General features: G+C 63.3%; 8 protein-coding genes across 12 annotated transcripts in view; 3 read left to right on the forward strand and 5 right to left on the reverse strand.

The window, feature by feature from the left end:
* Positions 1–355: 355 nt before the first annotated feature.
* PDCD1 (programmed cell death 1) lies at positions 356–9,598 on the forward strand. Of its 2 annotated transcripts, XM_054570375.1 has the most exons (6): positions 356–455; positions 7,175–7,534; positions 7,834–7,995; positions 8,342–8,348; positions 9,184–9,211; positions 9,368–9,598. In XM_054570375.1, the coding sequence occupies exons 1-6, from the start codon at positions 380–382 to the stop codon at positions 9,596–9,598; spliced, it is 864 nt and encodes a 287-aa protein (XP_054426350.1). In that variant the 5' UTR covers positions 356–379. The 2 variants fall into 2 exon arrangements, with proteins under 2 accessions (XP_054426350.1, XP_054426349.1); XM_054570374.1 differs by lacking the exons at positions 8,342–8,348; positions 9,184–9,211 and adding an exon at positions 9,059–9,093.
* An 8,591-nt stretch (positions 9,599–18,189) lies between these two features.
* Positions 18,190–20,552, reverse strand: NEU4 (neuraminidase 4). The gene is made up of 3 exons (XM_054570376.1): positions 20,352–20,552; positions 20,014–20,269; positions 18,190–19,190 (listed from the first exon to the last, which is right to left on the reverse strand). The coding sequence occupies exons 1-3, from the start codon at positions 20,550–20,552 to the stop codon at positions 18,190–18,192; spliced, it is 1,458 nt and encodes a 485-aa protein (XP_054426351.1).
* A 4,497-nt stretch (positions 20,553–25,049) lies between these two features.
* GAL3ST2 (galactose-3-O-sulfotransferase 2) lies at positions 25,050–29,637 on the reverse strand. Its single transcript, XM_054570425.1, is given in 7 exon segments — positions 25,050–25,608; positions 25,610–25,866; positions 26,548–26,666; positions 26,669–26,779; positions 26,782–26,810; positions 27,798–27,881; positions 29,627–29,637. Coding segments are annotated over 7 exon segments (1,170 nt in total).
* A 9,732-nt stretch (positions 29,638–39,369) lies between these two features.
* Positions 39,370–54,959, reverse strand: D2HGDH (D-2-hydroxyglutarate dehydrogenase). Its single transcript, XM_054570377.1, has 10 exons — positions 54,914–54,959; positions 53,746–54,113; positions 50,124–50,181; positions 48,998–49,137; positions 48,152–48,345; positions 47,579–47,747; positions 45,815–45,958; positions 44,626–44,768; positions 42,763–42,928; positions 39,370–40,433 (listed from the first exon to the last, which is right to left on the reverse strand). The coding sequence occupies exons 2-10, from the start codon at positions 54,101–54,103 to the stop codon at positions 40,174–40,176; spliced, it is 1,632 nt and encodes a 543-aa protein (XP_054426352.1). The 5' UTR covers positions 54,104–54,113; positions 54,914–54,959; the 3' UTR covers positions 39,370–40,173.
* A 2,379-nt stretch (positions 54,960–57,338) lies between these two features.
* ING5 (inhibitor of growth family member 5) lies at positions 57,339–75,479 on the reverse strand. 3 transcript variants are annotated; one of them, XM_054570391.1, is made up of 8 exons: positions 75,408–75,479; positions 73,199–73,270; positions 71,125–71,291; positions 70,446–70,557; positions 70,209–70,302; positions 62,295–62,430; positions 62,093–62,154; positions 57,339–60,453 (listed from the first exon to the last, which is right to left on the reverse strand). In XM_054570391.1, the coding sequence occupies exons 1-8, from the start codon at positions 75,442–75,444 to the stop codon at positions 60,411–60,413; spliced, it is 723 nt and encodes a 240-aa protein (XP_054426366.1). In that variant the 5' UTR covers positions 75,445–75,479; the 3' UTR covers positions 57,339–60,410. The 3 variants fall into 3 exon arrangements, with proteins under 3 accessions (XP_054426366.1, XP_054426365.1, XP_054426363.1); XM_054570390.1 differs by lacking the exon at positions 62,093–62,154; XM_054570388.1 differs by lacking the exon at positions 57,339–60,453 and having other exon boundaries at positions 61,786–62,154.
* Positions 75,480–80,751: 5,272 nt separating this feature from the next.
* On the forward strand, positions 80,752–92,142 carry DTYMK (deoxythymidylate kinase). Its single transcript, XM_054570392.1, has 5 exons — positions 80,752–80,962; positions 81,906–82,014; positions 86,020–86,110; positions 89,700–89,897; positions 91,549–92,142. Exons 1-5 carry the CDS (start codon positions 80,833–80,835, stop codon positions 91,657–91,659), a joined length of 639 nt encoding a protein of 212 aa, XP_054426367.1. The 5' UTR covers positions 80,752–80,832; the 3' UTR covers positions 91,660–92,142.
* Positions 92,143–94,363: 2,221 nt separating this feature from the next.
* Positions 94,364–116,620, reverse strand: ATG4B (autophagy related 4B cysteine peptidase). The gene is made up of 13 exons (XM_054570393.1): positions 116,561–116,620; positions 108,716–108,817; positions 108,493–108,564; positions 106,851–106,949; positions 106,395–106,496; positions 105,821–105,893; positions 103,580–103,659; positions 98,101–98,294; positions 97,605–97,683; positions 97,185–97,330; positions 96,789–96,845; positions 96,290–96,383; positions 94,364–95,234 (listed from the first exon to the last, which is right to left on the reverse strand). The coding sequence occupies exons 1-13, from the start codon at positions 116,568–116,570 to the stop codon at positions 95,161–95,163; spliced, it is 1,182 nt and encodes a 393-aa protein (XP_054426368.1). The 5' UTR covers positions 116,571–116,620; the 3' UTR covers positions 94,364–95,160.
* Positions 116,621–117,126: 506 nt separating this feature from the next.
* The window catches only part of THAP4 (THAP domain containing 4), a 33,967-nt gene continuing 16,862 nt past the window's right edge, over positions 117,127–134,231 (forward strand). Inside the window, exons 1-2 of one of the 2 annotated variants that reach the window (XM_054570379.1) lie at positions 117,127–117,289; positions 119,201–120,336. In XM_054570379.1, the coding sequence (XP_054426354.1) occupies positions 117,213–117,289; positions 119,201–120,336 (1,213 nt within the window). In that variant the 5' untranslated portion in view covers positions 117,127–117,212. Of the gene's footprint in view, positions 117,290–119,200; positions 120,337–134,015; positions 134,079–134,231 lie in introns of those variants that run through there. The other variant, XM_054570380.1, reaches the window with a different exon arrangement.

Consider the following 134,231-nt stretch of genomic DNA (forward strand, 5'->3'; position numbering starts at 1 on the left):
CACATGGATATTTCTCTTCCTCTCTTTTTCTGTCCCTTCCCTCTCTCTAAAAAATTAATAAATAAAATCTTTTTTAAAAAAGAGAGACAAAATTTTCCCAGGGAAAAGAGACCCCGGTGGTGGGAGGAACAACACCCTCTTCCACCCGCCTGTCTCTCCATCTCTCTCTCTTCCTCTCTCTCCCTCCTCCCCACCTTCCTCCCCCGCCCCTGCTCTGTCTCTTCCCCAGAGCGTGCTCTCTCCACCCACTGCATTCCCCGCCCAGGTGGAGGAGGAGGAAGACAGAGCTGGGGTTCGGGCAGCTTCCTTTCTGCCTGCAGTTCTGCCAGAGCAGAGGAGGGGAAGAGACCGCGGCGGCTGGTGCTGGCTCGCTAGGGGCATGGGGACCCCATGGGCGCCCTGGCCGCTCCTCTGGGCAGTGCTACAGCTGGGCTGGCGGCCAGCATGGCTTCTAGGTAGGTGGCCAGGGTGGGGGGCGAGGGTCAGGGCTGGGAGACCTCGGGCCCTCGGTCCTGGCCGGGGGCCAGGGCTGTGGCGGGGCCCGTGGCAGGGTGCGGTGTGGCTTTGAGCCAGGGAAGCGCTCCCTGGGCTCCCCTGGAGGGAAGGCCCCTGAGCCGGCAGGGGTAGCCTAGCTCCTCCTCCGCGTCCAGCGGCAGCAAGCCGGTGCCCTTCTCTGGAGGACGACAGGGCTGGGCTGGCCAGAGCCCCAAACCTGGGCCCAGCTGCCCCAACTGGTGTTTCCCTGGGATGGACCAGCCTCACCTGGGGCCGCCTGGCTCCTGGGGTGACGGCGGGGTGGGGTGGCCCAGAGACATACTCGAGTTACATCAAAGTATCCATGTGAATAAAGACCGTCCCCCCAGCCCCCTCGGGGACCAGGGGGCACACGCCTGGGGCCTGGCCCTGAGCCCTTGTGCGGGCCGTCCGCTGGGCAGGCCCTGCAGGCCATGGCAGCAGCTGACCATCAGGGCGCGGGGCTGCCCGTCTCCTCAGCCTGCGGGGCCCAGTGGGAACTGGGGAAGGCGGATCCCCAGGCCCGGCCCAGGGCCTTCCCTCTGGGCCTCAGGGGGTTGGGGGAGCGGGTGCGAGGGTCCCTGGAAAGCCCAAGACGAGGCGGGGCTGCCTGGCACCTGGCGTCCGGGCGCCCAGGGGCCCTTGGTCACTCTGCCACTCCAGGGATGGGCGATGACAGGGCAGGGGGAAGCCCCGCCTCTGCTCCTCAGCGTGGCCTCCTTTCCGGGGGGACCTCAGGGCCAGTGGAGAAGCTCAGAGCTGGGGCCAGCAGGCCAAGGGCCTGCGACCAAGGCTGCCCGGTGGAGGGCCTTGTGGGGGCCCAGACACAAGAGGAGAGGGTTCCACCGGGGAGGGGGGCCCACGGCGCCCAGGGAGGTGTGACCGCCCTCCGTGGCCCTGCCCCAGCGGGACCCTTCCCAGAGCTGGGAATGAGGTGACTCTGCTTCCTCGGCCAGACCCTCCAGTTTCCGGTGCATTTGCCTGTGTCTTGGGCAAGATTTTCAGACTCAGCGTGCCTTGGTTTCCCCATGTGCAACCTGGTCTTCAGGGGTGGCCCCGCTCAGCGCAGAGCACGGTGCTGCCGAGTCGCCGGCCTGGGGGGTCCTCCTATTCGATGACATCTTCCTTCCTTGGTAATTCATTCACTCTATTTATTATATTAGCCATTCCCATGGAAACCCCCTCCGTATATGCATGTTTTTCTGGCATTTTATGAAATATCCCAAGCCCAGCGGTGGGCGGCCCCCGCCCCCGTGCCGGGAGGAGAGCGAGCGGTGAGCCCGGAGCCGCGCGGCGAGGACGCCTGCCCGGCGGGGCCCTGGAGTCAAGCCAGACCACGTACGCGGACTGGCTGGCAAGCCTGCAACACACTTTTTAAGTCAGATTGTTTTATTTATTTCTCAACTTACATTTTGAAAAAAAAGTTGAAACGTACAGAATAGTCACAAAACCAGCAGTGAACGCCCTTCACCCAGAGTGGCCCGCTGAGGGAATGGGCCCTTTGGCTGTGCGTCTCAGCGGCGCGACACACGCCACAGGCTGGCGGCTTCACCGCAGGGGGTCACGGTCTCCCAGCGCGGCAGCCCAGCGCGGGTCCCAGGGGAAGCCGGGCTGGCTCATCAGAGGCCCGGGGAGGGTCGGCCCCGGACTCTCGGGCCCCGGGCGGTGCTGTCGCCCGTCTGGTGCCTGGACTTGCAGGCACACCCCCAGCTCCCTGCCCCCGCCCCCGCGCGTCTGCCGGCCGCCCTCCTCCAACACGGGCGCCGTCCTGCTCCTCGGGCCACTCCCGGGCCCCGCCTCAAACAGTTGCCCGTGGGGCCACCGGTTTCCCAGCCAGCCCTCATCGAAGCGCGGGGTCAGGGCTCGGCAGGCGGGTCTGGGCCCACGTCCCCTCTGTGCGTCACCGAGCCTTGGGCTGAGCCGTGGGGGTCTGGTTGCTCTGCTCGGGCCGCAGAAGCCCCTCGTCCCAGGGCGGCAGCCCCCCGCAGCCCCCCAGAGTTCAGATGCCCCCACGTCCCAGTGCTGCCTGCAGGCCTGGAGGCCACTGTCCTCGGCGTCCTGGGACCAGAGCAGGCCCTGGAGTTCTTTTTGTAAAAAAAAAATTCACTTCTCAACTTTATTGCGCATATGGAAACCTGCAGAACGAGAAATGTTTTTACTGAGGTACAACGGACACCACGTGGCCTCAGTTTCAGGCGCACAGCGACTGTGTCGGACTGTGGGTCCGACGTCCGCCCACAGTGCCCAGCGAGGAGCCTGGGAAACAGCCATCGCCGAGCGCAGTCGCGGCTCTTCCTTCCCGCAGAGGGGACTGCCGAGGTCCACCCTCCTGGCTGCTCTCAACTGCGCAGTAGCTGTGCCCCAGTCTCCGCAGGTGTTGGTCCCCGACACCCGGGAACCCTGGCCGAGTCTTGCATGTTGCACAGATCTGCTGCGGTCTGGTTAGTGAAGGTATTTCCCATGGTGATATGAGTTAGCAGCTTTGAGCTACCTGTGTTTGGATTCAACAAAAAAATCACATATTGCAAACTCTGAGACGCAGGTTTCTAAATGTCAGAGGAAGGATAAACCGTGCGGTACCAGGTCGGAACTGGATCAGAACTTGAACTCACGGCTTTGAGTCGCTCTCAGAGCGGCCGCCCCTGCCGGCCCCCGCCACTGCCTGGGCTGCCAAGGGTCCCTCCGCACGGGACTGTCGTGAAATCTGGGAAATCCTCTTGGGTCCTTTCCTTTCCTCAAAGCCGCCACCTGGGGTGCTCTTACTGACTCACACCTGGTACCTGATCATATTTTCCTAACTAGTCTCAAGGTTTCCAGAGGCAAACGAAGGTGTCAGAGGTGGGTGCACCGTGGGAGCGGAAGGGGTGTCCCGGCAATGGCGTGGCCTCGGGGGAGGGAGCCCGGACGCAGCCCCAGATGCAGGAACTTGCGCCTGATGTCGCAAGGAGAGGTCTGAGACCCACATCTTGATGTGACACCTTCTATGTCTTATGTGCTAATGAATTCTAGCCTGTTTTGTTTTGTTTTCTTTAAAGTTCTAAGTGAGGTGAAAGGGGAAAAACTGCATCTGAAGCCAGATGTCCCCGCCACAGCCATTTGCAAGTTCCGGCCTAAAGCTCATGAGAACAGGTGACATTTGCTAAGTGACTACAGTTGCCCCTTCGCATCCAGGGGCCTCTGGACCGAAACGCGAGGACACTGCAGGCCCTTCTGTTATGAAACGACGTAGCATTTGCATAGAACGTCGGCGGGGGCACCCGCGATCGCTGTGTCCCCTGGATTCAGCAAACGCCCGGCACATAGCGAATTTAAGTTCTGTGCTTTGGCATTTTCTGGGATTTTTGGTTTTGAGTATTTCCACTCGCGACAGGGTGGGTCCCTGGATGTGGAACCCGTGGATGCGCGGGGCTGGCCGTTCGGGGTTACGAATCATAGTCACCCCGTTCTCCCCGCACCCCCAGGACCCTCTAGTCTCGTAACGGACGTCTCTTCCCTCGGACCCCCTTCTCCCACACGCCCCGACCTGTGGCAGCCAGCAGTGTCTCCTCTGTGTCCAGGAGCTCGCTTTTTGTTTGGTTTTGTTGTTTCTCTTTTAGATTCCACGTGTAAGTGAGATGATGTGGTATTTCTCTTGGTCTGTCTGGCTTACTTCACTGAGCACAATGCCCTCAGGGTCTGTCCAGGCTGTCAAAATGGCAAAATTCTTCTGTTTTGTTTTGCTGAGTAATACACGCGCACCGCGTCTTCCTCCACTCCTCTCCCGGGGGGCCCTTAGGCCGCCCACAGGCCTCGGCCACCCCTGACCCGCTGCCGTGAGCGTGGACACGCACTCGCCTTTTCTGTTAGGGTGTTTTCCTTCACGGAGATGCCCAGCCACGGAACTGCTGAATCATGTGGTCGTTCTATTTTTAATTTTTGAGGAGTCTTCACACTGTCCCCGCAGCAGCTGCCCTAGTCTGCATTCCCACCGACAGTGCACGCGGGTCCGCTTTCCTCCGCGTCCTCGCCAGCACTCGCTGTTTGTCGACTCACTGCGGGCGGCCGTCCCGACGGGTGTGAGGCGGGGGTCTCACTGTGGCTTCATTCGCACGTCGGTGGTCACGAGTGGCGCTGCGTGTCCCCCGGGGGAAGCGCCTGTTCCAGTGCTCTGCTCGTTTGGTAATCGACTGTTTGTTTTGTTTGTTTTGAGTTTTATGGCTTCTCTATATGTTTTGTACCTTAACCCCTTATCGGATGCGTGATTTACAAATATCTCCTCCCATTCTGTAGGCCGTCTTCCCCTGCGGTTGATGGTTTCTTTGCTGTGCGGAAGCTTTGCCCTCTGGCGCAGGCCCGCTTGCCCGCGCTGGCTTCTGCTGCCAGCCCTGCCGTCCCGAGGGGCCCCAGCCCAGGGCCCCCGACCTGCATGCGGCTGATGTTTGCTCGTCCCAGGTCACAGAGGTGCTGGTCCTTCTTGGGGCACCCGTTGGGGACCCCGCATGGGGACATTCTCTCTGGGCTCCTTTTCCCCTTGTGATGAGTAAGAGACTCGTGGGGGCAGGTGCACGGGGACAGACCCACCTTGTCACCTCAAATTCTGTGAGAAGTGCCATAAAGAGCCAACAGACAAGTGACCCAAATGGTCACAACTTAAAGTTGGGGATGGGGTCGAAGAGATGCCGAACTGAAAGGAAACAAGGGACACCCTTCCGCAAGGGCAAGGACAGGGTCCCAGGACCCAAGGGCAGTGTCCGCACTGGGGCTCTGTGGAAGGGGCCGTGTGGGAAGGGGCGGGGGCTTCGTGCACTGCGTGGGCCCCCAGTGAGCTTCTGGGTGGCCCCGGCCACAGGCGGGGATTCTGGTTGGAGGCCCTGGCAGACTGGACGCAGGCGGAGGCGTGGATTTGGGGAGGAGATGGGAGGGCGACCTGGGGCAGCGCTGGCCTGAGGGGCCTTCCTGGGGCGTGAGAGCAGGGCGCGGGCTTCCCGCAGCGGCCGCTGGCGGGCGACCCCCGGGCAGGGCGGGCCCACGGAACCCAAGCTCTGCGCTCTGTGGCTGCAATGTCACTGCACGATGGTCACGCACATGACACTTTCTTTAGAAGGGCTTGCGTGCTTCCCTTTCACGTGTGTGGAGAAGCTGGGCCTCAGTGTAGCCAAGGGGTGGGCCTGGCCCTCGGGAAGTCCGGGCCCACAGTCACAAAGAAGAGGAGGTCTGGCCGTGCCCCCAGCACTGGCTGTGTCACCCCCCGAGGACCCCGCCTGCCCCGGCCACCCCCAGCCCCGGCCTGGCCCCATCCAGGCCCCCTGGCCGCCCTGACGCCTGTGCCCCTCCCAGCCAATGGGACATGCCCTCCACAGAGCCGTGCGTGGGGGTACCTCCTGCCTCCAGCTCCTGCCTCCGGCTGGCAGGACCCACAGGGACACCCCTGCAGCCTCGGGATCGGCCGCGTTCCGGCCTTGACCAGGTGCCAGTGGGCAGGAGAGGGGCCAGGGAGGGAACCTAGCAGGAAGCCCAGGCTGACGGGACCCTGGTCTCTCCTTGCCGGTGTCCTCAGGGTAACGGGGATGGGGAGTGGAGAAGGTCCTGTCTGGCCCTGAGCAGGCCCGCAGGAAGGTGAGGACACCGGGAACAGCGCGGAGCCCGCCCGGCCTCACCGCCTCAAGGGCCACGACTGCCATGGTTCTCTCCCGCGAGAGGCGCTCCGTGGGGATGGGGGTGTCCTGGCCACACGCGCCCCGGTGTGGCTCAGACCGAAGGCACGCTGGGTCTGGGTCTCGGGCCGCCCTGCAGTCCTCGGCCCCTCCGCAGGCACCTGGGCAGCCGCGCAGGGGCAGGGCGGCGGCGGCGGCGGCAGCGGTGGCGGCGGCGGCGGCGGCTTGGCCTCAGGGCCAGCACGGCGCACACTCCCGACTAGGGAGGGACGCGGGAGCAGGCGTGAGCACGTGCGTGTGGATGCGTGTGAGGGAGGGAGAGAGTGACCGAGCATGTGCATGCCTTCCTGTGTCAGAGACCCTGGAGCCCACGCTCCCGCCTGCATGTCCTTGTTTGGGGGATCGTGGGCTGAAGCCCAGGGTGTGGGGCCTCCGTTTCTGTCCACCTCAGGGGCAATGGCCCAGCTGGCCTCTGAACTCCGGTTCCCCCGGCCTTGGCAGAAGCCGTGCCCAGGTCCACGGTGCCCACGGGGAGGCCCCAGCTCTGAGCTTGTCCTGGAACAGGGGCAAAGGCTGGCCTCTGAGCCACCGGGGCTGGGCTCTCCATGGAAGCCCCCACAGTCCTGGCCCGGTGCCCGGCTACCTTCCCTGTCCACTGGCACAGCGCAGACAGGCCAGGGACCTGGGTTGGAGAACTGGGGACCTGGAGTCAAGGAGGGAGGGTGAAGGCCCCCAGCCACCTCTCGGGGGCCTGGGTCAGAGCCGAAGGCCACCCGGGGTCCCTGGACAACCAGCGGACAAGGTCCCGTCATGGTGTCGCCTAGTGGGGGGGTGAGCGGCCCGTCCCTGGGGGTGTGCAAGGAGAAGCTGCAAGACTCCATGGCAGAGGCTCCGCACAGGGGGCTCCAGTGTGGGCTGGGCTTTCCAGAACCTTCCTACTGGATGGGATGTGGGAAAGTGGGAGGGGTCCTGGTGGGCGGCCACGTGCCCCTTCCTCAGGACCCTCTTCCCCTCTCTCTGTGCTCCAGAAACGCCCGACAGGCCCCGGGGCCCCCTCACCTTCAGCCCGGCCCAGCTCACCGTGGCCGAAGGGGAGACCGCCACCTTCACCTGCAGCTTCTCCAACACGTCCGAGCACTTCGTGCTCAACTGGTACCGCGTGAGCCCCAGCAACCAGACAGACAAGCTGGCCGCCTTCCCCGAGGACAGCGGCCAGGCCCGCAGGGACCCGCGCTTCCGGGTGACGTGGCCGACCAACAAGCGGGACTTCAAAATGAGCATCCTCGCTGCCCAGCGCAACGACAGCGGCACCTACCTCTGCGGAGTCATCTACCTGCCCCCTGAGACGCAGATCCACGAGAGCCCCCACGCGGAGCTCACGGTGACAGGTGCAGGGCCAGGGCGGGGCCCGGGGCCCGTGGGCCGCCGTGGCAGGGACCCTCCTGGTCCCACCCCCGGACCACAGGGACGGACGGCCTAGGGCCTCTGTGTTGGCAGCGCCCCAGACCCACCTGCCCTGAGGGAGGGCGGGGGCGGGGCCTCTCAGGATGCGGCGCCGCAGGCCTGGGTGACACGGGTCGGCGCAGGCTTAGGACCACGTCCGCGCAGGGCTTGAGGGGGGCAGGGCAGGACCCTCGGCCGCCGCCTCGTGTCCCCACCCCTGAGCCTCTGTCCTCTGTGTCTCCAGAGAGAGCCCTCGAACGGCCCACTGAGAGCCCCAGCCCCACAGCCAGGCCCCCAGGGAAGCTACAGGGCGTGGTCATCGGCGTCACGAGCGTCCTGGTGGGTGTCCTGCTGCTGCTGCTGCTGACCTGGGTCCTGACCACCACCTTCCCCGGGGCCACGCGAGGTAACGCCCCAGCCGGCTGGGCCCAGCTCGCCCACAGCCCCTCCCCCCCGTCCGCGCTGCGAGCGCCCCCGGGCAGGCGAGCCCTGGCCCTGCCAGGGCCTGGGGGCCCCTTAGGGACCCAGCCATGTTCCCTCCCCCCAGCCCGCTCCCAGGAGGGGCCTGCGGGGAAGGCCGTTCTCACGGTCACACAAGAAGGCAAGGAGAGCCCGCGGGCTGAGCCCCCCACACACACCTCAAGCTGCAGCCAGACCTCAGGCCACAGAACACAGTGCTGGGTCCGGTGGTGAAAGCCACAGCCACCTCTGACCACCAGGAGGAAGGCGGTGGGTGCACAGTGTGGTCCCAGGCAGCCGGTCCCCTCCAAGCCCATCTGGCCACAGGCAGACAGCCCTCGGGCTGGAGAAGGGGTCACCGCCCAGAGGGGCCCAGCCCGGGCGCGGTCGGCTCCCCTACAGGCACCTGGGGGTCACGCAGCCGACCGCGGGGGAGCCCCCAGTAGCCCAGAAAAGGGCAGCCACAGGCCTCCAGGCTCTGCCCCGAGCGGCCTGGGACAGCCACCACACTGACTGCCAGGCAGGCCCTGGGGGGTCCACTTCTCTGGGGATGACACTTTCCGCCTGCGGATATTTTGAGATACGCCGTGTGCCCCGGGCACGGGTCACGGTGGAGGTGCGCGTGGCGTTCCTGTGCGGCCTCTGTCCGGGAGACGCTGTGCCAGCGTCACTGATCATGTGCTTGCTGAGTGCTCCACGGCGCCAGCCAGGGACTCGGGGCGGGTCTGCCTCCTGCAGCGGGCGCCAGGCGCAGCCAGGCCCGCAACCAGAGAGGGCCGCAGCACAAGGCCTGCAAGCCGGCAGTCCCGTGTGGCTGCAAACCCAGATGCCCGTCCAGACGTCCCTGGGGGAGAGCAGGGGCTCCGGGGGTTCGCAGAGAATAGGGCAGGCAGGGCGGATGCTCGGGGCCCTCCGCACGGCCAGGGGCCTCCCCGGCCCCCACCTCCCCGGGAGACCCCCACTGAGGCCGCCCATGCAGGGCCTCAGGGGTCCCCTGTGTTTCTCCACAGGGCCCTGCATCTGCTGCAGCGAGGACCCGCCTCTGGTGAGTCTCCCTCCTCTTCTGCCACAGTGCTGGGGACACTGCAGGGAGGTGGGGAGACAGGAAGCTCCGCCCACTGCTGAGTGGTCTCAGGAGTGGCCACACCCGTCCACAACCACGCGCCTGGTTTGCACACGAGGGGTGGGGTGTGCTGGGCCCAGGACCGGTCGGGGGGCCCAGGCCCAGGCCCGGCCCCGGCGTGTGTGGGGCGAGGGGTGCGTCTGTGAGTGCACCGGCTGCTCGGACAGGGCTGACTCCTTTCTCTCTCTCCTCCAAGAAGGAGGATGCCTCCCCGGGGCCTGTGTCTGTGGACTATGAGGAGCTGGACTTCCAGTGGCAGGAGAAGACCCCGGAACCCTCTGTCCCCTCTGTCCCCCATGAGACCGAGTACGCCACCATCGTCTTCCCCGGCAGGCCGGGCTCCCCCAGCCGCAGGGCCTCGGCCGACAGCCCGCCGGGGCCCTGGCCTCCGAGACTCGAGGATGGACGCTCCTCCTGGCCCCTCTGACGGCTCCCCGCCGGCCCAGGCCCTTCAGACCCGGTGACTGCAGGGGTCGTGACGCCTGAGGCGCACGCCGCAGGGGGAGCCGCGGCGGGCACGGGGCCCTGCACCGTGTCGGCCCTGCCTGGCCCCCCTCGGTCCTCGGGGGACTGGGCGGGCACAGGAGACCACCACAACTTCCGGCACAGGCCCCGCTGAGCTGGCCCGGCCGCTCCCCTGAACTGCTGCTCTGCCTCTGCGCCCTCCCTGGTGTCTGGGGCTTCAGGAGCCGCCGTGACCCGCAGCCTCTCGGAGGAGCCCGGGGCCTGGACCTGGAGAGCGGGGGCCCTGGCTGGAGACTCTGCCGTGGGGTGGCTGGCGAGGCGCCCCTACAGCAAGGAGACCCAGCACGCACCTCGAGGGGCACACAGGCTCGCACGAGCCTGCTGCTTCCCAGGCCTGGAAAAGAGCTCCTGGCGGCAGGGCCGGAGAGGCCGCCTCCTCGGGGCCCGTCCTCGGTGCTACTGACGACGCCTGGGGTGTCCAGCCAGGCCGACTGCTCCTCGCCCGCCGCACACGGAGCGCTGGCCGTCGGGGCGGGGCGGCCGGCGGACGTCCGGGCGCGGGGGCGCAGGAGCACACACTTGAGAGACACTTTCCCTTCCTGTTATATTATAATTAAATAATGGTGGGAACGCAAAGGCCGCCCGGCTTCTGTTTGCGCAAGGACGACAGGGCGGGGGGGGCCCTGCCGCTGCACGGCGGGGGGGGGCCCTGGCCTCGTGGGCGCCACCCCAGAAACATGCAGCCCCTGAGGCCCTCATCTCTGCCCCTTCCAACGCACACCCTCGGCCTCCGACTTCAGGGACCTCTGGGCCCCACCCCCCAGAATTGTTCCCCAGATGTCGTACCCCATCTGCGACCCCGAGGGTCCCACAGCCCCCACAGAGGAGGCTTCAGACCTCCTCTGCCTGGCATTGGGCGCCCAGGACAACTGTGCCTACATCTGCCCTGCGGCAGCCCCTAGGGGTCCCCCACACCCCAGGGCCCCTCCTGGGCAGGTGCAATGCCCCGGGGGGGCCGGGCCAGGCCATGGACAGGCTGCTGCAGGCTGCCAGGGATCCGGTCCGAGATGCGGCAGTCGGCAATGGGGACACCTGGTCGGTCCTCTTGAGCCGACAGGGCGCCGCCAGGCTGGTCCTGCCCCCAGGAAGAGATGCCCCCACCCTGCCCTCTCCTCGGGAGCCCTGGCCAGGCCCCACGAGTTCCCCAGCCCTCTGAGCTCTCAGCCTGTGCCCACACCCTGGGGTCCTGTCCTGGGGTGGGGGGAGGTGAAGCCACCCATCCAGGAGGTGGCACGGAGCCTGGCAAGGTCTCAGGTCCCAGGGAGCCCCTCCCGGGAAGTCGACAGGGACACGTGAGCCTGGAAGACCCAGTAGGTTCTGCAGGAAAACACTGCAGCAGCGAGAAGATCCCGGAGGGAAGCAGGTGTAGAACTAACATCCTGAAACAGACGCTGCCGCACACCCGGACGCTGACCAGTGAGAGAAAACGCGGCAGAGACAGAGCAGGGCGGATCGCCCCCTGGGCGGGGCTGTGACCACTCGGGTGCTCGCCCGCGGGGAGCGCGGTGCCCACTGACGGCACCCTGTCGGGCCACCAGCTCTTCCTGGATTCGCTGATAAACTGCCAGGGCCCCCGGTGAGCGAGTAGCAGCCAAGAAAGCCAGGGGGAGACAGTGAAAGACCCGCTTTGTCAGACCTAAGCTCACCCGGGCGAGCGCAGTGGAGTTAGCTCCTGCAGAGACGCGGTGGGTCGGACGGGCAGAAGGCGGGCTTTTCGGTGAGTGGTTCAGGGGCCACACGGCTACCTGGAGAGGCAGCCAGGGAGGCTCGCCTCACGCTGCACACGTGCAGATTTCCCCAGTGCAGCGGGGGCGTCAGTGGGAGAGAGAACGCCCAAAGACGGGGCACACGTAGGGAACCGTTCCTCACAACGATTTGGAATCCAGGCTGCAGGAGAGAGCACGGAGCGCGTCAGTGCCAGCAGGACCATCCCAGGCCGACTGGGGGACTGCGGGCGGGGGTCACACAGAGGCCTTAGAAATACGGGGAGGGCCTGGCTGGTGCGGCTCAGTGGACTGAGCACTGGCCTAGAAACCACAGGGTCGCCAGTTCAATTCCCAGTCAGGGCCCAAGCCTGGGTTGGGGCCAGGTCCCCAGCAGGGGGCGCGCGAGGCACCCACACATGGATGTTTCTCTCCCTCTCTTTCTCCCTCTCCTCCCTTCTCTAAAAATAAGTAAGTAAATAACTAAATCTTTAAAAAAGAAAAAGAAATACGGTGAGCAGCTCCCAGGTGTGCTGGGAAGGTGGGCAAAAGGTGTAGCAGAGCCCACATGCATGTGCACACAGGCACCCGCCGCATGTGCAGGCACCACAGGCACACAGGCATGCAGCACATGGGCATGCAGCACACATAAGCACATGCATGCGTGTCTGTGTATATTGCGTGCATGTGTATTGTTGCACATTCCTTAAACAACAAAGACATGTTCAGTTTTACTCATAGTAAAAAACTGCCGGCTACACGGCACACGTCGCTGCGGCCTTCACACCTCCGCCCGGCAGGGGAAGCACCGAACTAGAGGAGCAGCTGGCAGCACCCAGCAGTCAGGGGAGTGTCTGCCCCTCGACCCGTGGACCCCACCTGGGATACCTCCCGGGGCACCTGCCAACAATAGGAACCTCACTCTGGGTCCCGGTGCTGAGTCTGAGGTCGCAGGGGCCTGGCTCCGTGGACCCGCGACGGTGCAGTGCGGGGGGGGGGGGGGGGCGGCGCGAGGCGCGGGCAAAGGCAGCAACTCGCTGCCCCAGAGGCGAGAAACCCAGCTGGGGCCCCGTGAGAGGAAAGGAGAGGCAAGCGGAGCAGCAAAGCGACCAGGATGAAGCCCAGAAGTCTAACTGATTAACACCCTGAGTGCGTTTAAAGAGCACGAGATCATGCCGGTGCAGAGAGAGGCCACAGCGCGCAGGGGCAGGGAGGAAGCGGTGGCCCCTCCAGCTGCGTCCTGCTGGCGGCGGCGCCGACAGGGGCTGGAAGGGGACTCCGTCAGCACTTTGCGTGCCGCCTTCCCGGACGCCCTGCCGCCTGCCGCCACTCACTTTTTCCGTTCCCCTGCTCTGCCCCGGCTGCGCGTGTGTCATGGCCCGGCTGGGGCTTCTCGCCCACCCCCAGCCCACGCGCTCCAGCGGGTCTGTCCCTGCCTCGCCCCAGGCCTGGGCTTCCGGGAAGCAGCCCGGCCCGCGGGCAGGGGTCCAAGGCAGGAGGCGCAGCAGTGGTGCAGCCTGGCTGCGCCCCTCACCCCCGCCCCGCTCAGGTCTCTCCCCCGCCCCCGCAGCCCTTTTGCCCCCGAGGACACACCCCCGCCCGCCACCCCTGCCCTCCCAGCCCCCTCGGCCTGGGCTCAGGAGCCCCAGGCCTGACAGGGCAGGCAGGACAGGAAGTGCGAGGTTAGGGCTGTGGGGCCGGCCAAGGTCTCCAGGAAGGAGGACGGCTGGGATCTCAAAGGGAGCTGCCCTCCGGGGGGTCAACTGTGCCTGTGACCACCCCGTGCAGGGCCCTGGGCCTCAGCCCAGCGGGTCAGCTGTCCCACCTGAATGGATCTCCTCTTCTCCCGAGGTGTGCGGACTTCAGGATGTGGAGGGGCCTCCGGAAGGTGATGAAGGCTATGTGGCCAGCACAGGGTTCACCCCAACGCTGCAGCCTCCTGACTGGGGCTCCATTGAGCCCCCCCGGGGGTTCGGTACCCTCTGACCCCAGCCACGCTGCCCTGCCTGCCTGCAGGCGCCTGAGTGTGGCTCCCGGGCCCACTGGCTTGCTGTGGGCAGGAGTGTGGGCTCCCCTCTGCCCCGCGGCACGGGCTGCCCTCAGCTCGCCACAGGCCAGGGCACCTCGGAGGGCTGCTCGGTGGAGGGTGAGTGGCCGAGAGGCTGAGTGCCCAGGCCTTCAGGCAGGAAGAGACTCTGGGCAGAGGAGACCACGTGCCCAGGCTCGTGGCCTTGAAGCCTCACGTCCGCCATGGGCGCCGCGCCCCCGGCCCCAGGAACCCCTTCCCAGCCTTCCCGCCCCATCGGCTCCTCCAGGCCAGGCGTCCTGGGCCAGCCACCGATCCCCAGGACTCGGCTCTTGTTGGCCAGAGCGGAGCCAGCCGGGGGTGACCCAGATGGCAGGGGCTGCCCGGGGGCTCCAGTGTTGGGGACCCTGCCTCGGGCACAGGCTCATGGCTGTTTTTTATGTTTTTATCTCAGTCTAGATTACAAAAATAAATTGTTACATGGCATATTATTCAACCATTAAAATAATTAATTTTCACAGTTTGTACATCAATGCTCGACACCCCAGTGTCTGCGAGGCCGGGGGCCCGGCCGTGGCAGCAGCCAGTGCAGGGGGGACAGAAGGGTCGGCGGCCGGGCCCAGCCACACCTGCGAAGGGAGCATCTGATGTGGAACATCTTTTCACACACTTGCTTGCCATAATATGTCAATTATTTTTAAAACTCAACATTATGAAAACAAGCAATCCAGTTAAAAAAATAGGCAAAGATCTGAACAGACACCTCACCAAAGAAGGCACACAGATGGGGCAGCTGCGGTAGCAGTTTGGGAATTTCTTACGAAGTGAAACTCTCAGATGCGGATTTCGCAAGATTTTCTCCAGCCTGTGGCTTGTCTTTTCATCCTCCTAAGGTGCTGTCAACTTTTCTCATCAAAGTTGCCTTTCACGGATTGTGCTTCTGGTATTCTGTTAGTGTACTTTTTGAAGTTTATTCTTTTTTTTTTAATCCTCACCCGAGGATGTGTTCATTGATGAGAGAGCGAGACATCGATGGGAGGAACATCGGTCGGTTGCCTCCCGTGTGCCCCGTGCCTTCTGACAGGGGATGGAACCCACAGCCTCGGCACGTGCCCCGACCAGGGATCGAACCTGAAGACTTCCGGTGCGCGGGACTACACTCCAACCAGCTGAGCCATCCCGCCAGGCCGAACTTCCCTCCTTCAAAGGTGCTGACTTCCTCAGCCCTTGGAGGGTCTCTCCGCCCCGGAGGGCCGGGCCGACAGCGCCAGCGCAGGCTCTCCACAGGGACACCCGCGGACGACGCGCCTAGTCCGGCCTAGTGGGTGACAGAATTCACTAGCAAAGGCACAGACACCTGGAGGGTTCCTAGTGTGCAAGTTTTAAATTATGAATTCAATTTCTCTAATAGGATTCTCCAGATTTTCTTTCATCTTATGCCAGTTTTAGTAAGTCGTATTTGTCCAAAAATTGTCCGTTTCCCCGAAACGTTCAAGTTTATTGGCGTGAGTTGCCTCTCAGGTGCCTTGGAGTCTGTGAGTGTCTGTGTGTCCCTCCTCTTTGCTGGCCTTGGTATTTGTGTTTTCTTTCTTTTCTCCACGGTCAGCCTCATCAGGGGTTACCAACGTTACTGTTTGTTTAAACCCCATCGTCGGCCCGTATTTCCTCTCCTGTGGGATTTCCTGTCCCGGCTCTGCTCCTCGTTACTGTCCTCCTTCTGCTCTCTCCGGGCCCACCGCGCGGGCCTTTCTCCCGGGAGAGCAGCGGCTGCCTCCTTCTGTCTGTTCTGACGCATGTGTTTCCCTCTGCTGCCAGCCTCAGCATCGTCCCTCCAGCTGTATGCAGTGTTCGCACAAGTAATTTAAAAATATTTTCTATTTCCCACAGTGGCTCCCATGAACTGAGTTATTTAGAATAATGTTTCTTAGTTCTCGAACATAGGGAGATGTTTAGTTATCTTTTATTTTTATTTCTGGCTCCTTTTCACTGCAGTTCTGAAGCCTTTGAAGTCTGTGGGGGCTCGGTTTTAAGATCTGACCAAAGTCGACCTTTGCATCTGGGTGTGTTTGGGGAGACAGTGCCCCCTGCAGGTGCCAATACAGTTGAGCTTGTCAGGCAATTGGCCACACCTGCCGTGTCCCTGCTGGTGTTATTTTTGTCAGCTTGTTCCGCCGGCCCTGACAGTCTCGGGTCTAAACTTTGGGGTGTATTTTCCCCAGGAGGTCCGTCCATTCAGTGTCATATTTTGCAGCATAATATCAGGTACACACAAATGCAATAGTGTTATGATTTCCTGTAGTCAAATGTTTGCCATTTTGAAACTCGTTGTGCTTCGGCCGCAGCCTGGCTTCATGGGAGCACAGCGCCACCAGCCGCCCACCAACGTGCACGCAGGCGGCCTTCCCTCAGCCTTCCGCCTTCCTCTCCCCGTCTGTCGGCTTCGGCAGGACACAGCTGGATTGGGGGTGAGGTTTGGCGTTGTTGCTTTCTTTTCCGCCATGACCATTTGCCTCTTAATTGGAATATTAGTCAAATTACATCCGTGTAATTCTGGTATGTTCGTGTTTCCATTGGATTCTTAATATTTGCTTTTTCTTTATCCTAGCATCTCAATGCATATTTTCTCTCATTCCTTGTCTTTTTGTAATCGATCGCTTCCTATTTTATTTTTCCAGTTGTCACTCTATTAACGTGGGGGTTACATGGTTTTTCCATCCTCCCAGCGTTTGCCCTGGACATCCCAGCCTCGGCCGCCATGAGTGGGCGCGTCCTCCTCCTTGGGCAGGACCAGGCCTCCAAGCTCTTCCACCCCCTTTGCTGCCCCTGCGCTTATTCCGTATTGAAGTCCACGCACAGCAGAGCGCACAGCGGGGCGCCCGGGTCACGCCCGGTGCTTGGCTGCGCGGCCCCTCCCTCTGCCGCCGCCGCCGCCTTCCGCTGACGGGAGTCTTCGCACGTCCTCTGGTGAGCCTGCGGGGGACAAACTCCATCTTTGTTTATGAGGGACCGTCCCTGTTCGCCCCTCATCCCTGGAGAACAGCCCTGCTGGCAGCTGTCTTCACTAGGCACGTTCTGAAGGGACCACGCCGTTGTTGCCCCGTTTCCGTGGTTTCTGGTGAGAAGTCAAATTCCATCTAAATGTTGCCACAAGCCGGGCACCTGAACGGGAGGCGGCCCTTCCCCACCGGCTCTGGGGGCCAGAGTCTGTCGCCAGCTCTGGCCGGGGCGGCCTCCCGGAGTCACCAGAGGCAGGCCTTTGCGCCGCCTCAGCTTCCGGGGCCCCGGGGGCGCCTCCGGGTCTCTACCTCTACCTTCGGAGCCTTTGGCCGCGTGTCCTGTCCTGTCCTGTCCTAACGAGGACGCCCCCATCCCACAGGGCCCACCCCCGTCCAGGATGGTCCCCTCTCGGCCCTTAATTGCATCTGCAAGGAGCTTGTTTCCGAGTAAGTCACAGTCAGGGGTTCTGGGAGGACATGAATTTGGGGGACGTTGCTCACCCATCCAGAGCTGAATGGCAGGACCTGGGCTGTACACATCTGTCACAAGGTACCTCCAGAGTCCCCACGCCTACCCCTACCGGCCCCCCCTTTGCGGGCTTCTCTGCTTTGGATTTCAGAAAGGATGACCTGAGCCATTGCAGACGAGCTGCACCCCAGGAATAGGCGGCAGGGGTGGAAGCCTGAGGGGGTCCCTGGGTGAGGGCAGGCAGGCAAGGGACTCTGAGGGGCCCCGGATTCAGGGTCCCGTCCTGCCGCCGCCTGAGGCCCCGCAGCGGCAGCCGCCCCGGCAGGGAAGTGAGAATGGAGGCGAGCGACCGGGGCCGCCGGCCGCCCTGCGTTCCCGGGGTGGCCCTGCGCCCTGGGGCCCCAAGGCTTCCTGCACGCCGCCTCTTGGGCAGGGCACCCGGCAGGGGGCTGGGAAGGAAGCATGTCCCGGTGCGTGGGGACGAGCCGCTGGTGGCAGCTGACCGGCATGCGGCAGCCAGGAAAGCGCTTGTGCTGGAACACGGCCGGTCTGCGTCCAAGAAGGAGAGGCAGAAGCACCTCGGGCCCGTGGGGGCCGTGGCCCCAGGGCAGGGGTCCGGGCGGGGCCGGTCTGGTTTTTCTTTAGAGTCTCCTTCATAGCCAAACTTTCTGCAATCAGCATATTTTATTTTTATAACCAGAAATGGAGAAGAAGAAAGAAAAGGGTGCCCCCAGGAGGGCGCGGGGTGGGGACCGGCGGCTGCACACAGGCCTGCTTCCCCGGCCCTCACCCCGCCCCCACCTCTGGCGCCCTGGCTTCGGGGCGTCTGGCCATGGGGGTGGGGGGCGCGGGTGGTCAGACCCCGTGTCCTCCCCGGGGCTTTAAGGGGGAAAGAACCTGAGGGAAACGAATGTCCCTGGGTAACCGCACAGCTTCCCGCCCGGGAGCCAGAAAGCAGGGCGAGACCGAAGGGCCAGACGCCAGGACCGCGAGGTACATGTGCTGTCCATGGTCCCGAGCGGCCCTGGCCCTCAGCCCCGCCCGCCGCCTGCCTCAGGGGCCTCGAGCCCTCCCCCACGGCTTCCAGCAAACACCCGCCCTGCTCATTTAAAACCATTAAACTGAACTTCTGTGTCACTGCACAGGGTCCTTCACAAAGACCCCTTCCCATGACTGTCCATGAAGAAGCCAAGGGGCAAAGGCAGGCGGGGGTGGGAGTGGGGGGTGCCCCGGAGCTCCACCCAGGCCCTGGCCTCCTCTCCTCTCCGGGCGCCCGGGCCAGGCCTGGTGAGGGACCCCTCAGGAGGGCCAGCACCGGGCCCGGGGCTCGCCCCGCAGGCCGCGCGGCTCGGGGCCTGGAAGCAGGTTCTGCAGGACCTGGCGCAGAGAGAACGTGCAGAAGGCGATTTCCTCGTAGGACACCCTGACCCCGCTCTCGTACACACAGGCGAACGTCAGGGCGCCCTCGGGGCTCGGCCCGATGAACGCCAGGTCAGAGTAGCCGCTGGGGCCCTGGTAGATCACCCAGGGCTCCGTCCAGCCGTGGGGGTCCAGGGGGGACCTGTTCAGATGGACGCCCATATGGAGCCGTGCCCTGCGCCCCACCGGGTGGGAATACAGCAGCCACGTGGGGCTCTGAGTCGGGGCGGCAGGGGGTCTGGGGAGCTGTGGGGCCCAGCCCCTCCTGTCCGCACGGAACCCAGGCCCGGCGCTAGGCTCCCTGTGGCCAGGGTCCCCTGGACCATCCCAGCATCCGTCTGTCTTGCCCAGCCCCCCACCCCCTTGGGTGTCCCCAGAGCCCTCCTCTGGGGACTCCCGGGCTCCAGGACACAGGCTCAGAGCAAAGGGGGTCTTCCTGGAGACCACCGACCACCCCTCATCGCCGGTCCTGCTGGAGGCCGGGGCTGGGAAGCCCAGGATGCTGCCCTGGCAGCCCCGGGCAGTCTCAGCCAGGGTGGGCACCAGCTCCCCCGGCAGGAAGGAGGTGCCCTCGTCTGTGCTGAGGGCCTGCACGCGGCTGCCCAGGGGGCTCCGGGCGTTGCAGTAGAGGACGCCGCCAGCCCTCCCGCCGCCCACCACGGCCAGCTGGCACTCGCCCGAGCGCAGGTTGGACACGAGGCCGCCGTGGCGCCAGGTCTGGCCGTGGTCGTCACTGTAGAAGGCGAAGGCGTGGGGGCTGGTCCTGCAGATCTTGCCGAAGCACTCGCGCCGGTCCACGCGGTAGGTGTAGGCCGGCACCAGCAGGCGGCCCGAGGGCAGCTGGACGCCGTGGCCGGGGCCCACGGCAAACGTGGCCCAGTCTGCAGATGGGAGGGGACAGCCGGGGCCGCGGGGCAGGCGGAGTGTGGGGAGCAGTGCCTCAGACTAGGGAGCCACCTGCCGACCCCGCCTCCGCCCTCCCCTGAGGCCTCGGGACTGGCCAGGCCTCTCGAGGACGTGGGCAGCAGCAGGGAGCCCGGGCAGCCCCTCGGCCAGGCTCTCAGCGCGGGAGCAGGTGGGCGTCCCCGGACACAGGCCGCGGCCCGCCCTCTGCCCAGCAGGAGCCCTGCCCGGACAGGGGCAGCCGAGGGGGCGGCGTGTGAGGACTTGAGCGCCGGTCTGGGCGGCCGCCCGACCCTGGGCCCCAGTCCCCTGGACAGGTAGCTCTGTAACTGCTGCAGGGCTCAGAGCCTGCCGTCTGCTGGGGCGGCCCCTGCGGGCGGGCGGGGGCGAGGCCCTTGGGGAGGGGCAGTGGCCTGGCGGAAAAGCCCTGAGGTGAGGTAGACGCCCTGAAACCCTGGGCTGGGCCCGAGAAGGCGGAGGAGGAGGAGGAAGTGGTTAAGGAGGGAGGCCTTGGGGTTTGGGGGCTCAGATTCAGACGCAGCTCAGAGAGATGAAGAGCCTGCTCCTGCGGGTGTGACCCACCCGTCTGCGGGTTCGTGGGTCGGGGATGGGACAGTCCCACCAACGGTGTCCGGGATACTTAGGCAGGGGGCGCGGCGGCGCGGGCAGCGCAGAGAGCTGGAGCCCGACCCTCTTCCCCGCAGCAGTTCGCACCCCCCATCGCGGGGAGGCTACCCCCCCACCCCGTGAGGGCGCCACCCCAGATGGGAACCCCCGCGCGCCGCCCAGCGCCCCGCCTACCTCGCTCCGCAGCGCCCACGGCCTCCGCCGTGAGGTCCCGCGCACCGCTCCACGTGCGCCCCGCGTCGCGGCTCGTCACGCAGCAGAGGCGCGCGGCGTTCCTGCCCGCGGCGATCTGCGCAGCCTCGGGGGTTTGGCCGCGCACGGCCACGAAGAAGAGGAAGACGGTGCCGGTGCGCGCGTCGTACACGGGGCAGGGGTTCATGGACCGGTGCTGCTCCAGGGCCGCGGTGCCGAGCACCAGCGCGGCGCCCCACTGCAGGGAGGGGGAGGGGAGCGCGGCCTCAGCTTCCCGCCCGCCCCGAGCGCGCTCCCCTCTCCGCCGCCGGGTCGCTCACCCGCACGGAGCCCCCGGCCAGCGTCCCGCGCCTCTGCACCAGGCGGTGGGCGTGCGCGTCGTCGGGGCTGAGCCGCTGTTCCGCGAAGGCCAGCAGGGTGGGCCCGGGAGGCACGGGCAGCAGCGCGGGCACGCGGTAGGTCAGGCCGCTCCTCTCGCTCTGGAACAGCACGGTCCGCGCAGGCACTCGCGGGGTCCCCATGCCCTGCCGGCCGGGCAGGCCGGTCAGCAGGCGGGATCCAGGCGGGCTCCCCTGCTCGCTCCCCAGGGAGCGGGCGCTACGGGGCGCAGACCCCCAACTCACGTCTGCCTCCGCCTGCGCCCGCCTCCCACAGCCCAGTCCCAGGCGCCTTTCCCACCCCTTCTTCAGGCCGTTGGGCCCCCAAATGTCTGGGATCGTCCCCTTTCTCCTGTCAACACAGCCCACAGGGTCGGCAGAGCAGGAGGCCTGGCCAGAGCCCGCGACCCTGCCCACCTGTGTGCCTGGGGCCGGTCGGACGGCCAAGCGCCTGTCAGCGCCCGATGTTTTGCCAAGGAAGGGTTCAGCGTCCGCACACACGGCCCGACCTCAGGAGCCAGACAAGCAGAGAGACCCAGAAACAGACAACCCAGACAGAACCAAACGGGACTTAGACGTGAAACAGACACAGTCAGATGCCCCACGTTCCCCCAGACACGCACAGCACTCTGCTCAGGCCTGCACAGTCGCCAGGCTCAGGGATCCTGGGGAGCAGCCAGGGTATGTGGGAGAGGGGCCCCTGCTGCAACCAAGGTGTCCCCAGCGGGTCCGCAGAAAAGGAGCCTGAACTCCAGGTCTCTGCGGGACGTCTGTCGGGCCAGGTGACCTGTCACCCTGCCCCCTGGGCTCCTGAGCGAGGCTGGGGGTGGCGGGGAGGTCCAGCAGAGCCACCGCCACCCTCTAGGTGCCCCCGATAGCTCCGAGGGTGCCTCCCGAGACCCAGGGACGGTGTAGGCCAGAGGGGCAGTGAGAGGGTCCCCGAGGAGGCCAGAGAAGCCACGGCCCTACCCTCCCACCCCTGCCCCTTCCTGGCAGAGAGCAGCCCCCGGGGAAGGGAGGGCGTGAGCCCAGCCCCAGTCTGTGCGCTGGGGCTCAGGGTCTTGCGCTTGAAAGCAGCGGCCCCCACACAGCAAAGGGAGGAGGATGAGCCCCCTGTGGCTGAGCCCCCCGAAACTGGTGCCCACAGAGGAGAGGAGTCTAGCAGGGGGAGGGTGTGGGAGACTTGGTGGGCTTCCAGATGTGGGGAGGTAAGACCAAGGGAGGCGACCTCCAGGCAGCGGGGGGCCCTGGTGGGAGGGAGGGAGGGCGGCCGGGTGAGGCAGCAGGGACGAGGACGCCTCCTCTCACCGTCCCCGCCCACCCCCACCTGCCCGGGCCCTGGGCCCCTGCCCCCCTGCCCCGCACGGCCCAGCTCCCTCACCTCGCTGGGCCCCGGCAGGGGTGACGGAATGGGCCTTGGCCGCCTTTCTGGGGGCAGCCCGGGCCTCGGGGAGTGGTCCTGGGGGACGCTCAGAGGGCAGGGCCTCGGTGGGGGTGAATCTGGGGCGCACATGGGGTAGGCAGTCCCCCAGCCAGGGGTCTCCTTCTATGACCCACGGGCGGGCGGCCCCATGAAGGGATGTGAGTGCGTGTGCTGGGCCGGGCAGTGAAGGGCCAGGCGCTGCAGGCAGTCAAGCTGGGGTAGGGCCCCGACACAGCACCTCTGGGAGAAGCTGGGGTAGAGAGCAGGTGACAGGGACGAACACACACACACACACACACACACACTCACACTCACACACACACACACTCACACTCACACACCCTTAGACCAGAGGAGGGGCCTCTCCCGGACACACGGGAGGGTGCACCGCCACACCCGAGGCCCCCAAGCCGCCCCAGGTCCCCCGCTGCCAGGGCCATCTGCCCGGGAGACCCCTCCCGCCCACCCCACCGCAGCGGCTGGGCCTTCTGAGAGCGACGTCGCGGGGCCCGGCGGCCCCTGCCCCCGTCCGCATCCGCAGGGCAGCGGTGCCCGGGCAGGAAGCAGGTGTGGGCGTCACGTGTCCCTCGGGGTTGAATGGACACAGCGGGACATTCTCTCCAGTTGGCTCGCGCCCCAGGGCCTGGGGCCACAGGGAACTGGCGTCAGCAGAGGCAGGGGGCCCAGGAGCTCCCCCAGCCGGGGACAGAGTGGCAGAGAGGGAGGCTGCCAAGACCAGCCGGTCTTTCTGCTTGTGGCACAGAGCAGGGCGGGGCTGCAGGGCGCTTGGAGCACCCTTCCTGGCCCAGAGGCCCAAAGCCCCGGGGAGGCTCCCGTAGGAGGAGGAAGGGGCCTCCGGGGCAGCAGCCCTGCCCAGCATGGCCCTTTCAGCAGATTCTGGGGCATCGGCTCTGGCCAGGTGGCTCTGAGTGTCACCTGAAACCAGTACCTTTATCTAGGGCCCCTCCACCCCCCAGTGGGGCTTCCCCGGGGGCAGCACATCACAGAAGGGGAGGCCACAGGGCCTCCAAGAGAACCTGGTCCCCAGGCCCTGGACCCGAGGCAGGTCACTGGGGTCGCTCGGCCTCAGCAGAGGCTCGTCCCAGCCCTGCCTGCAGCCGGCCCTGCCTGGGCTCTGCCCTGGAGCCGGGGGGCCAGCCCGGGTCTGCCCCACAGCCCCGTTCCGAGACAGCGCCCCCAACCTGTGGGCCTATTACTGCTGGACCAGCGGAGCCGCCAAAACGCTGCGCACGTGGGGCCCGCCCTTGGCACAGAATCCAGGCCGGGCCGGGGGCGTCCTGGCCCTGCCACCCCCCCAGAGCTCAGTCCAGCCCGAGCGCCGTGGGCTCCATCCCGACGTCGGCTCCAGCGCAGACTCCCCTGCCTGGCGGGCCGTCGCCCACAGCCATCGGACTCCGTGGACTGGGACCCAGGCCCGGACACCCAGTCTGCGCCCACCCAACCCTCTGAATCTACCCCCAAGGCCCTTCGGCGCCGCACCTGCCCCCTCCGGCCAGGACACTGTCTCGTTGGGGACCCCCACACCATGGCCCTCGGCCCGAGGAGGGGCAGCCACAGGGGACAGCAGAAGCCAGGCCCTGGCCCTGAGCAGCTGGGAAGCAGGGAGGGGACTCACCGGGCACCGAAGGGAAGCCACGGACAGGCGGTGGCGCGGCCGCAGACAGGCCGTGCCTCCCGGGCCCAGCGAGCTGCACAGAGACAAGGGCCCGCTGTGTGGCCGGGAGGCGGGCGCTGGCCTTGCCCCAGGGCTGCACCGGGCCCAGGGCCCTCCTGCCAGCTGTGCAGCTGCGGAGCAGCAGAGCCGTCGCGGTGCAGATGGGCCCCTTTCTTCTGGCAGCCCCACCGCCCCCTGGGGTGCCAGTGGCCTGGGACAGGGGGGCCTCGGCCCGCCCAGGCCTCCCTCAGAGCCGCCTCCGACCACGTGGCACGCCGCGACCCTCCCTTCCGTCCCCAGGATGTGGCCTCTTGGGCCCTCGTTGGCTCCAGTCCCATGTCCGTGCTGGGGACCCTGGCTCGGACCGGGAAGGCCAGGATCCCCCCACAGGGCCAGCTGACCCCGTTCGCCCCCGTCCGCTCGCCTACTGCCGTCCCCAAGGTGGCCGCATGGGTGACCGCTGCCCAGGCCAGGTCTCAGGGAGGGGCAGTCAGTGAAAAGGGCTTGGCCCTTGGGCCCGGCCCCCTTTCCTGCCCCTCCCTCCACCTCGCTGGGACGTCAAAGGGAGAACTGGGCTTGGGGAAATTAAGACGTCAGGTGATGCCCACACTGAAACGACAGGCCTGCTTTGTCCCTTCAGGGCCACAGGGTGGAGGGGAGCAGGTGGGCTGCCTCTTAGCTGATGGGCGCCAGCCACGCCGCCCCCAGCACAGGCCTGGCCCCGCGGCCGCCCGTCCTGCGGGGGCTGCTGGGACGGGCACACAGCCCTGTGCTCGCCCCGGGGCCCAGGCCCTCCCTCGCCAGCAGCTGGCGCCCAGGCCCAAGCCCCGGGGTTTGCCGCGAAGGGACGGGGAGCAGATGACACAGCCCCCCGGGGAACCCCACCCAAACCAGGAGGAGAGGACCCGTCTCATCCCCCAACAGATGGGGCTCAGGAGAGACGGAGCCTCCAAGCCCCGAGTTGCCTGTGCAAAGCCCCCCAGGTCCAGGCAGGACCCCCAGGCCCTCAGAAGGAGGCCACCCCGACACTGCTCAGGGTTTTGATGTTTTAGTGGGAGCCATTTATTTTAAACATGGAGATTTTGCATAAAGACATGCATTTCCAGCTTCTCTGAAAAATCAGAGGGTCTGCCTCCCAGACTCCCCCCTCCTCCTGAGGCAAACATATGCCCTCCAGTCACCGATAGCCCCTCGCCTGCCCCCCCAGGCCGCTCTGGCCGAGTCTGCCCCCGGCGCACAATGGCTGAGCCGGAGGCCAGCACATTCAGCCTCCTGGGTGGACAACCTGAGCCGGTCATGCCTGAGTTCTTATTACAAACCACAAGCACTTTACATGGCAATAAATACCCCCAAAGTGCCCCCTAGAAACAGTCCCAGTTCCTATTCTCGCCACCCCTCAGGCTCGAGCCTGGAACGCCCAGGGGACCCCGCCTGCCGGACTCCGTGCGGCGGAGGATGGACCACGTCCATGGTCACAGCGGTGAGGTCCCCTCCCCGGCACAGCCTGCTCTGAGGACAGAGGGGCTGGTGTCACACGCAGAGGCTATGCCCCCAGGAAGGCGATGTCCTTGGGGGGCTTCTCGGGGAACTGCGGGGAGTACAGGGGGGCCCCGTGCTGGAGCTCGGGCACCGCCACCCCCTGGCACATGCTCAGCGTCCCGTTGTCCAGGCCCCGCCTGAGGCTGTAGCCCAGGACGTCGGCCTCGCCTGACCGGTAGGGGCTCAGCTGTCGGTCGGTGACCTGCGGCTCGTTCTTGGGCACACCGTCCTGCAGGCACCGGGCCATGAGCTCGCACCGCCACGCCCGCAACCGCGCCACCTCTGCGCGCAGCCGCCGCGGGCCCAGCTCGGCGTGCGCCGAGGCCCCAAAGGTGCGGTTGAAGGGCTGGTAGAGGCGCCAGTCCGGGGCGCACCAGCGCTTGGCACGGTCCTGGTCCTCGGGCCTCAGGCGGGCGATGCTGCGCTGGCTGCGCGAGTTGAGCCTGAAGGAGACGCCGCCGTCCACCCGCCAGCGCAGCCGGCGCCGCAGGGGCCCCACGGACGCGTCGAAGTGCTCGGCAAGGAGCACAAGCTGGAAGCGCTGCTGCACCTCCGCCAGGCGCGCGCACAGAGCCCTCCGCGGCCGGCGCGTCGGGGTCGAAGCCCGGGTCGAACCACAGGTGATTCCTGGCGTAGGCGTTGCGCAGGCCCAGGCTCTGGTTGTAGTAGGTGTGGGGGGCGGCCAGGAAGGCGGCCAAGCTCGGCGCGGCCCTGAAGGCGGGCACGGAGCTTCTGCAGTAGGTGAAGGAGGACTCCAGCTGGAAGACGGGGTTTCTGAGGATGGAAAAGTGGAACGTGTCGTTCAGCATCACTTTCTGCACCTGCGCGGAGACAGGAGGAGGGCTGGTGACACTCTGGGCGTCTTCGGAGACCCAGGGGAGGGGCGGCGGTTTATCGCCCCCACCCTGCACCCTGCCCACCGCACACCCGGACCGGCCAGGGGCCCCTCCCGCCGGCCTCCCTGCACCCATCCAGGCCGCCTTGCTCCCTGGCTGCCGCCGTCCACGAGTGCCCAGGATGACCCTGAAACACCTGAACCTGGCCCCATGCTTGCTCCAAACTCCCTCCACTGTCCCCTCTCCCTCCCAGAAGGGAAGTCAGGGAGGCCCTTAGGAGGAGGCGGCCTCTGAGCGGAGACCAAATACCCACGGGAGGGGGTGTGAAGAGCTTCGTGCCCAAGGGGGTGGCACGTGCAAAGGTCTTGGGGTGGGAAGACTGGGAGGTTCAGGGGCCAAGAGAAAGCAGGAGGAGGAGGAGAGGGCACCTGGGTCTGAGGCCAAGAGCAGCTGCAGGTGCTTGGGGGTGGGGACAGCGATGCGGTGACAGGGTCTTCCATGGGACCCCTACCGCTCCCTCCTCGGCCAGGTGCCACACACACCCAGCGGCTTTCGTCTCAACAGTGGCCACCCGACACCTGGCCCCGTGGCCACACCTCAAAGGCACAAAGTGACCCCAGGGCCTGGGGCTGAGTCCTGCCCCCCATCCCGCGCTCTCCTCCGCACCTCGGGCGGGCTGGACCTCAGGTGGTTGCACACGATGTTGAAGCGCTGCTGTGGGCTGTCTGGCTCCACGCCCTCCACGTAGCGCGCCAGGAAGAGCCAAGGGCAGCCCGGGTGGAAGCCGAGCCCGCGGGCGGCGCCACCGGCAGGCCGCGCGCCTCGGCAAAGCGGTGGAGGGTGCTGAGCACCGAGCTGCTCGCCATCGTCTGCGTCTTGAGGGACATGATGTTGGTGACGGGGGCCCCGCAGCCCGGTCCCCAAGCAGGCTGGGAGGGGAGCACACTGCCATCAGGGGGCCGCACCCCCCACCCCCTCGTGGGAACCCCCTCAGAGGGACCTCAGCCCGGCGACCCCCCAATCCGCACTCCCCACGCTGGGGACGCCCCAGCCCCAGCCCCAGCCCGGCCGCCCCGAGGACCTGCCGGCTCAGACGCGACTCTCCCTCGGTGGCTGGGCCCCTGCTTCCCACGAAGCGCAGGCTGGGCCCCCGGGCGCAGGCACCCCCACGGACCCCCAAGTTCTTGTCTGGCACCTGGCCTGGCTCAGGCCCTGCGGCCTGGGCCACACATCAGACCCTTCCCATCGGGATGGGCCGACCTGGCCCCAGGGCCAGGGTGGAGGCTGGGGCCACCCAGCTGCGGACGCCAGGCTAGAGCCGCCGGACCCCAAAGCAGGGACGTAAGAGCGACCCGCGCCGGTGGGCGGAAGGTCAGAGGCCTGCACTGGCGCTGGGGACCAGGGGGACTTTGTCACTCCCTCATCTCTCATGGAGATCCAACCAGGGGGTAGCAGTGGGGCAGGGGGAGGTGGCCTGGGGCCCCAAGACCCTCCGGGCAGCCAGGCTAAACTGCTGGGCCCGTGTGGCCATCCACGTGGACCCCTCCCCAGAAGAGCTGCCACAGGCAGGTGGGGAGCCAGGGTCCTGGCCTCCCCAGGCCCACCCGGGGCCCCAGCCCTGTCTCCCAGCTCCGGCTGCCCCCTGCGCACAGCCACGCTCCCCCAGCCCCCAGCCCAGTCCCAGCCCCCCTTCCCAGAGCCCTCCTCACCGCCCGCAGACCCCGTGGGAGGGCCTTGGGGTGCTAATGAGTCCCCAAAGCGAAGGACCCACCCCTCCTCTTAGGGAAGGGAGACTGAGGCCCAGCCAGGGGTGTGACCCGCCGCGGCCACCGCCAGTGCGGGGGGTGGGCAGGTGGGGCCAGCACTGGCCTGGGCGGGGCAGCCCCAGACCAGGAAGCGCCCGATGCAGCGCTCACGGCGTGAGCATGCCGACGTCCACGTGCAGGAGGCCTGCCGGCAGGAGCACGCTCAGGGCCAGGAGCGGGGGCGCCCAGAGGCACCTGTGAGCAGAGGAGCCGGTGAGTCCCCAGGCGGGCACACGGGAGGGCCCAGCGCCACCCATTCCACCCGCCCCAGCTCAGCATCACCCTGGGGCACCTCCCACTGACCCTGCTGTGTGCCGGCCTGCGCGGGCCCCCGGCTCCCCTGCCCGTACCACCCGCTGCCCAGGAGAAGCCAAGAGGCAGAGCCACTCCCTGGGGCGGGGTCCTGACGGGCAGAGGTGAGAGCAGGTCGGGGGCCCCTGAAGACTAGCCTGACTGAGGCCCCTGATCCCACACCCCAGGGCCACATCCCAGGTGGGGAGGCTGAGAGGTGGTACATCCTGGCATCCGCCCCCACCGAGGGGGAGAAGCCCCTCGAAAGGGGCCTTAGAGGGCCCTCCTGGGGGCCAGGCAGTGGTCCCTGGGCTGGGACACCCCCGGGAGCCCCTGCAGTCAGAGGCTGGGGCTGGGGCTGTCCCTCGCTGTCACTGGCGTCCTCGCTGGGCACCCCTCAGGCCCCCGCGGCGAAGCGCACGAGCCTCTGTCCAGACGGCCTGTGTCCAGGGACTTCTCCTGTGGCCACCAAGAGCCCCCGTGTCTCAGCACCCGACGCACTCCAGCCCTGGAGTCCCGGCGTCACTGGTGCCCACTGGGCACAGGAAGGGCACAAGCCCCGCCCGAGGCCACAGGCTGGGGTAGAGACAACGCAGAAACCAGCAGGCCGCCCGGTGCCTGCCCACGGGGCACCGGCATCTGCCCGCACTGGGCGGGCGGGGAGCCTGACACGTCCCGCAAGATGCCCGGTGGGCTGGACAGAGCGGTGCCGCTGTGCGGGGGGGGGCAGCTCGGGGGACGCCAGAGACCCTGAGGGCTTCCCCGGGACAGCAGCGAGGGCGGAGCGGGGAGCTGGGGGCAGGCCCGGGCTGTGCCCGTGCGAAGTGCCGAGCCTGCGCACGCCGTTTTCCTCATGCGGGTCCTGGGCCTGTCCTGGGGTCTCTTTTGATTTGCTTGTATTGGTTTGGCTTGTAAGCGACTGTTTGCCCAGTTGCGGCTCCATCGCTAGAGCAGAACGGCGTTTTCAATGTATGTCGTTACCAGGCCCCCTGCCACCGTTTAGCCTAGAATCTGGTGCCCTGGTCTTGGTGGCGTCCCTGCTGCCTGGCACGACAGGGTGGCCCGGGCTTGCATGTCCTCTCCCGGGCCCGGACCTGGAACCTGCCACGTCTTCTGCAAGCCCTGGGTCCGGGGGGCGGGGACCGCAACCCGGGCCGGGGCACCCACTGCTCCGGGGCCTCTCGGCCACAGAGCCAGGGCCGCAGGCGCCCAGGCCGAGTCCCGCGTGACTTGCACTGGTGTGTTTGGCTCCGATTCAAGACCGTGCCTTTCTTTTAAAAAAAGGACTTAAATTTTAGTTTTCCATTACAGTTTCCAGTCGACGCCGCTCTGCAGCAGTTCCAGGTGCCCAGCGGCGCGGTCACGCCCTCACACCCCGGACAGCGCCCCCGGTATTCCCAGCGCCCGCCGGGCGCCGGGCGCCGTGGGCGCGGCATCGCGTTCCCTGGGCTGTGCTGTCACAGCCTGTGACCCGTCTGTATTTCCTAATCCCTTCGCCTTCCCACTCAAGACTGTGGCTGTTTCAACGAACCTCCTCCTGCTGCCTCTTGTTTCCTCTCTTCCCAGGGAGCGTGGTCTCAGAGACAAGGCCCAGCAGAAGCAGAGCATCGCAGAATCGCCCCGCCTCCTGCAGGCCGCGCAGGCCGCACCTCACTTCCATGTTCCAAGTAACTCTCCCCCGCCCCCCGACGCGCCCCCGCCCTCACAGCAAGAGGGACTGAGCGATGGAAGGCCAACGGCAGGGGCCACATGGGGAGGGCTGCCCGAGCCGGCAGAGGCCTGTGGGGGGCCGCACGGGGACCCCCGAGACGCAGAAAGAGGAGTACCCAGGAGGACGGGGTGGGGGGCCGCGGAGGAGGGGGGCCCCACAGGTGCACGTCTCCCGGGGGCCCCGTCGCCCACATCAGGGTGAGAAGGGATAAGCTTTCCAAGCGCCAAAGAGTGGCCTTCCTGAAGGGCTTCCACTGAACCCGCAGGCCCTGCCGGGTGCCTGGCGCCACGGAGCCGCGGGCTGGCGGGTCTGCTCGGGGCGACGCCGCGGGGACACTCGTCGGGCCGGCCCCCAGCGCCCGCCGTGAAGCCCCTGGGACCCCTCCCACACGCACTGCGGGCGCCCCGGCTCCGTGCAGGGTCGCTTCATGGGATTCTGCCCCCACTGGCCGTCTGTGAGGGCCTTACAATAACCCCTTCGGCCCGGAGGCGACGTGGACGCGTCTCAGTCTTCACAGCTGCCCGGGGAGAACCAGGGAGTCTTCCAGCGAAACCCCCGTGTCTAAAGGGAGGTCTCCCTTTGCCCAAAGACACTCTGGTCCCAACCCCCCCTCCACGGGGTCAGCAGGGCCACGGGGCTTGGAGCGACCGGGGAAGATGGTGGCCACGTGGGGCCGGTCGCCCGCCCAGAGGGTCCCGTGTGTGTGACCAGCCCTCGGGCCCGAGGCAGGGCGCCCGCTCCGGCCCCGGGAGCCGCCCAGGGGCGGTCCGTCTTTAACGAGGGTGCAGGGCTCGCACGAGGTTAAGTGGATGAATTGGTTGGCATGTAAATGACATGTCCATAAAGCTGTTTTAAAAAAGTAAACTTTAAATAGATTTTAAAAGACTTCAGCTGCTAAAGAAATTTGAAAGCCGATAATTGTGAGGAAAAAATTATGACATGTAGTTGAAAAGTGTCAACCGTGCCACCGCGCTTCCAAGTGCTTGTAGCTGGAAAAGGCCGCCTCGGTCCCCAAGGACCTCAGTGCTCACACACTGCTCCCGGTGCCCCCGCCCTCTGCCGGTGGCCCGCGTCACTCGGGGGCCTCAGACTCCCTGCCTTTGGAACCGAGATCCTGGCCCAAGCTGGCCCTGTCCCACTGGGCCGGTGGGGAGCGTGTAAAGCCCCAGGCCGGAGCCCAGGCCCAGGCAAGCCACGGGCTGACCAGCGAGCGCCCCCACGTGAGGCCATTCCCGGTCATTCAGGAAGAATTCCTGGGCATCTGGTAACAACCAACAAAAGGTCTACACCTGTGAGCAAGATCCAGCGAGGCCGCTGAGCGCAGTGTGGGAGCTCGGGCCCTGGCCAGCCTGTCTGCTGCGAGCAGGACTCGCGGTGGCTTTGTGGACCGCATGCACGCGGTGCCGTGCCGCGGACCGGCCATTGGATACGGGCACAGCCGGGTTTCCGTGTGGCTGTAAAAGGACGCAGAGCCACATGTCCGACCGTCGGTCAGTGGTCAGCCAATTTTAGCCAGAATCTAGACAAACAACACCGGGCCTAACCTCTGGAGCTTACAACCCACCCCCCAAAATCTAGCATTTTGGGGAAAAGGGTCCACGAGGCCACGAGCCGCAGCTGGTCACCCGCCCGGCCTCTCTCTCCTGTCAGAGTCCCCTGGCTGAGGGGAAGCAAATGGACCGGAACGGGCTACAGCTCCCCCCCTACACACAGCGGTCAAGCGTTACAAAGCTTCCCGTCTGTCCTCTGGACCCAACCATGGGCTTATTTAGAACAGATTCTCCCTCTGCTGATCCAGGGCCCCCACCCAGGACTCATGTGCAAGACCCAAAATCATCAGATAAATCCATCCTCCCAACAGCGATCACTGCTCTGCGGTCCATCCGCCACCCCTTCACCTCGTCCTCACTGAGGCCCAGGAGCACTTTGGGGCTTGAGGACAAACCGCGGGAGGGTGTGCAGAGGGAGCACTTGAGTAGCTGGGGCCATGGCCGGGACTGCGCACTTACTCTGCCGCTCCCCCCACCCCAACACACACGCATGCACACAAGCACGTGGCGGGAAAGGCTGCGTCCTCAGGAAGCAGGCAGCCCGCACACCTCCCCGACTCAGTGGCCTGAGAAAAAGCCGTGAGGAGCCGGCCTCCGGGGCCCCCCGGTTGGATCTGCGCGGGGTCAGGCGCAGGTCTGCCGAGGCCTGGGGCAGCTCCCAGCACAGAGCACGGAGCCACCACGTGAAGGCCAGGCCCACGGGGAGCAGCACGGGCCCAGACATCCAAGCGCAACACCCCCCAGAGGACAGAGGGGAGGAGCACGGGCCACCCCGCACCCAGAGGCTTCTCCCAAAGAAAAGGGCCCCTTGTCTCCGCCTGCGGGACGTGGCAGAGGAGGGACATGGCACAGACGCCACCCGCCTGCCCCCTCCCATCGACAGGCCACCCATTTCACTGCCAACTGAATCGGGAAGGACAGGACATGGCTTTGAGCAATAGAATGTTCTGGAAGCGGTGCTACCCAACTATGAACTTGGCCTTAAGAACCCTCCCCTGGGACATGGGGCTGGACAGCCGCCCACGGGAGCTGCGGTGCCACTGGAAGTGGAAGGCCACACGGCGGGGACTGAGGAGCCCCCGGGGAGCCAGTGAGCACCGCCCCCGCCGCACAGCCAGCGCGGCGCAGCCTTGGGCTGGGGGCCCCGCAGCAGCGAGAGCCTAGGGTGACGCCCGAACAGGGGCTGCCCAGGGCCTTGAAGCCGCCAAAGAGGCTTGTGCCCGAATCCACAGCCGAGCAGGGGACTCCCCAGGACAGCAGCGCCCACCCGGCCGTGACTCTGCTACCGCCGTTCCTCTGACCCCCCACCCCGCCCCGGGCCACGGGGTCGCCCGCCCGGCCACCGGCAGGCGTGGTGGGCCCGGCGAGAAAAGCCTGCAAATGTTCACACGATTCAAGGAAAATAAACCAGAGGCTCTGGGTGGCCGGTGCCAGGGCGGAGGGGACAGGGGCCTAGCGCGGCCGCAGCTGCTGGTGCAGGCAGCTGGCAGAGGTCGAAGGCGGAGAGGAGGGCCCTGCTGCTCTGGCGCCGTGGGCGGGGCGTCGCCAGCGCGGCCCCTGTGGGTTGTGGGTTCAGGCCCCCCTCTGGGTGCAGACCAGAGGCCACAGATGAATGTTCCACGTCGATGTTTCTCTCCCTCCCTTCCCCTCTCACTAAAATCAGTAAGCACGTCTTTGGGTGAGGATTTTTTTAAAAAAAGAACAACAGAAAGGAAAGGAAGAGAAGGAAGCCAGACATCTGATTAAGGCGGATTAACCGGGAAACACACGCACCTCAGACACTCCAGGGAGCGGGCGGTCGCGTGGCTCAGCGAAGGGGATTCACGCCCGCGGAGGCAGGAGGGAGCCGCTTTGCGGCCTCCCCAGGAACAGCAGGGGGCAGGCGCACCTGCACCTGCGGCAGGAGCCAAAATGGCAGCCATAAAGGCCCTGGAAAAAGCTGGGGAAAGGATCGAACAGCATAAGGGCATGAACCCCTGGAAGATCCACGAAAAGGACTGGAGAGTTTCAAAGAAGCCTGCTCTCCCGCAAGCCCAGGAGACACAGGAAGCGACACGAGGGGCCCAGGCCCTCTCTCCCCTCGCGGCCGCGGGGGCCGGCTGCGGGCTGGCTGCAGGGAGCCCTGGGGGCGGACCTGCAGGCGGGGCGTGAGGCACAGCAGTGCTGGCCCTTCTGGGCCTGCGGCCCCAGCCGCTGGGCTTCTCCCGCAGCCGGATGAAGCCAAACCACCTGGTCATGGAGAACACGTTGCCTGCGCCCTTCTTTTCGCTCCATCTTGCCGCTGTAGCGCAAATCCTCCCACAAGCGAGTTTCTGATGTGCATTTCCCGTGGCTCTGGGGGAGGTCCTTGTTCCTCCGATGCAGGTTGGCAGCCACGCAGGGAAAGGGGCAGCCGTGGCTTGTGGTGGGACACCGGGGCCCTGCCCCGCGGAGAACCCGGGCCTTTTCTGCACCGTCCCTCCCGTCTGCCGCAGCCTCTGTGGGCTCTCCAGCGCCTTCTCTCTCTTCCCCGCCTCTGCTGCTCTGGCTGGACTGCCTGCCCTTTCGGCGCCAGATCCAGACAGAACTCTCCTCAGCCCTGCATTGCTCCGGACCCTTCCCTCCGCCTGTCCTCCACCCGCCCCAGCCCACGCAGCTCAGACGTGGCCTGGGCGTTTCCTCTGCTCACACAGCAGCTGGCGGGCCCCCCCCCCCGCCCCCGACCAGAGCACCCACCTGGGGCGCAGGCCGGCCGCACTCCCTGCCCCTTCGCTGCCCGTCAGGGCCCCGGCCCGTGGGGCCACGGCAGTGAGCTCCCCGCACTGTGCAGCTACGCACGGGAAATCGCGCCTCCAAGGCCGGCCCCCTCCAACCGCGGCCCCCGTGGATACTCCCTGTGAAGAACACGATGAGCACAAAGCCTTCTTCATCGGCAAGAGCCGCAGAAACGGAGGGTTTGCACTGAACCACTGGGGTGATAATGACTTTAAAAGAACTTCCCCAGGAGGAAACTGATGAACCGACCGACGCCTGTTCCCGTCTCCCGGCCCCCGCGCCCCCGCGCCCCCGACCTTCCCGGAGCAAGCGGACAGGACTCGCCCTCCTGGCCCAGGCCGCTGTCCGTGCGGCCAGCCCACTGACAGACGCAGGCCACTGGGGACCTTCTCCGGCCCCCCAGAAACCTCCTCCATGACAGGGACGGCCTGGCTGGGCCCTCCCTTCCCTTCTAGGGATGCTGCCTTCTCCTCACTAGGCCCCTCGAAGGCCCAGGGCTCCGCGCGTACTGTCCGTGTGGAATTAAGTGTGGAAGAGGCCGGGCTGGGGCAGACACCGCCGCGGGGAATCTGACCCTTGCTGTGCCCGGTAGGAGGCGCCACCGCCTGGGGCCAGGGCCCGTCTCCTCCACCGTGGGCCCCTCCGGCGCATGCGCTGCGGCGTCGTGCGGGGGCTCCAGGGACGACGGCTGGGGGCAAGGAGTGGGAACTCTCGGACAGCCCTCAACTAGAGGGGGCAGGGGGAAGCGTGAGGCCTTGCCGCCGTCCTCAGAGGGGAACGGGAACCAAGCACCCCGTGTTTCACTTCTAAAAGGTGCGGAGTGGAGAAGAGGAGCCCCGCCCGGGAGAGACGGGCGGCGGGAGTGCCGCGGGGGCCTGGTAACTGGGCCCTCGGTGGTCGGGGACGAGGACGCGAACCACGCACGGCGTTTAGAGCAGGGAGAGAGCACACTGACCAGGGGGTGGTGCGCCCCGCGGTACAGGGGAGCGGCCGGCGCCGGGCAGCGACCTCAGGGGCCGGAGAGGTCCTTCTTGCAGGGCAGGTGTCTCCTGGCCGATTTTGGTGGGGTTTTATTGTGCATGTGCAAGTAGTGACATTACTTTTAAGCTGCCGCACACGTGGTCTCCCACGATTTTCCTCGATTGGCCCCTGGGAGACGGGGTCCCACGAGGTGATGCTGTGAGGACGCCGCGGGGGCCACGGAGCATCTTCTGCGCAGGCGCAATCATGACTCACCGCGACTCGGCGCCTTCCCAGGGAGCGGGCGCCGCTGGTCTTAGAGCAGGGCCTCTGCCCTGCTCCGGGCCACTCGTCCAGCCCCGGGGCGCCCGCGGAGCTTCCTCCCTCCCGACGTCTCCTGCCTCACGGGGCAGCGCCCAGCCCTCCAGGAATCTGAGAAGCAGAGACCCAAAGGGGGTTCCTCCTTGACCAGCAGGCGGGCCACGCGGAACCCACCTGGACGCTGGTGTGCCAGACCGCGCCCCCCGGAGGCTCGGCAGCGGTGGCCGAGCTCGCGCCGGGGCCCGCAGGCCGCTGCGTCCCTACTGTGCGCTCCGCTTCTGCTGGGTGTTGTCCTGGGCGCGAGCAGCCACCGGGACGTGCTCTTTTCATGGAGGGTGGTGGGGGCCATGTGCCCCTCCCGCTGCAGAGGCCACGGTCAGGGGAAAGGTGAAGCCACGACCGCCCTCCCACAGGGAGCCTTTCGCGGGGCGCTGCCCCCTTGTGGAACATGCAGGCGCCCCCTGGGGAACGGCACACAGGGGCCGGGCGCTCCAGAAAGCTGCTGCGTCTGAGCCACTCCCTGTGCCCCGGCCCAGCCCAGGTGAGACATGGGGTCTCCAGGTGCAGACAGGGTGCCCGGGACACCGGCCGCCCGTGGCCTCAGGGAATGTCTGTTGGGGGGGGGGGGCCCAGGCCCTGGGCCGTGCGTGAGGGGCCCATCCCTTTGTCCCCAGGTCTCCATCCCACGTCCAGTCCCAGCCACGGCGCCTGCCCCGTCCCCTCGCTGAGGCAGGAGCCCCATCCTGCAGGACGCAGGGTCTCCTCTGCCTTCCCGGGGCCCGGAACGGGCATCGCCTGAGGGAGGCGCAGGGAGGAAAATGAACAACGGTGAGGACATCGCCGTGGTGACGCTTCAGCTGCCACTCCTCTGAGGCACCGGGGCTCGGCGCCGGGCTGGGGGCAGGGACGGCGTTCTGACCAGCCAGCCAACCAACTGCCCCGCCTCCTGTGGGGACAGGGACACCAAGTACCACAGGGGAAGATGTCTCAGGCACCTGCCGGGGCTCAGACTTTGTTGTTACAAACATTTACTTATTTCCAAATATGTTGTCTTTTTCCGTAACCCCCACCCCAACCTGACGCCCTGGCGTAGACAGTGGCCACATCTCAAGGTCGAATTCTCAGGGCGCTGGGTGAGGGGACCCTGCAGAAGGGGGCGCTACGGGGACACCCCCGAGAAGTGTCCGAGGACCCCATCCCCGAGGGACAGGGGACCCTCAGGACAGCCGGCCCGGAAGGCGACCCGGGTCCTGGGGTGCTGGCGCAGGTGGTCAGGGGCTGGGCCCGGCCGCGGCGCCCGTGGGGAAAGGCTGCAGCTGCAGGCCGGGCCCTGGCGTGCAACCCGACAGCCCCCGGAGGGCCCCGAGGGAGGGCCAGCCCGGGAGAGGAGGTGTCCAGAGGCCCAGACTCAGCTGCCAGGGGCCGGGAGGCTGGAGGGAAGGAGGCAGCTGCTACGGACACTGAGGTGGGAGCGCCAGGGGGCAGCCGTCGGGTGCACGAGGACCGTGGACTGACCGCAGGGGCGCCGGTGGACGGAGATGGAGGCGCCGCCAGGGGTGCTGGGGCAGGCGGCAGGGACGGGGACGCCAGCGGAGGACAGAGTGCACCACAGGCGGGGGGGGGGGGGGGGGCGCGATGCCTGGCACGACAGAGACTTTGCCCTTATTTCTCCTGAGCAAATGGCGTCCCCATGGCAACCAGGGCCGGCGGGGGAGCAGCCCCCCGCCAGACACCTCCCTGGGTTGAGGGGTGCCTCCTTGCCTCCCACTCCCTCCCTCACCCACACGCTGGGGCTTCCTCATCTCTCCCTGGGCCCCGCCAGGCGGGCGCCTCCACGGGGGTCCCTCTTATACAACCTCTTCTCAGAGGGCACAGTTCAGAGGTTTCCAAGCAAAAATTACACACTTTTCCTCATCCGAACACAGTCGCCAGCCGCCCTGGTCGCCTCCGGCCCAGCTGAGGTCGTCCTCAGCAGAAGCCCACCGGCTGGGGCGGCTCCGGGAGGGCGAGTCTCTCCACCCGCTCAGGGCCCAGGCCCAGAGCCCGGGGTTCAGGGTCCAGGGCCTGGGCCTTGGGGTTCGGGCCTCGGGGACTGGAGGCAGGTTTTGCTTCGCGACATCCCCGACGGCGGGCCCCGCCTTCACATGTGTGGTGTCAGGCGGGCGTGGAACCCACTGCGCTGGGCTGGGCCAGGCGCTCCTCCCACGTTGGTGGCACCCGGGCCACGGAGCGCGTCCCTCGCGGGCCCGGGGGTCTGGAGGTGTCGTTCGGACGGCCGTGGGGTCAGGCTTTCCTGCTGGCTCCCACAGGCTCTTCTGGGCGCATGAAAATCCAAGGCCTCCCTGTCTTTGGGGTGCACGTGTCACGGTCGTGAGCACCAACGGCCCCTCGCTCCCTGTGTGGCATCCACGTCACCGGCTGGGCTGTTTCCCTGACCCCAAGCCACCGTCGACTTTCTGGGAAGTGCAGAAGAAAAGCCAGCCAGGGCGATGGGGGTCTCAGAGACACCCAGACCCCACGAGAGCAGAGAAAGCGGCTGCCCCCGCCCCCCTCGCCCAGGCTCCGCGCCCCCAGAGGCCCCACCTCGCAGGCCGCAGCCCCCTGGAACCCGCAGCGGCTGGGAGGACGCGGCCTCAAGCCTGGCTCTGGGGGGTCAGAGGTGAAGTGCCAGGAGCCGTCTGCCCACCTCGCAAGGACAGAGGGCGGACACGGAGGCCGGCTGCCCGGCTCCGAGGGCCTGGCACCCACAGGGCCCATCCCGTGCTGTGGCCGCCCCAGGGCTGCCCCGGGGAACCCAGCAGGGGCAGTGGGACGGGGGCAACAGCCAGGGGAGAGCCAGCGCTCGGGGCCAGCGCGGCAGGAGGGCCCAGGGAGCCGCGGCAGCCGCCCCACTTCCGCTGCCTGCAGGGGCCCAAGGCACCAGGCGGGAGGAGGGCCCCTTGTTTAAAATCCTGGCACAGGAGGGAGAGGGGACAGGAGACGGAGAGGAGGCCAGCCGCCCAGCCTAGGGAGGCGGTCACTGGTGTCCCGGTGCACCCCCTGCTGAGCCAGAGCATGGCCTTGAAGTGGGCCCCTGACCCGCGCCCTGGAAGCTTGCTGGGCCAGGACCCCCACCTCCGGAACACGCCCCTCCACCAGGGTGTGGCCCGTGCCCAGCCCAGGACCCTGGCCAGGCAGGTGGAACAGGGCCAGGCAGGGAGCGGGGGCCTCAGGCAGGACCCCCGACCGGGTGCCGGGGTGAGGACCGTGGAGGTGCCTCCGAGGGCTGGTGCCAGCCCAGAGCCAGCCATCCCCCCGAACGGGATCCGAGTCAGCCTGTCTCCTGGTCTGCCCTGGTTCTTAAAAAGTGTACATGCGCTTGGCAGAAGACAGCGCAAGGCACCCCCAAAATACAGAACATGATACCTCCTTCCTGCCTTGACCCCTGGGCACCCTCCCCAAACGAGCCCTGCTCGGCCCATGGGGAGGACCTGTGCGCAGCCGGCTTCCTGGCCCACAGCCCTTCCCCGGGGCAGGTGGCTGCCCCCTTGTCCCCTGTCCTCACTGACCCTGTGTCTGAGGGTCTCAGAGACACACCACCGCCTTTCCCAAAATGTTGGCCCCAACCTGGCCAGCAACTGATGCCTTTGCAGACCGTGCCCTGAGCATGTCCTGGGGAAAAGCCTGCATGTGCGCCTGTGCCTGGTGCATGCATGCAGTCATGTGTGCCTCTGCCTAGTCTGTGTACCTGTGCCCGTGTACAAGCATGCAGTCATGTGCCTGTGCCTGTAGGCCGTGCCTCTGCCCCTGTGCATGCATGCAGTCACATGTGCCTGTGTGTGTGCCCATGTGCCGTGTCTGTGTGCACTGTATCTTTGTGCGTGTGTGCATGTGTGCGCACAGGTGGATTCTGTAGGGCGACCCCAGGAGGGAACCGCAGGGCACTTCACATTTTAACATTTTGGGGACCAGCTCGTCCCCGGGGAAACGGAGGCCCCGCCGACACTTGCTCTCGGAACCCCAGGCCAGGGCCGCCTTCCCGGACCCCTGCCGCTCCTCCAGCAGGACATGCCTCAAAACACTTAGCCTTTCACTATATCACACATCATTTTAATTCTCCAAAATAAACTTGCTTAGTCATAAAAGCTATTGAAAGTCACTACCAACATGAGCTGGCCCACCTGTGACACCTTGGAAACGCCGCACGAGACAGGGCTCCCAGGCTCACGGTGGGGACAGGACAGCGTCTCGGGGGACGGCCACGCAGAGGCCGTCAGGCCACTCTGGCGGCCCCCAGCATTCGGGTGCTTAGGGAACATCACACACCGGCACACCGTGGGCTTTTACGAGATTTTTCTAGCGACAGATTAACTCTGTTTTTACAGGAAGTTCACAGCAGCCAGGAAGAGAAAACGTGTCCCACCTCCCAGACGGTCCCGGCAGCTGCCCGGGGGCCACACGTCAACAGGGGCCCGAGTGGGGCCAGTGAGGCAGGAACACAGGGGCCGTGTGCAGGGAGCACGGACGTGGGCCTGCGGGGCCCTCGCCGGGGGCGCCTGGCTGGCCTGCGTGGATCTACCGCAGCAAACCGCCAAGTGCGAGGAACAAACGCCCGCGCTCTGCCGGCTCGCGGTCCCCCCAGGGCCCCGCAGGTGCCCATCCCACGTCGGGGTCAAGCCCCTGGGGAGCCAGGCCCCGAGGGCCACAGCCCGGGCCTGGGGCCGGGCGGGGGACAGAGCCACCGCGCCCTCCCGGCTGCGACCCAAGGCGGGACTCAGGGGAGCAGCCACGAGAGAGAGGCCCCTCCAACCAGGTGGCTCCGCGGGACAGAGGCCCGAGCTCAGGCCAGCCCTGCGGGCCGATCCCAACGGACAAAACCGAGACCGGACCAAGGCCACTCCCGCTGACCCCCGATGCCCAGTCAGGCCTGTGCGGGCAGCGTCTTGTAGGGGTTCAAGATGCCCTTGGGGTCCAGGAGGGTCTTGAGCTGCCGCATCAGCCGCAGGGCCGCGGGCGGCTTGCTGTAGCCGAGGGCGCTCCGCTTCTTGAAGCCGATCCCGTGCTCGGCGCTGATGCTCCCTCGCTGGCCCGCCGTCCACTCGTACACGTAGGGCTCCAGGTCGCCCAGCAGCGACGCGCTGAAGGCCTCCGCCGACACGTTGAGGTGCAGGTTGCCGTCCCCTGGAGGCACAGGCAGCAGCTCAGGCTGGGCAGGGCCCCCAGGAGCGTCCCCGCTCCCCAAGAGCGCTTCCGGCCCTCTCTCTGGCTCCAGCCCTTCAAGCCACTGGCCGCTGACCTGCAGTGACGGAAGCCGCCTCTTCCGGGGCTGCCGCTCCCTGGGCTCCCACTGGCTCCTCTTCCCAGGTCTGCCCGCCCATCCCTCTGTGGGCTCCGCCCCGTCCCAGGCAGAGGGCGCCCGGCCCCAGGGCCTCTGCGGTCCCACCGCGCTGACGGCCACCACCAGACTCACTTCTCCGACAGCGCGCAGGACGGCCCCTCGCCCAGGCGCCCCCACGGACACCGGGACGGTGTGGACCGCTCGGGCCCCTGGGCACCGGCTGCTGTCGGGGTAGTGTGGGCCCCGTTCCCCGGCTTCAGGGCGGTGAACAGCAAGCCAACCGTGTTTAAAACAGCTAGGACACTCCCGCGTGTTTGCAAGTTAAAAGACACATTCCTGACTAACGCATGAGTCAAAGAAGAGATGACAACAGAGATGAGAAAATATTTAGAACTAGACACAATGCAAATGCCAGCAAAATGGCGGGGCTCTGCACACGGTGTGGGTGCCCTGGGCTGCGGAGGTGGAAGCTCTCCTGCCCCGGCCCCGGCCCCGGCCCCGGCCCCTCGGCGGAGTCGCCGCGGGCGGGGCCCTCCTGGGAGCAGAGAGGCAGGCCAGCAGCAGAGCGCCCAGCAGTCAGGGGCCCGGCCAGCAGGCCACCAGCCTTGCACACGGGGGCTCCGCCCTCCCCACGGAGTCCGCAGGGAGCCAGGCTGCGTCCACGGTGACACACGGGCCCAGGGCCACTGTGACGGTGACAGCATCTGTCCGGGCACCTCGCCGGCCACGCTGAGCCTCGCAAGGGGGATAAACAAAGACATCGTTTAAAACCACCACCCAGGGGCCAGCGAAGCTGGGGCCTGGAGGGATATTTAAATACTTGTGTCAGAAAAGAAAAGCTGGAAACCACGGAGTGCTTCATTCCTGAAGTTACAAAGCAACAGAAAACACTGAAAATGGAGAAACAGCATCATGGCAGAGAAGAGTGACACAGAAAATGGACACACGAGACAGAGGACAGGAAAGCTCCGCGCTGACTCTGGAGAGACCGTAAAGCTGACAAACGTCAGGACTAAGCAGGGGCTGCCTCCCGGCGTGACACGGCGCCTGGAACAGGACATCAGGGAAAACGCGACGCCAGCACATCCGGAATCCTGACGAAACCGCCGAACGCTTAGAGAGAAACACCGCCGGGACCAGCTCAGAAGGAGAGGCCGGGACGCCCGCCGGCCCCCGGGAGCCGGTCTGCAGCCGCCCGAGCACCCCAGCACGCTGCCCACGCGTCTGCAGCGGCAGGCGCTCCCTCCCGCTCGAGGGAAACCTCCAGACCAGGGAAGGGCGGCTGCCCCGCCATCCGTGCCGACCGAAGCAAGGACCCTTCGGGGACAACGTCACCCATGGAGACACCTGAAAACGTCCCACGCAGAATTAAACAAGCGGGATCACAGAAGACCCCAGAAGGACCGTGGCCGAGCGGGGCTCACCCCGGAATGCGTCCCAGCCGCCTCAGGAGGGCCGAGGGCCGCTGCGCCCCGACTGCCGCGGGACAGGCGCCCGGGCGTCCCACGGCCCCGGCCGCGTCAACACCCACTCCTGATTTCACAGAGTGGGGCCCCTGCCCCTGCCCCTGCGGCCGCGGCCCCATGGAGGGCGCGCCCGGTCTGCAGCCCGCGTTCTCGGCGGGTGGCGGCACCCCACCCCGGCCTCAGTGGACACGGCCCGGTGCCCTCACGTTGCTCCTGCTCCGGCACCCACTGCGCGGCTGTGCCCCTTCCTGTCCCCCACACTGTCCTGACCGTGCCAGCCCCCAGCCTCCTCCCTGAATGTGAGGGCCACACTCCCTCGGCTTTGTCGGCCCTCATCCCCCTGAAAGCTGCCTGAGGAACAGGAGGACCTGCTTTCAGTGCAGCCAAAGCTAGCGCTCCTTCCCAAAGCCCCGCGCTGCAGAGGCCGGCCCGGCTCAGGGCCCCCGGCTGCCCCTACCAAGGGCCAGGGCTCCCCTGGCCAGGGGCAGAGGGCCCTCGGTCCTGCTCAGGCTCCGGGTTCAGGGTCCACATCCTACTGCACCCCAGGAGCTCCCCGCGCCCAACGGCGCTCCTCCCCAAACACCAAACTCCGGGAGACGGTCCGGAGCCTCTCAGCACGGCACCCCGCCCCCGTCCTCCCCACTGCTGAGCGCGCGGCCGTGGGCTAAGCCCGCCCGCGGCCACCGTCCCTGCCGGCTGTGCTCACCCAGGTGGCCGTAGCCCACCACGCGCTTGGCCTGCGGGCCGAGGCGGGCGCGCAGATCGGTCACAAGGTCGTAGAGCCTGTCCACGGGCAGGGAGACGTCATACTTGTACACGTAGCCGTCCCGGGATAGCGCCTCAGTGATCCTCTCCCGTAGGGCCCACAGCGTCTGGGGGGACAGAGGACACAGGCCAGGGCAGCACCTGCCCGCAGTGGGCGTGAGGGCGGTGACACTGCTGTGTGGTGGCAGGCACGGGGCTCCCGTCCAAGAGCCCACACTAGACGAGGCCCAGATGCGGCCCCAAGACCAAGACCGTGCCCAGTGCCCGCGGCTGAGGCTCGGAGGGCCCCCTTCCAGAAGGGGACAGGCAGGGACGGAGGACCGTCGGGGCACACCCTGCAGGACACGGGGGGATGGGGCGCTGGTGGCGGGAGCGGGGACGGTGGGGCGAGGGGCCTGGGGATGCGTCGGGGGCTCTGCAGGGCAGCGCTGCTCTGATGCACCGACCCAGCTGGGGCTCGCTAGTCCAGGGCAGCCCGTCACCGTGGACACCGGAAGCCCTCGTGAGGGAGCCAGAAAGGGCGGTGCCCCGGCTGGGCCCCGCGACCCGCCTGGGCCTTGTCCCCGCTCCGGCCCCGCCAAGCTCCACCGCCTCAGGGGATGTCACAGTGAAATCTCTGCGCGGCGAGGGCGCCCCTTCTGTTTTGACATAAGCACAGTGTCACGGGCACCCCTAACAACAGGCTGCCCCATCCAGGGTTACGGCCCGAGGCCACGCAGCACCTCGCCATCAGCAGGTCCTCCTGGCCCAGCCCCCACACGCGCAGGCCAGGCAGTGCCCTGCAGAGCCCCCCGCGCGCTCTCCCTGCCGCCCCTCCCGTCCCACCGGCTCAGGCCTCCGGGGGTGCTCCCTCCATCCCGCCTTGGCTCAGTGCCCCTTGGGGCGCATGCCATCGCCACCCCCGCCCCTGCCCACACGCGGCTGGATGCTCCTCCCCGCCCACCGGGGAGGGAAGCGGGCCCCCCACCTTCCGGCCCCCTCCCCCAGGTCACTAGACCTCGGGGCACCACCACCCGAGAACGGGGCTGCCGAGCCGGACCAGCGGGTCCCTGCCCCCTCCCCCAGGAGGGCAGCGGGAGGCCCCCCAGGCTGCCGGGACCTGCTCAGCCCTGAGCTCCACACAGACGCCTGGAGCACGGTGGCCTGGCCCTGCCTGGGCGGGGGACAGGTGGGGGCACAGGGCGGGGCGGCAGCTACGGCGGCCCAGCCTCGGCCTTCGACGGGGCCCCAGCCAGGCACTGCTGTAACTCCTGACATAGACTACCTCACTGACGTAAGTATCAGTAACTGCAGAGAAAGGGGTTTAGTGATCACGCTGAGAAATAAAGTCGATGGCCGGCCACTGAGAGACAGCGAGACCCCACTGCCCGCGCACCCCAAACCAGACCTGCTCCGGCCCCTGTCCGGCCCACGCTCCCCACTGCATGGGGGCCGCGGGGAAACGGTCAGACGCCCGTGAGGCTGACAGCGGCTCCCCTGCCCCCCGGACCGCTCCTGCTCCCTTTGGCCTCCGACGCCAAGTCAACCTTGGTGCCAAGTGGTCCTTGCAGACCCTGTGGCCCCCGCCACGGGCTTGGCGCCGTGCTGCCCCCCGCTGGCCCCCTGCGGCCCCCGCAGTTCCATCTGCCTCTGCCTAAGCTGCTCAAATGAGCCACACGCTGAGGGTGTTTCCAAAGAGGCTCTTCCGTCAAGGCTGGGTCAGCGGCTCGCATCCAGCCAAGCCCCGCCGGCAGCCGGACGTGGGCCGCCCGCTCGGCCCGGAGGCGCCGGGCTGGGGGGAGGCTGAGGGCGCCCGCGCGCTCACCTTGACTTTCCGCTCGTCAGTGGCCAGGGTCCCATCGGCCACCAGGCCGGAGCCCAGCACGTGTTCCAGGAAGCCGCTCAGCTTCTCGGCGTCGTGCTCCGCGCTGGAGCCCGAGGTCTCGACCAGGACGTAGAATGGACTTTCTGGAGGGGCAGAGCGCGAGGGTCAAGTGGGGTCGGGGCGGCTGAAAGGCCGCACAGCCGCTGCGGTGCCGGCGGCCCAGGCAGCCCACGGGGCGGGACGCTAGGCTGAGGTGATGTCAGGCAGTTTAAAAGCAGGTCTTTCACTGTGACAAGCCTCACCCACTGGAACACAGGAGCAACCCCGGGACACCGGGGTGCCCGACGGCAGGAGGCCGCCCTCACCAACGCCCGGGGCCGCCTCGTCCACCCGGGGCCAGCCGCTGTCGCCCCGGGCTCTTACGTTGCTTGTTTTACACTGGAAGTAGCAGCTCCGTTAAAATTGAGAGCATCGAGCTCCCTCCACCCCTACCATTGTTAGGGACTGCGGCGTGTCCTTCCCTCCCGCCGTGTCCCCGCGCTGAGGCCCTAACCCACTCCCAACGCGGCCGCGTGCGGACCAGGCCTTTAAGGAGGCCGCAGGGGGAGTGAGGTCAGAGGGTGGGGCTGGGGCCTCACAGGGCAGGAGGCGGCAGCGAGGAGGACGCAGTGCGCAGACAAGAAACGGGGCTCACCAGGAGCCCACCCCGATGCAGCCCTGGACTTCCAGCCCCCAGAACCGTCCAGCATAAAGTTGCTTTGCCATAGTCGCCCGGTCTGTGGGGTTCTGGGGGGGCCGCTCAGACAGCGACTGTCCCTACAGGGGGGTCTCCGACGGCAACTGCCAAGGGCTCCCCCTGGGTGTTTTCGGCCTCTAGGCTCACGATGCATATTGGGCCCCCAATCCCTGCCTGAGCTGCCACCGCAGGGAGGGGGGGCCTGGGGGCTGCACCGGTCCCTCGCCCGCCGAGGTCACAGGGCGAATGCGTCTCGGGACGGCAGGCCTCTCGGTCCTGGAGATGGACAGCCCTTCGGACGAGCTCAGCGAGCCGCCTGGAGTGAGAACTCGGCGCTCAACCCCTCGTGTGGACACCACAGCTACGGGGCAGCCACGCCCTCCTTCCCGCCTCGCCCTGTGCAGGACGAAGGCCTGCCAGCTGAGCCGCCGGAGCGGCGGGCGGGGTCCGTACCTTGCACCGGGCTGGCGAGGAGGAGGTGCTGCTGGACCAGCCGCATGCACTCGGCGTCCATGAACTCAAACGCCGACAGGATCTCCCCCAGCATCCCCTTGCAGGTGCTGAAAGTCTGCAGGACCTCAGCGAAGCCCGGGCAACCTGCACAGGGCACAGGGCACAGCGCCTCAGGCACAGCCGGCCAGGGCCTCGCCGCGGCCGCCCCGGGCCCGCCCGGCCCCCAGGCAGCCACCGCGCAGAGCGAAGGAGGCACCGCCGAGGGCAGTGCCACGGGCCAGCCCGCAAGCCCGTCACACGACTCGAAGGTTACGATGGAGAGGCTCGCGGAGGACGCCCGCCGTGCAGGGGCAGCGGAGCACGATCACAGCGCCCGGGGGGTGTGCACGTGCACGTGGCCCGACACGGTCCCCTTGGGAAACGGCTCTGTTGTGCTTCTTGTACTCAAGCGACACCAGGTCCCCAACGGACCTCGGTAACACGGTCAGGACACTCCCACGGAACACGGACGGGCCGCCGTGGGGCCCAGGGCAGGGCAGGCTGGCCGTCCAGCGGCTGGAGGCAGGAGGACTGAGTGGATTGCTGAAGGGGGAAAGGTCCAAGACACCCGGTGGTGAGGAGAGGTCAGAGGGCACAGAGGTATCGGGAAGAGCGTCCCGCAGAGAAGGGCTGGGGACCGCAGAGGCCTGAGGACACTGCTGTGCTCGGCTGGGAACAGGCGCTCCGCAGCGGGGGCTGCACAGAGGGGCTCGGCGCAGCGGGAGGGAGCAGCAGCGAACTCAGAAGACAGGAAGCCACGCCGTGAAGGGGGCCGACAGGACGGAGGCGGCTGAGCGGCAGGAGGGCCGGCAGACACTGCGCCCGTCCAGCCGCAGGCCAGGGAGAGGACACGGGCAATACTGCAACCGAGGAGGCGCCGGGCCAGGGAGACCCCGGGGAACGCACTGGAAACCACACAGGCCCGAAGGCGAGAACAAGCCTGGGGCACGTCCAGAGGAGGAGACGGCCCCTCGGAGCAGCGTGCAGGCCGCCCCCGCGGGGTATCTCCGGGGCGGGGGGCCCGGCTGGACCCGCACGCCAGTCGCGGGGCCTCGGGGACTAGCGTGATCACAGTGTTTCTGGGCACAGAGGGCGAGGACTCGCCCCCAGCAGCGCTCCCCACAGGAAGCTCGAGGAAGCGCTCAAGGGGACAGCCCAGCAGAAGTCTGATGGAGGAGTGAGGAGGAAGGAAAGTTGATAAAACGACAGTAATTATGATCCACAGGACAAATGGGATCAAGATTCCGGACCAGAACGTGTAGGTTGGGAGGGGAAGAACCAGCTAACGTCCCGACGGTCCCAATGGTCCCGACGGTCCCAGCGGGAAGACCCTGATGGGACCGGCTGCACTGGGCGTCAGGGGCCCGCGGACCCTCCCAATGACCCAGGTGCCAGGGCAGGTGTCCGTCTGATGGGCCCACACAGTGGAGACCCGCCAGACGAGCCATTCCCCACAGACCCTGGGGCACACGCTCCTTAGCAACCAAAGCGGGCGCGAGCCGAGGAAGCTGGCTCTGTTCCGGGGCGAGGTCGTTCTGCCCAGAGCCCGCAGGCTCGACTCCAGACCTGCCTGAACACCAAGGCCAGGTCCTGGGTCCCTTTGGAAAGAGCGAGACACCTGGACAAACAGACCCTCCTGTGGGGGCTCCCCCAATCTCTCCCCTCCTCTGCACCGCGGCAGGGCAGCCCCGAGAACCGGCTGCCGGCAGCGGGCACGCCACTTACCGAGGAAGGCCACGTTCACGGCCCTGGGCTTGGGCGGACACAAGATGGACACGGCCGTAATGACCCCCAGGGTGCCCTCCGACCCGATGAAGAGCTGCTTCAGGTCATAGCCCGTGTTGTCCTTCCGCAGGGAGCTGAGGCCGTTCAGGATGGTGCCGTCAGCGAGCACCTGGCGGGGATGAGAGAAACAGGGCGTCCAGCCCCGGCCGTGGTCCAGAAAGCGGGGCCCCGGGTCAAGGCCTGGAGCCTGCCGGGCAGGCTGCACAGAGGGCTCTTCCTCTGCGGCTACGGGTCCCATCGCCTGCGCCACTGGGGGCCCCGGGCTGCGCCCAGCGTCCGTGCGGCCGGGGGCCTCCCCGAGACGGACACACCCTCACCCCAGGGCACAGGGGGCCTGGCAGCCCAGCCCACCCCCCGTCAGAGACCTGCGGTCGCCGGAATGGCCGGGAGGAGGAGCTGGGAGCAGACTGACAAAGGCCGAGCCCCGAGACTGGGGTGGGGACACAGGGGCCGGGCTGGGCGTCCCGGGACACCAGGCCGCTCGCAGACGCCCCGCAGCGGCTCCTGGCTCACCGCTTCCAGGCCCAGCACGGTCCCACGCAGCGAGCCGTACCGCAGCAGCCGCAGGCCGCCCGCGTTGGTCGCCAGGTTCCCCCCGATGTGGCAGCTGCCCTTGGCTCCCAAGTCCAGCGGCACGACGAAGCCCCGCTCCTCCACATGCCGGCTCAGCTCCTCCAGGACGCACCCCGCCTGGCACACCAGGGCCCCTGCCGAGCAGGCGGGGCTGCCACCGAGCGCTCAGTGCGCACCCCACCCCAAGGAGCGGCCACCTGGGGCCCAGCCCCGAACCCCGACAAGGAGTGCGCGCCCCACCCCTCCCCGCGAATTTCTCTCTGTGAGTGCCATGAAAAAGAGGAAACACTGGAAAGGCAAAAATGAGAAGAAACACGCGTGTGCACACTGCACTGCAGGGGAAGGCTGGTGGGAGGGAGCAGAAAAGAGCGCTGCGGTGAGGCCGACGTCCTCCCCGGGGGCGCGGGGGGGTCCCTGCCCCGGGCACAGGTGGCAAGCCCGCAGGCGTTTTTGCTTGGGGGTGTCAATTGGGTGGAGGCAGGCCTGCCGGCTAACAGCCTATGCCGCCCGGTGCCCCACCGCACAGCGTGACCCAGCACCCGACGCTGCCGCACCCGGGCAGGGCCCCTCACGCGCACGTGACCTCACACACCCCGAAGGTGGTTGTGGCCAGCAGATGTCAGCATCCACAGAGGCCACAGGGGCAGCCGATCTCCGTCCCCGCAGGCCCATGGTGAACGTCACTCCCAGGGGCAGGGCACAGACGGACCCAGCCCTTTTCTCCCGGCCTAGGTGGCCCCACCGGCCCCCACGGCTGACAAGGGCAGGACAGGAAACCAGGCTCACCAGACACGTCGTGGAAGCTGATGACCTGGTTCATGAGGGCAGTAGACAGGATGATCTCATCGAAGATGGGGACGCTGCCCCCCACCAGGCCGGTGTTGCCCCCCTGGGGGTTCACAGCCAGGTTCCTGCCATGACAGTACCTGGGACAAGCACAGGAGGGCGTCAGGCCCCTCTTCCCCAGGCCCGCGCCTGGCCACGAGGGCAGCGATGCCGCTCGATTGAGGGCCCCGTGGTAAGGATCTGGGGGCAGGGGCGTGCCCACCCCGGGAGGCCGTGAGCCCATGAGCGTCCAGTGACCCGCCCACCCTGCGAGGCCCAGCCTCCGGCGACGGACTCTGAGAGCGGCTGCACATGGGGCACGCCACACGGCCATGTGGGACCTGGGGCTACCTCAGTGCGGTCTGGCGGCTCGGGGGGGAGTGCAAATTGTAGGGCACTCGTGGGGCAGGCACTTTTCACAGGTCAAAAATGGCATGGAAGCCCGGGTTGGTGTGGCCCAGTGGCCTGAGCACTGGCCTGCGAACCAAAGGGTTGCCGGTTCGCGTCCCCGTCAGGGCGCAGGCCTGGGTGGCAGGCAGGTCCCCAGTAGGGGGCGTGGGAGAGGCAATTGACAGGTGTATCTCTTGAGCATGGAGGTTTCTCTCCCTCTTTCTCCCTCCCTCTCTAAAAATAAATAAAATCTTTTTTAAAAATGGCATGGAAGACTAATCCGCACCAATAAATGAACATGGCTTTGTCAAATAGAAAACAGACTACCAAGTCTTAGATACAACGTGATAGCCTTAAAACCACCCACAAGCAGAAAAGATATTAGCATAGCAACCAAATTTCAACAATTGTCCTCTTTGGAAGTGAAATTAGTGGTTGCTTTTGTCTTTTTTTCTTTAGAGTGTTCTATGTTTCCTAACCTTCCTATAATAAACATGATAGTTTACTGACATTAAAAAATCAAGAAACACACACGTCACGAGAAGGTCCATTTCCTGGGAGTGTGCGGCCACTCCCACGCTGCGCCTGGGCCAGCGCTGCAACCGCGAGGTCCGGCCCGGCCCGCACAGGCTGCCGGCCCCGTCGTCCTCAGGGGCAGGCCCCTCACCCGCCCGGGGAGGCCCCGCGGGCGTCTCACCTGAGGATGTGGGACACCTCCTCCGACGTCCGGGGCCTCAGCAGCACCTTGCTGCAGCCTGAGACGGAGAGAGCACTGGGTACAGCAGGGGCCTCCCGCCCGGGCCTGCGCTCAGGGACAAGGACAGCCCTCCTTCCTCGGGAGGCGACCCGCCCAACCAGGGTCACTGCACACCTCAAGGACAAGAGTTGTCAGTCCGCGTGCGGGGGGCACGGGGGGCCGGCAGAGGGTGCCAACTGCAGCCCCGGCGAAGGTGGCCGGAGGGGCGCCTGCCTGGCTTCCCCGCTGTGGGTCACTAAGTACCTTGTGGGCAGGCGCTTGACACTATGCAGACACCCTGTTGCTTCCCTAAGTTCTCCCAGAACTCAGCCTCTGCGGACTGTCCTGCCTGAAGCGAGTCTTAGGATGGCGGCCACGTGGTGACCGTCGCCCAGCCTCCCACAGCCACGGGCTGACCCTGCACTGTCAGGAGGGACCTCCGGCATTGATTTCTCTAGCCACGCAATCATAGCGGTGTGATGAGCTCTTCTTTTATTCACTGGGTTACAATTCTTTTCCGTCATGGCCTCAGATCCCGATGGGGCTGGTGGGAGCCACCCAAACTCGCCGGCCGGCACCCCTAACCACTGCCTGCCTTCCGCCCATTCGTTTCGCTGAAGGAACTCGCACGGGGTGAGCGGAGGCTGCAGAGGCAGGAGGAGCGCAAGGTCTCACTCCGGACGCTGCCCCGAGCCCGGAGGTCCAGCTGCAGCCACCCCCCCGTCCGCGGCCTCGCCTCAGCCACCGGCAGGGGCGCCGGGACAGCCCGCCCGCTGCTGCGCCTCAGCACCACGGCCTCCCGGGCAGGGTCTGGCTCCCCGCCCCTCGCAGACCCGCCCTCCTCCCACTGCCACCTCCGGCCGTGACAGGGGCTCCGCTCCACTCACTGCCCTCGGTGGCTCCCCATCAGCTCACAGAAAGAGCCAGGACTCACAAGCCCTTGAGGTCCTGACGGCCCCCCCCCTTGCTCCCTGAGCTCCTCCCCCCTCCCCCCTCCCGGCCGCAGGTGCGGCCCTGCTCAGAGGGTTTGTGCTGGCTGCTCCCGCTCCAGGAACGCCCTTCCAGGCGGCCTCCCCAGGCTCAGAGGAAACAGCCCCCCATCAGTGAGCCTCCTGTCCATCGCAGGCCCAGGACCCCAACCTTCCCCTGGGGGCGGGCACGCGGTGAGGCGCTCGCTAACGTCTGTGGGGCTCGCCCACGAACGCATGGTCTAGTTTTTAAAGGAGATGTTTAATGACATTCTCCTCTTCAAATAAACTGTTTAAAAATATATATAAGGTCCTAATCAGCTGTTACTAGCTTATATTTTCTATATGACTCTGAGATTAAGACTTTACTTTTTAAATTTTTTTAAAGACTTTATTTTAGAAAGAGGGGAAAGGAGGGAGAAAGAGGGGAAGAGAAACATCCGCATGTGGTTGCCTCTCGTGCGCCCCCTGCTGGGGACCTGGCCCGCAGCCCAGGCCTGGGCCCCGACAGGAACTGAAGTGCCCGCCCTTTGGTTCACAGGCCGGCGCTCAGTCCACCGAGCCGCACCCGCCAGGACTGAGATTGAGATTTTAAATGATCAGATGTTTGGACATGTTTTTTCTCCAAAGAAAATCGCATAAAGGGGCTTTTCTACAAAAACCAGCGGGTCGCCTCCTCAGAGAGACCCTGGGAAGACATCGCCCTGAGTCCTGTGGGTTCAGAGGTGAGTGAGCCCCAGCGCTCGCTGTCTGCCGAGCTCAGGGCGGCGGGAAGTGCGGACCGGCACCCACACCAGCGCAGGCACGAGCAGCAGCCCAAGCAGGAGGGGCTGCCCAGCAAGGGAGCCAACGCGAGAGGGGCCGCCAGGGGACAGCCGGCCGTGCCCAGGCACCGCTCCTACGGCTCTGGAGGCCCCAGGGGCAGGGGAACCCGCACCTTGAGCACCGTGTGTGCTGGGTCTTATCTCGTGGTGAGACTCATCCCCATTTGGCGGCCCGTCTGCAGGGGGCCACCAGGCCGCAGTGACAAGCCAGGATGGCACCGGGCTTGGCGGAGCCCAGGGAGGGCACCATCCGCTGCTGCCTCCAGGGCGTCGCACGCGAACCCACAGGCCCTGTGCGGTGTGGCCGCTCTCAACAGGGCAGCATCGTCCGGTGGGACCTCACTCAGAGGGCAGAGCGGGGCTCTCAGGCACTCCGACACCAAAGGGCAGCCCAAGGGTCTCCAAAGCCACCAGCCTCCCCGAAGGGAAGGGCTGCCTCTGCTCCTGAGCCTGCCCCCCCAGTTCCACGCGCCAAGACTCTGCGCTCTGGCTGGAAACCCTGCCGACGGCACAGCGCTCGGCACACCCCACATCCACGAGCGCTGGACCCAGGCCCGGCCCGAGGGCCACCTGCCCGGCCTCACAGGCGGCAGTACACAGCTTGGTTGTGAGCTGCTCGCCCTCCAGCCGCCTTACCACCCGAGCGAGAGCACAGCGTTGCTTCTTTAACTGTGTGAGCGGGCAGGTGACAGTGGCCCTGAAATCGTCTCAGGAGAGAACACGGCATCACACAGCCTTTGCTACTGGGCTTCCTGGCCCTCGGAGGCGGACACCCACGCCCCCAGCTGGAGCACGGACTTGAGGAGGGGACAGGTGCAGTGAGAGAAGAAAATCGGGCTCGCCACACCAGGGGCCCTGCGTCCTGCCCTAGAGAGCCACACGGGGGGTGGGGGGAGGATGGGCCCCTGAAAGCTTGTCCACAGAACCTACGAATGTGACCTGATTTGGATAAAGGGTCTTCACAACAGATATAAGTTAAGGATCCTGAGACGAGATTCTCCTGGGTTAGGGTGGCCGTAAATCCAATGGCAGGCGTCCTTTAAGAGAAAGGAAGGGGGGAGCTGAGACAGAGACACACAGGGAATGTGCACAAAAAGAGGGTTCTATGGAAAGGGACCTCCCAGGTGATCTGACCATAACTCCCTAACTGGGCAGGTCGTGGTGGGCAGTCCCGCCCCACCCCCCACATGTGACTTTTTAGTGAAAAGTCTGTCTTTGCCTTAGGTAAGCCCTGTCCCTTGTTCTTGTGCATCTACCTTAAGACACTTCTGAAACAAGCAGAACCCCCTCCAGGGAGCACGTAATCTGGTTACCCACCAGCCCTCCAATGCCAGCCTCCCGTAAGATTCCCATGGTCCCTCCTTAACTTCGAGTGCATGAAAGCTGCAGAGCTGTTATTTCCTGGAGCACTTGGAACCTTGCTCCCCAGGACTGTCCGCAGTTCGGCTCACACAAACTCACAGAAATTTTCTACAGCTTTGGACGTTTCTAGGTCTCATGTGATGGCAGAGGCAGAGGCTGGAGCCCAGAGGCAGGAGAGGCAGGACGACCCTTCCCTGGAGCCTCAGGAGGGCCTGCGGCCCCTGACACCTTGGCCTCAAGGACCCACAGAATCAGCTTCTGATTCTTTGTCACTGTGGCCCCAGGAGCCTGACACAGGAGCCCCGAGGACGCGAGTCCTCAGCACCAGCGAGGGGGCTGTCTCGCCCTCCAGGTCGCAGGCATCGGCACCGCAGATCAACTTCTACAAAGTGCGTCCTCAGGGCCCTTTAAAGTCACCCGCGTGCTCACCTCGCATGGATCTGAGCCAGTCCACGTTGGAGGCCTCCAGCTCCTCGGGGTCCGTGACGACCCTCCCGGGGACGATGCGCTCAAAGGCGGCCAGGTCTTCCGCAGACACCACAGAGAAGGGCAGCCGCTGCACCGGGTAGCGCTCGCAGGTCAGCACCACCTCGGGGCCCCGAGAGGACGAGGAGGAGCTGCCTCTGCGAACCGGAGTACTGGCGCCCGCGAACCGCCGAGGGCCGCCGCCCGGACGCGCCCCCGACGCTCCGTCCCGGGCGCTCGGCTGCCCGGAGGCCCCAGGAGCGCGGGCCGCTCGCCACCGGAAGAGCCACGCCGGCCACGCGGGCGCCAGACGAGGCACCATAGCTCTTGCCCTGAAAAGCAAGTGCGGGACCCTGTAAGCCGGGACCAGCAGAGGCCGGGAGGGAAGCGACTGCTCGGTGGGAGACGCAGGGCGGGAGGCGGGCGGGAGGGCAGCGCCGGGGGTCGGGGCCCCTGCGGGAAGCGCTGCTGGGCACGGCCTGCGCCTCCGCCGCAGGACCCAGCGATCGAGGCGCTCCGAGGGAGGGGCGGCGCCGCTAAGCTTACAAACGGCTACCGCAGCGGTCGGCTTTGCCTTACTAAGATGCCAACGGAAGTTTAAACAGTGCAGCATCAAACATCGGGAGCTTCGCTGTCCGCCCACGTGGGCTCGCTCGTAGACCCCGCACAGGTGAGAGGGGCAGGTGACACCTGCTGCTCAGGCAACCGGAGCGGCGCCTGGGCGGCGCCCTCGCCGCCGTGGGACCGGGAGAGTGCGCGGGTTCCCTGAGCCCCCGCGGCGCCCGCCGCCCCGGGCGGTGAGGCCCCGGCCCTTCGCATCAGGACGGATAGGGACGCACGGCGAGCTCGGCCCGGCCCCCACCCGGCCCCGGCGCTCGGCCGCGGACGTCAGGCCCGCGCTCCAGGGACCCGCCGGCCGGGCCCGCTGGGAGTCCGCGGAGCGCGCTCAGACTCGTCCCCGCAAGAACGGCCGGGCGCGCGCGGCCACGGCGGTCACGTGACAGACGGGGGACGGCCCCGCGGACAGCGCCGGCGCGTACTGCCATGGGCCTCCGCGACCACGGCCGCCACTCTGCCCCGCAGCCCGCGGACCCTCCACTCAAACCCCCGGCGGCCGTGCAGGCGCACTCACGTCCGCGTCCCCGTCCCGGCCGCCGTCGCCCTCCGGTGACCGGAACCCCAGTGGCTGGGGCGGGCGGGACTGAGCCTGCGCACGGCGGCCCGCGCGGCCACGCCCCCGCATAGGGCCCGCCCACTCACCAAAGCCCCGCCCCTCGAGCCGCCCCCTGCCCTCCCAAGCCCCGGCTCCAGCCCCGGGGACGGCCCCCTGCGCCGAGGCGCGCGGCGCTGTCCACGGCGCGCCACTGCGGGGGCGGCCGGTGTCCCCCCGCGTCCCGCACCGCCCAGCTGGGGGCCTCGGCTCACACTCCCTCCCCCGAGGGCCGGCGCCACCGCGGTCCGCCTCGACGGGCCTCACAGGGTAGCTGCCCACTCCCTCCACCTACTGCGGGCCCCCAGGGGACTCTGGCTCCAGGAGCCTCGAGCCCTGGTCCCCGCTCCGGCCAAAGGGCAGACAGACACCCCTGCGGGTCACCTAGCAGTGTTTTGCAGGCAGAACCCGAGCTGGTTCCCAGAGCTGCGTGCCAACAGCGGGAACATTTTCCTGAACAGAGGCCCTGGGCTGGGAGCGGGCTGCTGGACGGCCTCCTTCCCCCGCCCTCGTCGGGTTGCGCGTTCAGCCCCAGCCCGGCCTCTGCTCTGTGGGCCTGCTGGGCTCCAACAACGACCCCGGAGGTACGGCGGGAGGCCAGAAGGAACCTCTGGCCTGCTGGTCGTTCCTCTGTCACCCTGGGGATGGCCCTCGCCGCAGCGGCACCCGGGCCGGGCACCGGCCTCACCCCGTTCCCTCGGGGTGTCGCAGCAGCCGGGGAGCACCCTCGCCCCAGACGTCTGAGTCCCAGCCCCACGGGGCACCCCCTCCCAGAGCCGAGTCCTAATCGGTCCCCTCCCGCAGGGTGCCAGGTCCAGAAACTCCAGCTGCCTCCCTGGGCCCCCAGGCCTAGGGGCCGTAGCTTTCCTCAGCCCTCCGGTACCCTAAATTGTTACAGTAACGTGGCTTCTACTTTCCCAAGGGATACAGTTCATGGCACCAGGGCAGGGCTCCCCTCCCATTCTGCGGCTCCCACGGGTCCCACTGGGGCATCTCCGGTTCCTGTCTGCTCATCCCGCTCCACAATGTCCAGCGATGAGGGTCTGTGGCCAGGTGGCTACAGACAGCAGGAGTGTCCACATAACCCTGACTCAAGACTAAGGTCCGCTGACAGCTTTGCAGGCAGAGCAGACCACTGGCTACGAGGCCTGGAGCCCACATGCACCGACGTGCTCCGGAACGACGCTGCAGCTGGATCCTGCGTCTTCGTAAACTGCATTTCCACAGGCAAATCCCACCGCACCTTCCTGTCAAGGATGTGTTTGCCTTTGTTGTTGCTTTTTTCTTTTTTAAGGTTTTATTTTTAGAGAGAGGGGTAGGGAGAGAGGGAGACATTGATGTAAGAAAGAAACTTCGATCGGTTGCCTCCTGTACACGCCCTGACCAGGGACCAAACCTGCAACCCAGGCACGTGCCCTGACTGGGAATCGAACCAGTGACCCCTTGCTTTGCAGGGTGACACCCGACACAGGCCAGGGCGTCACTGTCGCGGCAAGGAGAGCACAGGACAACCCAGCAACTCCCACCTGCCCCCCCTGCCGTCGTGGCCCTGGCCCACAGGCCAGTCACCGTGGCAGCCCAGCCCCCTGTCCAGTCTGTTCAGCGACGCAGGCAGGCCCTGGGAAGGCCGCCACTAGATGCACGTGACCTCCCCCCGTGGGCAGCGCCCCTCGCTCTGACCAGTAGCCCAGTAGCCATCTGGGGCCTCTGGGGATCTGTAGTAGTTCAGAACCAATGAGGGTGACCGCCCCCGCCCCAAAACAAAGAGTGGGTGCTTCCTTTCCCAAAGGAGTCATCCCAAGAAATGGCTGCAGGTGGCCCTGGAGTGCTTGGAGGGGCCCGAGGTGTGGGATGGAATGGGTGAGGCTGGGCCTCTCCTTCATGGTGACCACACTGGTCTTCTGGACCCTGACCGTTAACTCCCGAGGAAGGTCCTAAGCACTAGTCAGTCCCCACAGGGTCCAGATGGCACACCTGTTCCAGACAAAGTACTCGGCGCTCTTCTACACACGCCTTTCTTGTGAGCTGGGGACCAACTTCTCGTGCTAGGCACAGGCTGGTGCCTGGGGCTGACCGCTGACCAAGGGGAGGCCCAGGGTCCTAGGTAGGCTCTCGGCCACAAAACAGGCCTCCTCCAGTTCTCCTCGCAGCCCCTTCGAAATTCAGTGCAAGACCTGCTCACTGGCTCTGGGCACAACGCTGAGGTTCTGTCACTTCCCAAAATGGTGCGTTCTCTAAATTTGTTCCAAAAAATACTTTATTTATTAAACAATATATCCGTAATCTATAACATGATCCAAAAATACAGATATACATCTTTACATTATTTAATAAAAAGATTTACAATATTATCTTTCCTTTACAAAGGAAACATAGATAATTCCTTGGAAATAAAATGTAACATTCATGTTAAAGCTGCTTCACCTTTTTGGATGAAATGTGGTAAACGTGAACACCACAAAACACATACGTAGGAAGAGACACTTCATAGGACCGTCTCCTGAACGAGCGCGTTTTTTAGACTTCCTGTTTGAAACACCGTCAGCGCAAGCAATGACAAGCGATCGCTGTTCACTCAACACCGAGGACACCTTAGCTCTGCAATGCCCACGAGAAGCGCCGAGATCCGGTGACGGCGCAGGCCCTGGCTGTGGCACGTGGATGCGTTATTGCTCGAGGCAGCCCCTGCCGAGGGCCGCCAGGGACAGGGCCGGAGACGGCGCCGCGTGGCCGTCTGGATCCGCACTGACACTTGGCTGGCTCCGAGCATCCCAGCAAACCTGCCCCCCGGCTCCTGGGACCCTGGCCAGTGCCGGTCTCCTGTCCACCTGCCCGGACGCCTGGCCTGCACTGTGGGGACAGTCACTCAGGCTGCAGCCCAGCCAACAGCTCCACCAGCCCAGCCAGAGACGCGGGGGCGCTCAGCTTAACAAAGTGTTAGTGCAGGTGCGTCCTGTCGGAGAACGAGGTCTCTCAAATTGCTAGCTGAGAACACAGCACTGAGAGCAAGGAAAATGGTTCTGCTTCTCCTCTGAACAAGATCCTGCTTCCCTCCCCAGTCACCTCCCAGCCACACCCTCACCTGTGGAGCCAGCCCAGGTCGGCCAAGCCCAAGGCCAGAGGTGGGGCCCGCAGGCACAGGACGGGGCCTGGGCAGAATCTCACCCCCAGGACGAGGGTGGCCAGGCCGTGGGGAGCAGAGCTGTGTGGTGCTCCCACCGTCCCCCCAGGACCAGAGCCGGGCCAGGTGGCATGGCGTCCTTCCCAGCCAGCCAGCCGCTCGGGCGCCTTCCCGACCCAGACGGTGCTGACAGCCAGGAACGGCGCCCGGCCCGGTCGCCATCCCACGACGCCCCAGGGCACCTTCCTCTCAGGCTCACGCTCCCCACTCTCGTCAGAGCTGTCTGCACATTATTTTGGTGATACTATCGTAACTGGCGAGAGTAAACACGAGACTGATAAGCACAGAAATTTTAAAAAGGGCGTCACGTGGGACGCTACACAGTGACGCAGGGTGACAAGGTCGAACTTGAAAGAAAAGCCTAAGACAGGAGTCGGCGGACTTTCCTGGGAAGCAAGCCGGCCTCAGGAAACCAGGTGACAATCAGAACCAGCGCGTGTCAACCTGCATCCACAAACACTGTGTTCCCACGGCAACAGCAGGCGTGTTCAGAGATGAAGTGCAAATATTAAATGAGCTTCTAGAGCATCCTCACAGGCTTACTGTTCTTACCTGTCCTCTCCACAGACACCGGTAAAGGGGTGAAGAAAAAACAGCCCCAACTGACTCCCCACAATCTTGAAACGCCCGTCACGTGAAGCTCAGGCACTAAACACAGGCGGCCTCACATGCCTGTGCACCCACCCCCTCCTGAGCGGCAGGGGGGCTTCAGTTCCGAGAGAGCGTAGGGCGGCTGCCGACCCCTCCCCTGACCGCCAGCCCGAGGCTGGAAGGGTCACGCAGGCTGAGGTGACCCGCCCGCAGTCACTGGGAAGCAAGTCCTGCTCCCTGAGGTCACTCCGGAGAAGTCAGCAGTCCGGACACGTCCCGTGCAGGCTGAGGCCACTGAGGATCGCAGGTTCCAGCTGGACCCCGGCTGCCCTCTCACAGTTTCTCCCACTGGCCGAATATTGACTCGCTTGCAGGGAGCGGCCGGTCTAGGATGCAGCTTTGCCGGTTCCGCTGCCCTATCCCCTCTCCTTGGTGAAATGCTGGGGGCTGGGAGAGGCCCTGGGAACAAGGCCATGGGAGGGGGCAGTGGGCCCCTCCAGGACCCTCTTGACAAGACGAGTCTTCTGATGCTGGGCGTTTCACACCTCGATTCTACCTCCTGGGGTTGTTTTCTGGCAAGAGGACCCCTGACTGGGCTGAGTTACGCGGGGCAGGTCCCGGAGAGTCCAGGGACCCTCACGAGTGGCTCTCAGAACACCAAAGGTACACGACGTCCCCAGCTAGGACCCGAAGGGCAGTTCAAAACTGGTTTGGTGAATGCTGAGTGAAGAGAAAGTACACACTAGTTTCCTAACTTCATTCCAGAACTGCTATTGTGGCACAAGAAATTCACAAATCACATCACATAATCGTAGTCCCTGGGACAAGCTGCTGACCAGGGAGAACAGAAACAGGGTCAAAATCGGCTCTTAGTAGACGACTCACTTCACACACAGACCCATGTCTTCATGCGACTACAGTTACTTCATCTTCACAGTAAAAACGTTCGGAATTCCCAGAGAAACAGAGCATCAGCCAGTCTGGGACGCTGTCCCTCATCTGCACTGGCCGTGGAAACCGACGACCCGCCTGCCATCCAGAGCGTTCCCTCCAGAGAGCAGAGCCTCAGGAGGGACCGGCAGCGCAGGGAAGGGCAGCGCACACCACGCGGGGCCGCTGGGCGAGGCATCCGCTGCCCCGCAGCTGCCAGTGTGTGCACGTGCGCCAGGAGGGCGCCTTCCAGCAACGCCCGCCAGACCACACTCGTGTGCACCCAGCATGGACGACGTGCACACGGGGGCTCTCGGGGGGCCCCCCCAGACAGCGGACCACGCAAGGCTCACGCCTCTAGCTGCACAGGGACGGCAGCGTCTGCTCCCGGCGGGCACGTCCCGCGGCACCCAGCACGCCGCACGCGCTCACCTACGGAGGCGCTCGGGCTCCCTGTGGGACTGCGGTGCTCAGTGCCAGGGCCTGTACAGAGTCATGAGGACCGAATCCTGTGGCAAGTCCCCGTAAGACCCCTCCGCTGTGCAAACAGGGCTCGGGGGTTCTCGTTGGTTTTAGGAAATATCCAGAATTACAACTGGCCATTGAGTTATTAAATATCATTGGAAACAAGGTAGTTTTAAGATGAAGATAAAATATTGCAACGTGAATGACGGAGTGTATCAACTCGCTCCTCTGTCCCCAGCGCCAGCCTCTGCCTTACTTCTTCTTCCTCCTCTCCTGGACACACCGCGGACAGAACCTGTGGCGAGAGAGGCACAGCCGGCCCTTTGCAGATTTCCACTGGAGCATCAGGAGGCCCAGACCCCGTCTTCCGGTGAAACAGCACCAGAAGAGAGACCCACACACACAGCGCGCGGCTCTCCGGCCAGAAGAACCTCCTAAGCGAGGCGCTCTATCTAGCAGGTCCGTTTTGACGTCGATGGATAAAATCATGCGGCAGAACTGCTTTCAGGCACGAGCACTCCTCTTGATCGAGCTAACGGGTCCCTGGAGGCCTGTGAGCGGCCCAGACTGCGGCCCGCCCTGCAGGCCGAGCACCTTCCGGAGCCTCAGACACGGGGCGCTCTCGTGGACCCCACAGCCACAGGGACACAAGGGACGTTTCTTGCCATTTTCCACCTCAGCTCCCGACCAGGAGGAGCTGATTCCCAGGGAGCGGAGCTCACCCGGGCCCCGTCCGTGGTGGGGAGGGGCCGTGGGGACGCCCCTGCCCGCCCCGCCCGTATACCTGCCCCCGGGCCCCGCCCCCGGCCCCTGCCCCTCGGCCCTGTCGGACCCGGGCCCCTGCCCCGGCCGAGTCCTGCAGACGCTGCGCCCAGCACCATGCTCTTGCCCAGGCACACCCACTGAGGGCACGGCAGCCCGCTCACACCTCATTGACAGGAAGGGGCCTGAACACTCGGGGACCCTCAAGGGGCCAGGAGCAGGACTGCGGGGCGGGGCCCCTCCCTGCTGCTGGCTTGGCTTGTCCTCCAGAGGGGGAGCTGCTTCCCAAGGGGCTGAACTCGTCCACCAGGAGCAGCCCACACAACCGAAGCCCAGCACACCCAGGCTCAAACCCTAACGCACACCCCCGCCCCTGCCCCCTACCCCTTCCGTTGGCTCAGGAGCCCCCACCACAGGCCGAGCCTGCCCCGGGAACCCCCTCCCTGGCCCAGTGGGCCGCCCAGATCTGCCAGGGCCGTGCCTGCAGCCAAAGGCCGCCGCCAGGGCTGCTGCCCCGCTTCGCAGACCCGCCAGTGCGTCCCGGGCCCGCGGAGCCTGCCCGGAAGATGGTCCAGACTGGAACCCCAAGCCCCGTGGCGCTGCCCCCTGCTGAGGCCCCGGGCGAGGCCGGCTATTCCCGGGGCTTCCTGCCGCTGCGCACACAGGCAAGCGGGGAGGGCGGCGCCTCCACGGCTTCAGCAGAGGAAGCAAAACCAGGTGTCGGTGTCGCTGACATCGCGGGGACAGCTGAGCGCCAGGACGCAGCGTGGGAGGCACTCAGCCCTGGGCACGGACACCCCGACCAGGCACCCACCCACCGGGCCGTCCGTTTACGGCTGCTCCCCGCACTCTGAACACTCCCCAGCGGAAAAGAGCCCCTCGCTTCTCATTTTTATTTAGGGTTCTCCCTGCGTCACTCAGAAAGGTCACGAAGCCTGTTCTGCTGAACAACCGAAATGTAGGTGCTGTGCCAGTGTAAGAAAAGGGGTCCCAGGTGCGGTGGACAGAAGGTGGCCCTCACCGACCTGGCGGGGACCAAGGACCAGTGTGCGGCAGAGCCGGGGCCCCGCAGCCACACCCAGCGCGCCGCCGGCCCCAGCAGCGGAAGTCAGGCCCGGCCACCCATCCCGCGCCGTTCTCGGGGTGCAGACAGAGCAGCGCCCCCTACTGACCATTTTCCTTTGGGCTTCGTGGTCAGGTCCACGCAGGCGAAATGGAACCACTCAATCGGACACTGCAAGGCGGGGGGGGAGCACAGTGAGCCTGCTCGTGCCAGACACAGAGATGGCCACCCGCCCCCGCCCCGCCCGGGTCCCACGTGGGACACCGCCCGCCTCCCGCCTCCAGGACCTGCGCCCCGTGCCCCACACTCACGTCCGGGTTGTCGCAGCCGATCATCTCCCCGTAGGACACCTGGTGGCAGAGGCAGTAGGTGGGCTCGTTGGGGTCCACGGGCATGTCCAGCACGTCGGAGGGGTGCACAGACAGGACGGTGTCGCTGAACTCCGACCTGCAGGACAGGGCAGCGCTGAGCGGTAGGTGGGCAGGCCCCTTGGCCCCCGTGGTGCCGGACAAGGGGCGGGGACAAGGCGCCGAGACCCACGACGGGACGAGCTCCCCTGCCTGGCCCGGGCCCAGGCCCCCTCGGGGGCACGAAGCCGCCATCTCGCCCCGGCCCGGGGCGGCCCCTGAGGACCCTGCCGGGCCCCACCCCAGCCAGGCCGGGGGTCTGAACGGGCCTGCCCGCAGCAGCCCTCTCCCAGGCCCTCCCACGAGAATGGCTGACACACGCCCAGCCGCACCCCAAGCGCCTTCTTCCCCCCAAAACCCGGGAAACCTGCCTGCGCCCCTCGCCCTCTCAGGAGATCCAGCCCTTGGGAGCCCCCGCCCACCCGGCGGCCCACCCATCCGCAGGGATGCTTCCGACCGCCCACCGGGAGCAGGCCTGGCCCTGTCCGCCCGCTCCCCTCCAGCCGCTGACCGCAGCCCCACCAGCGCCTGCCGTGCCTCTCCTCCCTCCACCGCCGCCCACAGCTCCGCAGCAGGGCGGCTGGGACCGACGTCCGCCCGTCACAGGGAGGGGACTGGGCATCTACTCTTAATGGGCGTCAGCATTTTTGAGACAAAGCTGCTGCCGCAGGCCACACAGAGAGCGCGCTCCCTGCTGCAAGCACTGCTCCGCCCGGGAGCAGCCAGGCAGGCGAGCGCACAGACGCTCCCAGGGCAGCGGCCAAGGCGGGGCTGGGCAACGGAGGTGGCCAGGACAGTGCCCGTGTCACCAGCAGGGGACACGAGGAGTCTGCTTCCCACAGGGCATCACCCCTCACCTGTTCCTGTCTAGGAAGGTCCTGCACCTCTGCGGTCACACGCCAGGCCCCACATTTGTCCCTGGCCGACAGGCGGCCCCCACAGCCGCCACACGGGCAGCACCCACCCAGCGTCCGGGCCGCTCTGGGCTCCGGGCCGGCTGAGGCTCCGCCCCATGCCGTGCATCTGGGAAGAGACAGGGTTTTCCCTTTCTACCTGAAAACCACAAAGGTCACGAGCACTCACTCCTCCGGCTACACCGAAACCTCCATTTGCCACGGTGGCGCCGGCACTGTGTCAACCGCCTGCTGGTTCTGTCCGGCCCCAGCTGCCCACCCTGAGGAACCACGGGCTCCCCGCCCGGGGCGCTCTCCACGCTTCCGCACCGACTGTGCGAGCCGCCCCCGGGCCTGCCGCCGGTGCGCAAGGGCACCGGCCCGACCGGGCAGCAGCAGGACTGGCCGGGGGTAGGGGCCACCCAGCCAGGACACCATGCAGCCAGCGAGCAGGCCTGAGAGTCCTCCCGAGCCCCTTCCCGTCCAGTCTCTGCGGAGGGGCCTGGGCGGGGAGCCACGCACGCTGCCCCGGAGACGCGCTGGGGCCTGCCAAGCCCGCCCCGTCCGGGGGCTCGCTCTGGCCCGAGGGTCCCAGGGCACCCTCCGAGCGAACGCCCTGGATGCAGGACGCCCCTCCTCTGGCTCTGCGGGCCTGCCTGCACACCCAGGCTTTGGGACTCGGAGCGGCCAGAGGACCCGCGCCGTGCCCACACGCAGCCCCCGCTTCCCCAGGAGACGGCACTGGCTGGGGGGCCCCCGGCGGCGGTGGCGGTGGCGGCGCAGCCTCAGCTCGCAGGACCCCGGCGGGAAACAAGGGCATCTGCGAGCCCGGGGACGCGCCGCTCTCGGGACGCCCGCCCCTCCCACGGGCGCCTGTCCGAGCGCCCCCGAGGGGAGACAGAGCCCGTGGCACCCACGGCACTCGGAAGCCACGGCCTCGCCCAAGAGGAGGCTGCTCAGCGGCTGTGCCAGCGAGGACACAGGGAGGGGTGCGCGTGCTAGACCCGCAGGGACAGGGCGGGCCCCCAGGGCCCCTCGCGGGACCCCGTCCTCGGAGCCATGACACGCTTGCCTGCCGCCCCAGGCAGCCCCGGGCCGAGCCGGGCGCCTTCCCTCAAGACGCCCACGCTGACCCCGCGCGCCGGCTCGGGCATCGGGGCCACGCCTGGGGCGGCCCTCAGCACTGTCGCGCGCCCGCACGTCCGCCGCCTCCCGGGCCTGTGCCGACCCCCACAAAGTGAGCCGGCCACAGCCCCTCCCCAGGGAGGCGCGGAGGGAACGGCCCCACGGAGAGGCGCCCGGTCCAGCCCGACCCCCGGGGCCCCCGCAGACGTCTCTCCTGCGCTGTCCCTAGCTGTCTCCAACCGTCAGCGCGGGGGTGCCCGCCTCTTTGGCGCCACCCGATGGCCGCCGCCACCGCGCACGCGGTCGTGGCTCTGCAGAAGCAGCTGCGTGCCGGGCCCCCACTGCGCCAACGGACGTCCCCGGTGCACGCTCTTAGGCAGCTCCCAGTGCGCCGGCCGCTGGGGGCCGGTCCCTCCACGGGCCCTCGGGTGACAAACGCAGACGGGAGCCCCTACACATCCCCAGGGAAGGCACGGGGCACCTTCCGTGTCTGCGTCGCTGCTGCCGCTGCAAACGGAAAAAACCAACCAACTGCCGGAACCAAAGGTGAAATCAGTGGGACTCTGAGGGGTGACTGGGCTGGAGGCCCCGGGGCCCAGGCAAGGGCAGCAGCCACCCACACGGCAGGACCCGCCACAGGCGGGAGCGGTGACCAGTCCATTTACTGAACCGGGGACCATGCAGAGCCGCTCACCGGTGGGAAGGCGGAGCCACGACAGGGGTCGCGTCCCGGGGAAGCCGAGCGGGCGGACGGGAGGCGAGGAGGCCAGCAGAACTGAGCAGCCAAGCGCCGCGGGCCCTCCAGGCAGCTTTTCCGGAGGCAAAACACACCCCCACCTCCTCCAGCGCGAGCCCCAAGGGCCTCGCCTCAGACCCGGACACAGAGAGGGCTGGGCAGCCCGCCACCCCCTGTGCCCGCCAGGCCCCTTCCTGCCTCAAGTCAGAGGGACAGAGAAAACCAGGCGACGGGAAGGGGGCGGGAGAGCACGACTGAGGCCCAGCGCGGAGCCGGCGGGCGGGCGCAGGCGCAGAGACCAGGGCGTTCGCGGCCGCAGACGAGGCCTTGAAGGGGCCGTGAGAAAGTATGAGTGCAACGATGCACATCTGGAGACTTCTCAAAGTCCATCCAGAAATCTAACCAAAATCTATCCGAAAACAGGATCGTGTCCTGCCAGACCTACGAAACCGTGGCTTCCAGAGGCACACACACAGACCGTGCGTTTCCCGTCAGAGGTCAAGCTGAACTCCCTGGAGCGTGAGGAGGACACGTGGTCTGACTCCAGGCTCTGGGAAACCCTCCCGCGCACAGTCCCTCTGTGGAGAGCAGAGAGGGACGGAGGGAAACTCCACACTCAGGAGGCCTAATGGACTCGCCTGAAAAAAGGAGAGAAAACGTCCTCTCCTTCTGACCATGACCCAGGAACAGGCACTGGCCCTCCCTCCTCCTGGGAGCGGCCAGAAACCAGACAGAACGCACAGAGCAGCTGCTTCCAGATGCCGGACAAACAGCGGGCGCACAGCACCGCCATCCCCGGAGGCGGGCAAGCGGGGCACGGGCCCCACCGGTCTCAGCTTCCTGCCCGCCGGCATGTCCCGCTCTGCAGCCCCCACAGCGGACGGCCAGGCAGCGCAGCAGAACCAGGAGAAAAGCCAAAGCCCGGGGGGCCGAGCTGCTGGACCGCGGGCGCCGGGGGCCGGCCAGCAGGAGCAAGAGGGAACACACTCCAGAAACCTGCAAAGAAACCTTTCCCGAGTTGCTCGCTAAAATCTAAGCTCTCTGTGCACAGGCTGAGTCCCCGAGGCCAGGCAGAGAGCACGGGGCCCCGGGGAGCCAACAACGCCCAGCACTCGCCGGCAGCGCAGCGCTCACACCCGACCCGCCTGGAGGGAGAGACCCGGCCACACCAAGGGCGCTCGGAAGAGGGCCGCACCCGGCCGAGGGCCCCACCAACCCTCAAGCCAAGGCCGCCCTCACCGGGGCTGGCAAGCACAGCCGGCAGCGGGCGGCCTGTTTCTGTGAATGAAGCGCCTCTGAGACAGTGTGAGGTGACCAGCACAGCGGGGCGGTCACGTTAGCGATACGGCCGGGGAGCCTGAAATAGGCACTTCTGGCCTTTTAAGAAGAAATATTTTATGAAATTTAAAAACAAGCCTACAAAAGGTAAAGTAAGATCTACGGACAATTAACTACTGACCAAAATTTTTAAAACTGAAAAAAAGCCCTTCCAGGCGGCTCGGCCGCTGGGGTCCCGCCCCAGTCAGGCCCGACACAGGAGGCAGCTGATCGATGCTTCTCTCTCCCCTCCCCCACCTTCCTCTCTCAATCAATAAAAACATCCTCGAGGGAAGACTAAAAAAATAACAACAACAAAACAATTACAAAACATCCGAGCCCTGACGGTGTAGCTCAGCGGACGGAGCGCCGGCCGCAAGGTCATGGCTGGATCCCCATCAGGCCGCATCCTGGGCTGCGGGCCAGGCCCCCAGTTTGGGGCGCGCGAGAGGCAGCCGACGGCTGTTTCTCTCGCACGTTGATGTTTCTCTCCCTCTCTTCCTCCCTCCTTTCACCTCTAAAAATAAATTTTAAAAATATTTTTAAAAACGTCAACACCCATGAAAGGAACACAACAAAATCCAGGTATTCAGCAACATAAACCCCACGCTCTCCAGCGTCCCTTCAAAAGCGACTCGCCGTGTGCCCTCAGCACGTGGCTCGCGGCTCGCCGGAAGGCGGGGTTCCACCCCCAGTCGGGAGGTGCGTGAGCAACCAGTATTTTTTCTCTCACATCGATGGTCCCTCCTCTCTTCCTCCCTCTCTATCCAAAAGCAATTTTAAAAAAACAAAATGTCCTCAGGTAAGGAATAAAAAAGAAAATCTTTTTAAATTACTAGACATGTGAAAAAACCGGACAATGTAACTTACAACCAAGAGAAAACTCAGTCAACAGAAAGAGGCCCGAGGAGCTCATCCAAGTCACATGCATCACACACGTACAGCTTCCTGCGTTTAACTCTTACCTTCACAAAGCGGTGAAAAAAAAAAGGAAGCAGACTTGGAAATGACATAGGATCAGAGGTTCTTAAAATGCCATTGTGAATACTTAGGTTCAAAGATATCAAGAAAAATATAAATGTGATAAGAGAAACAGGAGGTACAAAAAAGAAACAAAATCAATTTCTTGGAAAGAAAATCCCTTAAAGGAATGATTCACTAAAGGAGACTAAGGTTAAATTAGACACCAAGGAAAAAAAAACTTTTAAGACAAAGTAATAGAAATTATCCAAACTGAGAACGGAATGGAAACACAGATAAAAAAAATAAGCAGAACCTCAGTGATCTGTGGGAAAATACCAAGCTAATGAACATACACGAAACTGGGGACACATAGAAAGGAAAAAGCAGAGAAAAATATTTGAAGACCTGCCTGAAAATTTTCCCAATGACACAAATTAGAAATCAACAGTTCCAAAAAGCTCAGTAAGCTTTAAGTAGAATATACACAAAAAGTCCACGCCAGGACACATCATAATTAAGTTGTTAAAAATCAAGTTGCTACCTGCCCAGGTAGCTGGGGGGGGGGTTAGTGTGCTGTTCCAATATGACCAGGTTGCGGGTTCAATCCCCAGTCAGGGCACATACAAGAATCAACCACTGAATGCGTAAATAAGCGGAACAACAAATCTCGGTTTCTCCCCCCACGCCCACTCTTCCTCTCTAAAATTTACACACACACACACAAAAAGGCCCTGGCTGGTGCGACTCCGTGGACTGAGCGTCGGCCTGCAAACCAAGGGGTCGCTGGTTCAATTCCCAGTCGGGGCCCAGGTCCCCAGCAGGGGGCGCATGAGAGGCAACCACGCCTGGACGTTTCTCTCCCTCTCTTTCTCCCTCCCTTCCCTTCTCTAAGTATAAATAAAATCTTTTAAAAAAGAGAGACCTACTTTAAATACAAAAAGATGTTGGCAGTAAAAGAATGAAGAAGGAAATACACACCATGCAAAAACTCTCCAGAAGCTGCTGGGGGCACTATACTGTCGGACACAGCAGACCTCGAAACAAAGAACATTACAGAGAAGGGAGGGAGGGAGGCAATTATTATTTTTTTAAATAAACACACTTGTAGAACCAAATAACAGAGCTTTAAAACACCTGAAGCAGCAACTGACACAACTGACTAAAAGAAAAGCAGGCAGACCCATGCTCGGAGCGGCGGATTTCAGCACCCCTGCCCCCAACCGCCGACAGGGCCGCACCGGGCGTCCGCGGGAGCGCAGAGGACCCTCACCGCGGACCGAGACATCAAGCTGGCATTTGTAGAACACTCCACCCAACAGCAGCAAAATACAAATTCTTCTCAAATGCGTACAGAACATTCAGCAAGACAGACCATAAACCGCATCACAAGTCTCCATCGATGGTAGAGGATTTCAACTACAGAATGTTCTCTGATCATAACAAAATTAAAATAGAAATTGAAATCAGAAAGTTATGTGAAAAACCCCAAATTACATGGAAACTGAGAGACCCACTTATATATAAACTATGGGTCAAAGAAAAACCACCAAGGAAATTTTTAAATATTCTAATAGAATAAAAAAGAACACATCAAAGTGTGTAGGATGTAGCTAAAACCAGAATTAGAAGAAAATTTACAGCTTTAAATACTTGCTAGAAAAGGGAGACATGAAAATCAGTGATCTATGCTACTTCTACTTAAAAAGCTGGAAAAGCAAAGCAAAGTAAATCCAAGTAAAGTAGTAGGAAGGAAATAAAAAAAATCAGAGCAGAAATAAATGCCCCAGAAAACAGAGGGAGAGAAGACACCAATGAAACCGAAAGCCAGGTCTCTGAAGCAGTCAAGGCAAAAGGAGAAAAGACGTAAACTTCCAGTGCCAGATCCTGTGCAGGTGCCACAGCGTCAGAGGGATCGTGGGACGTTATAAACGACCTGATGTCACTAAACCACGCAACTCACGTGAAACAGCAAATCTCTGAAAGACACATCACGGAAACTGACTCAAGAAAAAGGAAGCCCGAACCTTCCCTTAACACTAGAGAAACCGACTACAGCGTCGAACCGTGCGCTTGAAGCGAGAGCACCTTCCTGCACCCAAGTCCTTCCGCAACGAAACCCCCTCGACGGCTGGTGCCCAGGGGAGCGTCGGGCGCACACTGCGCTGGCCCGGGCGGAGGGCGGAGGGCGGAGGGCGCAGGGCGGAGGGCGCGGCCCCAACGGCAGGTCGCAGGTCGGGGGCTCCTGCAGCTGCCGGTGCCTGTCAGGCCCCTGCGACAGGACATGCCTCTCATAGCAATTCATGAAAAGGCACGCGTGTTCTGCCGTGTTCCGCGTGCCTGCATTGCTTCACAACAAACACAGAGGCTGGCACATGGGTGTCTTTAAAAAATGACAGTTTAAATACTAGGTTTAATAACCAAAACTTCTCCCTTTTTTGTCAAGATTCTGGCCTCTCCGGGTAACCGTCAGAATCATCGCCACAGGGCCAGCTGGCATCTCACCACGTTCCCTGCCGTCTGAACAGCACTTCTGAGAAGCAACGGGCCGCAGGGGGGCGGGGCGGGGGGAGAGGGCTCAAATGGGTCTCAGGGTCAACTTACATGACGAGTGCTTCACCAGCGCCTGCCCGCCTGCCCACCGCCACGGCGGCGTGAGGGCCGACCGACCCACCCACAGAAAGCTACCGCCGCCCGGGGCCTGTGAGCGCTCCCCTGCTGGTGTTTGGATCTGGCAGGTTCCAATGGCGCAGTTTACGGAGAAAGACAAAAGAGAAGGCCTCTCACCCTCCTTTGTGCTTCTTCTTCTTCGGAGTGTCCTCCTCTGAGGCCCTCCGGCCTCGGCCCCGGGAGCCCCTCTTCTCCTTCTGGCTCCGACCCTCTGAAAGGCAGGGAAGGCCCCGTCACCCTCGCAGCCTTCACTGGGCAGGACGCGCTTCACCCAAGCACGACGTTTACCGTCGGCTTCCTGGCGCATTTGTCGCGGTGAGAAGTAACAGAATAAAGAGAAACGGACAGACTTGCTTTTTAGCCCGCGTCCTCCGGAGCCCTCAAAGTCGCTGCCCTCCAGCTTGTCCTTCAGGTCTGCTTCGAAGCGTGCCAGGTCCGCGTCGAGCCTCCGGATGTGCTTGTCCACCTGCACAGGAGGACCTCGCCCGTCGCGTGGAACACGGACACGCGCACAGCTGCAGCCGGCCGCGCCGCGCGAGCCTCGCCCGGAGCCTCCCACTCACACGGCTCGCCAAGGTGAGGCCACCGTGCCCCCGCGTGCGAGAGGGTCGCCTCGGACGCCCCATCCGCACAAGCCGTGCTCGGGAAAAGCCACGGCTGGCAGGACCAGGACAAAGAACCGGGACAGGCAATGGACTGGGGTGGGGACACTGAGACCGAGCCCTGACTTAAAAACCTGAGGAATGTAGAGGTTCTTAAACCGAGTAACAAAAAAAGGAAAACCAGCCCGAGCTGCCGTGGCTCGGCTGGTCGGAGCTTTGTCCCTGGAACGAGGGGCAGCCCGTGGGTAGTGTCTCTCACGTCGATGTTTCTCTCCCTCTCTCCCTCCCTTCCCCTCTCTGAGCATGTTCTTGGGACAGAATTAAAAGAAGTAAATAAAAAGGATGGTGTCCCCAAGCAAAGGAATAAGCCACAGGGCAGAGAAAACGCGACGCAGCCACGGCCCCGGGCGACGCCAGCCCCGCCGCCTCACCATCTCGTAGGTCTGCATGGCCAGCTGCACCTTGTCGTCGCTGTACTCCTTGCACTTGCTGTAGGCGCTCTGGATCTTCTGCAGGTGCTGCACCCGCTGCTCTGCGGACAGGCTCTTCACCGTGGAGATGTACTCCGCGGCCAGGAGGTCGATCTCCGCTTTCTTATCTGAGAGAGAAAAGGGGGAAGCTCCAGGCGCCAGGACACGCTCACCGGGCCGTCGACAAGTGAAGCCTGGCAACGCCGAGTCCTGGCCAAGCGACCGACGCGCGCCCCGCAGCGCAGGGGTGGGGATGCGCGGGCACAGCCCTCCGCTCGGCGCCACAGGCCAGGGGCGTCCCGGAGCTGGGGGGACACGCTGGCCCGGACAAGTGCCCGGGCCGCCCCGCGGATGCCTGCTGTCCTGGGAGCACGCGTGGCGCCCACTCTGACTCTCAGTGGTCCCTGTGTGAGCACGGGAGTGTGCGCTTGCCTTCGGTCCCCCCTAAATATCCAGATGCCAGGACATACACAGGGAAACATCCGTAACTGCCCAGATGTCCAATTCCCCCTTGAACAGATAAATGAGCTGTGGTCCAGCAACACAAAGAACCAGCTGCCCCTGCACAGAACAGCATCAATTAATCCACACAAGGAACGCGCAAAGGAGGACACCTGTGTGGGTCACCAACATCAAAGCGGGGCAGATGCAGCTTTAACTCAGGCTCAGAGGCAAGGAAAGGCCTGCTGCAGGTGGGACTCCGCGTGGCAGCCCAGGGGAAGGCGGCCCAGGTCCTGGGCACCAGAGGCTCCGCCCCCCATGGAGCGTGTCACCGGGTCATGAGTTACAAACGTGTGCGCTTATTTCTGAATACAAATCTGTATTTCACAATAAAATATGTCTCTGTATTCACTAGGCAGGATGCCGTGCCTCAGTGAAAAACCACAACTGCTCCAAGAAAACAGAATGAAAACGTGAAAATCACCCACACCGGAGCTCACCGTCCCGCAAAGTGAGACCTCAGGGGTAAAGACAGCCTAAACGTCCCATACAGGACACGTACAGAGAACAAGGAATCCGAACAGCCCCAGACTTCTCAACAGCAACATGGAAGCCCGGAGCTGGGCAGCAAGGCCTGCCGCGTGCTGGGGACACGGCCGTCAACCCGGAAGGCTACACCCAGACCAGGAGTTGACTGTGAGGCCGGAACAAACACGTTTTCAGACACACAATGTTAGAAGAAATTTACCGTCCCGAGTCCCCCTTTCCAGGAAGCTACCGGGGGAAAGGCTCCTCCAAAACATGGGGTTAGATCAAGAGAGAGGATGTTTACGACCCAGAAATCGGGGTCCCAACCGAAGAGGAGCGAAAGGAGAGCCAAGGAAAACCCAGCGCCCGCCGGGGTAGCAGGCCTGGACAGCACCGGCTGCTGGGCCCGCAGGGCGGCGGGGTCTGCAGACGGGTCAGCACAGAGCAGGCCGAGCCGGAGCAGAGCCTGGTGCAGCAGACACACCGAAAACGCGGAGAGTGGGAAAGAGCACCAACAGTCCAAGTTACCCGGGACTCCAAGAAAAGCTCAGCTGTTCCAAATAAGGTCGTGTAAGCCCAGCGTGGGGTGTGGCTGAGGCGCACACGCCCTACAGAGCAGTGCCGGTGCCCATCACAGGCCTGCACAGGCCACGGCACCCAGGGCGTGGGGGGCGGTGCGTGAGCTGGGGGTGCAGCTGGAGAGGTAACGCCTCATAGGGACTGAACAGATAAAGCCCAAAGCTGAAGGGGGAGAAAATAAGAAACAGCAGCAAAATGCAATGCTTAGAAATGGGAAGTTAAATACTAAGAGTAAAAAGTACTATCTAACTTTCTAAACTATGCATACAGAGTTTGAAATTAGGGAGCCTTTTAAAAGAAAGAAGAGGCAACAGACATCTTGACTGTAAGGAGAGGATGACACGTAGAGATGTGGCTGGGGAGGAGGAAGAACCCAAGGGTCAGCAGACGCTGAGACGCCATCCGAGCCCCAGCCTAGGCTGGGCCCAGTGCCACGCTGGGGTCCTGGTGCCTCCTTTCCTCGGCTGCACCGAAGGCCTGAGCCCACCTTCTGTCCTCTGGTCCAGCTCTCGCATCAGCTGGAAATTCCTCTGAAGTTCACAAGGAAGGTTCTCGATACCTGAAACACAGGGACATGGATTTCTTAGTAGGAGCCCACAAAGCTGCCTACTAGGCTGGAAACCTAAAGCCTACAGATAATAAGCCCACTTTCTCTTCTCTTTCTGTTGGGGTTTCGAGAGAAACAAGCGAGGACCGAACAAGCAATAGCAGGCTGACACACTTCAGGAGCTGCCAGAAGCAACTGGCTCTGGAGACTTAGAACTGGAGGCTGGACTCAGAGGTGAGCTCAGAAACGAGCTGCGGGCGTGAGCAGGGCCGACAGCTGCGTGCCGCTCCCCCCGCCCCTCCCGCGTAGGCCGCCCGCCACAGCCAGCCAGTCCGAACCCTGGGCCCTCTGACCCTCCCCCACCCCACTCTGAGACCCAGGCCCCGGGGCAGTGCAGACCAGCACTGCGGCGAGAGCTTTAAGCAAGGGTGCAAAGTGCTCTCTGAGCCGCCCCAAAATGCAGGCCCTGAGCACGCGCCATGGGTTCGTGCCACCACGGCACCGACCTCCTACTGCCATGCCAGGTTAATGCGTTTGCAAGCCAGGCTGGCGCTTGCAGGTGCAGGGCCCCAGCCCATGCTGCTGGCCTGTCTGCATTGCCACCCCCCAGTCTCGGCCAGCCTCCCGCGCACCGGCTCGGCCAGAGCAGGCCCTGACTGGGCTCCTGAGTCCGGTCACGGCCCCCCACTCCCCTCTCCCCATGTGCCGGTGATTTTTTCAGGAGCTCGGCTACCCTTTCAGAGCTGCTGCCCAAAGCCCCAGGGCTCCCGCTCCTCAGAGAGCCGCAGGCTCTCCAGCCCTGGGGGGGTTCTCCATGGCCTTTAAGCCTCTGTGAACTTTAAGACCCATCTGCCCATGTGATAGCGAGTTCCAGGAAGATGGGGATCGTGTCTGCTTTGCTGGAACACAGGAGGTGCTCAAGGAGCAAGCAGCTGCCTCCACTCCCGAACCTTGACACGCACCTTCCTCACACCCTCCCACGGGGCCCGCTGGGCGGGCAGCTGGACAAAGACGGGCAAGCCCCCTGCTCTCCAGCAGACAGACCCCTGGGCACCGACTGCTCAGAGACGAGGGGGAAGGGCTCCCCTCCACGCACTCTCCCACCAGACTGGTGCTGAGAATGCGCCAGGAGAACAGAACAAATGGCCCGGACTGGGAACCCCCCTGGGGGGAGCTGGTACCCACTGTCTCCCCCAGAGCAGGACTCACTCCCTCCTCAGCAGCCTCAGGTGGGGCACCCAGGCCCGAGTGACCGGGAATAGCGTCAGTGCAGTACAGGAGCCAGACCCAAAATGTGCGTGACCTTGACAAGGTCCTCAGCCTCAGGAAAGGTCCATCCTGAGCTACAGGTAGACAGAAGGACGCCTGCTGGCGAAGCCTCAGGGACTTGGCCCCTGGGCACCTGAGTCAGTCCGGGAAGCACCCTCGCGGAAAGGCCGGCTCCCCGGGAGGCCATCCGCTCCAGGACCACCGCCCCATCTTCCAGATGCACGGGTTCAGGCACGGCGCCCGGAAGCAACTCCAGGGACCCCAGGCCCGGAGCCCCTAGGTCAGTCCCAGCGTCCAAGGGAGTCAGGACTCAACCACTTTCTTGGCCTTGAGTGGTGGGAGCCAGGCCCGAAGCCGGTAAGGACGAGGCCTGAGACCCAGAAGGCAGAGGGGCGGGGCCCAATCAAGGGAGTGGGGAGGTGCCTGCACGGGCCGCCCCCCCCGATGAGGGCGGGGCCTAACGGGGCGGGGCCTAACGGGGCGAGGCCTCTCGGAGGGGCGGGGCCTATGGGGAGAAGGCGGGATCTGGAAGGGGAGCCTGGCCAGGGGGCGGGGCCTAATGGGGCGAGGCCTACCGGAGGGCGGGGCCTGCTTGGTGAGGGCGGGGCCTCCAGGGAGAGCCCGGCCCAGCCGTACTCTGGCCCCGCCCCGCCGTGACGCACCTAGAATTGGCGCGGCCTGGACCGCGGACCCAGTCCCACTGCCCCGCGCGCGCCCCACCCTCGTACCCGCCCCGCCTCGCGCGCGCCCCCGCCGCCCCCGGGCCACCATGCAGACCTCACGAACCCTGCGGCCCGCGCCCGGGTCCTGGTGTGCGAGGCGTAAATTGCGGGGAAGGGCCCGCGCGGGCGGCGGCCCGAGGGACACGGGGGGCACTTACTGTCCAGGTAGTGCTCCAAGTACATGGCGGTCGCCATCTTCGTCCGCGGCCGCGCTCTGGATCTGCGCGGGCGGGCGGAGCAGCGAGAGATGGAGGGCGGAGCCGGTGCGTTCACTATTAATGAGCCGCGCGCGCGGATTGGCCTGCAGGCAGGGCCGTCGCCGGCCGGGTCCGCCCCCTGGCTTCCGGTCGGCGGGGTGCGTTTGCAGTGGCGCGGGAGTTGGTTCCGAGCCGCAGGGAAGTCCCTGCAGGGTAGTGTAGGCGAGGGCGCGGGGGATCCTAATTCCCTGGACGCCTTTTCGGCGTCGGTGGCACCGACACTGGGCCCGGGGCTCCCACCGCCCGCTCTCGTGTACGGTTTGGCGCTGAGCAGGTGCCTGCGAGGAGTGACGTGGTCCCGCGGCTGAAAGGGCCTCCGGAGTGCACTGGGTGCGGGCAGAAAAACGGGGTGACGGGGTCAGCACGTGTCTATGGAGATTGAGGAGGTGCTGGACCCAGCGATGGTCTCCCCTGGGGCGTCTTTGGGGAGGGACGCTGCGCGAACGCCGCCCGCCTAGCATGCCTAAGGGACAGCTGGTCCCCGGACGGGAGCAGCCTGGGCCCCAAACCGCACCCCTCCTCGTCCCCTGGGATTCAGAGGGTCGGTCCACAAATAACACCCCGTTACCAATGAGCAGTAGATTCCTTATTGAAAATGCATGTTTAAAGGTGTACCTCCCTTCCTGGACCCCTCCCTGAACTCCAAATTTTTGAAAATGGAAAGGTTTTTGTCAATTTTACATTTATTATAAAAATTCAAACTATCCAGGAACAGGACTGGGATTATCTTGTTCACCTTTAAATCCAAATGCTAGTAATTTCGGTGCCTCCTTTCTGGCCCCATTTTATGTTTGATGAGAAGACGCACACGCATGCATACATAACTACTGCACATCTTTTTTATTGTTTTACGTGGCTATTTTTTAAGAAGATTTTATTTATTTTTAGAGCGAGGAAGAGAGGGAGGGAAACATCCCTGTGTGGTTGCCTCTCCTGCGCCCCCTGCTGGGGGCCCGGCCCACGATGCCGGCACGTGCACCCACCAGGAATCAAACTTGCGTCCCTTCGTAGCCCGCACTCAATCCACTGAGCGACACCAGCCAGGGCATGAGGTTTTGTTGTGTGCTTTTTTTTAACAGACTTTATTTTTTAGAGAGTTTTGGATTCACAGAAAAGTCGATCAGAAACTAGAGTTCCTGTATACCCCCTCCTCACAGTTTTCTCTAGTGTAAACACATTGTATTGATCTGGTGCATTTATTACAATTGATGAAACCACACTGATACTTTTTTTTTTAAAGATTTTATCTTTTAGAGACAGGGGGAGGGAGGACGAGAGGGAGAGAAACACAGATGTGTGAAACATTGCTTGGTTGCCTCTTGCACCCCCTCAACTGGGGACCTGGCCCATAACCCAAGCATGTTCCCTGACTGGGAATCGAACCAGGACCTCTTGGTTTGCAGGCCGGTGCCCAACCCACTGAGCCACACAACTCAGAGCTGCTCTATCATTTTCTGTATGTCCTTTCCCCATTATGAATGGGGAAACTGGTCTCTATGCCTTTTCATCAAAAATGGAATTATTATTATAAAGAATAAATCACATAACCCTGCATGTATCATGTTGAAAATAACTTCTCCCAGATAGCAGTTTTTCACTCACATAAGAAAACTGGTGAATTCTCATACAGAGACCCTGTTTGAAACTTTTTTTAAAATTTTTATTTATTTTCAGAGAGAGGGGAAGGGAGGGAGAAACATCACTGTGTGGTTGCCTCTCATGTGACCCCTGGCAGGAACCGGGCCTGCAGCCCAGAGATGTGCCCCGACTGGGAATCAAACCAGCGACCCTTTGGTTCGCAGGCCAGGGCTCCAGCCACTGAACCCTACCAGGGACCGTTTTGAAGCTGCCGAAATGAGAGGCAACTCCTTCACTACCTCTTTTCATTGCTATACACCCTAAAGCAAGTGCTGTTGACACTTGGGTCCTGATGCCCTGCTGTGTGGGCTCTCTTGGGCCTCGGTGGCTCTTGAGCAGCATTCCCGGTCTCCCCAGTAGATACTGTGAGAAACCCCACCAAAGCTGTGACAATCAAAATGTCCCCCAGGTAAGAACCTGAGCTCTAGGGGAAGGCTAAGAAACCCAGCCAAACCCAGTGGCTCAGAACAGATAGAATTTTATTTCTTATGTAATAGTCCAGGGCAGACAGCCATGCCCATGGGTCACAGGAACCCAGATTCTTTCCCACGTGGTGTCTGCTCCCGAACGGCCTCACTGCCGGTCAGGCCCAGGCTGCAGGGAGGGCAGGGCGGGGCTGAGGCACAGTGTCCAGCCGCCGTGTGGAGGAGCACAGGCCACTTCTCACGTTTCACTGGTGGTGACCTAGTCCCCCGGCCACATCCCACTGCAAGGGAGGCTGGGGAATGGGTTCTGTCAGGGCAGTGATGTGCCCAGCACAGTCCCTTCTTCTGAAAGCGGGCAAGTGCCACGGACTGTCACCCCCAAATTCATGGGCTGAATTCCTAACCCCCAATGTATTGGGAGGAAATGAAGAGACACCAGAGATCTCTTTCTCTGTGGCCACACACCTGACAATGGAAAGGCCTGGTGAGAACAGTCATCTGCAACCCAAAGGGAGAACTCTGACCCACACCAGCCTTCCAGCCTCCAGAACTGTCTGTGGTGCTTGTTACGGGAGCCCAGCTGAGAGAGATTGGGGGGGGGGGGGGGCGGGAACAGCCGCCGCGTCCACAGCTCCGGTGAGATGGAAGGTGCACAGAGCGCACGGAGACATAGGCCTGCACAAGGATTTGAGTCTTTTTTTTTCTTTTTTCTTTTTAACGCAAAACCTCAAACAAAAGTAGAGAGAACCAGGCGCACACCAGCCAGTGTCAGCAATTACCAACTTAGGACACAGATTGTGCTTCACCTGCCCAAGCACACAGACCCCGCATCCTGCCCGCCACGGAGTGGGCAGCCTCGGGCCCGCCCGCCCGCCGGAAGGCGGCACGAACAGGTCCTGCGTGTGCTGCCCCAGGCGGACTGTGCTGACTCGTGCCGGGGCCGCGGGGCACCGGGGAGACTGTCCGGGTGGGGGGGCTCACATGCGCCCGTCAGGGCCACGAGGTCAGGACTGGAGGCCTGGAGAGGCTGCCGTCACAGCGACCAGGAAGGAAAAGCCAGGAGAACTGCTAAGGTGCTGACATCACCTGACAACATTTGACATCACTGGGCAGCATAAGCAGTTCTCGGCTGCCTCATCTGGACTTTGTGTCACGTGAGATAATTAGATACGTTAGGCCGGTATTGTGACACATGCAGTTAAAGGCATCCTGACTCTGATAAAAATAAATCAAATAAAAAAAGCCCTGGCTGGTGTGGCGCCAGCCTGCAGATCCAGGGTTGCCGGTTTGATCCCTGGTCAGGGTTCATGCCGGGGCCGCGGGGCAGATCCGTGGTTGGGAGCAAGCGAGAGGCGAGCAACCGATTGATGCTTCTCTAGCACATCGCTGTTTCTCTCCCTCTCTCTAAAAATAAATAAAATCTTTAAAAAAAATAAAGAAGCATCACATATTGCTTGTTGTAGCCTAACAGCAAACTTGTGCTAGCTTAGCAATTTCTGCCGTCAAAAGGACACCCACCCCGACCTGTGACACAAGCCCCTATCAGCCAGGTCCCCACCGTTTTCATGAGTGACCAGAAAGGCCGTGCATTCACAAATGTTCCTGCCGCCCCATGAGCTAGTCCTACAGATGTGGCACAAGGTCGTCGTGGGGTTTGTCCAACACAGGAGGGTTCTCTTTTTGCTCTAACCCCTTCATCCCTTTGAAGGCAAGGAGATGCACATTTTAGAACGAGACACCAGACAACAGGGTATTGCTTACCTGCTTAGGGCAGTTATCAGGCAAGGCTTTGTGTCATGAGCTGTCATTAGGTTGTTACCGTAACAAAGAACCCCAAAGTCCCAGTGACTTGAGTTACAACGGTTTCTTTCCTGCTGGTGCTACTGTGGCTGCACGTCTTCATTCCCGTATCCAGGTGCGAAAGGCCGTCACTGCGCACTTGCTGCCCTCGGGCTGGGGGAAGGGTGACGGGCCAACCACACAACCGCTGGCACAGCAGCGTCTGAAAGTCACGTGGCCAGGCTCAACCTAAAAGAGGATGCAAATAATTAGAAACAATATACTCCATTGCCCTTCCAAAACTCAAGACCAAATAAGGGAGGGGGTCAAACAGGAAAACAAAGCTACTGTAGGTACCTCGGGGCTTGCGCAACCACCGAGAGAACCGGAAGGACAGGTCGGAAGTGCGCCTCGGCCTGGGCACAGGCCCTTAGCGGCGGGCGGTCTCCGCTGGCAGGAAGCCTCTGCCACCCTCCACCCCGGAGGCCCCCACGGCCCCCCCGCTCGGCAGCGGTGAGTCAGGTGGTGCCAGCAGCTCACTAGAGAACAGCCTAGAACCTCACGTCTACCATATTTCTGCTCGCGCACCGCCCCGACGCAGTGGCCTCCGAAGTTTGCACCAGCGCCTCTCACCGCCCACCTAACCCAGAGCGACACGTAAATTCTGGGAAACGTAGCTCCTGGCTTCCTCGGGAATGTTGTGCCCCTGCGATGTGAAGGTATCGGGGACGGGCCTTCCCGGGGTTGGATTTAGACGGGTCAGAGGACTGGACCGTCCTGTGGGAACACTGCCCTTGTTGGGAGCGGAAGGCAGCCCTCCAAGTGCGCAGTGTCGCCTGGAAAACACCGCAGCTTGATGTCCCTGAGACGATTACTGAGAGCTCTCTAGATGCCGGGGCTCGCCTCAGACTAGCCGTGTCGCCTCCCCAGGACAGTGACCGTTCCCCCGCTCCTGGCCGGTTTCCACATGACACAGAGTGGGACAGAAACGAAACAACCCCTTCTCTCTGTGGGCTCGCACTGTCGTCTTTGCAAACGGGAGGCTCGGAGTTTGGCAGGCCCGAGCGTTGGGACCGACAGCGACCACGCGCATTTCTCTAGAGCTGCCGCGTGGCCCCGCGCAGACAGCCCTGCCTGCGCCGCAGGACGCCGTGGGAGCGACCGCGGTCCGCTCGGGAGCCTCGCGGCGGCGCGGGCCGCCCCCCACCGCCGCTCGACGCGGACTCGCCGCTCGCCGGGTCCAGCCCCGCCCTCCGGGTACAACCCTGGAGGCCTGCGCGAGTGTCGGAGCGTCGGAGCGTCGGAGCGTCGGGCTTCCGGCCCAGAAAGCGGAGACTCCGCCGGAAGAGGTCAGTCCTAGCCAATCCGATCAACGCCTGGAATTGCCAGCCCGTCCCGCGCGCCGCTGACGCAGGCCAATAGGAGCTCCTCGCGCCGTTTCCAGGCGCGGCAGAGGGGTCTCGGCGGGCTGCAGAAAGCGCGCGATGGGGAGCCGGCGCGGGGCGCTAATCGTGTTGGAAGGCATGGACCGTGCGGGGAAGAGCACGCAGAGCCGCAAGCTCGTGGACGCGCTGTGCGCCGCCGGTCGCCCCGCCGAGCTGCTGCGCTTCCCGGGTGGGTGCGGAGCGCGCGCGGGTCTGGAGGATGGAAAGGTCGGACGGCGGGGCTGGGGGGCTGGAGGTGCGGGGGCAGCGGGAAAGCCCGGGGACGGGATGCGTCCCTGCAGTTCGCCCCGTCCAGTTTTCCGAACCTGCAGCGTCCGAGATTGAGGGCGGGTTAGGGGGTCGCTTGGTCGGGAGCCGTCCGGGAATGAGGACAACGAGCCCCACCGGCCGCCTCACTGTAATCGGCCCGGGCGACGTGGCTTTGGCCGAGCGCCTCGCGCGCCGTCTGCGCCACCGTCAGTTTCCTAGTCCGTCATTCCTGGGGTCGCTGTGTCCTGTCCCTCGGCTTCGCTGGACCCGTGCTGTTGTGCACTGATCTGTAGCCGGGGGACAGGAAGGGCCCGGGTGGGAAGCGCGAGGTCGAGGAGCTCGGACAGAGTGCGTTGGACACCCGAGCAGCTCTCCTCGCAGCCGAGACTGCCGCCCGGCGCCGTCTCGTAATCCGTGCCTCAGGGCCTTGTTGGATGTTTGTCCTCTGGGGGGTTTTGTGGCATTTTTATATTTCTAAAGGAAAATACTGAACTTGAAAGTGCTTAAAAATATCATTATCCAGATAATCAAGAGACAGCGTAAGGTCTCAAAACCAAGGCGAGGAGTGGGGGAAATGCTGTCTTGCATATCAATCCAATCCTACGGGCCAGCCGCTCGGCGAGTGCCCTTTCCCGGAGCTAAGGGAGCGCCCGCTCCCCACCCCGCACCCCCAGCAGTTCCCGCCGGCATCCGCTTCCTGCTGCTGGGGGGGGGGGGGACTGGCTTCAGGGGCAGGCCTGACCCTGTCCAGAGACGTCGTGAAACACAACGGGAATTCAGACTTGAGTCCAGGACCAGACGTTCAGCCCAAACTACTCTAATTTAAATGGAAAGCCTCACTTTTCTGGTTTTTCTCTTTTTAGAAAGAACAACGGAAATTGGCAAACTTCTGAGTTCTTACTTGACAAAGAAGAGCGAGGTGGAGGATCACTCCGTGCACCTGCTTTTCTCTGCGAACCGCTGGGAACAAGTGTAAATGCAATGCCCTTCCATCTCCCTCCTCCACATTCAAGAGGTGGTGGGTGCAGCTCTTGCCTGCGAGAGGCGTGGACAGTGGTGCGCAGGCTGCACCGGGACATGGGTCCCTGATTCACCAGCCCTGTGGCCAGGGTCTAGCGGCCGCGCACACCCTGATGCATGCTTTGTCTTCCTCCGGCCCGCCCCCCCCCTTTGTAATTAGTTAATTTTCTGTAGGTAGCTGTAGGAGCACAGAAAAGCTAATTCAAAAGTCCTCGGCGCTCGGGACCCCCATCCCTTCCTCCTGCTCCCTCCCAGCTTTCCTGTTTATATTCTCAAGTGAGCGGGCTCACGGTTTCGGCTGGCGTTTCGTCCGCTCCCGTCCCTTTTCCATCATCTTTGCAGGTTCGCCTCTTTCGCACATTCACCTCTTTGCTGAACGACATGGTGTTTGTTTTCAGAGGCTCTTGTTCCCATTCACTTGTGGGTAGACAGCACAGGTCACTGGAGTTGTCTTGTTATAAATAAATGGGACCCCACCATACAACGGATTTCACGGCTGCTTGCTAACTGCCTGGCAGACCTGTGACACCCCACAGAGGCCGCCCCGCCCCTGCGCCGGAGGGCGCCCACAGCAGCTGCGCAGGGGCCGTTGGCGGCTTTGCATCGTCCCTGTCACAGGCAGGCCTGCCCTTCCCGGCTCTGCTTGGCTCGCTGTCTTGCTTGGAAAGGCCTTCCCCAGTTAAAGACACAGACCATTTTTGTAATTTCACGTGTGCGGTGTATGGCCATAATTGTTCTGATTTTGGTTTTTGCGGCTCTGTGAAAAAGTAACACAAGCCCAATTCAAAATTGAGAACTAATGCTAACTACCTCCTAAACAGTGGTCTTGTCTGGGGTATGGGGCACTGTGTGCACCTCGCTTGTCCCTCTGTTCAGACACAATGCCCACAGCTCCCCCTGCAGGTCATTTGGGCCACTGCCGTCACTTTAGTGTTGCTGAGACTCAAAAGTCCTTGGGCCATAGGTCAGATGCCAGAGTTCACAAGTGGCACCGTTACCTACCGCCCGTGTGACTTTGAGGCCTCAACCACAGCCTTGCCGGCACACCAGTGCCCCTCGTGGGTCTGGCGTGAAGGTGGCCCAACACCGGCAGCAAGTGCTCGGGGAGCCTCGGCTCCTGGGAATTCACCCCAGCACTTGAAGCACTTTGTGAGGAAACTGGTTGTTTTCTCCAGCGACTTAATCTTCACCGTTAGGTCTGCTGCGTCTGAACCGGGTCGACGGCGGTCCCAGCAGGCACCTCACACACAGTGGGGGCAACGCCCTCCACAGCCCTCCCTGCCTCCGCACAGGAACCCACTCCTAGAAATCAGGGGCTTCTCACACTGCCCGCCACAATTTAGCAGCTTTCTACTCTTTAAACTTTCTATTTTGGAATAATTTCGATCAGCTGGAATTGAAATTGTAAGAATAGTACCAAGAATTCCCATTTGCACTTCACCAGCCTTTACCTATGATTGACATTCGCCACATTTATCATTTGTTCATCCCCTAAAAGAATGACAAAGTGCTGCATTTGTTTGCTCTTTCCTCACAAGCAGACAGGTTTGCGGTTTCAGCAGGAATACGGAGGAAGCGGGGGGACTTGGGTCCTCAGGGTGCTGGGCAGGAGGCAGGCGAGGCGTTGGGCCGCCACAGGCCGGTCCCCTGGGTCATCTCTGAGGGGGCTGCTGGCCAGGCCCCGCCACTAAGTGACTGTCTCCTGTGATAGTTAGAAGGGGACAGGCTGCGAAACCACGTGTATGTCGCCTCCCGTAGCAAACTCCGACCCTCCGCGGTCACGTTCACCGACAGTCCCGAGGCAGCCGCTCTGACTTAAGGTGCCCTCGCTCCTCCCGCCTGAGGAGGCGGCTCCCGGCTCCCTGCCCACCTGTCCGTCAGTGGGGATGCGCCGGTTCTTTCTCGATGGGCCGTAGAGCTGCCCCTGCCATCTGCTACGCAGGTTGCCCCACGTTCGGCGGCTGGGAGGCCCTGCCAGCTGGCTCCTGTGTCCGTGTGCCGTGTCCCGGGCTCATTTTCTGAGAAGCTCACTTGGGAGTAACAAGGTGTTGAGGCTTCTGGTGTTTCCCCTCCAGCCTGGGAACCCTCTGTTCCTGTAGCGCAGGGCGGTGTTCGGCGCCAGCCTTGCGGCGCCCGTGTGCCCACTGCTCGGGGTGGGCTTCTGTGGACAGACTACGCGCGTGCGCCTCCTGCACCTGTATCCATTTAGCTACTTTATCCGTGGCTTCACTTTTCATGGTTTCAGTCACCCACGCTCAACTGTGGTCTGGAAATATTAAAAGTTCCAGAAATAATTCAGAATTTTAAAATTGCACCGTTCTGAGTGGCAAGATGAAATCTTGAGCTGTCCTCTTCCTCCCAGGACACGACCGCCCTTTGCCCCGCGTCTCCACGGCACAGATACTGTCTGCCCGTTAGGCATTCGGGAGCCGTCCCAGCCATTGGCTGGCTGTGGCGGCATCACGGGGCCTGTGGGCCCGTCACCCTCGCTCCGCTGCACGACGGCCCCGAAGCGCAGGGAGGATGCTGGCGACTCGCCGGGGCCAGACAAGCCGTCAAGGGCTTCCTTCAAGCGGAAGGTGGAAGTGCTCCCCTCAAGGAAAGGGAGTGTTGTATGCTGAGGTCCGTCTACGGCAGGAACAAGTCTCCCTGAAATGGCCTAAGTTACAAGTTAAACTTTATTAAAAAGTACATAGTACAGGGGAAAAACTGCATGCAGGGTCTGGTGCCGTCTGCGGTTCAGGCTCCCCGCCGCACACACGAGGGGCGGCGGGGGACACGCAGGCACCAGCCATCCCGCCAGCGCCCCAGGCTCCTGCCCCTGGCGTCTCGCCTGCTATGCCCGCCTGGGAGCCTGCCTGCAGCCAGGGCTGGTGCGTGGCTCTGTCCTTAGCAGGAGGGCACAGAGTGCTGGGTTTGTGTGGCATAAAATTTCAGGGTTTCTTCCATCCTTGATTTGATTTTGGCTTTTGAACACACAAATGGTTCTGAAAGTCAGAACCATAGAAAACCAGTCACTGGCCGGCCCAAGCCCCCCTTCCGTCTAACCTGTGCTGCCCCGCGGGGAATAGCGTCCCCTCCCGACTTTATTTTTTACTTTTTACAAGAAAAGCAGACACGTCTGTGTCATCCTGATTCACCTCTTACAGAAAAGGTAGCCGGCCACGTGCACTCATTTGTACTTTGTGTTTTTGGCGACCTGCTAGGAGCCTGGCTGACGGCTTCTTGGAGACGTCTTGCCCATTCTTTCTCCAGTTGCGCCATCTCTGTGGGGCGTGTGCCATGTTTCCTGTTCAGGGGTCAGGTGGCGATTCCACGCTGTGAGCACGTGTGCAGCTGTAATGAGAATCGCGTCGCGCTCCTGCAGGTGTGGCTCCCCCGCCGCGGCTCCCGTGACCAGACCCTGCATGCAGTTTTTCCCCTGTACTATGTACTTTTAATGGAGTTTAACTTGTAACTTAGGCCATTTCAGGGAGAGACTTGTTCCTGCCGTAGACGGACCTCAGCATACAACACTCCCTTTCCTTGAGGGGAGAACTTCCACCTTCCGCTTGAAGGAAGCCCTTGACGGCTTCTGTCTGGCACTGGCGAAGCGCCGGCCGCGCTCCCTGCCGACATCTGCCCTGTGTCTGCCCCTCTCTCCCAGCCGCTGTCACCTGGGTGAGAAGTGCAGCCTCCCGGCCTCAGTCCACGCACACACCCGGGCGCCGCCTCCTGGCTGCAGCCGGCCCACCCCACCCCTCCACGCTCAGATGTTTGAGATTCATTAGGGGACTTGTCTTTTGTGTTGGGCTTTGTTGGCATCTTCTAAGAGAAGATTGGAGCTTTTTAAAAGTAAAGTCACAGGTCACTGTCCCCAAATCCCTTGGTGACTGAATCGCTGAACTGTGTCCTCGGGGACAGTTCAGGAGCTGTGGAGCCAGGTCCTTGGCTCAGAAGCACTTTCTGTTTTTTCAGGCCGTTCATGAAGGAGAAACTGAGTCAGGGCATCACTCTCATTGTGGACAGATACGCGTTTTCTGGTGTCGCCTTCACCAGCGCCAAAGAGGTGAGTGCCGCCCGGCCCGGGGGCGGCCAGCAGGTGTGACCCGGGGTGCCACCGTGAGTCCTGTGGTCCTCACATGCATCTGGGGAACCTGGCCTTCGTCGAGTGGGAGGACGGACGCCCGTGCAGCGGCGGGCTCCGCCCCGGCCTTCTGGGGGGACCAGCGCCGCACTGCCCCGCACCTCTGCTGCTTGCTCCGCGCCTGCCAGGTGTGCACCAGCGAGACGACAAACCCTTCGCACCGTGACCCCCCCGACGCGTCTTCCCTTCCGAAGTGTATTGGTGCACATCCCCAAAATAACCCTCTCTGGTATATTTTACTGATAACGTTATTCCAGGTGTCCCGTTTTTGTCTCCTCGTTATCCCCTCCCCGGTTCATGTCCGTGGGTCGCACATGGAAGGCCTCCGGCTCCTCCGGTCCCTGTCCTGTTCTGAACCTCCCCCACCCATCGTGCGCCTTCCGTTTATGCTTCTGTTCCCCGTGCCTTTTCCCCACCCTCCCCCTCACCGCCCCCTGCCGATGACCCGCCATGTGATCTCATTTCTGTGAGTCTGGTCCTGTTCTGCTTGTTCGCTTGTTTTGTTTTTTGTTTTAGTTGTTGATGGTTGTGAGTTTGTTGTCATTTTACTCTTCCTAGTTTTGGTCTTTTCCTTAGATAAGTCCCTTTAACGTTTCATAGAATAAGGGCTTGGTGGGGATGCACTCCTTTAGCTTTCCCTTGTCTGGGAAGCACTTTGTCTGCCCTTCCCTTCATTCTAAGTGACAGCTCTGCTGGACAGAGTGATCCTGGATGGAGGTCCTGGCCTTTCATGACTTTGAATACTTCTCGCCAGCCCCTTCCTGCCTGCGAGGTTTCTTTTGGGAACTCAGCTGACCGTCGTAGGGAACTCCCTTGTGGTTGACTCTGCTTTTCTCTGCTGCTTTTAAGATTCTCTATTTAACATTTAGCCTCTTAACTGATGTGTCATGGTGTCTGGCTGGTTGGGGATTGTCCGAGCTTCCTGACTTCCTGGAAGTCTGTTTCCTCAGCCGGATTGGGGAGGTTTTCTTTCCTTATTTTTTCAAGTGAGTTTTTAGTTTCTTGCTCTTCGCCTTCTCCTTCTGGCAGCCCTATGATGTGGATGTTGGAACGTTTATAGTTGTCCCAAAAGTTCCCAAGCCTCTCCTCATTTTTTTGAACTCTCGTTTCTTCATCCTGTTCCATTTGAATGTTGACGTCTTCCTTTGGTTGCAAACTGTTGCCTGGAGTCCCGGTTCCCTTCCCTTCACTGTTGGCTCCTGGCACGTTTGTCTCACTCTGCGCAGCCTTCGCTTCGTTTCCTTGGCTGTGCTCGCTCACTCCTCTGAGCGTCCTGACTGGCAGTGTTGTGAACTCTGTCCCTGACAGGTTGGCTGTCTCCTTGTCACTTAATTCTCTGATCTGTCCTTTCATTTGCACTATGTGTGTTTGTCTCGGCACGTGCGTCGCATCGCAAGGCGCAGAGCCTTAGGGGTTCGCTGGGCGGGGCAGCCCAGGTCGCTGCGCTTCCCGTGGCCCCGTGTACGGGGGAGGGGCCAGACGGAACGATACCACTTGCTAGGCTCTCGCGCTGCAATTTCACGTCCCCGCTTCCCACACACGACGGGTGCCCTTCCAGGTGCTGCTCTGGGGCTGATTCCCGGGCGGGTGGGTTTGTGTACATTCTCGGATCCCGTGAGCCCCTCCAACGGACCCTCCTGAGGGACTGGCCGGTTCTTCGACCACCAGAACCCCCACAGGTTTTTACAGCCAGAGGTGCTGAGGCTTTCCTTTCCTGGCGCTGGGACCCTGGGTCGAGCAGTCTGTCTCGCTCCCCAGGGTCCCTTCCCCCCACCCGCCAGGTTTATGGGCGCGCGACTGTGAGACCACCCAGCGTGCCAGCCGCCCCGCCCCTCCTACTGGTCTGGGTGAATGTTTCTTCTTTAACTATTTGGTTGTCGGGCTTCCATAAAGGTCAGGTTTCTGGCAGTTCTAGTTGTTTTTCTGTTTTTAAATTGGTCATTGTCCCCTTTTTTTGGTTGTGCGAGGAGGCAAAGTGTGTCTACTTATGTGTCCATCTTGACCAGGAGGCTCCCCAAAATCACTTTTTAAAAACATGATGTCACCCCAGAAAAGCCCTCCGGCAGTCCCGGTGCCCCCGCGTGGTGCCTCAGAGGCTGTGGGGCTGAGCCGCTGTCCTGCGGTCCACCCTCGAGGGGTCCCTTCCCTCTCTCCCCACAGTTAGGTCCCCGCGTCTGCTTCCTGGCCTGAACACGCCCTTGATTTCCTTGTCACAGGCTTCTTCAGGGAGCATGGGGTCAGCCCTTGTGATGACGGCCCGTGACAGTTCAGTCACCAGGGGCTGCAAAATGGTAACCTTTTCATTTTCCCAGCTCTTCCCAGCAGGCTGAGCGCCTCCCTGAGAGGACAGTTTCCTGTGACGCACGAGCTGCTCTAATTCTTTTTACAATTTTTAGAAATTTTAGTTAATATTTTCAGAGTGAGGGGGAAGGGAGGGAGAAAGGAGGAGAGGGAGAGAAACGTCGCTCGACTGTCCGCCGGCGGCCCTGGCGCGTGCCCTGACCAGCGGCCAAAGCGGTGACCTTTTACTTTGCAGGACGATGCGCCCTGATCCCCGTTCGTCAGGGCTCCAGTTCTGTCTCGGAACGGACGGCACAACAAATGACTGACACGTTGTTTGTGGGCCGGTCCCTCGCGTCCTCCCGGTGGGCTGCTGAGTCTGGGCCGTGGGCAGGGCTGGCGGGCCAGGGCGCCGCTCGGCGGGGCCCTGGGCTCCCGGCCGGGTTCTAGCCCGCAGGTTTCCGGGCTTCTGGCTGTGAGTCGTGGCCTCTTCCTCCCGCGGGGGGACACTCTACAGTCGGTGACGTGAGTGAGGAAACCCACACGGGGCAGGTTTCGGGGAGCGCTGGCCTTCTTGCCTGTCGTTGGAAGGGGGGCGGCACCCTGGCGGGGGTGTGGGTGCAGGGACACGACCAAAGGCCCAGGGGCCTCTCTGTCTGCCGGGCCTGGGGCCGCGGGGCTTTCTGTCCACTCGGGCACATGCTCAAAGTCAGACCAGCGGGAGGCGGCAGAACAGTCACCATCTGAAAAATCAAAAGCCATTACTGGGTGAGAGTCCTCCCTCCTGGGGGTCTCAAAAAGTGGCAGCTCCTTTTTTTCCTCTTTCCTATGAATTTTAAAAATATTGTTTGTATTTTTTAGAGGGGAAGGGAGGGAGAGCGAGAGGGAGAGTGAGCGATATGCGAGAGATACACCAGTAGGGTGCCCCTGGCACGTCCCCAACTGGGGTGCGTGGCCCATGAGCCAGGCCAGTCCCTTGCTGTAAATTGAAGTGGCTGCCCCTTTTTTTTTTAATTAAATATTTATTTTTAGTGAGGGGAAGAGAGGGAGAGGAACACCAGCGTCTGGTTGCACGCCACACGCCCCCTGCTGGGGACTGGCCTGCGCTGGGAGTCGGGCGGCGCCCCTGCCCTCAGCCGCACCGGCCAGGGCTCCTTTTTCCGCAAAGTGTAAAGCCACACGTTAGGCCTCATTTGGCTTCTTTCTCTGACCATTGGTTTCTTTGTTGCAGAACTTCTCCATGCATTGGTGCAAGCAGCCGGACGTGGGCCTCCCCAAGCCGGACCTGGTGGTGTTCCTTCAGCTGCAGCTGGACGCGGCGAGGAAGCGGGGTGAGTTCGGCCACGAGCGCTACGAGAACAGGGACTTCCAGGAGCGGGCACTGCAGCGCTTCCACCAGCTTATGGGGGACACGACCCTGAAATGGAAGGTGAGAGGAACGCAAGGAGCTGCAGTGGGAGCGCAGGCGGCCTCTGGGTCCCGGTGCCGGCAAATCCTAATCCTCCGGCTTTTCACGGTGTGGGGACTGAGTGCCGTGCGGGCGGGTCCAGGGACGGTGCGACGGGGACCGGCCGCGGGCCCGCAGGTGGGCCCTCTGCAGAGCTGGCCCCACAGCGGCTTCCCGTCCTCTGCTGGGCGTCCGCCGCGTGACCGCGTCACCCCGAACGTGCAGCCCCCGAGTCACTGCCCACGGCACCACCCGCGCTCTCGGAAGAGGCGCGCCGTAGCCGAGGCCTCTTGCCTGTGTCCTCATGTCAGGCGTTGGGGCCGCCCCCCAGACCCTCGCCCTGCACAGCGGGAGCCCAGGGCGTCACCACAGCACGTGGTGGGGGAGCTGCCTGTATCCACTGCGGCCCCCGGAACGCGACGGCGCCTCGCCCTGCCGGTCTGGCCTGGTGCTCGAGCCCCGAGAGCCCCCACGGCCCCCCCGCCCCGACCTCCGTGCGCGTCAGCCAGCACCCTGGGCTGGTCCCCCGCCGGGCTCCGGCGGCGCTGCAGGTGGCCCCCCAGGTTTGGGGGAAGCGCGTTTTCCTTCTGTCGGCCAGGCCCACGGTCGGTGACGGGCTACGTCCCCGCCACTCTTGGGGGCGCGAAGCTGTTGCCCCCTTGCCCGACGTGCGCTTCCCCACCTCCCTGCCCGGAGCCAGGCTTGCTGCCGGGCGGGCTCGCCTCTCCTCCTCCCTGTGTGCTGAGCTGCGGGCCGTCTGGGGTGAGCACAGGCCCGCCCTCCGCACGAGGGGACGTGGCAGGAGGCTCAGCCGGCCCCTGCTCCTGGGGGCGCAGTGCCTGGCGCTGAGCCCGGAGTCGGGCAGTGCCCCCGGCCAGCACGCGTCCCCTCCAGAGCACATTTCCACACCTGCAAGGAGCAGGCCGAGAACGGGGCCGGAAGCAGAAGTGAGTCAGGACACACAACACGTGCCGCCTCCTGCCGGTGCGGCGCTCGTCTCTCCTTTCGGGTGCGCGGCGCGTTTTGTGTCTCGGCGGTCAGAGCCGCCTCATCGCGTGGGGCGGGTCTGGGGGACGCCGTTCACGTGGAGGAAGCGATTAGATTTTCTGAGTGCATCTGCACCCCCAGGCGCTGTCCCGGGACTGGCTGTTCTCGGCTTGAACCTGGGTCAGTGGCAGGGGGGGATGCAGCCCCCATCTCCCCGCTCCTGGTGGAGACCAGTGTCTTGTGGGCCGGCCCCTCGGTGCCAGGCAAGGCCCGTGTGCCTTCCACAGCAGGCGCTGCCCGCTCTGCCCCTCAGCCAGACCCGGGCTCACTGCTCGTGGTGGGGAAGGGGCTCGTGCGTGGGCGCCGCAGGGACATGGGGGTCACGGGGAGGGGCTTCAGGAGCAGGAGGGGGCGTTGCTCCTGCGCGTGGACTGCAGCAGGCGAGCGGGGCAGCGTCATCCCAAGGGCACAGGCCGAGCCCTCCCGGCCCAGCCGGGCTGAAGGTCAGGGAGGCACGCGGTGAAAGGCCGCGAGGGGCCCCGCACCGCGCCCTCCAGAACCGGGCCCCGTCTGAGGTCCCCACACGCACTGACAACGGGGAAAAGCATTAATCGCCCTCTTCCTCCTGACGTCTCCGTGGGAACAGGTGGTCGACGCGTCCCGAAGCATCGAAGACGTCCACAGGGAGATCCACATGCTGTCCGAGGAGGCCATCCAGGCCGCTGCGCAGAAGCCGCTGGAGGAGCTGTGGACGTAGACGTGGCGGGACCGTCCCCTGCCCGGCGTCCTGTAAGGTGGCTGCCCTGTGGCCGTGCTCCCTTTGCAGGACCGGGGGGTTGGGCGCGAGCCAGCGGAGTGGAACTGCGGGGCGGCCTCTCGCGAGCCGTGGGCATAGGGGCCTCGGGGTCGGCCACCCAGCCCTCCTCCATCCTGAGGGTGCTGATAAACTACTGCGCTTTTTCTGAAGCTCAGTGATAACTGCATCCAGTTTCAAGGTCCCTGAGATGGCGCTCCCTTTGAAATCTGAGTTTCTTTCAGGCACATAAAAACTAGTGGCACAGCGTGCTGTGGCAAGCCTCCCTGGGCCTCCTTTCCGCCGCGCACCGCCTGGACTCCCACGGGGTCTCTGACGGGTCTCAGCCTCGCGGGGGCTCCGAGTGCCTTGCTGTGGCCGTGCTGGGCCGCCGGGGGCCCGAGGGGGTGACATCCTGTCCCGTCTGAACATGGCCGTTGGCTGTGCTGTCCTCTCTGCCGTGTCCTAAATGCCAGGGGTGGGACTTCACTCCGTCCCATCCTCAGTGGCTCTGAGGTGGATGGTTCCTGCCCGTTCCTGGGAGAACCCGTGGGGGCCGCACGGGAGCCCTCTGCCAGCAGCGCTGGGGGCTCAGGGCCCTCCTGCCAAGGCCAGGACGCCGGCTTCCTGGGGCAGAACCTGCGTGGGGCCAGAGGGCCCTGCACAGCGGCGGCAGCCAGGCCCCCACGCCCCAAACCAGGCAGGGTCCACGCTCCCCTGGGCTCCTCAGGCCGCCCGGGCCCCACCTGGGTCCCTGCTGACAGGAGCAGGCCGGCTTCGGGCAGCCGCGCCCTCCCAGACCGCGCTGCCCCCGTTCGAGGTCGGGGTGCGGGAGCTGCGGCTGAGCAGCAGCGGTCAGAAGCTGCAGCGTCCCCGGGTTCCCCACAGGGGTGGCTGGCGACACTCCCAGCACGCGATGCCTGACTTTTACATAATTCTGTCTCATGGAAAGGAAACTGGGTTTATTTCTCAAGACTTGATGCCTGCCACTTGCCTGCCTTTGTGGCCCATCAGGGCCACGGGGGCCGAGCCCGGCCCGTGCTCCTCAGGGGGCCATGGCTGTCGGCCGCGGGCCTGGCTGGGATGGGTCCAGGCCATACCCCGAACGTCCAGTGCCGGCCTGGGCTAGAGCTGAGGGCCGACCCCCCAGCTAGAGCTGGGAAGGGCTGGGGGCTGCGGCCGGAGTCAGGTGCTGAGGGCAGGTGGAGGTCGCAGCACAGGCCCCGCAGGGGCTGCAGAGTCAGAGGTGGGCAGGCTCCGCGGGTGACGGGAACGGGCCAACTTCCAAACCAGGGCCACTCGCACTTGGAAAGGCACAGCACGTGTGGTCCGACATCCCAGCCAGGGCTACGGCAGCAGGCAGCTGCGTGGTCCTGAGCCCCCTGGAGAAGCCCAGAGTGACGACCCCGAAGACATCCTGGTCCCTGTCCCCAGAGCCGGGGCACAGCCTCCCCACAGCAGAGGGACTCGGGGGTGGGGCTGTCCTAGGCTGTCCAGGACGGGCCTCCACCGGAGCGAGGGAGGGGGAAGAACGCTGGACAAGGCTGGAGGGACTGACCGGTCCATGCCCAGGATTCGCCTCTGCCCTGGGATCCTGGCAGGAGGTTGTTTGAAGCCACTGGGAGTGGAGATGTTCCAGGAGATGCTAACAGAGGTTGTGACTCAGGTCCCCAGACCAGTGCGCCTGGGGACCAGCGGAGTGCTTCCCGCTGTCTCGTCTGGCTTTCGTCTCCTCACGCCGACACCTCAGGACAGGCCGGTCATCGCCCTGCCCTGTCCAACGAGGTCTGGGGCGCAGGGCGGACACTGGCTGAGGCGCTCACCGGACGGATGTCAGACCAGGAAAACCCCTCCATTTCCTGAACGCAGCTGCCTCACACCTGTTGCTTTAGGACCACAGGTCAGTGTCAGAGCGGGCAGGGCCGTGTCCAGTGGGCCTCACGTGCCCGGCGTGAGGGAGACGGCTCGCCAGAGTCCCCAGGTCCTCCCTGAGCCTCGGGGCCCAGGCTGACAGTGTCCACTCTTGTCCTATCGCATGCTACCAACTCGAGCAAAATTCAAGACACAGAGACAACAGATTGTGTTTTCTATTGAAACTTATTATTTGCCTCAAAGAACCGCAAACTAGACTAAGAATGGACAACACTCTTCAGGGCGCCTTCTCACGTCGCTAGGACGAAGCTCCCCTGCGGTCGAGCCGTCGCCCCTGCCAGCGTTCGCCCCCCCGCGGGGGCCGCAGCAGGACCTGGCCCAGCAGGCTGGGTGGCGCCCTTGCGAGATGCAGCAGCAGGAATGGCGACCACCCGGCCCTCCTCCTGCCCCAGGGGGGGGGGGGGGGGGGACAGAAAGGAAGAGCAAAATAACTTACGCTGACAACTCTCAGGGGCTGGGTGTCCTCTACCAGGTGGGACCCGCCCGCTGTTGACACAAGTGCAGACACCGAGGGTGGGAGAGTCTCTGCAAGGAAGGTCCCCAGGAAGAAAGCCGGCCACCTCCAGGCCCCAGGTCACACGTCCCATGGCGGCCACTCACCAGGACACAAAGCTTGCGTGGGAGCCGAGCACCCTGGGCTCAGGGCAGCAGGGGCTGCCGTCAGTCAGTGCTGAGAAGGGTCTAGAACGTCTCCAAGTGGCGTGATGAACAACAGGGTGCCCATCGTGCACCATGACCAGGGTTTCACCCTCTAGCCCCAAACCATCCGAAGCCTCGGTGACCAGGAGGGCAGTTCCGCAACTCCTGAGGTCCCACGTGAGCCTGAGGGTCACAGGCCAGGGCAGCTCCCCACCCGGCTGCCACCACTGCCCACCCGGGGAAGCCAGGGCAACAAGCAAGCAGCAGGTGTGGGCATCCAAAGCGCTGGAGCCAGGAGGCGGCGAGGAAGGCGACCGCACTCGGGCTTTCCCCGCACTGTGTCGAGGCGCAGTGGGGGCGCTCCGCTCGGCCCAAGGCCCCACCCCTCTGCTGCTGCTCTCCCCAGAGCCCGGAGAAGCGGGTCGCCCATCTCCCACTGGGCAGCCCCGAGGAGCTGTGGGCAGGGCTGCTGGCAGGGGGCGCGCAGGCCCAGTCCTGGGGCCACGCTCCACTCGGCCGCCAGTCTTCTTGGACCTGGGACTGGCCCAACAGAAATGCGTGTCTATCGCGTAACTTCAGACAGGACTTTAATTCCAAAGCAAACCCAGAGCCGAGAGCCGGCAGGAAGCAGGGTGGCGGCGACGCGGACGCGCAGAGCCCAGCCGCTGGCCGCTCCCGGCGGCTCCTGTTCCCCGGACCCCGTGGCCGAGCAGTCCCTCCTGCAGCGAGGCCTGAGCACAGCGCAGCCCCGTCAAGGGCCGAGGACAGAGGCAGCGGCGCGGGCGGCGGGCAGACGGGCAGGAGGTGGTGGCGCCAAGTGCCCAGCAGCTGGGCTGGGCTCCTGAAGGCGCCTCCAGCAAGGGCCAGTCGAGACATCCCCCAGCTCCAAGATTTTCAAAGGGACAAGATTTCAAAGTCCTCGTCTTCTGAGTCAAAGAACCTTTCCAGTCGCTCCACGTCAGAAGAATCTGGAAGAAATATGACAACACGCCTGATTTCTGGCAGAAATCAGACACCTGCAAGGGTAACTCCAGGTGCAGGATGAGCCCCGTGGCTGTGGGTGCACCCACCACACCTGCCGGCCCACTCGCCCCACGGCTGCCCCTGCGCCTGGCTGAGGAGGGGTGGCAGGTGGCAAGAGGGCACCGGGCTGCCCAGTGGAAGGAGTGGCTTCTGGGTCTGAGCCAGCCAGGGGCCTCGCTGGCCAGGACGGAGGCAGAAAGAGAAGGCAGAGGCCCTGTGACTGAAAGGACGCAGAGCAGACACCCCTCTCACCAGAGCCCAGGGGACCTGCTGTGGCAGCGGGCGAGGGCCCCCAGTCCCAACAGCAGTGCCAGGCCTGTACCAGCGAGGGCTGATGGGGTGCTGAGTCCCAGTGACAACCCCCTGACCCCCAGGTGGCCTCCGTCCGACAGCAGGCTCTGTCACTGTCCTCCTCAGGGTGAGTGTGACAGATGGTACAGTGGGCTCCATTGTCGTCCTTAGTGATCCTCGCAGGCGGGACAGGCGGCTCGGTCGCAGCCTGGTCCTCACTGTGGCCTTGCCGGAGCGGACGCATGGAACCGACGTGCTTGCAGCCTCAGCACCAAGCCCGATTTCCGGGTGCCACCTGCCCAGTTCACTCCGAGGGAGGGTCTGCTCGTGGCTGCCCCGGGCCCAGAGCCGCGCAGCAGTGGGAGGCAGAGCCCGCCTGCGGCCACGGCAGCCGAACTGGGCCTGGCTCCCACGAAAGCCCAGCGTGGTCTGGGTTGTACAGAACCTGGGGGTGCCTGAGGAGCATGCCCAGACCCTTGTGCACAGGGCCAGGTGACCGCCCGTGGGGTGAAGGACGAAGGTCCAACGGGGGGACACTCAGCAGCGTCCCTGGTGCCCCATCACACACAAATCAAGTGTCCGCATATGGAGCTTATACGAGCCTTAAGGGTCAAAAGCAATGGGACAGAAGGCAGGGGACAGAACAGCACACAGACCACACCCAAGAGCAGAACACAGCTGACACGTGGCCCTGCGGCCTCGCACTCACCTAAGGACAGGTTCAGGACGTCGGGGCAGGCCAGGTGGGAAGGCTGCTGCTCCACCAGCTCGAACATGGGCAGGGCGCCGCCCAGCCGCGAGAGCTGTCAGCGACACACAGCCGTTGGCAGCGGCCGGCGGGGAGGGTGGGGGGTGCGGCTCCCGCCCCACCGATCGCCACGCACGCAGCACAAAGCCTGCGCAGTGGAGGCGAGGGTCCTGGCCCTGGGCCCAGCCTGTCCACAGGCAGCCCGTCCCGGGGACAGAGCCCTGGGGACAACCCCACCTCCCTGTCACCCCGAGGCTGACTAACAAGAAGCCACACCCTAAACTCCCTGAACAGTGTCAGCCCCCACCCTCCAATTGCCACGGGATGATGCCAGAAGCAGCAACCACACAAGGGCCAAGGGACACCGCAGTGTGGTGCACAGGACGCGGGTGGAGGGGTGAGTGAGGGGACAGGTGACGAACCAGAGACCCTGTCCACGCAGACGGGAGTCACTACCAACCTTCTTGACTTGCTGGCACCAGTCATTAAAGTCGTCCTCAGTCTTGCAGAAAAACCCCTGGAATGAAGAGCAGTGCTGAGCTGGGCACAGGCTGGCACCTGGCTGCCGTGGCAGAGTAGCCTCAGGGCCGGGCATCGGCTCCCAGCACCTCTGCAGGGAGCCAGGGCAGCCCCTCCGGCTGCCCTTCTCCTGCCTCTGCCCGTTGCCGCTGGCTCCGCCCATGGCTCGGCCCTCTGCCCCGCGTGCCCACCCCACATCACTGAGGCTGTGTCCCTGGGCCTGGCATGTTTGAGACTCAGCCTTGACCAGCATCTCCCAGCAGCAAAGGCTGCCAGGACCAAGTGCCCCCGAGCTCTCACGGTCACAGGGGATAGGGGGACGATGTGGGGGACACACCACCGCGATGGATGGGTCGAGCTCCCCTATGCTCATCCTGCTCGGCGGGTGCTGGCAGTGGAAGCTCTCGTCCGGGATCGAGCAGCTGTCGGTGAACTCCACCGCCGGCTGCGTCGTGTGGGGGTCCAGGTAGATGAGCTCCTCGCCTGGGCAGGACGACACGGAGATCAGCAGAGAGGACAGGGGACCACTCCGGACCTGCCACACCGCCACCCAGCCGGCAGCATGGACCAGGCCGGGAAAGACCGCGGGGAGAAGGCCGGGAGGGAGAGGTGGGCACACGGAGGCGCCAGCACCCGGGTGGGACATGCGGCTCGTCCACGGTGGCCCCAGGCCAAGCCGCCTCTAGGTGTTGGGGGCGGGGGCTGCTCTGAAGACCACTCCCCTGCCCTGCGGCATTACGGGGCACCCACCACTCACCCACGTAGCCGATGAAGTAGTGGGCGCTGTTGGGCTTCCCTCCGATCACTCCCAGGGACTGAGGCATCATGAAACAGCCCTGTGGGGGTGGGGGTGGGGGTGGGGGTGGGGCAGGAGGGCAGGCTGCTGAGCACAGGGCATCAGGAGGCCTGCACCCCTGAACTGGGGCCTGAAGAGAACGCGCCCCCACGAGCTTATCAGTCTGGAAGCAGGACGAGCAGCACGAGCCGTGGGCTCAGCTCGGTGTAGGAGGCGGGCTGGGGAGGGTGGACGTGAGGGCTGGGCCGGGGCAGACGGGCACGCAGGGGCCCGCACAGCGAGGTCGGGGGCTGGCCTGACCCCACAGGGCGAGGCAAACGGAGGCGGGAGGGCGGCCGGGTGGGCGCTGGTGTCCCCAGGGCAAACGGAGGCGGGGGTGGGCCACGACGGGGCCACGGGAGGGCTAACGCAGAACCGGACTCCGGTCCCCCGCTGGTCGGCGAGACGACAGACCCACCTTCAGCGTCTCCACATAGGCCTCGTTGATGTCCGTGAGGCCCAGGCGCAGGGGGATGAGAAGCACCAGGGGTCTCCACGGCGATGGCCTGTGGGCGACCTCGGCCCGCACGGGGAAGCCATTACAGTGCCCTTCGGGGTCTGCCGGAAACGCAGCGGCCCCCGCACACGGAGGGCTGCTTCTGCACAACCTCCCTGAAAAAGGGAGAGGCGCTTCCATGGGCTGAACAGGAGCGGGTCCAAGTCCACCCACCAGGAACAGGGACGTACCCGGGGCGTACAAACCGGGTGCTGAAAACAAGCTCAAACTTTGGAAATAAAGCATGAAACTAACCTGTCACCTGCAGAGAAGAAAGAGCTGAACGTTTCCTACGCATGTTCAAGTAAACATCTTTTTAAAAAAGATTTTATTTATTTTTAGAGAGGGGGGAAGGGAGAAAGAGAAACATCCACGTGGTTGCGTCTCACAGGCCCCTGCTGGCCCGCAACCCAGGCCTGTGTCCTGACTGGGAATCGAACCGATGACCCTGCTGGTTCGCAGGCTGGCGCTCAGTCCACTGAGCTCTACCAGCCGGGGCCAAGTAAACATTTTTATTGTGAAATGACACATACACAGGAAACGGGGCAAGAACAATCTACGTGCACCTCAGAGCGCCACCCCGAAGTGGCACCACACAGCCACCGGCCTGGCCCGGCACGGCGCTGACCAGGCCCCCAAGCTCCTGGGACCCACCCCCGGCAAAACCACCAAGGAGTAACTGTTCTCCTTTCCACGTTCAGGCGACCTACTTCTAAGGGCACTGGGTAACCTCCAGGAACACGTGCACTGGGGGCCTGGCGGCAGGAAGAGAAGGCGTCCCTGCGGCCTCCAGCAGAGCCAGCCGCCGGCCTGGGCTCGCAACACCAGTCCCCCCGAAAGGGGCCAGGCTCCGCAGGGAAGGCCGCTGCCAGGGCCGGGGAGGGCCAGGGCCTGGTCAGCACCCGAAAGGGGTGCTGCATGGCGCACGGCGGGGCAGGCACAGAGCAGTGCCGCCCGCAGGGGCACCAGTGGCCGAACCTGGGGCCGCGGGCCGTGACCGTTAACAGACAGCACACGGGATTTTACGAATCTGCACATGCACTGACCCTGACCAGTCTTCCAAGTGCACCTACGAAGAGGGTGGGGAGAACAGAGGGCTCCTCTCAGGGAGAAAGCCCACCAGACTTTCTGGTGGAGGGAGGGCTGCCCAAGAGGGACCCCTCAGACCGCCCACGGCAGTCCCGGGTGCCGGAGCTGCGGCCCCCGCCAGGGGACCAGAGGCCGCCTCCGGCAGTGAGGCTGGGACCCGGCCCCCGGCCTGCCCGCGGCCAGGGCGCGTGGTCCGAGCGCAGCTGTGAGGGAGGAAGAGCCGGGCTGGGGGACGTTCCACTGTGCTGGCCAGGGCTTTTCAAAAGTGCCAACGCCAGGAAGGACCAGGGGAAACAAAGAAGAAACTTTCTGGATTAAAGGGGACTCAACAGCCCTGGCTCCTGGCTCACGGGGGCTCCAGAGGGCGAGAGCTCAGCCTGTGCCGCGGTGGCCGTGGGGTGTGCACCACGTGCCTGCAGCTGGCGCGTCCTGGCTGAGGCCCAGTGGAGGACTGGAGTCTCATAGTGAACAGCTAGAAAAAGGAACTGGAGCGCGGTTTTATCCTTTATTTTTAAAAATATCTCTGCCCTGGCTGGTGTGGCTCAGTGGACTGAACACTGGCCGGCAAACCAAACGGCCGCCGGTTGGATTCCTAGTCGGGGCACAGGCCTGGGCTGCAGGCCAGGTCCCCAGCAGGGGGCGCATGAGAGGCAACCACACATTCTCTGTCCCTTCTACTCTCTCTAAAAGTAAGTAAATAAAATCTTTAAAACACCAAGGAAGTAAAATCTCTGGCCGCTTAAACTTTCTATGACATTGTGATTTATAAGAACTATACAGGGTCCAGCACAAATAAAGCTCTTTTCACTACAAACGCTTTTATTACAAAATCAAAAGCATGTCATTCTGCAATGATCTCACACATCTGCAATGTCAAGCACGCCATGTGACACGGCGTGACCCAGTGAAACGTTCGATGGAAACGATAAATTATCAAGCTCGTGTATTACCCTGCCACCCGCACCCCGGCAGGCGTCACCGGACTGGGCCCAGCGCACTCGGCCGCCACCCGCCACCGGCCAGGGGCCTGGCGGAGCAACAGGTGCCTTTCACCCCGACGGAGACATGGCTGAGGACTGCCCCCCGACCTGTAGGGAGGAGCCAACGGAGCCCAGCCACAGCGGCCAACGACCCCTGCAGTGCATCAACGCAGCGCGACCCCTTGATTAAAAACCCACAGGAGGGGCTGGGGCCCCGGAGGGCGGGGCAGCTCCCCCACCCGGCAGTCCCTGAATTGCACCCTTCACCACAAACGCGGGATCTCACAAGCAGCACAATTCTCTCAGTTTTGAGCCACTCTGGGGGTGCGGGGGGTCGGTCAGAAGCACAGGTTTCCTCTGAGGTGGGGGAAGGGCCCGACCTTGTGGGACGCAGCCCGAACCCGTGGGGTCTGAGGCCACCTCCAGGTAGCTGGTGCCAAGGGGCTGGGGTGTGGGGGAAGCCCCTACACTGGAACTGATGTCCGCTCTTACCTTCTAACTCGGAACAGATGTGTTTCTTCTCCCTCCCTGGTGACCTGTGATCTGCAAGCTGTTTCCTCCCAGAGCCCGTCTGGCCCCCATCGGCCCTATCACTCCTTCCTTTAAACCGCCCACCTCTGTGCCTGCGCCGCCACAGACGCCCTCCTGGGGCCTCTCCTGTCCGTCCCCGTCCGGGTTCCTGCCCTCAGAGGCGGACACTCACGGCCTTCACTCCCACTTTTTACTACCTGACACCAGGCAGGTGCCCGTTTTTCTCCTGGGCACAGGAGGCATCGAATCCTGACGTGCAGTCTGCTAGCTTCACCCAGGAGTCCTTTCACCCAGGAACTAAGACAGGTTTGAAGCTTCAAAGCAGTGTTCTGTCCTCCTGTCTACTCAGCACTGGCTTATATAAATGTTCTCGGGACACCTGAGAAGGCACATTCTGCCACCAGAATCCAGGCTTTGACGGGCACCGACTAAACTCTCCTGTGTGGCTCTGGTCCTGCATTGGCTTAGTTTCCACCGATGTGGTCTGTCCGGGTCTCTGTTCACGTCGGTTGGGTGTTCCTGAGTCGGAGGCTACGCTTTGTGACGGGAACACCCTCTTGCAGACTCGCTCTCCCCGCCTGCCCGGAATCACGGAGGACTCGCTCCAGCGGGAGGGGCAGCTGGCTGCTGCGGCCCCCAAGCCACATGCGACCTCACAGGAGTCCTGCTGGTGGTAAACAGGCTTCCCTTTGCCCAGGTGCCCATCTGTAATTTTCTAGGGCTCCCTGAACACTTGTGACTTACCTAAATTCTCTGGTTTTCTTTCAATGACAACAACTAAACAGTCCGCCTGCCTTCCCGCCCTCTGAGCCCGGTCTCTGGGGATTCTGCACGTGTGCCGGGGTCGGAGGCGGCAGGCGAGGCTGCAGGGCCAGTGAATGGCCTTCCTTCACAGGCACGTTGTTATTGCTGCTGTTATTTGGATGCTCGTAGAAGTTTCTCCTTATTTTTGCAACTGGGAAACATCACCAGGAACACGCTTATTTTCCACATCCCTGGTTTCTGAGGGTCGGGGCCTTCCAGCTCTGAAGACTCAAGCCTCCCTCCCCCGCCCCCCTTCACGGCCCCGCCCCCATCCCCACAATCAGACCCTGGCCGCTCTCCTTCTGTTCCTGCCTCGGAGGCTCCGCCCCCGCCTTTTCTGCCGATGCTGGCGTTTAGCCTGTGCTCCCCGCATCCCCAGTCTCAGTGACAACGCCATCAGGACTCGGGGCTGCCGGGGCCGCTCCGGACATCCTGGCGGGCCTTCAGAAGACGGGCGGGGGCGGGTGGGTGCACAGGGGCACAGGCAAGGAGCGAAGCGTGCCCTCACCTGGCACGCCTGCTGTGAAACCTGAACAGGCACACCTAAGCCACCTCCTCCCTGACAGCAGCGGCTCCTCTCAGAAATGGGCAGCTTCCCCGCCCTGCGCTTTGCAGAGCCAAGCTGCCCCTCCCGCCCGGCCAGCCACGCTGGGGGCTCTGAGCCGCGCCCATGAGCAGGGGCGTCCTCACCGCAGCCGGGGCCCTTCTCTCCGGGGCCCTGGGGCAGGAGTGCCCAGGCCAGGCCCTTCAGAGTCCCTTCCGCTCGCCCCGCACCTCCCTAAACCGACCCCGCTGGCCCTAAACATGGGCGGGAGGCCGGACGCCCTCCGCTGGTCCCTGTGAGGCGCAGGCCTAACTTCTGGCCCAAGGGAGAGGAAGGCCACGCACCAGGGCCTGATGGCGGTGGTGGCCACACACGCCCTCGAGAGCCCGTCAGAAATGCAGGTCAGACCCACCAGCTCCTCGGACACGCGCAGGGACACACGCCGTCACCGTCCCAGCAGTGTCGGCCGTCACAGCTGGGACCGCAGGAGATGGGGGGCGGGGTCCCTACCAGCCCCCATGAGGGACAGAGGCTCTGCAGAGCCACGTGTCTCCTGACCCCCGCTCCCCGTCACTGCCCCAGAGCCAGCAGCCTGCTCTCTGAGGCCAGGGATCGGCCTAGACCCCCGAGGGGGTGGAGGAGGACCCCAGTGCCGAGGGAAAGAGAAACTGGGGCGCCGCGGAGCGCTGTGCAGCCGGACGCGGGACAGTCAGGACGCTGTCACTGGCAGGAGAAAACACTACGATACTACCTGTTTTCGGGGGGAACCTTCCTGGACAGAGGTGTGTTGTGTCTGAACAGCAACACGAGTGGCTTCTGAGTGAAAAATCAAGCGCCTCCCCGTCCTTTGCGTTTCCTAACTTCCCGATGTCTCAGGGAAATTTCAAGAGGCGGATGAGGAGAAGGGGCAGAAGGAAGGACCGCGCGGCCTTCCACCCCGGCCCAAGCTCATCACCTCTGGGGGAGCAGAGCTGCTGGGCGACGAGGGCTCGTCCAGGGCGCACGGAGCCACAGGGGCCAGTGCTGCTCTTTATTAAGAAGTCACCCCCGGCTCCCCTGTCCTGACAGTGTCCCCGGATGGGGCCCCTCTGCCTGGCAGAGAAGCAACGCCCCTGTGAGCCGACACGCACTCTCGTGGCCACGCTCCACGCCGCAGTCGCGAGGGCAAGGCCTGCTTCTGAACGTCCACGTGCCCCCGACTCCCTCGGGTCTCCAGGGGATCCGAGTGGGGCCCTAAGTGACCCAGCCGGCGGGCAGAGCCTAGGCCACTCCCCTCTGCCAGGTCCTCTGTAAGGACAGGTGGGGCCCCCTGGCCCCCGCTCAGGGCGTGGCTGTGGTGCAGGACTCCCCGGCGCCACCTCGGGCACCGCGCCGGGAGCCAGGCGGGGACAAGCACTCGCTCAGCGGCCGCCCCCCGAGCCCCGCCGTCCCGGCCCCGCGCCCTCGCACTCACGGATGTCGTCCATCACCACCGTGTTGTCCATAGCCACGTGGACGGCCAAGGCGCTCCACGCGTCGAAGACGGCGAGCTTCCTGAGGAAAGGGGGCACGAGTGAGCGTCTGCGATCCCAGGGGGGCCTGCGTCCTGTGCAGGGCGCACAGGAGGAAGACCAAGGCCCGAGGCGCGGGGCCACAGGGCGGGTAACCTGAGGCTGGAGCCTGCCCCACCCACCCCGGCCCTGTCTCCTTCCAGGGCCCCCAGCGACCTCCGCAGAGGAGTCCCTGCTCGGCGGCATCGTGTCCTGAGGGCACCCAGAGGTGGGAGCCAAACACGAGCAGGGCTGGAGACGGCGGGCTTGCCCGCGGAGGCGGCCCTGGCCCAGCCCCACCTCACCCGCCCCAGTGCCTCGCTCGCCCCCGCCCCCCACCTCCCCGGACACGCTGAGCTTCGGTTCCGGCTGTAAATGACTGAGGGGCCGTGGCCCCAGGATTCCGGCTCTGGAAGGAAGGCAGGTTCTGCCACGAGAAGCGTAACAGGTGGGAGCCTCTCTGGGGTGTAGGGGAGGGGGGTTCGCCATGAGAGGGAGGCCCTGCTGGGTGTGGGGACACGGTGAGGGGGGTTGGGGTGACGACGCAGGACCCCACTGAGGGGAAGGCCAGGGGGGTGCCCAGAGAGCACCTGCAGAGCTGCCTGGCTGCCCCTGCCCACACTAAGGGCCAGGCGCCGAGCAGAGCTGCTCTGACGCGTGCGAGACTGGGTCCTTCCGGAGGCTGATGGTCCAGGGGGAGGCAGGCAAGAGAAAAGTGACCGCCTGCAGCAGTAAATACCCCAGAGAACAAAGCAGGGCAGGCAGGGCGAGACCAGGGCAGGGCAGGCAGGCGCTGCGACCAGGGCGTGGGGCGCGCGAAGGGCCAGAGGTGGACGCACAGGGCGGGGCCGCCGGGGAAGCCCAGACGGGTGGCTGACCTCCAACCACGAGGACTCCTGCTGCTGTTTGAAAAGACACCCCAAGACGGCAGAGAGAAGGAAGACCAACGAGGAGGCGAGGGCAGGGCCTTAGACTGGGGTGAGGACAGCGAGCCTGTGGTCCGCACACACCGGACAGCGGCGCTGGGAGAGGAGAGCCCAGCAGGCCCCGTGTCGGGCCTGAGCGCCGAAAGGAGGGGCTGCCTCCTCTGTGGGAGCCGCAGGCTGGGTTCTGGCTGTTAGGCCACCCAGCTCCGTGGACAGTCAAGGCGCTACGTGAGCATCTTGACAGAAGGCCGCCCTGGGAGGGGACCCCGGCAACCGCTAAAGCCAGGAGTGGACAGCGCAAAGGGGAGTGGCCGTGGGCCCAAGACAGGGCCCGCAGTGCCCACGGGTGGGGAGGGGGGCAGCACCTGAGGCCGAGGCGGCCAGAGGGGCAGAGGGGCCGGAGAGCGGGGCTCTGGGGCCCAGGTCTCCAAAGGCAGCACGTGCCTGTGCCAAGGGCTCCCGCCGGGCGGCTGAGCGGGGCAGAGAGTCAGCCTGCGGACGTGACAGGGCAGGGGTGGCCACGATGGGGCCGCTTCGGGCGGCAGCGGGAGGAAAGCAGGGAGTGGGGGGTGCGAGACAGGAAGTGCTCGTGCAGGGCTCACGGGTGGACGCGCACACGGGCCCTGCTCACCAGGCCGGCGGCACTGGGCCCGGACTCTGCAGCGAGGGCGGGGGCGCTGGGCCCTCCAGGGGTTCGGTGAGCAGACGGAGACGGGCAGGCTTGGGACCCCGGGGAGTGGGGCCTGTCGGGGGGAGGGTCCTGGGGGGTCCCAGGGAACCTGACAAGGGCAGCGGGTGGGGAGGGGCCGCCCATGAGGAACGACCGCCAGGAAGGCTGCCTCGGGGCGCCAGCGGGGGCGTCCGTGAGGACCAGGGTGGGCAGCAGGCAGGCGACGGGGGACAAGGCCGGAGGCAGAGGCTCCAGGGACAGGCGAGGAGGCCAGGACGGAGGCGGGGCAGCCCTCCCCGGCCGTCAGACTGTCCGGCCACCATGATGGACAGGCCACCGGCAGACAGAGAACAAAGGCCCCTGTCAACGGGCACAGCCTGGAAGAAGGCGTTCGCCCTATTAGAAAACTAAACTCCGACTCTCAAGACCACACAGACGGTCACCGCTGAGGACCCCCTCGAAGGGAAAGAGGCGCCCGATGTCCATCAGCAACAGGCTTCAGGGGTCTGACCCCGGCGCGCCTGCCCCACCTTGTTCCCCGCGGAGACGGGGGCGAGCGCGGCACGTACTTGAGGACCTGGGCGACCGTGTTGGGCCCGTACCACTGGCCGATGGACTTGCCCTCGCCGACTCCCATTTGTGCTGCAGGAAACGGACCCAGTGAGCGACCCGCACGTCCCGACCCCACGGCCCTCCCCTGCCTCAGAGGAGCCGGTTCGGGCGGCGTCCAGCACGAGGGGCACGTTCCAGGAGCCGGGACAGGCTCACCCAGCCCGCCCCCGGCCTGCGCTGACAGACGTGCGCGCGGCCTCCAGGCCCGTCCTTCGCTACAAGCCAGGACGCCAGTCCTTCGATGAGGAGGGGCTGAGAGGTAAAGTGGCTCCCTGAATGCAGAGCTGTAAGTTTACTTTCTTCTACAACGGAGACCAGGGTGCTCACAAGCTGGACTTGCCTCAACGAAGGAGCACCACTCCCTGCCTGAGACCACGTTCCCGAGGCTGGGACGCGCACCCGGGCCCACCCACCGCGGCCCGCAGTGGGGACAGGCCTCCCGCCACAAGTGCCGCAGCATGGCAGCGGCCCAGGGCACCCGGGACCAGCCGCCCATCTGCGCAGCCAGGGCACGCGCCCTGCCCCACCCACCTATCTGGTGGATGGAGTAGCAACTGTCCTTCCTGTCGATGAACGCGTTGAGGACGCGGAAATAGCTGTCCGGCTGCCTCTTCCGCTGCGTCCACCTCCAATCTAGCGGAGACAGGGGCAGAAGCGCAGTTTCACCTGATGTGACAAAGCAGCCCGTGTGCTATGAAACACTCCAGGTGCAGAGCGCACCCCAGTGGCTTTGAACCTGGTGCAGGTTAAAATCCAGGCTCCCCGGGACTCCAAAGATGCGAACCCCATCATCACGAAGCCACACAGAAAACAAACAACGGCCCCAGGGATCCACAGGGGACTCCCGACAAACACGTATCAGCGTCCTTTAAAGTCACTCTTTTAAATCATTCAAATCACTCAAAGCAAAGGGTCACGGCTGACGAAGCCGGGCTCCTCATCCAGGTCTTACACGGCCTCACCCCCACTGTCCCCGGTGCAACTCACCTCGGCCCAGGTGCCGGCACAGCAGGGCCTGGGCGAAGATCATCTGTCCGCAGCGCAGCATGCAGCCCCAGCCCGTGTCCGAGGTGGGGCCGGTGCCCCCTGTGGGGGCAGCAGAGAGCAGACTTGCGGTCAGGCCGCAGCGACGGGCCGCGCCGGGGGCCCTGTGCGCAGGTGACAACGCCGCCCCGGCCACACGCACACTCCAGTGGCAGGTCGTGCCAAGGACCCACTGCTGGGAGGTGACATGCCCTAACAACTCTCGCAAGTGGGCAAACCCTGCGAACGCACCACAGAAAAGTACAGATGTCTGGGAACCACGAGCAGATGCTGCGCCCGTGAGCCCTCGGGGTCGGCGCCCGGAGGGGGCAGGGCTCAGGGGCAGCAGAGAAGGCGCGCGTGCCCTTGGCCCATCCATGGCCCATCCACCCACCAGCACGCAGGCTCTGGCACTAGGCACGGGGTGCCGCGGGCACGGCGACACAGGCCTGGACCCTCAGTAAATGCCCTGACGCCCTAACCAGCAGCAAGACCCCGGCCCGCTGGCAGTGACCCAGCAGACTTGGGGGCCAGGCTGGGGGCTGGCCTCACCTCGGCCCCAGGAGCCCTGCCGCGCATGCAGGCACAAAGCCCAGGGCAGGCGCCTGGCACGGTGCCCGTCACCCCCCCAGGCCAACCAGCCACGCCCTGGGTGAAGGAAGCCCCGCACTGGCCCGCGGAACCGGGAGCCCCCCGCCCACGACTGCACCAGATGGCACAGGGCTCCTCAGCAGCCCGTCCTGCTCCTCTGCGTCCAGGCAGCTGACCCGAGGACAGCGCCGGCCCTCCTGGCACCACACAGCCCCTCCCCCGACTTCGCCCCTGCTCCCAGGGCCGCGCAGAGCAGCCTCAAGGGCAGGTGTGCCACCAGAACAGAGCGCACCTGACAAATCCCGTCAGTCAACGTTAACCTGTGGGGACACTGGTCTGCTCTCCCTACGTTTCCGTGTCCCGGATGTCACGCAATGTAGCTGCCTTACACCCACCTCACCTCTGGAGAACAGAGGAAACCACACCTTGGCGAGGAGGAGGTGAACCTCCTGGCCCCGAACCTCTGGTCTCAGGCCTCCGACTGGCACAGGCCAGGCCACGCTGGTCCCCAACCTCTGTCCACCTCCGGCCACAAGGAGGAGAATCGCTTTTCTGGAATGCGCTCAAGTGCCACAGGCAAACACACCCGGCCCACCCGCCCTACACTTGCCCACCACTCAGCAAGGGGCACACCGGAGAGATGTTGGGCAGAGAGTTTCGGCCTCCGGCCGCCCTGGCCCCACAACCTGGCCCAGGACGACACTCAAGCACAGGATCGGCGACAGCCTGAGCCCTCCCTGCTTTGTGGCCGCTGACCTCCATGCTGTCCCTGCCGGCTGCGGCTCCTGACCGATTTTAGGCCCCAGTGCAGAACGGAGACCTGCGGCTGGAGAAGCGACGCCAGGAGTCCCAGGTTGGATCCTGGCTCCGCGCGGCGTGGGCGGGACCTCTCCAGCTGGAGCGTTCCCACGGAGTGGCTGGTGCCAGGCCCACCCAAGCCAACCTGTGCCTCGGCCTGCCATCCTCCCTCTAAAACACGCGGACCCTACCACATGTTGTAACAAACAGGACTTACCGATGGCCGGGAAGTTCTTCCTGTATGTAAACCAAAGTCTAGACGCCACATCGGACAGGATCTCATCCTTTTCTAGAAAGTGTTTAAAAGAAGAAAACACACACGCACAGCCTTAAGCACCACGCCATACGTCACGGAAAGCTCGCAGACGACGACGACGACTACCACAACACGGTTTTGAAGCCCGAGCGTGGAGCGCAGCAGGCTCCAGCACGGCTGGTACCTGTGAAAACGCTGTATTTTCTGCCCAGTATCCAAACAGGCTCCGAGGTCTCCGGGAAATCTTCAAACTCGGCAAATCGGAGAGTGTCATAAGTCAGGGTAGCTATTGAAAGGAAAGACACAGGTTAATCAAATTTTTATAATTTCACAAAATAGCACCAGGACCATTTATTGCATTTCTGTATTAAAACCCCACATGGAATTCTGGGTCTCAGGGTCACCCAACAATCGCCACTGGTGGAGCAGGTGCATACGACTGGGCAGCACCTGGGACACCTGGGGCCGAGGCCGCGAGGTCAGTCACGCCTTTCACACTCCAAGCCCGAGTCAGTGCCCCCAGAAACCAGGCTGGGAAAGGACAGTGGGCTGGGCCCAGGGGAGAAGGCGAAACCAAAAACAAAAAACAAAGCACCTGATTTAGACACCTGCTCTACACCTAAAACCTTTAAAAGCTCGAGGACAAAAGCACAATGAAACCATGCCGCTGTCTCTGGGTGCAGGGAGCCTCCGGGTGCAGGGAGCCTCCGGGTGCAGGGAGCCAGGTGGGCAGGGGCAGGGGAGGCCTCCACAGCCGTCCCCAGGCTCCCCAGGACGCACAGGGCGCACATGCCCAGAGCCACGCCGAAGGCAGAGGCTTCCAGGGCACGAAGCCTGAGCCCTCCCCAGCGACTCCGGGTTGCAGGCCACTGCGGACTTCTTGGTGGGGAGCAGTTGGCTGCAGGGGGCAGGGCGCAAACTCCTGGGTAGGACACGAGGCCCCAGAAAGGTAGAGAAAAGTCCCCTGAAGCCCCGGTTGCAGAGAGGCAGGGAGTCAAGGCCTGGAGCCTGCTCTCACTTTGGCGACACCCCCAGACAGGCACCGCCGCCGGCTTCCACCAGCAGCACCCCACTTTCAAAAGCAGTGTGTGGAGCACGACCTCCCTGCCGTGCTAACGAGACCTGAACCCCACCTTCTTCTGTGTGGCTTCCAGGCCCCGCCCTGTCCTTGAGCCCTGGCTGAGGGGGCGCGGCCACACGCCCAGCGCGCCCCAGGCGCCCTGGCACACAGCTGCCCCCACTGCCTCTCCAGCTCCCACGGGGCCCGGCCACCAGAGCCTTCCCCTGCAACCTCCCAGGAGTTTTTGGGAAATCAAAGATGTGTTTTCCAGGTCTTAATTTACTTTTTGACAGCAGCTCCCCCTTTCGGTAAAAAGGGTGTATGCTATTTACAAGAAAGAAGGAAAGGAGCAAAGGAGGGAGGGAAAGAGAAAGGGGAAGAGAAAGGGGAAGAGAAGGAAAGAAAAACCAACAACTACAAAACCGCTGCACACAATCCCTGCAGCTCGCGCCCAGAGCGGCGGCCCTTCCCGCAGAGCTGGGAACCGGCCGTGGTGCCCCTGCGGTTCCTCGCCGTTCTCAACGGGAAGGTCCGTGCCCAGCCTCACAGCCCCATCAGCATCTCGTGTCTCCCCAGTTGTTCGGCACGGTGCCCAAGCCGCAGGGGACTCGGGGCCCTGCTGGGTGCGCCTGTCTCCTGCCAGCACCCTGCCCATCCTTCTGTGCCGTGCGGGACCCCAGGGAGAGGTGGGGGCCTGGTGGCTGGGCACTCACAAGCCGCAGGCTCTTGAGCCGCTATGGTCCCTCTGTGGGTGGCAATTCCTTTGCCCACAAGGTGGGGAAAACAACAGGCTGCTCTCATTGTGCGGTCACGCAAGGACCCTCCGCAGCAGATCCCCAGAGGTGCTGTCTCCCCAGTAGACAGAAAGGCTCCAAGGTCAGCGCCATCAACAAGGATGAGAATCACGAGTTCAAAGGCAACGGCTTCGCTCAGCCAGAACGTGACCCAACGCACAGCTGAGCCCCGTCTCAGGGCGGGGAAAGCCGCCTGCAGACGCACCGGGCCCACAGCCACGGAGGGCCGGCGTGTGGGGTGCAGAGTCCTCAGGCCGTCCGGACCCCAGACCCAGCTCCGCCTTCTCGAGGTCCCAGGAGCCCTGCTGCCCAGAGGGCCCCGGTGTGACGGCGGGTCCAGGCCTCGCGGCTCTGCGCTCGTCTGTCTCTGGTGCCTACGTGTCCACGGTCGATGCTGACCAGGCTGCGCAGTGGGGGGGGGGGGGGGGCGCACAATGTGAGGTCGAGCTTATTTCCCCTCCCCTACGTGAGACGGCTGCCTCCTGAACACGCCTGAGAGCTGAGCTGGGATGAAGGGGGTCCGTCCTCGCAGGGCGCTGACAGTGCCCCGCCTGTGCCGTCCCCACGCCCCTCGGCACCCTCAGCAACTGCCGCCTCCTGCACCCTGCCCGCCCTCGCCCACTGTGGACTCAGGGCGCTGCTTCCTCTCGAGAAGCAGCAGCTGACAACACTGCCTGTGACTCCCATCCTGCCAGGGCCGGAACGACCTCCTGACACCCAAGGACCCCCGGGCAGGGCTGTGCGTCCCCCAAACGCAGGAGGGCTCTGGGCTCTCGGCGAGGGGCTCCTCTGCGACTGGTGGCACACGCCCACAGGTCACGGCGCTACCCGCGAGTCTGCCGTGTCAGCCTGGCCCGGAGACACCCCTCAGAGATGTGGCTTCCCATGTGGAGAAAAGAACAGCAAGTGAAAGGCTCGCTCTGGGGCGGGAACAGGCGGCAAGGCCTGGGGCAGCTCTGCAGTCGAGGGCTCTCATCCCAGGGGCGGCAAAATGCACAGCAAGCAGGTTTCTCGGGTTTATTAGCGAACCTCACAGGCAGCCAAGCAGACTTCAGAGGGAGGGGAGCACGAGGTTTCTATGAAGTTAAAACACGTCACCAGGCGTCCCTCTACAACCAAGAAAATTACAGGCTGCGTGGCCTCAGACTCCCTGCTGCACAGCCAGATGCCAGCCGGGGACGGGGCACCTGCAGGGACGCAAGGGCCAGGAGGCCACCCCGGCTCTCGCACACTAAGCAGGAGCCGTGCAGCATGAGCACACGCATCGGCGGGGTCCCCAGGGAGGCTCCCGTCCCCGAGCCCCGCACCGCTCACATCACCTCTCTATGCCAAGCCCCCAGCCTCTGCCCCTCCCCAACATGTGTGTCCCGTCCGCCTCTAGACTAGACGTTCCCGTGTCCCTCGCGCGTAGCCTGCTCAGCACAGGGCCACGGCCGCCTCGGCGCTCGGAGGACACGCTGTGCGGAGCGCGTCCCCCTCCCCCCGCCGGTCACTGTCTCCCAGGGCAGAGCCCGAGCCCGGGCCACCCTGCTCGGTCTTGTGCCCCCCCCCCGGGGGAGGGGCCTCCCCGCGCCTCAGTCTTCTCGCTCGTAAAAGGGGAATAGCCGCACTTCCCTCAAGGCTTGTGTGAGGATGAACAAATTAGGGACCGTGCGAGTCAGTGACCTTTACTCGGCAGCAGCGAGCACGTCTCCACTTGAGCCTCTGGGACCTCGTGAAAGGGGCGAGACAAGGGACGTCCACAGTCTGCGGCCAAACTGAGCTGCAGCACCTCCTACGAGGTCGCCTGGGAGCCCGTGCAGCCCAGGACACCACGCTGCCCTGGCAGGGGTGGGACAGCCCCGGGGCAGAGGAGGGCCGTCTGCACCCCACCCCACCCCACGCGCGGTGCCCCAAGACTGAGCACAAGGAGCCCCAGGACCTGCAGCCATTTCGACCGGAAAAGCGAGTGAAGCACTTCTCATCCCTGAGCAGCCACCAAGAGCCCCGACTGGCGATGGTGGCTCCGACTGTCCCACCTGCACAGGAGGACAGGACCGACCCACCCTGCCCCATGCCCAAAACGCCGCGGTCGGAAGCCCCCTCAGCTCACTCTGCACGACACAGGCTCCTGGACCTTCTGGATGCGGCTTTCTCATGGAGCAATTTTCTAAGCAACACTCACTTCTAATGCTCAGCTTTCTAATTTCTAAGACTTGTGTTTGGGGACAGAGCCCACCTGCTAGCTGTGTGACGCATGACTTCACTTCTCTAAACCTTGGTCTCCTCAGCCATGAAACGGGCCTGAACCACCAGCCCAGCCGGGGAGGGGGGGGCCACAACATGGCCGGACGCGAGGCTCCGGCAACGTGCACAGCGCCCAGCAGTGGTTCTGAGCCTCTCCACTCCCATGTGCATCATTTCAGGCATCGTGACGACTCTGTTCTCACACAGGCCAGCGGCCTCTGCGTGACTCCCCGGGACAGCCGCCGCATTGTCATGTCACCCTCTTTCCACGCAACGTCACACCGTTTATGAAGCTGTCCCGTACCACCGAGTTACAGGACTCCAACCTCAAACAGAATGCCGGTCCCTGGACTCCCCGGTCTCGACTCTAATGTGAAATAAGACGACGTGCAGAAGACAGATGGAGAGGCATCTCCCACCTTATAGAAGAGGCCCTCTGAGAAGCACCTTCCCCATCTGGTTCCTGGGGTCCCGGACGCCTGATTATCCACATCTTCCCTGGAATATTCCTGATCACACCCGGGAAAGAACGCGGAAAGCCCTTTAACAGCATGGTGATTCCACTAGAAAAAAGTTTCCATTTAATTTTATTTCTGATAAAAAAACAGGGACTTGTGCTCAAGGAATGTAACCGACTTCTCTGCCCTTGGCACCGATCCCACTGTCACTGGACCAGGGAGAACCCCGGAGCCTCTCACCTCCAGGCTTCTCGGGGGCCCATCACACCACATCGGGGTCACCCCCAAGCACTGCTGTGCCCTGAAAGACAAGCCTTCCCAACAAAACCAAAAGGCGTCCCCTCTTCCTTTAGAAGATGCTTGCTTTCAAAAAAAAAAGAAAAGAAAAATTTTATTTATTTTTACAGAGAGAGGGAGGGGGGAAAAAAGACAGAGAGAAACTTTGACATGAAAGAGAACCATCTAAAAATCGATCAGTTGCCTCTTGCATGTGCCCCAACTGGGGACCAAACCACAACCCAGGCCTGTGCCTTGACCGGGAATTGAACTGGCGACTTTTTGCTTTGCGGGACGACGCCCAAACCACTGAGCCACACTGGTCAGGGTCAGAAAACATTTGTTTAAGATAACAGGTTTGCAAGCAGGTATTTTTTTTTAAATCCCAAACATTTTGTATGAAGAGGCTGGTGGTTGACTTCTGAACGAAAAGAAAAAAGAGGGAAGAGAAGGGACGAACCAGGAACCCGAGTGACCCCAGGAGACGGCAAACACTGCTTCGGTGAACACAGGGGCCGCGTCCACGCTCACCTGACCGCCTGGCCGAGCAGCCCTTCGCCCTCACCGACGCCCGACACCCACGGGCTGGGTTTGTCCTGAACACCCGTGCGGGGACCAAAGTGCTTACACCACGGGAACATGCACGTTCAGTCAGGTTCTGCTCCTTCAGCTGCCGACCACGCCCGCACCAGGCACGGTGTGACTGGAGACACAAATGCCACGCCGGCGTCGAGGAACGGACAGCGCAGCCGTGTCAGCGCCGGGCCTGCCGTTCCTGGAACCGCGACTGAGCTCGACGGGCAGTGCTGGGGCTCGAGGGAGGAGACAGCCGGCCGCAGCCTGCCCGCCGCCCCTCGGACCCCTGCAGGCCGCACGCCCGCCGGGGTTCCTCCTCTTCCCTCCCACACTCAGACCCTCAGTGGCCTCACCCACCGGAACCCCCAGACCAGGTCTACTCCCTCAGCTCCAGGCCCGGGGACCCAGGGCTCCCCAGACGCCGCAGCCCGAACGTCTGACAGGCACCTCCCGCTCCACACGTATGAGACCGACCCCAGCGGCTCCCCCCCGCGCAGCACATCCCCAGTGTCCCCCCTGCAGTCGCTCAGCGAGGGCCGCACAGCACCGCACCATCCCAGCGCCTTCCTCTCCAGCCGCACCCGTCACCGCATCCCACCCAACACAGCCCGCTCGCCTCAACCCTGCACACACCCCGAGTCCAGCCTCCTTTCTGGGCCCTGACCCGGCCGCCCAGGCCTCTCGCCTGGCTCACTCCGACAGCCTCCCCGCGGGCCCCCCACGGCGGCCCTGCCTCCCCGCAGCCCCTTCTCAGGGGCGCAGCCCGAGCAAGGCTGCCACCCACCCCTCCCGTCTCCTCACGCCTCCTCTCAAACCTTCCGGGAGATTCACAGGCGCCCAAGTCCTCGCCACGACTGGGAAAGGCCCCACGCGCAAGCCCAAGGCTCCTGCGTCTCCCAGCCCACCCGCTGCGCCGGGCCACAGCACCTGCCCTTCCTCCTGCACCGCTTCCGAGTCTTGGTCCGACCTGCCTTTGCAGTGCGACCCGCCCGGGACATCCTGGCTCCGGCTCCAAGCCCACCCCATGCCCCAGCGTGGCCCACATCGCTCTCCGGCGCCACACGCCGCTGGCGTCACGTCTGGAACACCAGGCAGAGCATGGTGTTCGTCTGCTTTGTGCACTTCTCTGGTCCCAGGATCTAGAACAATGCCCAGCACAAACCTCCTGCGGAACAAACACAGTTTACCGGACGGGTGGCTCGGGAAGCAGGCCCTGCGCGGCTGCAGGGATCAGGGCGGGGCAGGCCCTTAATCACCCCCAGAAAGATGTGTCCAGTGGAAGAAAACTCCCCACCGCACCCTACAGACGTCGCGCGTGTTTTTATCAGCATCAGTACAGGCTTTCGAACGCAACACCTCCTCCACGCTGCAGCGGCCCGGAGTGCCCCATGAAGGCGTCATCACGCGGCTACTCCTAACTTTAACGTGGTAATTTTCCTGTCTGAGATAATGGGGCCGACATTAAACTCTTTCGCACCTTAACCAACGTGAACGACTAGGTATCAAGCAGTAACAGCTTAAAAGAAAGTGGGGGGGAAAATAAAAGAAAGCAGCCAAGTAAATAATTCTATTCCTCCACCACCCCATGCCCCAGCAAACAGTACAACCATGTCTGATACTTGTAATTTTTCAAAGGAACTTCACCAAAAAAATACATGTGGTCAACAGGTTGAGAATCAGGCCTCCAGTCACCCAACATTTAAGTAAAGAAATGCCACAAATCATTGAAATATGTCTACTTTACAGCTTCCCAACTGAGGTTCCAGTAAATACGTTACAGCTGCGAGAAAACGAAAAGGAAGCAGAACAGGGTGACCAGTGGAATCAGCCCTGACGAAAGCCTGCCATTGACTGGGGGTGGGCAGCGGTGGCCCTGAAGGCCAGGCGCCCCTACGAAAGTGAAAGGATTAAAATGGCCGTGGCGCGGGACGGAGCGCCTGGGCTGAAGGGCTCTCCAGGCGACCGGACAAGGTCCAAAGACCTTGCCAGCAAGAATTAAGGAGCAGAAACATGATGAGCTAGGCGGAAACACCACAGGCACGTATGTTCACATACGTACGTGTGTACACACCCTCACTCTGTATTAGGACAGAAGAACTTAAGAGGTGGCTTCACATTCCGTCTTCCATCACAGAAAAAGTCATTGTTTGGTTACTGAATTAAAACCAAAACAGGGTGCGCTTGCTGCGAGTGTGGAGTACTGCTTCTCGCCCCCAGCCAACCAACGTAACTTCAAGAAGTTGAACAGTTTCCCATTCCTAACTCCTAGCGGAGCGGAGGCAACAGCTTCCCAAGACCGCCGTTTCAGGACCCAGCTCCGCCCGAGACCCTGGCGTCGCCCGCCCCCGCCCCCGCCCCCGGCGCCGCGCGGCCCCTTCTCGTCCGCGTTGGCCTTGGGCCTGCCGGGGCGGTCACTCGGGCGCTGCAGCAGACTGGACAGGCGCCGAGACCCGCAACCACGGGACTGTCAGACCCGAGGCGGCCTCCCCGCGGACGCCGCCCCTGCCCGTTCCTCCCGGGGCCGCTCCCCGCCCGCCCGCCCGCCTCCCCGCACCCAGGCGGCTCCGGGAGAGTCCCCAGCGACCGAGGGGCCGGACGAGCGCCGTTCGCGAGTCCCCGACGCCCCGGCAGGCCCCTACCTGCGTCCATCTTCCCTCTCCGGCCGCCCACTGAGCGCCGCGTCGCTCCGACGAAGCCGCAGCGCGACGCGACGGGCCGCCGCCAGGGCCAATCCGGAGCGCGGGCGGGGCCGGAAGTGCGTGAAAGAGCGCCGGTCGCCATTTTGGCGTACGGCGGGGCCGGACACGAAGGATCCGACTCACGCTCTCGGCACCCCGGCGGCCCCCGGCGCGCGCCCCGAGGAGCCCAGCAGCGACCCGTCAGGGCGGTGGAAGCAGACGCAGGCGGGCAGCGAAGCTTCGGGGCCAGCGCGTCAGGCCACCCCGCGCCCCCACGCGCCGGCGCGGCCATCTTGCCGTACGGACCGGCTCGACGCGCCATGTCACTGTACGGAGCGGCCGACCCGGGCGCCCCTGCTCACCCCAGACGCCGCGAGCGGCGGGCGGCGCCCGGCCGGGCGCCTGTGACCACGGGCGCGCCGAGGGCCGGCGGCGGGCTGCGGGCCGCGGAGAGGCGGGCGCCGCCATCTTGCCGTACGGCGCCGCGGGGGCCGGCTCCCACGTCCCGCAGCCGTGTCGCCGCGCACCTCCCCTCGGGGCGGTCCCGCTCCGGGCTCGGCGCGACGAGGCGAGGGCCGGAGCTTGGCGGCGGCGCGGCGGCCCGAGGCCCGAGATGGTGATCTGCTGCGCGGCCGCGAACTGCTCCAACCGGCAGGGCAAAGGGGAGAAGCGCGCCGTTTCCTTCCACAGGTAACCGGGCCCTGCCCTCCACCCGCTCGGCCCGGCCACGCCCCCGCCCGGCCCGGCCCCGCGCTGGAGAAACTGAGGCCGCGCGGCCCGGTCCGAGGGGGCACTTTCCGCGCCCGGCCTCGGGGCTGGTCTTACGAGTGAGTCAGCGCCGGGCGCTGTGTGACCTTGGCCGAGCCGCCGTCTCTGGGCCGGACGCCTCGGCCACCGCGGCCAGCGGTGCTCACTTCGCGGCCACCGCACGGCCACCAGCGCCCACCGGGTTCCACCCCGGGGCCAGCGGCGCCTATCCCTCGCGCACCCTTCGGCCCTTTGGCGGCCACCCCACAGCCGGCGGAAGGCCCTTCCACGGCCCCCCGGCGACCACCCCGCGTCCTCCCCTCTCTCGCCCCGACCCCACGGCCGCCGCGCTCCATTGATTCGGGGTGGCGCCGCCGGTTTCCAGAAGCCGCGTATTCTGGAAACCTCTTCCTTAGGTCAGTTGTCCTCTGCGATGGCTGTGGCTTATCTGCCGTTTTGATCGCGGGGGAGGCTGCTTTGATCTCTGCCATCAGGAATGTGGCGGAGCAAAGGCGTCTTATACCTCGTGGATTAACACGCGCCGCGGGCGCTCTGTTTCTGGAAGGGTCCCCGGTCCGCGGACGGAAAGGTAGCTGTGCCCCGGCGGTGAGACGAGTTCCTGCAGGGGCCCGACTGCCTCCTGCCCTGGGGCGGCGGCGCTTCGCGGCCGGCTCCCCCTCGAGGCCGCGGGGCGCTCGGCCCTGCCGAGGGTCCCCGCCGCCGGCCCGTCCCGAGGCCTCTGGGGCCCCCGTAGGCGCAGGAGGCCCGGCAACAGCGAACCGAAGGGCGTGTGTTTCACTTTTAAAGAGCCGAGGCACGACCCTGTTTGTGGACTTGACTGAGAGTTCGCTGTGGTGCACGCAGCCTTGGTTGTCGCCCTCTGCCACGGCGATCCCGGGCCGTGTCAGAGCAGCCCCGTACCTTCCTCCCGGTTTCCTTCAGAGCCTCTGCTCCCTAGAACTGTGTTTCTGTTTCGAAAACGAGGCACAGCCCCGCAGAGAAGGCTGCTGTTGGCCTTCATAACGGTCTAGCCTGGTGCGGGGGCAAAGGACGCCGGCGCTGAGCGGCTGCAGGAAGTTTAGAAGGCGGCGTCCCCGGGGACTTCCTGAGCCCTGCGGTTCCGCCGCGGGTCCGGGGCCCTCAGGTGTGGTGGTGACCTCGGAGGGGGCAGGTGGCCGCTGGTGCCCAGTGTGGTCAGGGTTTCCTATGTGCCGAACTGGGCTCAGTGAGAAGAAAGGATTAGTGAGTGTCTGCTCGGTGCCCTCCGGGGGCCAGGAGCGTGGTAGGAACACAACTGAGCGTGTGAGCGTCTGCCCTCCCGGGAGCTGGTCTCCCAGCCTCAGGTTGCTTGAGCCACTGCCGGCCCGGCACAGAGCCGGCTTCCGGGGTGATCTGCGGGCCGCTGGCACCCGTCTCTGCTGGCCGGCACCTGGTCTGGCCTCTAAGCAGCGCAACCGGCCATCTCACTCTGAGCACCCACAGCCGTGCGTCCCAGGCAGGCCTGGAGGGTGGCTTAGCCGTGACCTTCTAGGAACTATTCCCAGGGCTTCCTGGAACTTTTCCTGCTGTCTGGACGTCATCCTGTGCGTCTCTGAGCGTCCTGGGAGGGGTCATCCACCTCATTCCTGCCCGCCCCGCCGCTGTAAGCTCCTTCAGAGTAAACAGCAGGTCTCGCATCATGCCGTGCCCATAATAACTTGCAATACACTGTGCTCCTTTGGTGTTTACCCAGTTTTTAAATGGGTGAAGTCAATATAGGTTTGGGTGTTTGCAAAGACACTTGTCTTGCTTTTACAGTTGACCGTTTCAGGGGAGATGTAATTCTCTCTAATTGCTCCGCTGGTTGACCCGCAGGTTCCCCCTAAAGGACTCAAAGCGTCTGATCCAGTGGCTGAAAGCTGTTCAGAGGGACAACTGGACCCCCACGAAGTATTCCTTTCTCTGCAGTGAACACTTCACCAAAGACAGCTTCTCCAAAAGGCTGGAGGACCAGCACCGCCTGCTCAAGCCCACGGCCGTGCCCTCCATCTTCCACCTGACCGAGAAGAAGAGGGGGCCTGGGGGCCATGGCCGCAGCCGGAGAAAGGACACCAGAAAGGCCTCGGGGGGCCTGAGGGGACATGTGGGTGAAGCCGATGGGAAAGGAGCTGCCGGTTCCCCGTCGCCCTCGAGCGAGCACCTGATGGCCAAGTCAGGGTCCCGCAAGCTGAAGCGGGCCGCCCCGCAGGGCGAAGCCGCCGGCCTGGAGCGGGCGCCACAGGCTGCGCAGGGACCGCCAGGCGACGCTCCGGCCACGGCAGCATCAGGCAGCCGGGCGGACGCTGACGGGCCGGCCCACAACGCCAGCGCCGGGAGCAGCACCGCCCCCGGCGCCGGCCTGGTGGATAAGAGTGGCATCTCCGCAGATGACTTCACGCCCCCCGGGTCCGGGGCCTGCAAGTTCATCGGCTCGCTGCACTCGTACAGCTTCTCCTCCAGGCACACCCGAGAGAGGCCGTCCGTCCCCCGGGAGCCTGTGGACCGCAAGAGGCCGAAGAGAGACATGGAGCCCGGCTGCAGCGGGACGAGCCTGGGGCCTGACAAGGGCCTGGCCCAGAGCCCCCCGAGTTCGTCGCTGACAGCAACGCCGCAGAAACCCTCCCAGAGCCCCTCGGCCCCGCCGACGGACGTCACCCCGAAGCCGGCCGCGGAGGCGGTCCAGAGTGAGCACAGCGATGCCAGCCCCATGTCCATCAACGAGGTCATCCTGTCCGCGTCGGGGGCCTGCAGGCTCATCGACTCGCTGCACTCCTACTGCTTCTCGGCACGGCAGAACCGGAGCCGGGCCTGCTGCCTGCGGGAGCAGGTGGAGAAGAAGAATGGGGAGCTCAGGAGCCTGCGGCAGCGCGTCAGCCGCTCTGACAGCCAGGTGCGCAAGCTGCAGGAGAAGCTGGACGAGCTGCAGCGAGGGAGAGCGCCGCGCCCCAGCAGCCTGCCGACCCCCGGCCGCGGTCAGTACCTGCCTCGGGCCCCTGCCGCCTGTTCCTTGGGGGTCATGCTCCGCTGCGGCTCTGGGAGTAGCTGGGCCCCGCGGGCAGGGTGCCGGTTGGAGAGCTGGCCCCAGCGGCCCAGGGGCCCCTTGCTGTCGGGTCAGCTGCTCCGTGAATGGGGCCCTAGCACTTAGCGTTCCCCTCGGACAGGCAAGGTCTGCGTCCACGGCGTAGCGCACAAACGAAATTCCGGGTGGAGTAGGCTCTACGCGTAATATCTGTAGACGTGGAAAACTGTTAGAAGGTGATAGGAGACTCAGTCACAGGCAGGTTCTTTCAATTCTTATTTTCATAAGTATCCTTGAAGTTGAGTCATTTTGAACATTGGTAATAACAAAAAGATTTTAAGCATTTGGTCAAGGAGGATATACTCTCTTCTGTACAAATTAAAACACTACAGAAACACAGGTGAAGATTCCCTTTTCAGCGCCTCCCAACTTTTATTCCTGTTGATGTTAAAATTTGGTATGTGATCTTTCAGGTTATTTTGTGTGTTTTATCCTATATATGTTTGTACCTGTACAAATAGGTTGCGCATATTTTTCTTACGTTTATTGGCTATGTTTCTGCTTTCTCCTTTTTACTGTTTAATATTTACAAAAATTGGTTTCTAGGCAGTCTTTACATAGTGAGGATGGGTTTTTTTCTTTTTAATCCTCAAAAAAGGACATTTTTTCATTGCTCTTAGGGAGGAAGGGGGAGAGAGAGAAATTGATGAGAGAGGGAAACACTGATCGGGTGCCTCCTGCACACCCTGGACGAGGCCTCAGACCGGCAACCTGGAGGCTCCAGGATGACGCTGGGCCGGCCGAGCCGCCAGGCCAGGGCGAGGACAGGGCCCTCTGCCTGTTGCAGGTCCCTGAAAAAGATTTTTCGGCCACATTGTGCCTTTAATCTAGACCAGCTTGTCTCTGTAGACAGAATTAATGCTTTGGGAGGGAAAAGGCTCTCGTGTGACAGGTTGCTCTGGGTGTCCTGGACCCCCAGGACGCCCACCCCTGGCACAGCCCAAAGCCGTGCCTCCAGACGCACGCTCGGGGCGGAGCAGCCGCAGGTGAGGGGTCCTGGTAGCGGACCCCTGGCTTCTCCTGGCCTCTTCAGGCTGTGTTTTGCAGTTCCTTGATGCACTTCCCTTTTCTGTTCCTCTTGGTCGGATGTCCCAAAGTGTGTCACTTGCAGGTCTCCCTAAGCAGCCCGCCCTCCCCTCCGCCGACCGGGTCTGCCTTGCTGTCTCTGCCTCCTTAGCCCTGCTCCTTCCTACTTGCCTTGTTTCACTTTGTCTTCAGTTTCACTTTGCGGTGGTTCTGGCCCCGGGACGGACGGGGATGCTTAGCTGAGCTCGTTCTGGCACAAGTCTGCTTCCTGGTGCCCGCGGTCAGAGCCCGGCCCCTCCTCGTCCCGCCCCCTCGGTGCAGGGGCTGGGGGCGGCCTCGCGCTGTGCGCGCCGCTGCGCTCTCCTGGGTCTGCGCCGGTGCCAGCCCTGGTGGCTCTCGAGCCCAGGTTAGGACAAGGGGGTTGGCAAGGCAGCAGATTCGGGGAGGGGGGCTGATTTACGTGTAACTGCCCGAAAGTTGTAAGTTCCAGTCATATGGTCTCTCAATCTTAAAGAGAACTGCTTTTTAGAATCTTTTGAGATTTCTCTGTGGCTTATCCCAGTGGGTTTCTTGTCTCGTTGTGGTTTGACAAGAAGTCAACAGATGGGTTTCCTTCTCTGCCTGGTGCTGCTTTTTAACTCGACACCCTGTTGGAGGTGTGTGTCCGGGACTGTTACCCCCACAGAAAATCCCTTTTGTCCCATTTGAAGTCCTCTTTCTTTCTTTTTTGAAGATTTTATTTATTTATTTTTAGACAGCAGAAGGAAAGGAGAAAGAGAAGGAGAGAAACGTCCATGTGTGGTTGCCTCGCACGTGCCCCCTGCTGGGGACCTGGCCCGCAACCCAGGCCTGTGCCCTGACCGGGAATCGAACCGGTGACCCCTTGGTTCACAGGCCAGCGCTCAGCCCACTGAGCCGCACCAGCCAAGGCTAAAGTCTTATTTCTTAATCTCCTTATGTTCAGCCCTTTCGTGTCCCCATATCGTATAGCTAAATTCCAACTCCGTCTGAGAGCCTTCATCTTTTTACGGAGTGATTCAGTCCATTTTCAGTTGTGATTATTGGTCAGCAGGAACCCAGGCCTGACGGTGCACTCTATGTTGTAACTCGGGAAGCCTTCTGGGGTCCTCTGCGGCTCTCCCGTGCAAGTCTTCCCGCTTGTGCGCGCCTCTACCAGGAGCCTCCCAGGAAGTGCTGCGCTCTCCCCGCCGGCCTCCCCCGTCGGGCGCCCCCGGGCCCGGCCCGCCGTGGTCCTGGGGCCTTATTCTCTGTGTCCCCGCCAAGCCTAACGGTTGGTTGTGTGTGTGCGTTTTATTGGTTATTTTAGTCGTCACTACTTACTGTATCCAGATTTGTCCCTTTTGGGGAGATAAGTTCAATGACTTTTTTGGGACACACATGACAGTAGAATTTTGAGAGGAATTGAGGATGAGACCCTCCTTCAGTGCTGGTGCCAGGGAGCTGGCGCCCGCCCTCCTAACCCTTTGGCCGCGTCTGCATGGCGTGGCGGTCAGCGGCGCTCAAAGCCATGGGACTGCGTGAGGTCGCCTGGGGAAGCTGTGTGGCCGCGGAGGGGCCAGTGCCCAGCCCTGGGGCAGGTACTGTTTCCAGAGGTGCCGCAAAGAGGACCCAGGAAAGGGGAGCATGGGCCACAGGCCGGGGCCGGGGTGGGCGTTCCAGGCAGGAGGGCGCTCGGAGGCCTGCAAGCCTGAGGGAGGGCGGGTCTCAGACGCGGGCGTGCTTGGCTGGGTTGGACAGAACTTTGATCAGAGTGGACAAGAGGTGGCTGGACTCAGCCACATGGGGTCACTGGTGACCACAGTCTCCTCAGAGTGATGGGAGTGGAGCTGGGGGGGGCAGGGATGAGGCATTTTCAGAGGTTTAGCCATGAAGGGGAGTCGCAGAAGGGGGCGGCAGCCAGCGGGAGCGTGGCTGTGGCAGAGAATCAGACCCGCAAGGCGCAGAGCAGCCGGCAGGGGTCTGTGCTGGAGGAGCCGGGCAGGGGCGGAGGCCTTGCTGGGCTGGGTCCTGGGGCGGGGAGGAGGCAACCCGGGACCGAGGCTGCTCTGGCGGGTGCCCGGTGCTCTCTGCCTCCATGGGGCGGGCCTGGGGGCAGGGTGAGGCTGGGCGCCAGCTGGAGGGCGGGAGAGGGCACGGGACCCCAGGGGCAGTGGCAGGGAGGGAGGGCACCGGGTGCGGTCCCCACGGCCTGCTCAGAGCTCCCACCGTGTCTCTGGCTCTGTCCTCCTCAAATCGTCTGCTCTCGGCACCTCCCGGTGCTCTTAGGGCTTTGCTGTCAGTGGGGGAATCTCGATCTTTGTGAGTGGGCTTCCCGCCAGAGGGGCTGTGCACGTGTTGAGTCACTTACCCATGGCCAGTCCCTTTAGTTTTGGGCAGAGCAGCTGGGCGAGTGCGCTGTGGGTTCTCGGGTTCGGAGGCAGGTCCCAGCTGCCCTCTGGAAAGCTGGGCCTGATTGTCCTTCTCACAGGACATGGTGACTGTCTTCAAGTCTGCCCGGGCTCTGGGTGTCCTGGCGTTTGCATCAGGGTGTGTCGGTGCTGCTGACCCGGTGAGGGCAAACCTGTCTCCCCGTCCATTCTTTCTCTGCCACGTCCCTGCTTGCAACACCCGCCTTGCTACACGCGGGGTGGGTGTTCTGAGGTAATACGTGTATTCACTCTCCATCAGGTATGAGTCAACCATTCCCTCCGATTAATAATTTAATACTTAAGTCCTGGCTGGCGTGGCTCAGGGGGCTGAGCGCCGGCCTGCAAACCCAAGGGCCTCCGGTTCGATTCCCAGTCAGGGCGCAGGCCTGGGTAGAGGCCAGGCCCCCAGCAGGGGGCGTGAGAGGCAGCCCCACAGGGACGTTTCTCTCACTCCCTTCCCCTGTCTCTAAAAATAAAATAACTAAGATCTTTATACATGTAATTTTTTTTATCCTCACCAAAGGACTTTTTTTTTTCATTGATTCTCAGAGAGAGACACACACTTTGATATAATAAGAGAAACGTTGATTGGCCACCTTCTCCCACACACCCCGACCACGTACTGAACCCGCAGCCTGTGCCCTGACCAGGGCTCGAACCTGCAGCCTTTGTGTCTGTGGGACGACGCTTCAACCAACTGAGCCACACCAGCCGGGGCCTTACAATTCTTGAATTAACCTGGAGTTTGAAAAACTTTGTTGTGGAAAGTCTTGAACTTAAACAAGGAAGTATAATAACCTCTCCATTTACCTATCCGCAAACTTCAACGTATATTGCTACTTGATATTTTTATTTCACTTATATTTCTACTTACTACTTTCCATTGATTATTTTTTAATTAAATTTTCTTAGGAAAATTTTAGATTCCCAGGGAAATTCAGCAGACAGTGCAGACTTTCTCCCCTCGCCCCCGAGTCCCCTCTGTTGCTCACTTCTTGCCTTACCACCTGTGCTGGGGGTTCATTACCTGCAAGCGATGAACCGCTGCGATGCATTAACTAAGCCCACCGTTTACTAAAATTCACTCTCTTGGGCTTGTCTTTTGACAAAGGCATCATGTTACATATCCACTATTCCAGTACTGGATCATTTGGAATAGTTGAATCGCCCCCAAAACCCCAGCGCTCCACCTGTCCTGCCCCTGCACCCCAGCACCCAGGGGCCTCTCCGCTGGTTCTGCAGGTCGGCCCTCCCCCGAAGGCCACGTGACAGGAACCTGGGGCACCGTGGGTGCGAGCGTGAGCTTTTCCAGGTTTGCTCCTTTCGCTGAGCAACATCAGTTAAGGCCCCTCTGTGTCTTTTGGGGATAATAGCTCGTTTCAGCGTTTTTCATTTTTTTAAATATTGAATTAAAATATGTCTAACAACAAATTTACCATCTTAACCCTCTTCAAGCGCCCACTTCGTGGTTGTGAACGCACTCACGGTGCCGTGCGGCCATCACCGCCCCCTCCCACCCCCCGGCCAGCGCTTGTAACTCAGACTCTGTGCCCGTTGGACCCTGACTCGCCCGCCCCCCGCAGCCCCCGCAGCCGCCGTCTCCCTCCGGTGTCTCCGATTTTGCCAACGCCAAGGACCTCGTGTGAGGGGGATCCTGCGGGACCTGTGTTTTGAAGACTGGCTTGTTTTACTTCCTCAGCGTAACGTCCTCCACGTTCCTCCGTGCTGTGTGGCCTGCGTCAGGATCTCCGTCCTCTCAGAGGCTGGGGCAGGGTCCCTCGCACGGAGGGACCGCAGATCCCCCCTCCCGTCTGCCCATGGAGGCCTGGGGGCCTCCGCGCCGTCGCTGTTGTGTCTGATGCCGCTGTGACCGTGGGCGAGCGAGTGTCTCTTCAGGCCCTGGCGTCCGCTCTTCGGGTCTGTGTCCAGGAGCAGAGGCGCTGGGTCGCCAGGCAGTTCTCTGATTCATTGTCGAGGCGCCTCCATCCTGACTTCCACCGAGGCCGCCCCGATTTCTGTTCCGGTTGCCACGCACACAGGTCCAGTTCCTCAGCATCCTCGCCTGCACGTCTCTTTGGGTTTTGTGATGAGACGCCGCGGTGTCAGGTGCGACCTCGCTCTGGCTTCAGTTTGCCTTTCCCTGGTGATCAGGGCTGTGGAGCATGTGTTTATTGGCCATTCATGTGTCTTTTGGGGGAAGATGTCTGTTTCAAATCCTTTGCCCATTTGAATCAGGCTGTTTTTTGTTTTAGGAATTCTCTCTATGCTCTGGCTCTCAGTCTCTTATCAGAAATAGGACTTGGCAATATTTCCTGCCATTCTGTCTTTTTATTCTGTGGATAGTGCCTTTTGATGTGAAACTTTTTTAGGTTTCTCATAAACTCTGATTTGTCTGTTTTTTCTTTTGTTACCTGTGCCTTTGGTGTCATATCCAAGAAATTATTGTCAAGTCCAGTGTTATGAAGCTTTTGTCCTGTGTCCTATGTTTTTGTCTGAGTTCTTTTTTAGGTCTTACATTGAGGCTTTTGATCCATTTTGAATTCATCTTTGTACGTGGCGTCAGCTGAGGGCCCACCTTCATGGCGGGGCCTGCAAAACTCGCGTTTTCCCAGCACCGTTGGCTGAAGAGGCCGCCCCTCGCCCGTGATGGTCTCGGGCCCTTGCCAGCCGTTGGACCGTGCGCACGAGGACTTCCTCCTGGGCTCCCCATGCTGTGTCTTCGATTTCTTCCTGACGCATTTTATAGTTTTCATTGTACAGGTCTGTCACTTCCTTGGTTCGGTTAATTCCTGCGTAATTGTGCTTTTTGATGCTATTATAAATGGAATCGTTTTATAATCCCCCTTTCACGTGAGTGTACAGACTTTCTACCTTGCTATTTTTGCTGACTTTGTTTATTAGCTCTAACAGAACTTTTTTGTGGAGTCTCTGGGATTTTCTTCGTATGAGATCATATCATCTGCAAACAGAGATGATTTTTCTTCTTTCTGATGTGGATGCCTTTTCTTTCTCCTGTCTCATGGCTCTGCCAGGACTCCAGAGCCAGGTCGGAGAGAAGGGGGAGAGTCGGCGCCCTTGCCCTGGCCCGTGTCTTGGAAGACTAGCTCTCAGTCTTGCACCGTTAAGCGTGGCGTCCACTGCGGGCTTTTCATTGGGCGTGGCGTTGATTACGTTGAGGCCGTTTTCCATCCCTGTTTTCTGGACGATTTGTGTCATGAAGGCATTGAATTTTGTCAAATGCATTTTCTACACCCGTTGAGATGACCACGGGTCTCCCTTCCTTTTGCTGGTGCGGCCTGTTACATCCGCCTGAATTCGTGCGCTGGACGGATTCCTTGCCCACTGGGAATGAACCCCACGTGGTCACAGTGTGTAGTCCCTTTAATACGCTGCTGAATTCAGCTTAACCAGTGTTTCTGCATCAGTGTTTGTGTGGCTGTTGGTCTGCAGCTTTTTTCCTTGCAGCAGTGTCTTTGCTGGCCTCATAGAATGAGTTAGGAAGTGATTCCTCTTTCTGTTGTTTTTGTTTGTTTGTTTGTTTGTTTTGGAAGGGTTTGAGGTGGATTGGTGTGTTCGTTAGATGCTGGGCCTTTCCTTTGTAGGGAGATTTTTATATTACTGATTTTTACTAGTCATAGGTCTGTTCAGACCTTCTATTTCTTTGTGCTTTAGTCTCGATAGGTTTCCTGTGTTTCGAAGTTTGTCTGTTGCACTAGCTCATCCAGTTCCCGTACCGTTGTTCACGGCGCTCACTCATGATGCTTTTGACTTCTGTGTGAATAGTGGTGTCCCCGCTCTCGTTCTTGGTTTTAGTCATTTGAGTCTTCTCACTCTTTTTAAAGGTTTATTTATTTATTTATTTTTAGGGAAGGGAAGGGAGAGAAACATCCGTGCTGGCTGCCTCTCACGCGCCCCCTGCTGGGGGCCCAAGTCCCCCCTCACCCCCACCCCCAGCCCCGACCCCGCAAGCCGGCGCCCTGGTCTGGAAACAGGCCCGCGGCCCTTGGGTTTGCCGGCCGGCGCTCGGCTCACAGAGCTGCACCAGCTGGGGCTACTCTGCTCTTCCTAGTCCGTGAAGCCAGCAGGCTGTCGAGTTTGTTCATCTTTTTGAAGGTAGTCTGTTTTTAATTAGGTTTATTATTGTTGAGTTTTATTTCTTTGTGTATTTTGGGTACAAGTTCTTTTTTGTTTTAATTCATTATGTAGTAATAACAACACAGTCTATTTTGCAAATTAAATATATGAAAATATATGAAATAGAAACAAGGGTCAGGAACATGAATTTTTCCAAAACCCAGGGCCAGAGGAAAACACGTTGCCCGCAGGGCCCAGGGAAAAGGCAGGAAGGCGAGGAGGGTGACAGGCACGGCTTTTTTGGTAGCTACTTAACGCCAAGTCCGTAGCTTGTCTTTTTATTCTCTCTTCATTTTATTCTCCTAAGAGTGTCGTTTGTAGAATAGACATTTTTTTTTTTTTTTGAGACGGGAGGGAAGGGAGAAAGACGGAGAGGCACAGCAACAGCTGCCTCTGCCTCCTGCATGCACCCCGACGGGGCAGGCGCAGCCCACCGCCCAGGCGTGCGCCCTGACCGGGAATCGAACCGGCGGCCTTTCAGCTTGTGGGACGGTGCCGGCCAACAGCCACACCAGCCGACGTGAGAACAGCCGTTTCCAATTTAATAAAGTCCAACTCAGCAGTTTTTTCTCACATGGGCTGTGCTTTCGGTGTTGATCCTAAAGCTCATCACCAGCTCCAAGGTCACAGATTTTTTTTCTTCCTTTCTTTAAGGAGTTTTGCACTTGTTTTTGACAGGTTTTTTCCTAGTCTGAACCTGCATACTTTGGATGCGCTTCCTTGTGTCGCTGCCCTCACGGGGCTCCCACAGCCCCGTCGGGGGTGCCCTGTCCCCGGCCTTCGCTGGGGAGCTTCGCACTGCCCGCCGTCTCGTGTGCTGTCGGCCGTGGTGTGTCCGTGCAGGTGTTCTTCAGCAGGCCGCTGGCGCGCCCCTTCACCCCTGGTTTACGGGGACTTTTTGTCATAAACAGGCGTTGGATTTTGTTAAAAACTGTTTCTGCCTCTTCTGCAGCCTGCTGGCGTGGGCGGTTAAGCTGGTCGACCGCAGTGCTGAAGCGGCCTGGGGGGCTGGGTGAGCCCGCCTGGTCACGGTGTGGCACCGATTCTCTTTTAGACGTTGCCGGATTCAGTTCACTAGCTCTTGCCGGGGACTTGTGCGTCTGTTCAGGAGAAGCGCTTGTGCGCATGCAGCTTTCCTCTCTCGTGTTGTCTTTGGTCTGGGTGTTAGGGTAACGCTGGCCTCGTAAGAATGAGTGGGAAGCACCTGTCTACTTCCACCTTCCAGGAGAGACAGTAGAGAACTAGGTATTGAGTCAGTGCCTCCAGGAAATGGAGGCTCATCCGCAGTGCGTCAGGACACGGCGGCCGCCTTCCCCCGCACCAGAGGCGGCTCCCCGGGCCCAGCGGTGCGGCGCCTTGGTCTTGGGCCGCCAGGCCGGCAGGAAGGGACGTCTGCTGTTCATGAGCGCGCCCTGCCTCCCCCCCAATCCATACAGGCCTGCCCCATGTTCTCTTTCTCCTTGTGTGAGTTTGGCACTTCGTGTCTTTCAAGGAATCCGTTGATTTTTCACCTAAGTCCAATTTGTGGGCGTAGAGTTGTTCATCATACCCCTTTTTGACCTTATAATATCCATGGAATTAGTAGTGGTGATCCTCTTTCATTTATAATATTGGCAATTTGTGTTTTTTCTTTTTTTTCTTAGTTAACTAGGCTACAGGTTTATTAATTTTATTGATCTTCCCCCCCAAAGAAACGTTTGATTTTGTTGATTTTTCTCCAGTTTCCTATTTTCAGTTTCATTGGTTTGTACGCTAATTGTTTTTATTCTGTTTGCTTTCAACTTATTCTTCTTTCTCTACTTTCCTAAAGTGAAAACTTAGATTATTAATTTTAGATGTTTCTTTTTTATGTCTCTTGAGACTTCCTCCTTGACTCCCTTGTTATGGAGGGGTCTTGTGTTGACTCTCCAGGTATCTGGGTATGTTCCAGCTGTCTTGCTGTGATGAGTTTCTGGTTTAATCCCACTGTGGTCTGAGAACACACTCGGTGTGGTTTCTGGTCTGGTACGTTGGCGACGGTGTGGGTTGGGCCCAGAGCGTGGTCTCTCTGGGTGAACGTTCCCTGTGTGCTCGAGAAGAACGCATGCTCTGCTGCTGCCTGAGTGAAGGCGCCGTGAGGGGTCTCCAGAGGGGTGGCTGACACAGAGAGAGACTCAGGCACGAGAGGAAGGGTTTGTCTTGGGACTGGCTCCCACGAGTGTGAGTGGCAGGCTGGAGAGCTGGGGGCCCGGTCAGTCCCTTTCCAAAGGCCCGAGGATGGAGCGTGGGGGTGAACCCTTGTGAGTCCGCAGGCCCGAGAGCCAGGGGGGTGGGCATCCAGGTGGAGGCCAGGTTCTCCCGCCCTCGGTTCTGCTCAGGCCGTTGGCGCCTGCCCCCTCCTGGGGAGCCTCTGCTGCTCTCGCCTCTCCCGGTCAGACGCAGGCCCCCCTCACGGGCACACGCCCAGGAATAAGGTCTTACCCGCTGCCCGGGCAGCCTCTCTGGGGGCCACATATCAGATCCACCGCAACGTCTGCAGACGTCAGCTATATCCAGTGGGGGGCGGTGCCATTGCGTTCAGCTGTGTCCTTACCAACCTCCCCCGCTGGGCCGGCCCTGCCCCCCGCCTGTGGCAGTGGTTTGTCTGTGGCCCCTGAGCCCTGCGGGTCCCGCCCCACACGGTCTGACGCCCTGCGCATGGGGCGTAGGCATCGCGGGTCAGGGTGTCTCCTTGGAGAACGGGCATCTTTGTTCCTTGTCCTGACAGTCGCTTCCTCTGAGAGGAACCCGGCTGCCCCAGCTGTCTTCCGACTCCAGGGTGTATGGTGACACCTCTGTGCGCCGTCACTTCAGACTACGTCTCTGTAGCTAAAGTGGGTTTCCCACAGGCAGCGGAACGACGGGGCTTTCTCCTGACCTCCTCGGCCCGTCTCTGCCTTTGGGCTGGTGCCCTGGACCGTTCGCTTCCAAGGAACCAGTGCTACGGAGGGATTATCTGCCGTGTTTGCAACTGCATTTTCTTTGCTTTTGTTTTTTTCCCGTCCTTTCTGCCTTCTCTGGTTTTAATTGAGCATTTTGCTTGATTTTATTCTCTCCCCTTTCTCAGCACATTAATTATTCTTTTTAAAACTCTTTGTGGTTGTCCTAGAGTTTGCACCAAACATTTACAACTAATCTAATTCCACTTTCTTTCTTTTTAAATTAGAGAGAAGGGAAGAGAGGGAGAAGCAACATCAGTGTGTGGTTGCCTCTCGCACCCCCAGCCAGAGACCTAGCCCCCAACCCCAGGCCTGTGCACTGCCTGGGAGTTGACCAGGCGACCTTTCGGTTTGCTGGACGAGGCCCAGCCCCGGGCCACCCAGCGGGGCGACCTGAGCCCACGTCCAGGCGCCGCCATGCCGCCTGCCTGTGGTCGCAGCCATCACAGCAGAGGGGTCCCAGGTCCTCCCTCTGCGCCTTAGGGAATGGCTGTCACTCGTCTCCCTGACATGCGGGCTCTGACCTCACCATTGCTGCTATTAATTTGAACATTTACTTATTAAGTCCGTTAAGAATAAGAAAAAGAAAAGATTTTATTTTGCCTTCGTTTTTCCTTCTCCGGGGCTCTTCCTGTGGACTCGCATTTCCGACCTGGGTCGCCGGCCTTCCCCCTGGAGAGGGCCTTCCAGTGTTCCCTGCAGGGCCTCGCTCCCGGCCCTGAGCTCCCTCGGCTCCGTGTGAAAGCGTCTGTGAAAGCGTCCTCGCTTCCCCGCCTGGAGGTCACCGCCCTGGGCGCGGGGCCCACTCTGCCCTCGCGCGGGCGCCGTCTGAGGGGAGGCCCCGTGGAGCCTGGGCTTCTGCTCCGTCAGCGCGCGGTTTCTCCCCCGCGCGCTCCTTTCTCTTCGCCTTTGGTCTTCTGCAGCTTGGGTATGATGCTTAGGTGCAGATGTTTGGCATTTATTGTGTTTAGTGTTTTCTGAGCGTCTGTGGTTTAGTATCTGTCATTGGTTTCGGAAAACCCTCCGCGGTTGTTACTTCGGGTGTGTCTTCTCTCTCTCTGCCTCGCTGTTCCGCGACGGATGACGGGTCGCCTCTCTGACCGCCCCACAGCCCTCAGCTGTCGGGGGCCGCCCGCGCCCCCTCTTGGCACTGCAGTGTGGGGGTTTCCTCGGCAGGTCTTCAGATTCACGCACTCGGCCCTCAGCCTTGCCCGTCAGAGGCTACCCCGACTCTGGCTCCGTGTTGTCGTTGGCGGCAGCGCGTCTCCCCCCACGCTGCTGCCCTGTCCTCGCTGGACGCCCGCTGTCCCCGGCGGAGCCCGGAGCACGTCAGCCCAGCCGCCACAGGCTCCAGCTCTGACCATGGCGGGGTCCCTGCTGCTCGGAGGCGGGCTCCACCTCTTTGGACCACTGTTCCCGCCTTTCCACCTGCCCTGGGGTTCGGGGACAGGTGGACTCGACATGTCTGATAACAGAAACACAGTAGCTGGCTGCAGCTGCAGCTTAGGAGCCAGGGGCTTCAGACCCTCTAATGTCCTTATTTCTGTGACCCCTGTCGCCCTTGGGGACACTCCGCACCTTGGGGCTTTTCCACTGTGACCTCTGTTGGGCTGGACCCTGAGGACTGGTGTGGGGTGGGGAGTGTGCGGTCGCCCCACGGTGAAGCTTCAGCGTCCTCTGGGCCTGTGTCCCTGGGCGGCGACCTCACCTGCCCCCCAGGGGAGACCAGAAGACGAGAGGGATGGCCTCCCGGAGGGGCGGTGCAGCTCCGGCGACGTGTCTTCTCCGCAGAGCAGCCCCTGGTTTTGGAGAAGGCAGGGGGCTGGTGTCCAGCTGTCCTCTCCCGTCCCCCTCCCTGAGCAGGAGCCGATTTTCGGTTGGTCTCTCAGCACGGGCTCTGGGGGCCCCGCTAGAGGCTTGTCGCGCTGCCTCCAGCGTCAAGCGCTCTTACCCGTCCGTGTGTCCAGTAGCTTCTGCTCCGGGTGAGCGCGTCTTTGCAGATTTCGGAGAGATTTCTGTGACCCCAGTGTTCGGATGGGCCTGTGAGGAGCCACCGATTCCCGGTCCGCCCGGTGTTGTCCTTTGAGGACAGGAGCCGTGCCTTGGGGGCCCTCCATGTGCCCACCCTGAGTCGGGGAGCCCTCCTTGTCCTTTGCGACCCGGCTGCGGGTGTCGGCCCCGACCTGGCCGCCTCATCGAACTCACTCAGTTCTGACGCTTTCCAGCTTTGACCTTTGGGTCGACCAGATGACCAGCCACGGCGTCTGCGGCCGTGACGGTTGGGCAGCCTCCCTTCGTGTTCGCTCTCTCTTCCGTGCGCCGTCTCCCTTCCCACGGGTGCGGGGCGCCCTTCTCGTAAACAGGTGACACAGTGAGGGCCCTGCTGCCTCTCTGAAAGAACAGCCTCCCCTTGTGCCCTGCCGGGGGGCCCACAGGGACCACCAGTGCCAGCTTGTGTCCCCTCGGCCTGGGCCTGCCGGGCTGTGCCGCCACGGAGGGGACACTCGTCACTCACAGAGCCGTGTGGGGGTGGGGCCGCCAGGAAGGAGTCTGTCTCTAGGTCCCAGCAAGTGCTTCCTGTCCCTGGGGTCCAGGGCCCGTGTGCGGGCGCGATTGCCAGGAGGCCAGGGCCGCCTCGGAGCACCCCGTTCCGGGGGAGGGGGGGGGCCGGGCGGGGGCAGCGCCCTGGGAGGCAGGCAGGGAGGGCTGGGGGAGCAGCAGCTTTGCCGAGGGCCTGGCTGCGCCTCCTCTCCCCGTTGGGGGAAGCAGCCGAGGGTGGAGGCCCCTCCTGGCTCCACCTGAGACACGTGACCTCTCCAGCCCGACCAGCCTTCAGCCTTCGTAACAGGCAACTCGATCTCCTCGGGCCCAGGGCACTGAGCCTCTCAGCTCCCCAGGGGTCGTCTTTGTCTCTGCTTCTCCCCAGGGGTCGTCTGGGCAGGGACTACAGCTCCCAGAATGCACCTTCGGGGCTGGCATTCACTTCCTGCCGGGCGCTTAGCAGCCAGGTGCAAACATTTCCCGTCAATTGGCAGAAAACAACCTTGAAGAACCTTGAAGGTGTCGAAGTTTAGAAAATTTAGGGATGGGTAAGCCTTCTTTCACTATCTTGGGCCAAAAAAATGAAAATTCAGATTTCCGACAGAAAATTTAAATTTTTATGCACTTTGGTTAAGATTTTAATAAAAGAAAAATGAAATCAGAAAAAATGCATAGAAAAGCCTGTCAGATTTACTTGAAGA

The sequence above is a fragment of the Pteronotus mesoamericanus genome, unplaced genomic scaffold (assembly GCF_021234165.1).
Source record: "Pteronotus mesoamericanus isolate MK-2021 breed Mesoamerican mustached bat unplaced genomic scaffold, CSHL_Meso_final contig_203, whole genome shotgun sequence".
NCBI classification, from domain to species: domain Eukaryota; kingdom Metazoa; phylum Chordata; class Mammalia; order Chiroptera; family Mormoopidae; genus Pteronotus; species Pteronotus mesoamericanus.

What these genes read in the sequence shown, in the direction of transcription:
- PDCD1 (XM_054570375.1), top strand. Translation starts at nt 380, where the DNA reads ATGGGGACCCCATGGGCGCCCTGGCCGCTCCTCTGGGCAGTGCTACAG. An exon ending in CGCGGAGCTCACGGTGACAG is followed by an intron (nt 7,535 to 7,833) that starts GTGCAGGGCCAG and finishes CTGTGTCTCCAG; the next exon opens with AGAGAGCCCTCGAACGGCCC. An exon ending in ACACCCGTCCACAACCACGC is followed by an intron (nt 9,212 to 9,367) that starts GCCTGGTTTGCA and finishes CTCTCCTCCAAG; the next exon opens with AAGGAGGATGCCTCCCCGGG.
- ING5 (XM_054570388.1), bottom strand. Translation starts at nt 75,444, where the DNA reads ATGGCGACCGCCATGTACTTGGAGCACTACCTGGACA. An exon ending in CTTGGAGCACTACCTGGACA is followed by an intron (nt 73,271 to 75,407) that starts GTAAGTGCCCCC and finishes CCTGTGTTTCAG; the next exon opens with GTATCGAGAACCTTCCTTGT. An exon ending in CGGAGGACGCGGGCTAAAAA is followed by an intron (nt 70,303 to 70,445) that starts GCAAGTCTGTCC and finishes CCTGCCTTTCAG; the next exon opens with AGGGTCGGAGCCAGAAGGAG.
- D2HGDH (XM_054570377.1), bottom strand. Translation starts at nt 54,103, where the DNA reads ATGGTGCCTCGTCTGGCGCCCGCGTGGCCGGCGTGGCTCTTCCGGTGG. An exon ending in CAGCTTCCACGACGTGTCTG is followed by an intron (nt 48,346 to 48,997) that starts GTGAGCCTGGTT and finishes CCTGCTCGGCAG; the next exon opens with GGGCCCTGGTGTGCCAGGCG. An exon ending in CGTGAACGTGGCCTTCCTCG is followed by an intron (nt 45,959 to 47,578) that starts GTAAGTGGCGTG and finishes TGCCCTGTGCAG; the next exon opens with GTTGCCCGGGCTTCGCTGAG.
- DTYMK (XM_054570392.1), top strand. Translation starts at nt 80,833, where the DNA reads ATGGGGAGCCGGCGCGGGGCGCTAATCGTGTTGGAAGGCATGGACCGT. An exon ending in CGAGCTGCTGCGCTTCCCGG is followed by an intron (nt 80,963 to 81,905) that starts GTGGGTGCGGAG and finishes TTCTCTTTTTAG; the next exon opens with AAAGAACAACGGAAATTGGC. An exon ending in GCGAACCGCTGGGAACAAGT is followed by an intron (nt 82,015 to 86,019) that starts GTAAATGCAATG and finishes CTGTTTTTTCAG; the next exon opens with GCCGTTCATGAAGGAGAAAC.
- NEU4 (XM_054570376.1), bottom strand. Translation starts at nt 20,552, where the DNA reads ATGGGGACCCCGCGAGTGCCTGCGCGGACCGTGCTGTTCCAGAGCGAG. An exon ending in TGGCCGGGGGCTCCGTGCGG is followed by an intron (nt 20,270 to 20,351) that starts GTGAGCGACCCG and finishes CCCTCCCTGCAG; the next exon opens with TGGGGCGCCGCGCTGGTGCT. An exon ending in CGTGGGCGCTGCGGAGCGAG is followed by an intron (nt 19,191 to 20,013) that starts GTAGGCGGGGCG and finishes TCCCATCTGCAG; the next exon opens with ACTGGGCCACGTTTGCCGTG.
- ATG4B (XM_054570393.1), bottom strand. An exon ending in GAAGAACTTCCCGGCCATCG is followed by an intron (nt 106,950 to 108,492) that starts GTAAGTCCTGTT and finishes CTGCCCCCACAG; the next exon opens with GGGGCACCGGCCCCACCTCG. An exon ending in CTACTCCATCCACCAGATAG is followed by an intron (nt 105,894 to 106,394) that starts GTGGGTGGGGCA and finishes CGTTTCCTGCAG; the next exon opens with CACAAATGGGAGTCGGCGAG.